Source organism: Mesocricetus auratus, unplaced genomic scaffold (assembly GCF_017639785.1).
Source record: "Mesocricetus auratus isolate SY011 unplaced genomic scaffold, BCM_Maur_2.0 Super-Scaffold_100030, whole genome shotgun sequence".
Taxonomy (NCBI): Eukaryota; Metazoa; Chordata; class Mammalia; order Rodentia; family Cricetidae; genus Mesocricetus; species Mesocricetus auratus.
The window spans coordinates 17,438,369-17,567,131 of record NW_024429211.1 but is presented as its reverse complement, the minus strand read 5'-3'; the positions used below and the strand labels follow the sequence as shown (position 1 = coordinate 17,567,131).

At 49.2% G+C, this 128,763-nt stretch overlaps 3 protein-coding genes and 4 long non-coding RNA genes across 9 annotated transcripts; 2 read left to right on the top strand and 5 right to left on the bottom strand.

Moving 5' to 3' along the window:
• Nucleotides 1-19,524: 19,524 nt before the first annotated feature.
• On the bottom strand, nt 19,525-24,232 carry LOC121134735. Its single transcript, XR_005871926.1, has 4 exons — nt 23,663-24,232; nt 21,260-21,369; nt 20,892-20,971; nt 19,525-20,773 (listed from the first exon to the last, which is right to left on the bottom strand). It is a non-coding gene; the product is annotated as an uncharacterized LOC121134735 (long non-coding RNA).
• Nucleotides 23,657-32,623, top strand: LOC121134737. Of its 2 annotated transcripts, XR_005871929.1 has the most exons (3): nt 23,657-23,792; nt 29,879-30,431; nt 32,332-32,623. It is a non-coding gene; the product is annotated as an uncharacterized LOC121134737 (long non-coding RNA). The 2 variants fall into 2 exon arrangements; XR_005871928.1 differs by lacking the exons at nt 23,657-23,792; nt 29,879-30,431 and adding an exon at nt 31,881-32,184.
• Nucleotides 28,211-37,278, bottom strand: LOC121134736. The gene is made up of 3 exons (XR_005871927.1): nt 33,629-37,278; nt 32,300-32,471; nt 28,211-30,071 (listed from the first exon to the last, which is right to left on the bottom strand). It is a non-coding gene; the product is annotated as an uncharacterized LOC121134736 (long non-coding RNA).
• A 122-nt stretch (nt 37,279-37,400) lies between these two features.
• On the top strand, nt 37,401-41,538 carry Tmem86a (transmembrane protein 86A). The gene is made up of 3 exons (XM_005087722.4): nt 37,401-37,548; nt 39,587-39,851; nt 40,167-41,538. The coding sequence occupies exons 1-3, from the start codon at nt 37,528-37,530 to the stop codon at nt 40,601-40,603; spliced, it is 723 nt and encodes a 240-aa protein (XP_005087779.1). The 5' UTR covers nt 37,401-37,527; the 3' UTR covers nt 40,604-41,538.
• A 1,261-nt stretch (nt 41,539-42,799) lies between these two features.
• Igsf22 (immunoglobulin superfamily member 22) lies at nt 42,800-58,446 on the bottom strand. The gene is given in 26 exon segments (XM_040733364.1): nt 42,800-43,056; nt 44,244-44,411; nt 44,414-44,632; nt 44,820-44,875; nt 45,314-45,493; nt 45,495-45,736; nt 47,967-48,058; nt 48,061-48,081; nt 48,273-48,326; nt 48,329-48,443; nt 48,445-48,449; nt 49,112-49,148; nt 49,150-49,167; nt 50,360-50,517; nt 50,520-50,572; nt 51,035-51,156; nt 51,159-51,251; nt 52,363-52,485; nt 53,645-53,720; nt 53,722-53,751; nt 54,358-54,417; nt 54,419-54,481; nt 54,622-54,665; nt 54,739-54,844; nt 55,936-56,053; nt 58,304-58,446. Coding segments are annotated over 26 exon segments (2,628 nt in total). The 5' UTR covers nt 58,422-58,446.
• A 2,877-nt stretch (nt 58,447-61,323) lies between these two features.
• On the bottom strand, nt 61,324-122,272 carry Ptpn5 (protein tyrosine phosphatase non-receptor type 5). 2 transcript variants are annotated; one of them, XM_013126454.3, is made up of 14 exons: nt 121,606-122,272; nt 97,792-97,868; nt 75,162-75,355; nt 74,507-74,614; nt 74,176-74,259; nt 73,525-73,766; nt 72,291-72,480; nt 69,499-69,583; nt 66,719-66,798; nt 66,396-66,533; nt 65,528-65,638; nt 63,012-63,172; nt 62,780-62,893; nt 61,324-62,446 (listed from the first exon to the last, which is right to left on the bottom strand). In XM_013126454.3, exons 2-14 carry the CDS (start codon nt 97,814-97,816, stop codon nt 62,353-62,355), a joined length of 1,626 nt encoding a protein of 541 aa, XP_012981908.1. In that variant the 5' UTR covers nt 97,817-97,868; nt 121,606-122,272; the 3' UTR covers nt 61,324-62,352. The 2 variants fall into 2 exon arrangements, with proteins under 2 accessions (XP_012981908.1, XP_040589237.1); XM_040733303.1 differs by lacking the exon at nt 121,606-122,272 and adding an exon at nt 120,610-121,068.
• LOC121134733 lies at nt 91,270-91,920 on the bottom strand. Its single transcript, XR_005871924.1, has 2 exons — nt 91,572-91,920; nt 91,270-91,490 (listed from the first exon to the last, which is right to left on the bottom strand). It is a non-coding gene; the product is annotated as an uncharacterized LOC121134733 (long non-coding RNA).
• Nucleotides 122,273-128,763: the final 6,491 nt, after the last annotated feature.

The window sequence follows — 128,763 nt, the reverse complement described above, 5'->3', positions numbered from 1 at the left end:
GCGCCTGCTGCCTTTTGCCCAGGGGAATGAGAAAAGCCTGTAGTCACATGCCGTGCCGGGCTTGACTCTGGCGCCCTGCAGAAGCGTGCGTGCACGCGTTGGGGGCTCTGGCCTGAGTTTCGTTTTAGTTACCGAGCTTGCAGAGTCGTTTTGTCTCAGTAAAGCACACGTGAATAACTAGGTCTGGGGGGTGGGAGTGGGTCACGGACCCCCAAACTGGACTGTATTTGCTAATTATTGCACGCTTGAAAGGGGTGAGTGGACCCAAAGGCCTTATTCTGTGAACTGGTGTTTGACTGCCGGCTCGGAATGGCTCCACGTCTGATTAGGTAAGAGACCAAGATGAAGCCTTCAGCCGGGCGTTGGTGGCACACGCCTTTAATCCCAACACTTGGGAGGCAGAAGCAGGCGGATCTCTGAGTTTGAGGCCAGCCTGGTCTACCAAGCGAGTTCCAGGGCAGGCTCCAAAACAATACAGAGAAACCTTGTCTCGAAAAACCAAAAAAGAAAAAAAAAGATGAAGCCTTCGCCTTATCACAGAACTGAAATTTTTTTTTTTTTTTTTTTTTTTTTTTTTAGTCTTTCGAGACAGGGTTTCTCTGTGGCTTTGGAGCCTGTCCTGGAACTCGCTCTGTAGACCAGGCTGGCCTCGAACTCACAGAGATCCGCCTGCCTCTGCCTCCCGAGTGCTGGGATTAAAGGCGTGCGCCACCACCGCCCGGCTGATTTAATCTTTTTTAAATAAATAAAAAAAAACCGTGTGTGTGACCGTCCGTATGTACATTTGAATATGTGCCACAGCACACATGTAGAGGTCAGAGGACAATTTGTGGGAGTTGATACTTTTCTTCCACCATGTGGATCCTGGAGATTGAACTTAGGCTCTCAGGTTCAGCAAGAGACACCTTTTCCTGCTAAACCTTCTCAGCGGCCCTGGAAGGATTCAGGCTTTATGCAGGCTTGCCCCTACCACCTGGCAGAACGCACTCAGGCAGTACTCTGGTCAGCCCAGGGTTCCATGATTGCATAGTCTGCACGCAGGTGCAAAGGACCCCATTAAAAAAAACAGATCCCTGCCCACTTCCGTTCTCTTTCAGCTCTTTACAGCTCTTCTCTGTCTCTGCTCTCCTCTCTTTCTGCTCCTGTCTCTCTCTTCTTTTCTGTCCTTGTCTCTATGTCTCTTCACCTCTGTTCTCTTTCCGTCCCCTTCCCTCCCCTTTCTAATAAAACTTCTCACTCAAGCTCTGTCTGTGTGGCGTGCTTGTCCCCTGCCTCGGTCACCCTCCCCTGGCCATGGAGTCCGCCGTGGTCCCCCAGGCAGGACCGCCTTCCAGCTTTATCCTCCCATCGAAGCAAAAGAATAACAGGCCCAATCGACTCAACCCTAACTAAAGATAAATAGCTTAGATTCAAAAGAGAAAATAACAGCATTATGTTTATACAATTATTCAGTGAACAGCTCGTAAGAGATCACCAAACTGAAACGCCTCCTACCGTTGTGGGTGGGTATCCACCAGAGAAAGAAATACTCAGACACAAGTTTAAGCCAACTAGCCAGTCCGTGTCCCAGTGTAGTCCCGATCCTTCCTCAGGGTGAGCTTTTAAAGAACAAAGACCATCTCCTGGGGTGACATACTTAAGTTAACAAGAACAGTTAACTAGAAACCAAACAGCAAGGTTAGTACACTTAGAGACTTTCCCAGACTCTGATGGATTAGGTCTTTGTTTTTGATTTGACAGGTAATGCTGTCAGTGTGCTGAGTTTTATAGTCTGAATGGTAGTACTTCCATCTTGGAATCAGTTGTGCGAAGGTCTGGGGCCTGTTGCACTACCAGCCCCACCCCCTTTTGAAAGACAAGGTCTCACTATGTAGTTGGAACTCACTGTGCAGACCAAGGTAGCCTCAAATTTATGGAGATCTGTCTGCCTCTACCTCTTGAGTTCTGGGATCAAAGGTGTACACCACTAAACCCATTTGAACTGCTATAAAAATGTACCCATGAAGTTAAAATAGCTGTCAGTAGCTAATGATATAGTGTGTGTGTGTGTGTGTGTGTGTGTGTGTGTGTGTGTTGTGACACAGAGGGTAATGTTGAATCAGAGCTGCTGATGGTAATTCAGGAGTACAGGAAAGACAGAATCCCCGCCTTTATCAGGGGAAAACAATGAATTCATCAAATAGTTGCAGAGAAAGCACTATGTGCTTATCCTGATGGACAGTACAAAGACCCAGCTTCTGTCCAATCAAGGCTTTAATACACAAGTAACTGCAGTAACACAGAGAGCAGTAACTACTGAGTAAGGAAAGTTCGAAGTGGAGAGTTGTTAAGGTTTGCAAATAAAATGGCAGTGAAAACATTTGTTAGGCGTCTGAAATTTGATTTAATTGGGTCTCATTATACTTCAGTCGGCAAGTTTAGAAGTAATAGAGTTGCAGTTGGAATACAAGCACAGAAAGAGTCAAGAACACATAATAGAAGGTTCTGAGAATTAGCAGGTATATTTAGGGTGGTACGAAACAAGATCAGGAAAGTTACATAGTTTGAGAAGGTATTGAGATCCAGGGTAGGAGGGAAAGAAGAGACACTTAAAACAGACTGTGCATAGTGGCACACGCCTTTAATCCCAGCACCCAGAAGGCAGAGGCAGGTGGTTTTTTGTGAGTTTGAAGCCAGCCTGCCTGGTCTACGTATTGAGTTCCTAAACATCTGGAGCTATGCGGTGAGATTCTGAGCAGGGTGGCAGGAAGAATTTAAAGTCTGAATGACATAGTCTTTATTCCCTTCAGATTGACACAATCCAAAAGCTTTTACAAATAAGTAACACTCGAGCCCGGCGTTGGTGGCGCACGCCTTTAATCCCAGCACTCGGGAGGCAGAGGCAGGCGGATCTCGTGAGTTCGAGGCCAGCCTGGTCTACAGACTGAATCCCAGGACAGCCTCCAAAGCCACAGAGAAACCCTGTCTCGAAAAACCAAAAGAAAAAAAAAAAGTAACACTCATAAGGGTCAGAGAAATACACTGTCATGGAAATATATGAGGTCGGTATGGTCAGGTGTAAAGCCTAATGCTTCAGGTGTGTTTACTGTGAGTCACACTAGTCTAAGTAGCTTTTACATATGAAGCAATTGGATTTTCACAGCAGCTCTACTAAATAGTGGTCAAATGGGTTGTCTAGATTCTCTCTGATGTTGCCTGTGCCAGCACTTGACTTCAGGTTCTGTTGTATATTATTATCATTATTACTGTGTTTTTCTTTTGTTGGTACCCCCGTCCCCCCACACACACGACAGGGTTTCTCTGTAGATTTGGAGACTGTCCTGGAACTCGAGCTGAGCTGTAGACCAGGTGGGCCTAGAGATCTGCCTGCCTCTGGATTAAAGGTGTGTGTCACCAGGTCTGGCCTTGTTATTTTAGTTGTGTGTGTGTGTGAGTGTGTGTGTGTATCGGCACAGGAGGGCATCTGGCCTTTCGGAGGTGGAGTTAAGAGGTACCTGTGAGCTGTCTGGTGTAGGTTCTGGAACAGAATTCTAGTCTTCCAGAAGAGCAGCAAGTGCCGGTAACTGCTTGACTACCTCTCCAGGCCCACTCTCACGACTTTTTATTTAAAATATTAATGTAACTACCTGGATTCTTTTCATAGATGTATGTTCTACCAAAGTATGCACACGTGTATGCAGACTCACTCGAACAGTTATTTACTGCAAAGGACTGGGTCAGTGAGCTGGCTCTTGCCACCAAGTCCAACAACTTGAGTTTGACCCTCAGGACCCACATGGCGAAAGGAAATAACTAACTCCTGCAAGTTGCCCTCTGACCTCCACACATGCCACAGCATGTACACCTAATCTCCCCCCCCCCCTGCTGGGTGGCACCTGGTCTAGCCCCGGAGGAGAGCTAGCACCTAGCCTAATCCATCCTTTGACCTGCCGGATGATACCTTTTGTTCCCCTACGTGTACTTTGTTTGGGACTTTCCCAAGAAGACAAAGGCCTATGCACAACTTGCTTCAGGAGACCCAGAAAACTGTGGTACCTATGAATGGAGACTTTGCACGTGACATTATCTTTTTTGGAAGCCTCATTCAAGTTGTTCTGAGCATTTGGTAATCAACTGGCTAAAGTGTAAACATTGAGAAAAATAAAAAATGCCCTGGGTGTTGGGGAAGTGCTTCAGTTCATGGAGATTGGAGTCACCTGCAGCCAAAAAGGCGAAATTCATTCTTAAAGTGTCTTTGAGTTTTCTTTGACAGACTTGTGTGGGAACCCCCCACACCACACCACACAAAGAAGGAAATGGATGTATATATCTCCCCCTAGGATGTTCTCTTAGATATATTGTTATAGGAAATAAAAAACCATGATGCATTACAATACTTTTTGTTTGTTTGTTTTTGTTTTTCCAGACAGGGTTTCTCTGTATTGTCTTGGAGGCTGCCCTGGAACTCACTTTGTAGACCAGGCTGGCCTCGAACTCACAGAGATCCACCTGCTTCTGCCTCCCGAGTGTTGGGATTAAAGGCGTGCGCCACCAATATATTTTAAAGAAAGTGAATCTAACTTGCTGGCAGTGTAGCTCAGTGGTAGAGCCTGTACCTGACACATGCAGGCCTCTAGACTCCACCAAAAGTTGTGTGGGTCCTTTCTTTTTTTTTCAATCAGGGTTTCTCTGTGACTTTGGATCCTATCCTGGCACTAGCTCTTGTAGACCAGGTTGGTCTTGAACTCTCAGAGATCCATCTGTCTCTGCCTCCTAAATGCTGACAGGCTGAAAATTAAGTGTTCGTTTTTGTTTTTCTTAACGAATTGAAAGTATATTCACACACCACAGGCTTGTCTATCTACATAAGGGTTACAGCAGAAAGAAAAGCTATGGGCCAGAGGGTGATCTAGAAAATGGAGAGAATCAGTCCTAGGCAGGAAGGAAGTGGCTTTCCCACCACATCTCTACTGTTTGAATGTTTTTCCTTGTGTAAATGTTTCCTTTTCTCTTTTTTTTTAGTTTTATCTTTTGCAAGAAAGAATATGATATCCCGCTGTTTTTATAGCGCTCTCCACTTCCTAACAGGTTCTTCTGTGGGTTTCTTCCTCAGGAGTCCTCAAGAATAACACTGAATATTTGCCCCTTTCTGAGAGTCTTTATAGAAAGAGACGTGTCAGCCGGGCGTTGGTGGCGCACGCCTTTAATCCCAGCACTCGGGAGGCAGAAGCAGGCGGATCTCTGTGAGTTCGAGACCAGCCTGGACTACCAAGCGAGTTCCAGGACAGCCTCCAAAGCCACAGAGAAACCCTGTCTCAAAAAACCAAAAAAAAAAAAAAAAAAAAGAAAGAAAGAAAGAGACGTGTCCTCTGGGCCTCAGAGTTGCTGTGGTGGAGGAGCTTCTATTATGGGTTAGTGAGACGGGCTTGGGCAGGGCGTGGCGCGGCTGGGCTGGGAAGGGCTGGTCCCGCGGGCTCAGCTATCTATCTTAGCATTTCTCTGTAGTTGAGTAACCTCATCCTGACACACGACTTTTAAGGAGGTTTTTAGCAAATGGTGAAGAGGAGAGAATTCATGTGAAGTACGAGGAGAAACGTGTGTGTGTGTGTGTGTGTGTGTGTGTGTGTGTGTGTGTGTGTGTGTGTGTGGTGTGTTTTAAGCTATTTGGGGAGGAAGAAAAGAGATTGCGATTAACAAGGGTGACGCGGGGGCTGCTGGGAGAAAAGCAAACAGATCGGGTCAGAGGAACCCCTCCAACCCCGGGTTTCTTTTGAAGGCTGATAGCTGGAAGTCAACAAGGAGAGCGCAGCGAGATCCTGTCTCAAAGTGAACACATTTAATTGGGATGTGACACACACCTTGGTTCCAAGGCTTTGAAGGGGAAACGAGCCAGGAGCTCAAGGTCATCCTCTCCTCAGGCTGATCTGTCCTTGAGTGGAATCCAGAGGCTTCTCCTAAAAGATGATTTACAAAGTCTCTCTCTCTCTCTCTCTCTCTCTCTCTCTCTCTCTCTCTCTCTCTCTCTCTCTCTCTCTCTCTCTCTCTCTCTCTCTCTCTCTCTCTCTCTCTCTCTCTCTCTCTCTCTCTCTCTCTCTCTTTCTCTCTCCAACACAAATGCTTTATTCAATAGTTGCAGGTCATCATGGGTCAAGTGGTGGATATCCAGGACCCAGCAGCAAGGTCAGTGTGATCTCCCAGCCTCTCTTTCTGACTCCAATAGAGTGAGCACATCACCCTCCTCAGCAGGGCCTTTGATGTTTCGAATGATAGAGCGGCTGGTGTCAACCATAAATTCCATGAGCACCTGCAAGCACTGTCCCTGCGAACCGGTCCTGGCCAGCCAGAACTTTGTTCCCCTAGCCAGCTTGATGGACTTGTGTCCATGATGGCCGTGACCTGGCGGAGAGGGGATGAAGTCTCTTGTTTAAGAAACATATGACTGGTTACTTCAGTGTCAATGTGCAAATGTGTTTATTCGAAACGATAATTTTAGCCAGGCGTTGGAGGGCACACACCTTTAATCCCAGCACTCTGGAGGCAGAGCCAGGCAGATCTCTGTGAGTTTGAGGCCAGCCTGGTCTCCAGAATGAGTTCCAGGACAGCCTCCAAAACAATACAGGGAAAAAAAAAAGAAAGAAACTATAATTTTGTGTCATTGGCTTATAGAAATGAGATCCAAAGCCGGGCGTTGGTGGCGCACGCCTTTAATCCCAGCACTCGGGAGGCAGAGGCTGGCGGATCTCTGTGAGTTCGAGACCAGTTTGGACTACCAAACGAGTTCCAGGACAGCCTCCAAAGCCACAGAGAAACCCTGTCTCGAAAAAACCAAAAAAGGAAAAAAAAAACCAAAAAAAGAAAGAAAGAGATGAGATCCATCGCTCCTTGAGATCTATATTTTGTGGAAGGAGTCTATAATCCTAGAATTTTTTGTTGTTGTTGTTGAGACAGGGTCTATGTAGCCTTGGCTGTCTTGTTACTTTCCTATATAGACCAGGCTGGCCTGGATCCACCTATCTCCTCTTCCTGAGTGCTGTGATTCAAGGCATGTCCTACTATGCCTGGCTTACCCTAGCGCTTTTGAGGCTGAGGCAGAAAGTTAAAAAAAAAAAAAAAGATTGATGCCATCCTGGGCTACAGATGAGACTCTGTGTTAAAACAACAACTATACAAGCACACACACACACACACACACACAAGAGAAATGACAGAATACACTGTTTCTACATGTGTCAACATCTGTGTTCTGCCCGTCACCCCATCCAAATCTCCAGCGTGCTTGTGTTTGGAGACAGGTTCTTTAATGATAATAATCGAGGTTAAGTGAAGTCATTGTGGCGCCCTGACCCATATGACTCACCACAGAGGAAGTCGACTAGAAATGTACATGCTCACGAAGAAGGTGAGAGGGAGGTGGATCTCTGTGAGTTTGAAGCCAGCCTGGTCTACAGAGTGAGTGCCAGGACAGCCAGGGCTACAAAATGAGAGTCTATCTCAAAACAAACAAACAAACAAACAAAAAACCAAGGAAGAATGACAGTCAAGGTATGTGAGTTGGACTAAAGGCTATTGACTAAAATAAAGGGCCGGGCAGGTGGTGGTGGTGGTGTCTGTGGACACTTCTTTCACTCTGTGAAGCTGCTCAAGACTTTTGGCCCCTGGGAAGCTGAAGCAGTAACCCCAGTGTAGGAAACCGCACAGACAGAAAAACTACCAACACACAAGGATATGTGTATTTATTTCAGGCTTATGCGTTTTGGCAAAACTCTAGAAATAACCTGGTTACTCTCAGGAAGGGGACAGCAGCACTCACAAGGACTCACTCAACCGGTGGTATTGGAAGTTTATGTGAGAGAATTACGGAGTACCATGGGCTTTGAGTAATGGGCTGGTTAGTAAGAAGTAAAAGAGGATTTCTTAAAATTCACTTTGGTGTGTCTATGGGTGTGGCCTTAGGTGTCATTCCTCAAGCCACCAACTTGGTTTTTGAGGCAGGGTGTCATAGGGACCTGCACTCCCTGGTTAAGGTATTTGGTTAGAGAGCCCGATAGATAATCCTGTCTACTGGCCCAATGCTTGGATTAAAGGCATTCTTCAACATGTCCACACCTTTTTACCTGAGGGCAGGGGCTGGACCCTAGGGAACTTGTTCTGGCATTGCAAGACGGTTAGGGCTGAACTATGGCCTCAGGCGAAGTAAGGAGAGTTCTAAGGACTACAAAAGGCATCTGAGAAAGAATTCCCTGTCTCCAGGGATCTCCCTGAGATCCAGACCTTCTTGGAGGTAATGGACTATCTATGGGTCACTTCTGAGTAACAGAGTAACCAATAGAACTCCTGGAAATCGGCCTGCTAGGGTGCTGGGGTCAGTCTCATTGTGGTCCCTCCTACAGAGCTTCCTGAGGATGCAGGAGCAGGCTGCGGAGGGTGATGCTGGCTCTGCTACTGCCCCACCCTGCAGGAGCCAGGGCCACAGAGGCTATGCCTACAGTGGAGTCTGTTCCGGGCGGGGCCACGCAGGATCTAGGACATAAACTACCGTTGTTTTTTTAAAAGTTTCTCTGGCGCCCTCTAATGACAGAACTTCGTAAAGGAAACATTTAAAGGACCCAGAACGTTTTCCATTGAGCAGTCAATGGAGCTGAGAAAATCGATAACTGAACTGGTAAGGTTCTACTTACAACGAAACATCACAGATTATTTGTAATGCCTAAGAACTAGAAATGACCTGGATGTTTTTAAAAATGATAATGACCGATCAAGACCACGGAGGACTCATTCCATGAGAAGCGGTGGCAGACACTTTAAAATGTATCAGTAAGCAGCACACAACTGTAATCCCTGCACTCCGAGGCAGGGGCATCTCTATGAGTTGAGGTTAGCTTGGTTCAGGACAGCATGGGTTACAATGTGGGACTCTGAAAAAAGAAAACACAACAACACCCCTAACAAAATAGCAGTAACAAAAAATAACATAAAGTGGTTGGTCTATATCCACTATTTGGAGGATAGGGTCTCATATAGACCACTTCAGCCTTTAATTCACTATGTAACAAAGGTTGACTTGAATCTTTTATTTATTTATTTATTTATTGGTTCTTCGAGACAGGATTTCTCTGTGGCTTTGGAGCCTGTCCTGGAATTGGCTCGGTAGACCAGGCTAGTCTCGAACTCACAGTGATCCGCCTGCCTCTGCCTCCCGAGTGCTGGGATTAAAGGCGTGGGCCACCACGCCCTGGCTCCATTTGAATAATCTTTAACTCCGGGCCCTCCAGCCTCCACCTCCCTAGTTCTGACTCACAGGCATGTCCATACACACCTGGTGTCTAAGGGCTTTTTAGAGAAAAGCTCATGATTGTGTTTGTGAAGTGAAAAAGGACAGAAGAAAGTAACAGGTGGGGTTAAAAATATCTCCAAGTGGGGCTGGAGAGATACCTTAGTGATTACTAGCCCTTGCTGCTCTTGTAGAGGACCCAGGTTCAATCCCAAACTCCCACATGGAGTTTGTTTGTTTGTTTGTTTTTCGAGACAGGGTTTCTCTGTGACTTTGGATCCTATCCTGGCACTAGTTCTTGTAGACCAGGGTGGTCTTGAACTCACAGAGATCTGCCTGCCTCTGCCTCCTGAGTGCTGGGAATAAAGACGTGTGCCACCAATGCTGGGCTACACACGGAGGCTTATAACCACCTGCAACTACATTTCCAGGGATCTTTTGCCCTCTTCTGGCCTCTGAAGGCACCAGGCATACACAGTACACTTACATGCAGGCAAAACACTCATACATATAAAATAAAAATAATGTTTAAAAAAAATCTCAGCAGGGTGGTGGTGACATACACCTTTAATCCCAGCACTCTGTGAGTTCAAAACCAGCCTGGTCTACAGAGCAAGTTCCAGGACAGCCTCCAAAACAATACAGAGAAACCCTGTCTCGGAAAAAAAAAAGATTTATTTATTTATTTATTTGTTTATTTATTTATTTATTATGCCTGCAAGCCAGAAGAGAGCACCAGATCTCATTATAGATGGAAGTGAGCCAACAAATGGTTCCTGGGATTTGAACTTACGAACTCTGGACAAGCAGCCAATTCTCTTAACCTCTGAGCCATTCCTCTATCTCAGTGATCACTTTTTTTTTTAAAGGCCATATACTGCAGCCTTCCAACAGCTCTTTCTGGCACCAAGGGTTCCTGCATCCTTCAAGGCTTCAAGGGGATGAAGGAGGGACAGGCACCCAGCCACTTGCAGAAAGGATGGGGTCAGGCAGGTGTGCGCTCTCTCTGATAGAGTGGCATCCACTGCCGTGCCCCAGCATCTCAGCATGTTTCTTTAGGGCACAGTGGGAAGGAGGTTAGCTAGTCTCGGTAGGAGGTGTCTGGAGATGATCAGTCCCACACCACAAACATCAGAGAGGACAAAGCTGCAATCGGTAGTTTTTGTGCACACTGGCCAACCCCTCACACAAGGACCACAGAGGAAGGTTTTGCCATCCTCTTGACTCTTACCTGGGGAAAGCATTGGCACTTCTGTGGGGCTGAGGCATTGGAGTCTGAGGTGCCCATGCCAGCAATACATATACACTCACCCAGGGCTTCCTCTGCTCCCTACAGAGGATTGCGAAGTTATCTGAACTATCGACTAGCAGCTGCAAACCGTGACGTGTGGTTCTAATGAATACCTGCTCTTCCGTGCTCTTGGTCACACATGAAAATCATGTGATATAAAGCTTCTGGGCTGGGAAGGTGGCTCGGAGGTTAAGAGCACTGGCTGCTTTTCCTGAGTTCAATTTCCTAGCAACCACACGGTGGTGGCTTACAACCATCTGCAATGAGATCTGGTGCCCTCTTCTGGTGTACAGGCATACATGCAGGCTGAACACTGTTACATAATAAATAAATCTTTTTTAAAAAGGAAACAAGCAAACAAACAAACTTCTGCCATTCCTAAAAGGTTATGAAAAGTCAGATTCATCCTTTGTTCTGGGATTGGCTTGGAATCTGCTCAGGTGAGTCTTGCTCAGGTATTTGCTTAGAAGAGTGCTCTCTTGGAGAGGCTCCCGTGTCCCACCCCTCTATAGCCCTCTTGGTCTCTGTCTTCTTATGGCTCTCATTCTCATTCTTTTTTCTTTTCAAGACAGGGTTTCTCTGTGTAGCCTTGGATGTCCTGGAGCTCACTCTGTAGACCAGACTGGCCTCAAACTCACAGAGGTCCTCCTGCCTCTGCCTCCCAATTGCTGGGCTTAAAGGTGTGCGCCAGCCAACACCTGGCTCATTCTCATTCTTTTTTTTTTTTTTTTTTTTTTTTTGGTTTTTAAGAGACAGGGTTTCTCTGTATTGTTTTGGAGGCTATCGGTCCAGGCCGGCCTCGAACTCACAGAGATCTGCCTGCCTCTGCCTCCCGAGTGCTGGGATTAAAGGCGTGCGCCACCACCACCCGGCTCACTCATTCTCATTCTTAAATGAAACTCCTCTCCAGGTTTTAAAGTCCTGCCATGTCTTCTCCCTGAAGCCCAATCATGTTTCGATCTCCATATTGTTTCTGTATAATTCTGTCCCTCCCACAGCCATGGTCTGAGGGTCCTTTCTCCTAATAAATGACATTCTTCTGGAGGAAATCACGTGTCATCTTCCTTTCTGGACCAATCGCAGCTGTTCCCCTTTCACTGTATGTATTATATAACAGTTTCTAGTACGGACTCCTTATGAGCTGTGCTGCTATGAATCTTCTAGAAAGAGGTGGTTCTGTGCAGGGAGAGGTCTGATAGCTGGAGCTTGACGCCCAGAACCCGTGTGAAAAGTTGGATGCAATGCATATATCCGTAATCCCAGTGCTATGGCGTGCGGGACGGGAGCCGAGGAAAGGACAGAATGATTGGACAAAAGCTTAAGTGCCAGATGGGCCAGAGAGGCAGCCTAGAGAAGCCCACTCACATCATCACCTGCCCAAACTCCTCCCAGGATGAAGGACTTCTTTCTCTTGCTAGTGATGGAACCCCCAGGCCAGGTGTGTGCACGTGCTCTACAACGAGCTGCTCCCCAGTCCCCCATCTCGTGAAGCTGGGAAGACGGCTCAGTTAGTAAAATGCTTGTTACACATGAGAACCTGAGTCTGAAGCCTAGGACCCACCTAAAGAGTTAGGCACCTGCCGGGGAGGCTAAGGCAGGCAGAAAGAACCCGGGGCTCACTGGTTAGTCTGATCAGTGGTTTCCAGGGTTTCAAAAGACGCTAGGAACAAAGTGTACTTACGAATATCATCAACGACAAAACAACCTGCCGATGCTCTTTTTCTTGCTCCTAGAGCAGTTCTCTGAGCCCCCAGATCTGCTGCCATAATTTACAGACACCTGGCAGTTTCCTGTCTCACAGCTACAGTCCCAGGAGAAACAGTCCTGGTCCACTGACTTCCCCTTCTCCAAGTGCCGAGTCAGGAGAGTTCCCCCTTGAAACAGAGGCCACAAAGGACAGCTGCTACTTTGATCCAGGAGATGTTGGGGGTCCCCTTTTGGGGTTTGGCCTTATTGGTAAAGCAACTTGAGAATGGGACCTGGAGAGATGGTGGCTCAGTGGTTAAGAGCACTGTTGCTCTTCCGGAGGTCTTTGGTTCAATTCCCAGCACCCACATGCTGGCTCACAACCATCTATAACTACAGTTCCAGGGGATATGACACTTTCTTCTGGCATCTTAGGACACCAGGCACACAGCTGGTGCAAGGACATACCTTCAGGCAAAACACCCATTCCAAAAAATAAATATTAAAAAAGAATTTAAGTTGGGCAGTAGTGGCACACTCCTTTTCTTTCCCACCAGCCCCCTCTCCCGCCCCCCACCCAATCCCTACTACCTTCCCCAGGGAGGGTATGGCCCTCCTCCATGGGGGATCTCTAGAATCTGTCATTTCGTTCTGGGGAGGGCCTAGGCCCTCTGCCAGGTGTCCAGATTGAGAAAGCATCCCTCATTGTGGGATGGGTGCCCAAAGACCATTTGTATGCCAGGGATATAGACTGGTCTACTACCCAAAGCCCCATAGGCTGCCTAGGCTTCCTCATTGACACCCACATTCAGGGGGTCTGGATCAGTCCCATGCTGGACTCTCAGCCATCGGTCTGGGGTCCAAGATCTCCCCCTTCTTCAGGTCAGCTGTTTCTCTGGGTTTCACCCAGTCTTTGACTCCTCCCTCTCTGTCACTGGGTTCCAGGAGTTCAGTTCAGTGGTTAGCTGTGGGTGTCTGCCTCTGCTTCTGTCTGTCACTGGATGGAGGTTCTAGGATGGCATACAAGGTAGTCATTAAAATCATTATCAGGGAGGGGCATTTAATGTAGTTTCTCCACTATTGCTTAGTTTGCCAGTTGGTGTCATCCTTGTAGATCTCTGGAAATCCCACCAGGTGGCGCACTCCTTTAATCCCAGCACTCAGGAGGCAGAGGCAGGTGGATTTCTGTGAATGTGAGGCCAGCCTGGTCTACAGAGTTCCAGGACAGCCAAGGCAACACAGAAAAACCCCCTTTTGAAAAAAGCAAAACAAAACAAAATTTAAAAAAGGTTTTAGGAATAGAGTCAAATCAAAACTAGAGGACAATTTTACTAGAGTTTAAAATAACCCCAGGGTAGGCAAGCTGCAAACTTTAGCAGCCATCTGGAGGAGAGGGAGGGAAGGATGGAGACAGCCACGCCATTTAACCTGACTTAGAGGTCCGCCAGACATATCGTAGACTGCAGCCACTGGGCAGGCAGGGAGGCATTGGAGAAAGAGTGGGGGAGCCAAAAATGTTGGAGGGAAATCCCAACGTGTTGAGGAAGGCATGGTTAGGAAATAGAAGAAAGAAAAGGAAAGGTTACACTTCTCCAGGCCGACCCATGCCCCTCACACAGCTGTGGTCCGTGAAGCGCTGCTCTGGGGCGATGGTTTTCAATCTGTGGGTCGGAACAGGATGTCAGATACCCAGCATATCAGATTTACATTATGATTCATAACAGTAGCAACCTTACAGTTACGTAGTAGCAACGAAATGATTTTGTGGTTGGGGGTCACCACAACACCAGCTGTATTGAGGGTCACAGCATTAGGAGGGTTGAGGACCACTCCACTAAAGGATTAATTACCACCTATCTTTGGCATGGTGAAAGGTGAACCCCCTTCCTGGGGTAGTCTAAATTACAGAACTAGCCCTGGTCTATTCTATTCTCTTGACCAGGAGTCTGTTTTATATTTTTTGCCTGGCTGCAATCATTCATTCCTGAGGTGATTTTGAGAGACCGTGGTCCAGCTGCAGCTACTGCTTGCTCCAAATAACACGTCCCATTATGGAAATGGTTTCAAGGAATCTCGGCAGGTGTTGATAAGAAAAATCACAGGCATAGTGGCACTCACCTTTTTTTTTTTTTCAAGACAGGGTTTCTCTGTATTGTTTTGGAGGCTGTCCTGGAACTCGCTCGGTAGACCAGGCTGGCCTTGAACTCACAGAGATCTGCCTGCCTCTGCCTCCCGAGTGCTGGGATTAAAGGCGTGGCACTCACCTTTTATCCCAGCACAGAGGTAAGTGAATTTCTATGAGTCTGAGTCCCATAGGTTTCAGATGCTGTCTTGTGACATTCTTAGCTTTTGGAACAGTGAAATATCATGGTCTGCTAAGTTAATATATGATAAAATTTATCCTATAGTGGAAAAGATGCTTTGCCAGGCACAGAAATAGCTAATAAGTGGCTACTAAGGGGACTAGAGACAGCTCAAGATAATTTTGGCTCTATATTTGCAACATCCAAACTCTCTGTTCAGGATGGTCTAATCTGTCAATCAGCCTCGTAGAATCTTTAACACAGGTGTGGCTGCTTTTCTGGAAACTTCAGTTGTCAAAGTCCTTGAAAAAATAATTCTCAGATAAATTACAGATTACCTAGTTAAATCTGGATTTCAGGTAAGTGAACTCCTTTTTTAAAAGTGTAAGTATAACTCAAGTAAAAAGTTATTTGTTGTTCATCCAAAATGTAAGTTTTTGAGTGTCCTGTATTTGGATTTGCTTGTTTCAGCAACCTGCTTAGAAAGCAAGGACTTGACTCCATCAGGAAACAGAGCCTCAGAGGGCCTGTGGTAACTCCTCTCCATACCACTGGGTGGCGGTAGAGCACTGACCAGCACAGGGGGCTCCTCTACATCCCAGGTAGAATCTCAGATCATCCTGAGCTGTGGGATGGCTCAATGGTAAAGAATACTTGTTGCCAACAGGTGTTGGTGTTGCATATCTTTAATCCTAGCACTTGAGGCAGAGGAGGCAGGGGCAGGGGCAGGGGCAGGGGCAGGGGCAGGGGCAGGGGCAGGAGAGGCAGAGGCCAGCCTGGTCTACAGACCTAGTTTCAGGAAAGCCAGGGCTACTCAAAGGAACCCTGTCTGGAATGACAAAAAAAAAAAAAAAAAAAAAAAAAAAAAAAAGCTTGTTGCCAAGCCTAATAGCCTAAGTTCAATTCCTGGAAGGACAGACTTGTCTCCCACAAGATGTTTTCTAACTTGTTCATGAGTTTGTGAGCACAACACACACACACACACACAGGACACATGCCATAGCCCGAAATACACATAGCATTTAATTATGGAAATTAGTGAAACCCTAAGTTTTACCCAGCATATTTCTTCTTTATACTCAGAGGTATATAGATTGTTATTCATTGTACTTTGTACCAGACACAAACAAAGCACACAGCCTAATCATCCACCCAAGGGCAACTGGTTGAATAAATGATGACGTACTCCACGGTAGAGTTATAATTATAGAACCCTGCAGGGTTCCAAAGAATGATGCAGACTTGGCAAGGAATGCAACAATCAAAATGGGGCCGCTCTGGCTCAGGGCACTTAGCAAAGAGTCAGGAGGTCGCTGTTAATAAGTGCTCAGTCAGACACTTCCATGCTAGACCTGTGAGCTGTGCCCTTTCACCCACATTCAAGCTGACCTGTGGGTTGAGCAAAGCAGCATTTCCCGGAAGCATTCTTGATTCCTAGTTGCTCTTCCCCTTAGCAGACCCCTTCCTTTGAATTACCCAGAAACTGAGACCTGGATTAACCCCTTCTTTACAAGACGCTCTCACTTCCCCAGAACTGGTCTCAGTTCCTTGATGTCCAAAGTGGTAAACACAGCTGCCATTCTGTAAGACCTTGGAGTGAACTTTCAAAGTTGCTTGAATTTGTGATTTCTAGGATTCAAATAGCTCTGAATAAATGCAATTTTCTTGGTTCTTGACTATGTTGGTTTTTGTTCTCAGTTGATAGAGCTATATGTTAATGAGGAAAGAATTCTTTTTTTAAAAATTTTTTAAAGATTTATTTATTTATTACATATACAATGTTCTGCTTATATGCCAGAAGAGGACACAGGATTGAATTGTAGATGGTTGTGAGCCACCATGTGGTTGCTGGGACCCCTGGAAGACCAGTCAGTGCTCTTAACCTCTGAGCTATCTCTCCAGCCCATGAGGAAAGAATTCAAAGATATTTTGGTAGTTGAAAAAGCCAGGTGCAGGCTGTAGACTACTACACATAGTTTTGTGTGTGTATCTCTGTGTGTGTGTGTATGTATGTGTGTGTGTGTGAGAGAGAGAGAAGATAGACAGAGAGAAAGACAGAGAGACATAAAGACAGAGACAGAGAAAGGGAAAGACACATACACACAGATAGATAGAGAGAGAGAGAGAATGGAGACACATACAAATTCATAGAACATTTTCCAAAGGGTGTTTTGTTTTGTTTTGTTTTGGTATTTACGAGACAGGGTTTCTCTGTATTGTTTTGGAGGCTGTCAGTCCAGCCTGGCCTCGAACTCACAGAGATCCGCCTGCCTCTGCCTCCCAAGTGCTGGGATTAAAGGCGTGCGCCACCACCGCCTGGCTCCAAAGGATGTTTAAGGTATCTTTCACTGGTGGAGGGAAGGTCGAGTTTCAGAATAGCTAGGGATACACAGAGAAACCCTGTCATGAAAAGCAAAAAACCACAAACAACCCCTTCAAACCCCAAACAAGCAAAACAAAACAACAAAAAAGATTTATTTGTTTATATATATGGGTATTTCGTCTGCATACCCGAAGAGGCATCAGATTCCATGGGACTGCAGTTTTAGACTATTGTGAGTCCCCCACCATGTGGGTCCTGGGAATCAAGACCTGGGAAAGAATAGCCAGTGCTTTTAATGACTGACCCATCTCTCCATGCAGGAAGAGACTTTAGGACTGCGCCGCTAGCCACGCCCACCATGCCCACTTTGGGCGTGGCTAGAGGTGGTAATAAAAGATCGTGCAGGGGAGACATACGCTCTTTTTTCAGCTTCCGGTTCTGTGGCGGAAAGCTGCTGAGTCACCTTGGTTGCCTGTTTTCTCTTGAAAGTAATTTCTACAATAAACAGTTACCTATGCCCTCAACAAGTGTGCTGTTTATTGTTACATCTCCAGTCCAAACAGAGACTATTTTAAAACAGTTAAGACCATCGGGTATGGTGGTATATGGTGCTCAGGAAGCTGGCCGGTGGGGGGAGGGAGAGGGAGAGGGGGGAGGGGGAGGGGAGAGGGCAGTAGTAGGTCTCTGAGTTTGAGGACAACCTGGTCTACACAGTGAGTTTCAGACTACCCAAGGCTGCATAGTGAGTCCCTATCTCAGAAAGCAGCCAGTCAGTCAGCCAGCTAACCAGCCAACAAAACAAGACCTGTGGGGTTGGGTGGAGCACACCTTCACTGTTAACCATCAGGAAGTAAAGGCAGATGTATCTCTGTGAGATCCAGGTCAGGGCCATATAGTGAGACTCTATCTCAAACAAACAACCCTTACACAAACTCAGACAACGACAACAATGCTTAAGTGTCAAAAACTCCGGAAAATTCGGAGTAATGATTTCAATAGTCACAAAACAAAACAAGCAACAACAACAACAAAAACCCACCAAAACACCAAACCTAAAATATTTTCTTAAGTTTTTTGTTTCCTCGACTTGCTGGCCCACTGAACTCTCCATTTAGTCATCTGTGGGATAATTTACCTGTCTGTTTTGGTAGCTACTGCAGTACTACCAAATGAGAAGCCCTAGGTTTGGGGCCAGAAACCCAAATTCAAAAAAGATTTACAGTAAGCAGTACGTAGTAAATAGCCTCCAAGATGGCCTCCAAATGGTTCCTGGCCTTCAAATGGATCCTGTTTCTGGAGCGGAAGTGCTTGTGTAGCTTTTTACTACCAGAAGCACAGATGACCTGTCACTTCTGAGACAAAGCCATAAGTGACCTTGGCTTTGGTCTTTGAATCTTTGCTCTGGGGAACTTCCTTCACTGAGCTGTGTGGAGACTGTGGGGAAGTTGCCTTGAGGAATAGATGTTTCTGCCCTGTTTGTAGGGAAAAGGGACCAGTCAAAGAAACACACCCTGAGCAGAGCCAAAGAACACACTTTGGCCCTGCAACCAGAACCAAAGAAATGTACCCTGACCCTAAAACCAGTGCCAAAGGAACACACTTTGTCCCTGGAATCAGAGTCAGTGAAAGAAATGTACCCTGGCCCTAAAATTGGAGGCAAAAGGCTAAAAAGGACCAGAGAAAGAAACACACTTTGGCCCTGAAACCAGAGCCAAATCTGACCCTAATCCTGTGTAAAAAAGTAACCAATCCCAGAGCAGAGCTCTAGCCAATCTGAGCTCAGCACTGAAATCGGACCAATCCCTACCCTGGAAAAACTTCCCCAACCCCAGGAACCCCTATATAAACCCTGTGTATGTTCAACTTGGCTGGTCCAGCTGTCTTCCAATAAACACCTTTGGATGAGCTTCGGGTGAAGATCTTCTTTTGCGGCGGCGACAGAGCAAGCAGAGGCGACCCTGGGCAGAGCAGAGCAGAGCAGAGGAGCAGCGCTGTAACACTTGCCCGGGAAACCTTCCTTGGCAGAGCGGAGTTGTTACACTCTGCTCCCGGCTCCCTGCTCTCTGCTCTCTGCTCTCCAGGAGCAGAGCTAAACTGTAACAACTTCGCCCGAGAAACCTCCTGCGGAGCAAAACTACTACACTAGGCGAACATCCCCAGCTGGAAGACCCTGTCCTGCCGGAGCGGAGCTGCCACACCGGAGAAGCCTTTCTCTGAGGCAAGGCTGTAAGCTGCCAAGCTTACTGCAACCTGTGGTGGTCCTTGGCTCCCGAGCTCCAGGATACCTTTCTACCTGAGCTGTGTAACACTCAGTATCCTTGGCTCCCGAGCTCCAGGATACCTTTCCACCTGAGCTGTGTAACACTGGGTATTCTGTGACTCCCGAGTGCCAGAATACCTGACCCACTCCTGTTCCTGTTCCTGTCCTGACCCATCCCGACGAAACGCTTACACTGTTAGTAACTAAGAATTGCCCATCCCCACACGAGTGAGCTGGGGAACCAAGCCTCCACCCAGTTCAGCCCTGGCATGACTGCAGACTCAAGTGCCCAGCTGACTGATTGACTTCAACAACCTCACATGACCCGAGCCAGAACCACCTCTGCCAAAGCTACTTTGGGTTTTGATTGTCAGAAATAAGATGATAAATTTGTATCTTTAAGTTGCTAAATTTAAGAGATAACAAATACAGAGATAATTTAAGAGATAACAAATAAAGCACGGTGTGTTGAAAGCTTTCTAAACAATGGTACTCTTTCAAATGTTTGATATACATTACCCCATGAGAATTTCACAATGTTTTTACATGAATGAAATGAAATAATGCCATTCTACTTATAAAGCATAGAAGAGAATGTCAAAATTGAACACATTACAAACCTTTTCTTTTTTACTGTAACCCAGGCTGATCTCAGATTTGCTAGGCAGTTGTAGACGATCTACCTCCATTTCACAATGCTGGAATTATAGTCATGCTCTACTCGGCAGCAGAAAGATCCATTTTATACCTTTTTTTCTAAAAAAAAAATTCACTCCCAAATGTACTGAGTAATTGGACTACTTGGCCAGTGGCCACAACATTTTCCACTTAAATTTTGGAAACTTCCTGCCAAAAAATGACATTTAAAATTTAGCCACAATTAGGCCCAGGCAGCCTTTCAGACAGTCGGCGCTGTGGCAGCCTTTTTATTTTATTACTATTTTAACATTTTGTTTGCTAGTTTGTGGTGACAAAAATCATGCCTCTGGCACAAACGAGAAAAAAGGAAGAAAGGTTGCGTGAGCTTAAGTGTCCTGAATGCTCCCACAGTGCTTAGTGGACTTGCTGAGCCAGGATCGGGGCCACTGGCTGAGTGTGGACTTAGTTTTCCGGGCCTCTAGACTCCCGGTCTTGCGGATTTCTCGGCTTCTGGGCCTCCAGACTGGCTTCTGGGCGGCTGGAGTTATTCAGGACCTGGGCGGTTGCCGCAGCTTGAGGTTCGTGCGCGGTGGCCGTGCTGGTGTGAGCTGTTCGCTGCTTCTGAAGCTTCCAGATACACAGCAACGTTGGTTTGAACCTCCAGAACACACTGCTGCTCGGCCCGTGCGGGGAGGGGCAGAGGCTGGTGGAACAGAATGCGGGTGCCTTGCTGCTAAAACAAACAGCTGGCGGGTTCCTGGAGAGGAGGCTGAGGCCAGCTACCCTCAGAGGGGAGCTTTGCTGTCAGACGCATCTTCCAGACCGTGGTGTGTGTGCGCTGCATGTTTGGGGGTGGGGTGGGGAGGGAGGACATCAGGAGGGACAGCACATCACATCGGAGGAGGAGGCATGATGGAGACTTACAGGGAGAGAGAGTCTTCCCCTCAGGAATCTGGAGCGGAGCTCTGCAGGAGAGATGGATGCCCTGTACCGCCTGGGCAGGGGTCCTGAAGACTCGAGTCTGCAGATGAAATCCCCCGAGAAAAGGGGGCTTTCATCGTTTTTCAGGGAGTGGTGGGAAATTTCACAGCATGAGATTCAGTCTGGCTCAGCCTGTATGGCCAGGACTATAAACTTACCTTAGAGTTGCTGGCGGCTAGAGGGTTTGCTCACTTTTATAGCAAGGGCCTGTCTGCTACAGACAGGGATGGTCTAGTTTCTGGGAAAGAGAGAAAAGCAGTTAGAGCAATGGTTCTCAACTCCCTTAGTGTGTGTGTGTGTGTGTGTGTGTGTGTGTGTGTGTGTGTGTAATGACTCTTTCACAGGAATTGCATACCAGATATTCACATTATAATTCATAACAGTAGAAAATTTACAGTTACAAAGTAGCACCGAAAATAGTTTTCTGGTTGGGGGTCCCCACAACAAGAGGAACTGTCGAAGCATTAGGAAGGTTGAGAACCACTGAGTCAGAAGGTCCCATCTGAAGCCCACTCTGCCCTGTCACCTGTGCTGCTCTGGGAAGAAGCAGGAGAGAACGTCTGGGTTCTTCGTTCTTCCAGTGGTTTGCTGAACACCTTTGGTCTCGTAACTTTGCCTCTCTGTACTTCAGCTTTTCTGTATCAATTAATTCAATTATGTATGCATTAAAGTATGACGGAGAACTCTCTGGGCACTGGAACACCCCCCCCCCATCCTGAATCACCCCTCCCACAGGTTCTTATCATACCCCACATGTCACTATGCAGTTTTGGCTGGCAGTCCCAGAACTCACGGTGTAGGCCAGGCTGACCTTGAACTGTCTCTCCTCCCATCTCAACCTCAAGTGCTGGGATCATAGGCATGGGCTACCATCTGCTATCCTCACTCATTCACTCATTACGGAGCCTGTAGCTTAATTTGAGAGCATATAGAAAGGAATATAATTGATTTAGCTCCGAATTACTAATTGAGATGACATCTCCAAAAGAGCAAGATGACAAAATTACCCTGATGACATGGAAGGCTGTGGTTATGATGCGGTCCTAAAACTAGTAAGGTGACTTAAGGAAGACGTTGAAAGTCATAGAGACTCGTTATACAGCGGAGGGTGGCCCGAACTTCTTGTTTCTCCGGTCTCCATCTCGTGCCTCTCCGAGTGTGTACCACCATGCCAGGGTTATGTAGTGCTTCAAGTCAAACCCAGGGACGTATGCACGCTGAGTAACTTACCAATTCAGCCGCATCTCTACCCCCGACAAACACAAACATTTTGTGATTATTTTTAATTAATTAATCCTGGGAGACACTGGCTTTCATTTCTCTCCATCTCTGTCTCTCTCCCTCTCTGTATGTGTGTGTGTTCATGTTTTTAAAAATGATTTGTGTAGCTTTGTATACACCGATAAGTGTTTTGCCTGAGTGTGTGGCCGTGACCTGGGTGCACGCCTGTTGCTGGTGGAAGCCTGAAGATGGCTCTGGATCCCCTGGACTGGAGCTACGACTAGCTGTAAGTGCTAGGAACCAAACCATGGTCCTTTGCAAGAGCAGGTGCTCCTAACTGCTGGGCCACCCTCCAAGCCTCTTCATCTTGCTTTTTGAGAGAGAATCTGTCACTGGGCCCCGGAGCACAAAGGCTAGGGTAGGCTGGTTGGTCAGTGAGACCCAGGGATCCACCTGTCTCTGCATGTCCAGTGCTGAGATTGTAAGTGCAAGCTAGCAAGCCTGGCATTTTATGTGGCCTCTGGGATGGCACACGGCTCCTCATACTTATGCAGTAAGTGCTTTACTGATGAGTATTATCAACCCCAGCCCCAAACATTTTAATAAAAGTAATTGCCTCTAAAAATATTTATGAAATCTTGAGTAGAGCTATTTAAGAGGCTTAGGCAGTAGAATCCCAAGTGTGAGGTCTATTTGGGTTAACATGGGGAGTTCAAGGCAACTTGGTGAGATACTGTCTCAAAGCAAAACCAGAAAAGGAGTAGAGATATTGCTGAGTGGTGTGGAACATTTGGACAGCACATACAGGTCCTGAACTCAAACCCCAGTATTACACACACAGAATTATGACCCTGGACATTCAATGACCTTAGAAACGGTTAACGTGAAGTTGAACTATTATAGGGAAGTCCTTTGCCATTCTTCCTGAAAAACCTAGACACTGTCTTAGCTACTGTAACAAAATGTTAGATTGTGTGACTTAGATACTGTTATTTTCTCCCATCTTTGGAGGTTGGAAGCCTAGTTAGCATGGTCAGGTTCTGGTGAGGGCCTCTGTCCTGGCCTTGCATTCTCTTGTGGTGAAGAAAAGAAACTTTGATCTTTTCTCTTAAGGCACTGAACTCATCCTGGGGATCCAATCATCATGACTTGATTTAAACCCAATTATCTCTCAAGAGTACCTTCTCTGAGTACTATCACAATGGGGACTAAAGCTTCCACATGGGAATTTTGGGGAGACATAAATATTCAGTCCATAACAGAAACTCAACATTATGACAGCTTACACAATACATAGACTTAAATTTTTGAAAAAGATTTTAAAAATTTATGTATATATGTAAGTATATGTATATGTATTGTGTGTGTGTGTGTGTGTGTGTGTAAGCTTTTGGGTAGGTGTGTGTAAGTGTAGTACTTGCAGGGGCTGGGAGAAGGTGCCTTGTTCTGTAGTGATATTTTGTTTGTAATCTAACAAATAAAGCTTGCATGAAGATCAGAGTGCAGAGCTTAGTCACACACTTAGTTAAGAACTAAGCCACTAGTTAGCCTCACACCTAAGCCACTAGATAGCCACAGATGACAGGCAGTGGTGGCCACACCTTTAATCTTAACACTTGAGAGACAGAGGCAGATGGATCTCCTGAGTTCAAGGCCACCCTGGGCTACATGAGAGTGAATCTATCTAAAAGAGAAACAGAGCTCATACCTTTGATCCCAGCACTTGGGATGACACACCTTTAATTCCAGCACTACAGAGGAATATAAGGCCGGAGCTCAGTGCAGTCTTGGTGGAGAGCACTGCAGTCTGTTCCTCTTTGGTCTTAGCCTTGGTAGAGGTAAGAACTCTCTAGCGGCTGGCTGCTCTGCGTTTCTGATCTTCAGCTTGAACCCCAATATCTGTCTCTGGGTTTTTATTATTCGTGCTACGTAGTTCCATGCAGTAGAAGTTACAGGTAATGTGAGCTGTCCAATACAGGTGCCGGGAACGACCTTGAGTGCCTGGGAAGGCAGTGTGTGCTCTTAACTGTTGAGCCATTTCCCCAGTTACAACTTAAACATGCTTAGTTGTAACTGACCTGTAAATACTCTCGATTCTTTTCATTACTTGTCCAGGATGCACTGCCAGCTGGCACCTTGACTACTGTTTTCTTTTTCACAGTTCCTCATTAAGTGAGGAACTTTCTGAAAAAGGTCCCTTAAAGAATTATTTGGCATTTCTGACTTTCTGTTTCCTCGTTTGTGACCAAGAGCAAGTCTCTTAGTTGGCTTCTGGAAGGCTTCGGTTCCTCAATTGTAAAATGAAAGTAATAATAGACCCTGTGTCGTAAAAGTATTGTGAAAACTCAAAGGGAAAATGTAAGCGAAGCAAACGGCATGCTGTCTGGCATATAACAAACACTAGGAAGTATTTGCTGTCATTGATGTAGGAAGTAAAACTTGCAGAAACTTAATTGAAAGGGAAATGAGACTTTTAAATGCTTAGAGGGGTTCATTGGCAGTTAAAAACAGGTACTGTGCTTGTACTGGCCCTGAGTTTGGGTCCCAGCACCTAAGCTGCTGAATCACAGAGTTCTGATGCCTTCTTCTGGCCTCCGGTGGCCTCTTCGGGCATATGCATGAAAGTATGTATACTCATACATGTACACATATAAATTTAAAAATATTATGCCTAAGTAAAGCTTTCAGATAGTCATTAATCCAATGAATTAAGGTTCTTCAAAGTTGTTACAAAAGTGTAAACTATTTTTGGAGAGTAATTTGGCAGCTTATCTGGAGAATAATTTCTGATTCACAAATGTAATGAATCCCTATTAGTCTTACTTCCAAAGATCTGTACTAAGAAAACAATTAAAAAAAAACAGGCATAGTGGCACATGCCTGTAATTCCAGCACTGAGGGGAATGAGGCAGGGGGATGTCAAATTTGAGGTCAACCTGGGGGCTTTAAAAAAGGAGGAGAGAAAACAATAAAGACAAGGACTTATGTATTTTGTGTTTATTATTGCTTTTTTGTAATAGGAAACAAATTGAATATCCACAACATGGGTATATTAAATTAACTATCATAAATTTGCATTTTAAAGCACGATTATATGTGTGTAAAACCACTGGAAGAAATATGCTAATATGCTAAATCCTTCCAATGTGATTATCACTGGACTGTGGTGTTAGAGGTGGTCTCTAATATATTATTTGTACTTTTCCCTATTTTCCAAAGCTTTCATGAGAAATGTGTTATATTCATAAGCAGAATTAATAACAACAGAGAGAAAATTGTTTGCAGTAAGCTGTTGAAAAGAGATACCACTAGTATAGTGGAGCAACATCCCTTCTACTCTTCTTAGTTCTTTAAAAATTTTATTAACATGTATTAATTATACAGGATCCTAGATTTCATTATGGTATTTCCATACGTGTCTACAATGTGTTTTCATCATATTTTCCCTGTATAACCCTTTCTTGGCTCCCTTTTCCTCCCACTACTCAGCTAACCCTCCTTCTATTTTCATGCCTTTTATTCTTGTTTGGTGAACCACTGTGTTCAGCAAGGGTATCTTGTGGGATCATGGGCAATTTAGCAGTGGCTACACCACTGAACATGTCTTTCCCTCCTCGATAATCATTTGACCCATAGAGGGGTGAAGGGGTGAGCCTTGTGAGACCCTCTCTGCTCAGTGATGAAATGTTGATGATCCCAGTCTTACACAGGTTATCACAGATGCTTAGGGCACAAAGGCCACAACCCATCCCTGAAAGACAGACAGACAATATTCTGCAACATTCTGCTCCTTCTTCTGGCTCTAGCATCTTTACCCTTTTCCCTCAGTATTTACGAAGCCTTGGAGAGGGTGAAATGGACGTTCTGTTAAAGGATGAGCAACCAGTGTTACTTATTCTCAGCACTTCCTTCGGCCAGTTAGTCACTGCAGTAGCCCTGCTTGCTGCAAAAGCAGCTTCTCTGATTAAAGCTAACAGCAGCACTCATTGTGGGAATAAGCACAGATATTTAGAAGATAGTTTGACACCAATATCATGTCAATTTGGCAAAAAATAGCAATAGCTTCCTCCTATAGCCTGACTCACCAGCCATAGGCTTTCAGCCAGGTAACTAGGTGTGAATGTTCTCCTGTGGATGGGACTTCAAATCCAATAAGAAATCACTTGGTTACCCCAACAACAGTCATGCTACTATTGCACTAGTGGGCTTGTCTCCCCTGACTGTTCTGTATTTTTGCTGATTGACCCACTGGTAAATAACACTGTTGACAATTCTCCCTTAGCAGCCTGCACAATACCTTCCAGCACTATAGAAGTTAGCCATAGGGGAGGAAGCTTCTCCTCCAACCTGATGTCTCTCTGTCCTGTAGTATGGTGACTTCAGGAAAAGGGTCTTACCAGCCAGTTTTGGTGGGCAATCAACAGCAGTGGCAATAGCCTATGTCGTCTGAGGGATTGATCCTCAGAGGCTTCACTGGTCAACAACTTGTAACGAGGTAGCCAGCTTTTGGAACTGGGATTTTCATTTAATAACCTTATGGCTGTTCACTTAATTCAGGATCTTGTTTCTGGAGATGTGTAACTCAGATCTCACTCCCTGCTTGCTGCACTAACTCTTGCTACACTGTTCCTTTTTCAGAAACATAGACGCCAAAAACTTTCTGACTTACTTTTTTGAACTATTGTGCCTTGTTGGATCAAAGCCTTTGAATTTTAAGCAAGTTCAATATAATTTTTAAGAATTAGTTCCTGGCCAGGCGTTGGTGGCACACACCTTTAATCCCAGAACTCGGGAGACAGAGGCAGGTGAATCTCTGTGAGTTCGAGACCAGCCTGGTCTACAGAGAGAGTTCTAGGACAGGATCCAAAACAATACAGAGAAACCCTGTCTCAAAAGAACAAAACAAGACAAGACAAAACAACAACAACAATAGAATTAATTCCTTCGTGAGAGACAGAACAAGCAACACCTGTCCTCATCTGAACTCTGGATGTATTTTTCACCCACAAAGTTTTAGATGTCAATTGAGACAATTCAGACCCATTTTTCTGAATAACTAGCAATGTTGATGGGAAAGTGAGCACGTGCAGAGCTTGACCTGCATCCCTGATCCCTGATCACTTTCTATACTGGAGCACAGACAGTTCACACATACACACACACACACACACACACGGAACAGCCAGTTCCTTTCTGTTTCTCCACCATGTGTCAACTGGGAACCTTGTCTTTTTCCTTCCAGGGAGACTTAGGCTCCATCAATGGTTGGAGGTTCCTCCGAGGCCCTGCATAACTGTGTCCTTTCAGAGTGGTTCTGACATTTTCTGGAAAGTCAACAGCCTGATTGCTCAGAATGGTCTTCATTCCCAAAGTAGATGCAGCAAAGAGCTTTTTTATTGATATTAATTAATTAGTGTGTGTGTGTGTGTGTGTGTGTGTAAGGTTGGGTAGGAGGCTAAAAGAGGGCTTAGGAGTTACAGGTGGTTGTGAGTCACCTGGCTGGGAACTGAACTCAGGTCCTCTGGAAGAGCAGCAAGTACTCTTAAGTGCTCATCTCAACAGCGATTTTTTTAAAAAAAATTATTTTATTTTTCCTAAAGGGTCTTACTATGTAGCTCTGACTGGCCTGAAACTCTCTATGTAGATCAGGTTAGCCTTGAACTCACAGTGAGTGCTGGGATTAAATGTATGCACCCACAAACCTAGAGAGGAAAATGTTATTAAAACTTAATTTTACAAGTATATGGAGATCTTCACCACAGTGAAGCCTGAGGGAATGGTCAAGGATGATGCCCTTTTACCTTTTTATTTTCCTTCCCGAGACAGGGTTTCTCTGTGAATCTTTGGAGTCTATCCTGGCACTCTCTCTGTAGCCAAGGCTGGCCTCAAACTCACAGAGATCCTCCTGCCTCTGCTTCCTGAGTGCTGGGATTAAAGGCGTTGCCACCAATGCCCAATGCCTTTCTACCTTTAAAACGAAGAATTATGCTGGGCAGTGGTGGCGCATGCCTTTAATACCAGCACTTGGGGGGGCAGAGGTAGGCGAGTCTCTGTGAGTTTCAGGTCAAGGCTACACACAGAGAAACACTGTCCTGAAAAACCAAAAAAACTAAAACAAACAAACAGCAAGAAAGGATCATAAATTTGTGAAGAAATGACAGGACAAATGGATATCTGGACTTGGGTAGTAAATTCTGGGGCTGTTTCCAGTAAATATGCAGGATAAGAGTTTGATAAGGCTGGTGGAAAATAAGGGTAATTTCAAAGCAGTGGTTTATTCAGTGTCCCCGAGGCCCCAGTTACCAGACTCTGATGACCGAAGGCATTTTACATCTTGGAAGGACAGGGACTTTCCTCGAAAAAGAATCTTTATGACTTGCTGTATGTAGGAAAGGACAGGGCGAATGGCCCGGTAGCTACCATTTCTAATCGATTTCAGCTGCAGACAATCAAGATACCCACTGAGCATTTTGGGAGATGCTGTGCCTTTAACTCCATGTCCTGGATAGTTTTATATCAATTTGATACAATCTAGAGTCATCTGAAAGGAGGGAGCCTAAATTGAGAAAAAAGCTTCTGTAAGATCTGGCTGTAGGGCATTTTCTTAATTGATGAGAGGGAGCTGATCCCCTTGTGGGTGGGGCCATCCCTGGGCTGGTGGTCCTGGGCTCTATAAGGAAGCAGCTGAGCAAGTCGTGGTTAGCAAGCCAGTAAGCAGCTCCCCTCCATGGCTTCCGCACCAGCTCCTGCCTCCAGGTTCCCACATGGTTGAGTTCCTGTGCTAACTTCCTTTGATGATGAACAGTGCTGTGGAAGTGTAAGCCAAACAAACAAACCCTTTCCTCCCCACGTTACTTTTGGACATGGTGTTTCGCCACAGTAATCACAATCCTAACTCCATCAGGGGAAGGAACTACTTTAAAATCTTTGGAGTTGATCCCTCCACAACCTACTGACATCATTCCAAATGGGTTTTCTCCAGCAACAGTTTCTTTTTCTTCTCTTCCTTTTTATTCCTTTAACTTTATTTTTATTTTTTATTTTTTGAGGACAGGGTTTCTTTGTGTAGTTTTGTAGACCAGGCTGGCCTTGAACTCGCAGAGATCTGCCTCCCTAGTGCTGGGATTAAAGGCGTGCACCACCCACTACCCAGTTTAGTAACAGCTTCTCAGTTGTTCTCTTTGCCTGCTGTTATGGACTGTGCTATCCCACAGACTTCATTCCAACTCTGCGTCTGAGTGGATCTGCTGCGATCTAATCCTCAAACCCACAGACCTCCTCCTGCTGTCCTTCCTACCGCTTCCTGGTACCCTAAGACGCAGATACACCTCATCACTCTGCCACACCTTTAACTGTTACACTTCTACATCTGAGGCTGGTAAGCCTTATCCTTTAAGCTGTCAGAAACATTCTTTCACCTAGGAAACTTTTCCTCATATCGTCCCTTGGCAAGCATCTTGTTTTTAAAAAAGAAAGCTTATTATTTCACTCCTGCTTCTTTCCCTAATTCTTCCCAGATCAATTCCCCACCTCTCTAACTTCTCAAGTTCATTGCCTTTTTTTTTTTTTGGTTTTTATGAGACAGGGTTTCTCTGTATTGTTTGGAGGCTGTCGGTCCAGCCCAGCCTCGAACTCACAGAGATCCGCCTGCCTCTGCCTCCTGAGTGCTGGGATTAAAGGCGTGCGCCACCACCGCCCGGCAATGATACATCTTTTTGAAGGCTTTTTTTGGGGGGTGTGGGTGTTTAACCAGGGCTCACTGTATGACAGGCCCTGTGTGAGGCAAGAGTTTCTTTCCGAGCTCATTGCTTTGGCCTGGTTCTTGGTACGTGCTTGCTGGATGAACAGCTCTGAGTTATCTGCTACAAAGCACCTCAACCTGCATGTGCACATGAATAACTCCAGGGACCTTGTTAAAATGCAGATGCTAGAGCTCCACCCTGAAGCCCTGGAATCAGAAGCCTGTGACGAAAGTGTGGCCATCCATGCGTTTAACAAGCTTCCTGTTGCTTCTGACGTGTCCCAGCTTGTGAATGTTGAGAAGTTCCGCCTACTCTTCAGAAAGCACCATCCTCAATGCATTCCAGGCAGACATTCCCACCTTGAATTTCAGCTCCCTGAAAGGAAGAAAGCACAAATTATAAAACCCTAAGTTCAAGGAATTTCATATTTCAGTGCCTTATGTTCTGCTTTCAGTTGCTTCCTACAAGAACTGTGCAAGGAAACTATTTGCCTCCCCACTTCAAAGGAAACTGAGGTCAGAGTTAGTCACTTGTCCAGGAGGAATGGCTGGTGCTGGAAATCCAACCAGGAGCTTCCGGTCTCTGACGCTGTCCCTTGACACAGAGCTGCCTTCCCACACTGCCATAACTAATGCCTCTCTTATGTGTGTCCGGTTTCCTACTGTCCTCAACTGTCACAGCATGCTGATGCTGGTCTTGGTGGGGTTTCAACAGGCCTAGGGAAAATGGACAAAGGTAAGACAGACACTATTCTTCTCCTCACCGTGCTTCAGAAAACTGAGGATGCCAAGGACTTTCTGCTGATGGTCAGGAAAAAGAGTGTCAAATCAGTTAACACCAAGAACAAGGGTAGGGTGAGGAAATCAGTTAACACCAAGAACAAGGGTAGGGTGAGGTTATGTTCTGGTTACTGCAGACAAGGAGCCAGCCGCAGACACTGTAGCGGTCCCTTTGGCAGTGAAGAAGAAACGAACCAGTTCTCCTTATTTGAAATGTATTAAAAATCCCGAAAATTTGAGTCGGGGGAAGAATAGAGGAGAGCAAGAAAAGAGATACCTTAATAGAGGGAGCCATTATAGGTTTAAAGAGAAATCTGAGCACTAGAGAAATATCCAAAATTTTACAAGGATGACTCCAACTAACAATCTAAGCAATAGTGAAGAGGCCTTCTGCTATAATGAGATTGATGACTACCTTATATGCCATCCTAGAACCTTCATCCAGAAGCTGATGGAAGCAGAAGCAGAGACCCACAGCTAAGCATTGAGCTGAATTTCTAGAATCCAGTTGCAGAGAGGGAGGAGTGATGAGCAAAGGGGTCAAGACCAGGCTGGGGAAACCCACAGAAACAGCTGACCTGAACAAGGGGGAGCTCATGGACCCCAGACTGACAGCTCAGAAAACAGCATAGAATAGAACCAGGCCCCCTGAATGTGGGTTTCAGTTAGGAGCTCTGGGCAGTCTATGAGGCCTCTGGTAGTGGAACAGTATTTATCCGTAGTGTATGAATGGACATTGGGAGCCCATTTCCCATAGAGGGGATACTCTCTCAGCCTAGACACACAAGGGAGGGCCTAGGGCCTGCCCCAAATGATGTGACAGACTTTGAAGATCACCTGTGGAAGGCCTCACTCTTTCTATGGAGCAGAAGAGGGATGGGATGGGGGTCAGTGTGGGGCTTGGGAGGATGGGAGGGAGAGGGAACTGGGATTGATATATAAAATAAGATTGTTTCTAATTTAAATACAAAAAATAAAACATGAAAAAAGATCCCAAAAAAAGTCAAAAGAAAGAAAAGAAGGGGAGGATTAAACAACCTTCTAAAACAAGCTTATAAAAGGAGGGGCGGTTAAAATTTTGGTTCTGGAAGATAGAGGGACAGGGAGACAGGGCTGAAGGCCCCACCTCGTTAACTGCTGCCCTCTTCTTCCCAGTGAGAGCGAAGAGGGGCTTATGGTCAACTCCAGCGCTCCCTCCCTCCGCTGGAGTTTCAGTCCTAATGTAACACGCTTCCAAGGCCTGTACTCCTCCGGATGGGAGACAGGAAGCTGGGCTGGAATAGGAAAGGCTGGGATAGTATAAATAACTCCCCGACCTTTGCACAGCGTTGCTCCACCCCCACCCCCCCACCCCCACGCGCCTCACTGTCCCTGTCCACTTTTCTGGTCAGATCTGAGGAGAGGGAAGTTTGTGTGTCAGCCTCCCCAGCCGGACTGGGGGCTCCCTGACCTGATGACAGGGGAGCTCTGCTGTGCTGAGTCTGCTTTCAGATGCGGCCTGCACTGGTGAAGCGGCCAGTGAGTGCCGTTTGTACGCCTGACTGAAGGAGGACCGGCCACCAGCCACATTGGAATGAAGACAGCTAGGGAAGTGGTTCGTGCAGGGGAGAGTGACTGAGCAGTCTGTTCTTCCCTGTTATATGGAGACCAGCCCTCAGATGCCGACAGTGGGGAGACAATTACTAATTCAGTGTTCAGGAACTTAATGGGTAGGTAGGATCTCGTGTTTCCCCCAAGGGCACCATATACATACATATATATATATATGTATGTATGTATGTATATATTTATTTTAAATAGAAACAAGGCCATCTAATTATTCACCTCTTAAGACACTGCTTTCCTCCTCTTCCTAGCTTTCCAGCACCGGAGAAGGAACAACCCCAAACTGAGCCCCGAACGCTGTAGGATCCAACAGGACTGAGGAGGCCAGGATGACAATAAGACTTGGGGGCTGCTGAGATGGCTCATGGCTTAGAGCTGCTTGCTGCCGAGCCTGAAGACCCGAAGCAAAGAGGAAGGGAGGAAAGAATTTACTTCTAGAACGTGTCCTCTAACCTCTACATGGGTGTTATGACACACACACATACACACACGCATGCACACACACTAAAATAAGTATTAAAGAAAAGATTTTGGAGAACTGGAGTTCTAGAAGTTTAGGTGCTGTGGTCGTCTAATCCGGCATACTCCTCTGGAAGGGAGGGATTCCCTGGGGGAGGGGGGCCCTGGTACTGAACCAAAATTTGTCAACCAGAAGACCCTTTGGTTGACAAATTTTAGTTAGGAAAGTCCACTTGGATTTAAAAAAATTATTTGTTTATATCCAGCATTCTGCCTGCCTTTCTGCCTGGAGGCAGACGAGTACACCAGATCTCATTACAGATGGTTGTGAGCCACCACGTGGGTGCTGGGAATTAACTCAGGACTTCTTGAAGAGCAGCCAGTGCTATTAACCTCTGAGCCACCTCCCAGCCCCATGTCCACTTGGATCTTAAGGTCCAGGGATGCCCTTGTCAATGAACAAGGAGAGCAAGCACGTTCTGGCAGCAGGGCATGGAATATGCATTAACAAACTTCCTTTCAAACCACTCCTGCCAGGTTGGCATTATTTAGAAAAAGAAACAGAGAGAGGTCAAATGATTTGACAAGGGCCCACAGAAAATGGAGAGCCTGGACTTAGGTCACCCCCAAACCCAGAGTCTAATCACAGAGCCCAGAACATCTTTATTAAGACCACCCCTGATCCCACATATTAAACCTAACACAACTGGCTGTGACAAGAAAGTCTAGACTCAGTCTTTACTTCTGGTCTGAGCTCTAGATTGGTATCTAGTACCTTCCGACATACATTCATCTCTCTTAAAACTACTCTCACATACGTTTACCACAGTTTCATGTTGCACCCTGTGACATTTCTAACATTTCCTCTCCAGACAGATCTGTGGGTTAAATGGGAGTGTAATAGGAAGATTCTATTTTTTTGTTTGTTGTTGTTGTTTTTTTTTGAGACAGGATTTCTTTTTGTAGTTTGCCTTGCCTGGGCTGTTCTGAAACTCACTCTGAAGACCTGGCAGGCCCTGAACTCATGGAGATCCACCTGTCTCTACCTCCTGAGTGTTGGGATTAAAGGTGTGCCCCACCAGCACTCACCAGCTGGAGGGAAGATTCTTAAAGCTGATTAGTTAGGTGTGCTTTGGGGGTCTCTGGACCAGACCTAGAGAGATAGAACCAACTAGAGAAGTTAAGAACAGAAGACAACTGGCATCTCCTGGGCCAAGTCCAAACTCCTTAATAGAAGCTTCAGGATCCTTCCTGACTCGGCTCCTCTTATTTCTTCTCCAGTTCTTCAATAGCGACTCTAGATCCTGGCATCAACCTCCCTCTCCCAGCTCCAGTGCTACTCCTTTGTCCTGATTCAGTGTGTCTTTCTGACTCCATCTGACTCCATTCCTAGAGTCATACCCACTGATGTTTGCTCAATGAAGGCTAACCGATTCTTCTAGAGTAAGCCCCGCCTTCCTCTACTGTGACAGGTACAATGAATCACTCTGATGTCTTCTGTATGGCTCTTGTGACACACATTCGTACTTCTTGAGGCTGTGTTGACCATACCGGTCTTGACTTTGTGGGCTCACGGCACTCTTCCACATCAGCCTCCTGAGCATCTGGGACTACAGGTATGGGACGCCACACCCAGCTTCTCACCTCAATTGCTTCAGCTGCTACACCACCTGTTTGTTTACTCACCTGCCGGCAGTCAACTGTGAACTCCATGAGCACAGAGGTTGTTTTTGACCCAATATTTATAACTCTGGCATCTAACATGATAGCTGGCACATATGCAGGTACACTTTATGTATTTGTTGATGGAGTGAATCAGTGAATGGGCTCACCTCCTTACAGACAGGCAAGTACAGAGGAAAAATAGCTCTGTGTGAGAAGAACCAGGTGACAAGTCATTCTGGGTACAGAAGAGGAGCGCCTATTTTCATTAAGTCGTACTCTATTCCTTGCTACCTAGAATATAAACTCAAGAAAGTCTAAATCAACCCTCCCAAACAACCGAAGAGCAAATTTAAAAATCGAATCAAATACATATACATATAAATAAAATTAGGATAAGTTCCTTCTTGAGGGGAAGCAAAATTGTTAGTGTCCGTGTCAGTGAAGGCTCAATATCTAGAGTACTTAACTGAAGAGAATCAATTACAGCCTGTAGAGGCATTGGACAGATTAGCCAAACTGTAGCTAATTCCTGGTTCCCCTTTCCCTCTCGGAGTTATAGAATTCACAATAAAAGTGAGTGTTCACTGAACAGGGAAGGAGGTAATGGAAGATAAATTTGCAAAGTAGCTGCTCCAACGGCTAGGGACAGAGAGTTATAGCCACTGGGTGAAGGAACCATGGGAGGAATGAGCTAAGGAAGGACAGAAAGAGCTCTATCTTCCTGGGAGTGGATAGAGGTTTCCCAGGAACCCAGATGCCCCCTGCTTTTGTTCCTTCTGTGGTTCTTTCTGGTCACCTGTCATGGTGCCGAGAGGTGTCATTTAGCATGCTGCCATAGAGTCTTAAGGAAATTAGAGAAGTCATGGGGCGGTCACTGCAGCACACATCTTAGACCCGATCGGTTTTAGTTAGCCACCTGAAGAGGGACTTCTGGTCATCAGGCGTTCTGTCTTCAAAGATAAGATTGGGGCAGGGCAGAAACTCACTTAGTTCAAGCAGGCAGAGTAAGACGAGGGTTAGGTAACAAAAGCAGTCACTGGTCCAGAGGCACATTGCCAAAAGCCCCGAGGTTTGAGGAAGAGAGACCGAGTTAGCCAGGGAAGAGCACAGCTTCTAGAAATGCCGGATTCTCAGCCTGGTCGAGTGGACCTTGTCCATGTTTTTTTCTCGCTCTCTGAATGGCCTCTGACTCTCAGCTGAACTCAGCTAGAAGTGGTATTCCTGGTGAGCACTGTCTGTTTAGGTATTTGTGTTTGAAGCTTATCAAAATTGGTGAATTAGTAGGGCTAAGGCAGGAAATGATGTTTTAAAAGGACTTCTCAAGCAATTCTGGTTGGTCCCAGTTTTTGAAACCACCAATAAAGTTTACATTCTCAGGGCCTGGAGAGTTGGCTCACTGGGTAAAGGCACACACTGCTCCACCAGGGGACCTGAGTTCTGTTCCCAGCATCCATTTCAGGCAGCTCACAGATGCCTGCAATACCACCTCCAGGGAGTTCCAGCAACTTTGACCTCAATTACACCCCCGTACTCTCCCCCCAATCCTTTTAAAAGTTCACATTTTTAATCTTTATAATTAGAGAAAAGGGTCCAGAGAAACAAAAATGCCCTGGCTTGACTGGTGACTGGAGGGTTTGGTCTAAAACTGGAATGTATGTTGTAATATTATAACTTGTTGATGGGGAACCGAGGCTCCAAAGACAGAGTGGCATATGACCAATTACAACACTCGTGAGTCCCAGGAAACGAGGGATCATGTCCATGTTGCTTTCGGTTCAGTGCTCTCTCCCAGAAATACATTTGGCAGTGGCGTCTATGACAAAGCTTTGGGGACAGCTGTTTACATTTCTCACTGGGATGAAGTAGGTGGTCTTCTCAAAACTCCTGACTGAAAAAACAAAACAAAAACAAAAACAACAGCAACAAAAAAATAACCTGGACCATGAATTTGCCTAGAGAGGAGGCGAGCAGCACCTCTCTCCCAAACCTTGACTTTGGCCCTTACTAGACTCTATTTGGAATTTCAGGTTGTCAATACTGTCACTAGAAGAGGGCTGTTCTTCTCTGAGGGGGTGTCAGGCCAGCAGTTTAGGGCTAGAGGACAGCTGGAGGAAAAAAATGAAGAGGATGACTGTGGGAAGGGCTCACTGGAGAGTTCAGCCTGTGTCTTTTCCAGGCCAGCACGGGGCTGGGGTCCAGCACGGGGCTGGGGTATCCCCATCTCCGGAAGCAGTCAGTGTTCCCCCCCTTCCCAACAGCAGATGCCACAGCCAAAGCTCTGCTTGTATCACAGACCACACACCTATCCAGTGGAATTTGGAAACCTCCATTTCCATGAAGTCTGCTAGGTAGACTTGTATTTCCAGAAACCAGCAACCTTCCCCCTTCCTGATCCTACACAACAGGTCTGGATTGGGCAGAACCTTAGAGGTCACCCATTCATTTTACAGAGGAGGAAATCTAGGCTAGAGAGGGCATGCTCAGCTTTGCCTGCAATGCATTGCTGCTTTGCTCTTGTCTGTCACTGTTGTTCCAGCCGCGAGGGATGTGTGACTAAGGCCCTCTAGCACTGTAATTTGTTCACCTGTTGCCGTAATGGGGTCCACTACAGGTTGCCGCTTGCTTTTATCCCCAGGTTTCGTAGTGCGGTGAAGGATGGTGGTCAACCCGCAGTTCCCGTCCGTAGCTATATTTTTGTTCAGTGTACAAATGTCCACGTGCGCTTAATGTAACTACGATTCTGTATAGTTTAAGTACACTCTGCGCCTGGATACGTATCTCTTCCCATGCTGAAGGCTGTCTGCTGAACCCTGCCGCGTCCACTGTTGAAAACCACGTCTTATTGGAATCGCATCCGCTTAGGCTGCATGCTTAAAAGGCTGAGGAGAATCTCTCTTTGCTTTTTGTCCTGGAGTTAAGAGACGATGCATCTCGCGGTACTCCCGGGGCGGCGACGCGCTCGCCTCCTAGCCGTGGGGGGTCGCGATCACGTTCTGGGATGCCCTGCCACGCCTCCCTACGGGGCGTGGCCTCGAGTCCCCGCCCACGCCCGGGGGTGGGAGGATCTCCTTCTACAGTGCAGAAACAGAGGAAGCCTGGCGGGCGCCGCCCGCCGGACTCCGCCCATCGGAGGCTCCAGCCCGCTCATTGGCTGGGTCTGTGGTGACGTCGTGAGGTTCGCAGTCTGTACTCCCAGCTCCCGGGCGCGCGGGAGGTAGTGCACTTCACCCCGGCTTTGTTTCATCGTCTGCTCACCTGGCCCCCTGGGTGCGTCCTGGCGGTGCAACCCGGAGCGGGTGCCAGCAGCCGCCGCCGCCGCCGCCATGGTGTCCCCGGTCACTGTGGTGAGTGCGCGAGCGCGCGAGCCGCGGCCGGAGCTCCCCGGGCCTGGGGACGAGGCAGCGGCCAGCCGGGCCGCCCGCCCGCCGGGGTGGCCGAGGAAGCTAGTGCCTCCCCCTCCGAGGGGAGCGGCGGCTGTCACGGCCCCTCGCGCCTCACTCAACGCAGCAACCCCCCCTCCTCCGCGCGCGCCCCCCGTCTGCCCGCGGGAGGGAGGAAAACACTGTGCACGTGACTCGGAAGCGTGACTTTGTTGATCCATGTGTGTCTGGAGCCGGTCTGTGGGTCTTGGCCTGGGACCGGACGGACAGCAGCGGGCCTCAGGGTTTTCTGCGTGGTGGGACCTCAGAGGAGCGTTCGAGAGGGTGTGTGTGGGAGGGTCGACCTCTTGGGAATCCTGACCCCAGGTTGGTTTCATCGTCACCTTGTAGGCGCAAAGGGGTGACGCCTCAGCCTAAGCAAAGCTAGGTGGCTGTGGACTGCTCTCAATCGGCCTGACCTCCTTTTCAGACTTTTTTTTTTAATCAACTCCGACCTTTGGCTTGGCTCCCCACTCCTCTGAGGCTGGCTTCTCAGTCGTGATTTCACCACCTAACTGCCAGTTTCTTCTAGAAAATACAGGCTTGGGGAAGGAGGGGAGAGCAAAGTTGACGTTTCTGAGGGCTGACACGTTGAGCTGGGCGTCTTGGGGGGGGTCTCCTCCCTTGACCATGCATGCCCACACCCTGACTATCCCTGATAAGGAAGTTTCCATGGGAAGGGAGTGTCACCTCTGCCCTCATCTCTCACCTCTGACAGAACAAGAGCAGGCTTATTCCCAGGACCCTCTCGCTATATGTCTCCTCTCTACCCCTTCTGCAGTTGCATCAGGTACCTGGTAGCCTGGGAATCTGAGTGTGTCCTCAGGGTCTTGCGGGAACAGCTTCCTCACCCAGCCAGAGAACTTTAGGTGAAGTTTGGGGTCTATTGGGAACCCCAGTCGCTCCAGCTCACCCTCAGAAACCCTGAGCTAACAACCCACGAGAAGGAGCTTCGGGAGACCGTAGAACATCTGCAGACTCTCCTCCCCCAGCTCGGACTGTGCTTTGAGTCAAACCTTTCTTTAGAGCTGCCCTCCCCCTAATCCAGCTGAGACCCAGTCAGCTGTGCCAACTTCCCTCTCTCAGTTCCCCATCTCCTCCCTGCCTGTCTGCTGGCTCCAGATCAGAAGCCGGGACAAGAAGCCCTCCCCACCCCCTTCCTGTCTCTGGTGCCTCAAGTTGCTCTTGTTCTCTGGGAAAAGAAATGGCCAGCACCCCCTAGCCCTGGAAACCTTTTTTGTTTCAGGCAGTCTTTATTGCTCCCAACGCAAATCTTATTTCTCTTCCCAGCATCCCTAGCATCTCTTTGTCCTTGATGCCACCTTTGGTCTAACACAGGTGGAGTGGACGCTGAGGGGGCAGACTTGGGCAGGACAGAAAGCCTGTGGGGTGGAGGTTCTGTCATTTGCCTACATTCCTGGCACTCACCCGGTGTTGCCAGGCCTCTAAGCCGGAGTCCTGGCTCTAAAGCTGGGATCATGAGTTGGTCAGCCATTGCGTTTCTGTGGTTTCCCTCTAATATCACTCGGATTCCTCACAGCTGGGAGCTGATGCTGACTGGAAGCAGGGCCAAGGGACCCTTCTAGGAGGGGAGAGGACGAAACCAGAAGGGAAAGCACTAGGTTGCAGAAGGGAGCATCGTAGCATTCACTGTTGGCCCAGTGAATGACTCTTCTGGGCCAGTCCCAGGGCCGAGAGTGGACGAGAGTGACAGGACAGGAGAGCCCTTGCCTGTCCTGGTAAACTGAACCTTAGGGTGATAATGGTTTCATTCAACCAGACTTCTGCTGGCTGACTAGAGCTGGACAGGCCAGGTTTCTCGAGCAGTCCTCCCTCTTCTGAGTGGTATAGGGCTGGTGTGTGCCCTGTAGCCTTGGGGAAAGGTGCTGCTGGGTTTTACATTCCACCATGGGCTTCTGGGCTCCCCGACCTCTGAGCGTCACCCTCGTCTTGTCTCTTCCAGGTGAAGAGCGAGGGACCCAAACTGGTGCCCTTTTTAAAGGCCACCTGCGTGTATTTTGTGCTCTGGCTGCCCTCATCCAGCCCATCGTGGGTCAGTGCCCTTATCAAGTGCCTGCCCATCTTCTGCCTCTGGCTTTTCCTTCTGGCCCATGGCATCAGGTTCCTGCTGGCCCACCCCAGTGCCTCCCTCATCTTTGTGGGGCTCGTCTTCTCTGCTGTGGGCGATGCCTTCCTCATCTGGCAGGACCACGGCTACTTTGAGTATGGTCAGTAGTTGTAGGAGTTGCCTGGGAGGGTGCCTGGGGCTGGAGGAAAGAGGGTCCTGGGGTTGGGGATTGGGGAAGGCTTTGGAAGAGGGGATAGGGAGTTGGAGGATTTTTGAGGCTGGGGACTTGGGTCTTCTGTTGGAGGAGAACCAGCTCTCTAAGGGAGTATATGAGAAGGGTGAGTTTAAAACTTGCTACCCCTCTTAGTCCCGGAGCAAAGCTGCCGGGTTATCCCTAGTCCCATTCTCTTGCACACAAAGTGCTCATTAGTCACCAAGCCTGCTTTTAGCATTCTGTATCCCCTCTCGCTTGCAGGTCTCCTGATGTTTGCTGTGACACACATACTCTATGCTTCGGCCTTTGGCATGCGGCCACTGGCTCTCCGGACAGGTCTGGTGATTGGAGTGCTATCAGGCCTGTGCTATGCTCTACTCTACCCAGGGCTGTCGGGTGCCTTCACCTACCTGGTAGGGATCTATGTGGCCCTCATCAGCTTCATGGGCTGGAGAGCTATGGCAGGGCTGCGGCTGGTTGGCGCAGCCTGGCGGTGGACGGAGCTGGCGGCTGGCGGTGGTGCACTGCTTTTCATCATCTCAGACCTGACCATCGCTCTCAACAAGTTCTGTTTCCCCGTGCCCTACTCTCGGGCGCTCATCATGTCCACTTACTATGCTGCTCAGATGCTCATTGCCCTGTCGGCTGTCGAGAGCCGGGAGCCCCTGGAAGACTATAGACTGAGCAAGGCCAACTGAAGGGACTGGGGTCTGCTCACCTTTCTCCTGGGACTGGGGCCCCGACTTTGGGAGTGTGCAGGAGCTGGATCAGCAGGCACCTCCTGGGAAAGAGGCAGGCTTGACCGGGTAAGCTGGAGGCACTCCTGGGAAAGCTGGTAGTCCAGGATGATGCTGAGAGCTCAGAGGTGGCCTCGTATCCCTCACCTAAGTCTCAGTAGACCTCTCGCACACCATCAGGACCGTCAAAGCCCTCCCAGAAGGTGATGGCTTGTTAACCTCCCTTTATCTTTTTACTAGGTGGAGGAGTGTGACTATCTCTTACGCCTAGGACTAATGGCCATGCCAGGCTCATTCTTTCCCAGTTTGTGTCTCCCAAGATGACCCAGGACCAGGGCTTGAAGCTCCTTCCCCAGGTTCCCCTTTGGGAAGATTGGTTGAAGGGGGAGTCTTGTTTTCCTTTATCTAGCCTTGTTACTTCAGCATCTCAGTCAAGTGGTGAATGGATGTCTGTCTATGAGAAGTAGTTGAAGGGAACTTCCTTGGTCTGGAAACTTGAGGGTACCAAGGTTTCAGATTGGTCCTGTTTCACGGGTTGTCTCAGAGCTTAGACTTCAACCATCTCCCTCAGACTCTATCCCCAGGGCTAAGGTAAACCATGCCAAAGGAAGGGACTGGTCTCCAGCTATATGTCTTTTCCTGCTGTCTGCAAAAGAATTAGAGGGGTGGGCCTCAGAGAGCTTCTGAGGGGTACTTAACCTAGCTCAGAGCCGGGGTGTCCTACCCTAGCACACCAACAACAGAGCTTTCTTCCTGTCCTGGGAGTGAGTTCTAAAAGACTCTCTGGGGGTCTTAAGACGTAAGGCACAGTCAATGCAAGGGGAGTAAGGATGGGGTAACTCCATCCTCTACTGCCCATGTGAAAAATAAAATAAAATAAAATAAAACCCCAAGGACCACTGACTTTCTGACTTATCTGCCTGTGTGGCACGTGCCTGTCCTGGACAGGGGGTGGAGGCTGGAGGCATGGTGCCAGGAGCCTTGGTTGGCCTCACAGCCTGGGTCACAGTTGACTTGGCTCGGGCATCTTGGCGCCTAGCTGGCTCCCTGGCTATGCTGACACTGTATTTGTTTCAGTGGGTGTCACTTCCCTGGTCGTGTGTGTGTGTGTGTGTGTGTGTGTGTGTGTGTGTGTGTGTGTGTGTGTGTGAGTGGTGTGGTTATATTCAAGAGGGTGGGGCTGGGTAGTGTCTTACCATTGTCTGCATTTGCCCTTGATGTAGTGCTCTGTGTTTAGGTATTTAGCAGTCTTGGTAACCCTTAGCTATGCAGTTGCAGCATAACCCTCTCCCCGTCCCCAGCCCAGACTGGTTGCTTCTCTAAATGGAGCAGACTTCTATACTACTGCCTCTTCCTTGGAATCTGGGTTTAGTTGAGCAGCTGGGAGGGAGGAATGGAATTAGACTAGCTGGTTCTTACTTTAGACCTGAAGCCTCAGTAGAATATTGTTCTGCCTTACTCCGGGGGCATTTGAATTTTAATGGGCAGTGCTTAGTCCTGAAGCAGAAAGGGTCAGTGGTGAATATGCCATTGACATGTTTGGGGGAATATAATACAGGAGGTTCAAATCTCATGGGTGGTAGATGAATGTATGACTTTCCAAACTTTTTTTTTTGGGGGTGCTGGGCATCAAACTGAAGGCGTTTCATGTGCTAAAATTGTGCTCTACTGTTGAGCTATGTATTACTGTGAGCTGTTAAGCTAGACCCAAACTGAAAATTTTACAGATACCTCTCATGGGGACAGAAAGCAAAGAAGTAGGGAGGTGGGGGGAGCAGGGCTCAGGGCTCCGTCATTTCGAGTTTAAAATTCTTCCAGGAAGTATTCTACTGTAAAGCAAGTTTAAAACTGCATGAGCAGCTCCATCCTGCTCTGATGGCAGGAGGCTGGGTACTTAGGGAGCAAGGTCCTGATCCATTCAAACTCTAGGATGCTGAGCCCAGACTTCTGTGATGTGCAGAAATGGGAGGGAGCAGGATGGGGAGGGGGAGGGAGTCAGCAGAATTTGTCCTGTGTGCTGAGGGGAGGGTGAGTGGGTGTGAAGAAGGAAGGGAAGCCCCAAGGTGACTTCGTGTGTGTGTGTGTGTGTGTGTGTGTGTGTGTGTGTGTGTGTGTGTGTGTGTGTGGGCTGGCTGTGTGTGTGGGCTGGCTGTGTGTTCACCCCCAGGGCTCCTGTTGCACTCCTTTCTCAGGAGCAGGAAGGGTGAGCTCAGAGAGTTTCTTGTTCTGTACCTTCACCGAACACTTAAGGTGACACGTCCGTCCGTCCGCCCGTCCATCCGTCCGTCCAGTAAGGTAGACTGGCCCAAAAGCCCCACACCACAGCTGATGCTGCCGCCTCCAGGCCGGAGCTTGCGTGAAGAGCTCCGCCTTCTGAAGATTCTCGGTGATCAATGCTGGGCTTGACTTGCCATCTTTGAAAAAAATGAGAGCTAATATTTATTAGTGCTCGTGAAGATCTGAAGTCGCTGGATTTAGAGTCACTACATAGGAACTGAGGACTGGTCCCTATGTCTTCCGAGCTGGATTAGCTGTATGTGAGTTCAAAGGCTGCCATCTAGTCAGACTTGGTTTCCCCCACCTCCCCCAGGATTTGTGTTAGGTGCTTCCTCATAACCCAGTAGGTGAAGAAACAGAAAGATGGCTAGCCAGTGGTGGCATCGGAGGCCCCAGTCCGTATTCCTAAAACCAGCCAGAGTGACTGCCAGGGATCTCTGGTTGTGGAATGGACGCTGGATCCTCTACCTCCATCCCCCATGCCCTCCTTGCTTAGTTCAGACACAGTTCAGCAGCTGTTCTCGAAGCATTATCTTCTTAGTGCCGGACACCTGGTTGAGCACTTGAGAGACTACCATCTTTGCCCCTAAGGAAAGACATCTCTAACTGACTGAATAAAGATCTGTAGCCATGGAGACCACATCACCATAGAGAATTTGAGGGCGTGATGGAGCACAAAGCCGGAGAGAAGGGAACGGGGTGCCTGGCCTGCTAGAATGTTAACATGAAGACTGGGAGAAGCTGGGAGGAATCTGAACAGCATGGCATGTGAGGTTGGCTTCACATTGGAGGGGTCACACTGCTAGCCATGAAGACAGTAGACTGAATGAGAACGAGTAAACTATCTCCTCAAATGTGTACACCACAAGCAAGAGCAAGGCAGGCATATGTGAGAGGAATCCTCCACTTTATGCTTCCCGTGTTTGAGCCTCTCGTGGGTCCTTACCCTAGACCAGTGATTTTCAACATTGATGCATATCAAAAATCACTTGAGAAAATTTGTAAGTGTACAGATTTCCCCCAGAACCCTGCTGAATAAATTGTGATGGGTCAGTCTTGTTTAAACCTGGTGAGCAGCATCTTTTTGAAAGGTGGGTCTCAGTTCATCAATGCGTGTTGTCATAGTTTAGCAAGGGATCATGAACTCCCCACATTTGCAGGGGCCAGGGACATTATATATGGCATTGATAAGATGGGAGAATATTTGTACCTCTTGATGGCAGATCAAACAGAAAACAGCCCTAGCCAGTTGATGGAATGGGCCCCTGCCCTTGGACAGAATGGATGTGTCCTCCCTCCAGGCCAGACCTGGTGGTGTTCTTACCATAGAGAGTGAGCAAGCAGATGCTATGGTCCTCGCCTAGCTCATGCTTTCCCAGCGTGCAGTATTCACGGCTGTCCTTCAGCGTGCAGGTGGGGACGGCCAGGGTGTACACACTGCGGGTGAAGCTGTAGCAGAACTTAGAGTTGACAGTGATGCTGACATCACCCTGTAGACAGTCACCATGAGCCATGGGTTCCCAAGAAAGGTGCCACTCATGGAGTAGTCCTGGCACAGAGCACAGTGGGCCAGAAAGCAGGTTGCGTGGTGCCAGTCCAGCTGATAGGATTTCAACTTGGGGCTCGGGTCCTCACTGCGTAGGGGGGATGGGCAGCTGTGAGCCACCCTCATCTTAGAGCTCAAAAGATACCCAGGAAGATGTGGGTCATATTCTCAGGTGCTAGCAATTATGGGAGCCTCAACTGTGTACTCTTCTTTGCCTCCGTCCCTCCGTCCCTCCCTCCGTCCCTCCCTTCCTCCCTCCCTCCTTCTCCTCTCCCTTCTTTGAGATGTTCCCATTTTACAGCCTGGCCTGGAGCTTGCTTAGACCAGGCTGGCCTCAAACACATAGAAATCTACCCATGACTGTCTCCCGGGTGCTGGGGCTAAAGGTGTGTGCCACCACCTGCGCAGTTCTTAAGGGTTTTTGTGCACCCACACTGCACTTCTCCGCTTCAGCCTCATAGACTTATGTTTTCCTAGACCGAGGGAATCAAATGCCTTCTCCATACCCGCTTCTTCGATTCTGGTTTTCTCAGCTCCTAACCCCGGCATGGATCTCTTCCCCCAGCATGGCTTCCCCTCTGTCAAGTCAGCTTTCAGGTTCTCCTCTTAGCCCCCTGTAGCCATCTTTTCCCATTTCCCGGTGTTATCTGTATCCCTGCAGACTTCACCACTGTTTTCCAGAGTCCCAGCCAGCACTCACCCATACCTTCCCTCTCTTTATAGCAGTCTTCAGATTGGCTCTGTAATCCTCCTCTCCCTCACTATGATCTGGGCCCCTAAGGGTGCCTCTTCCCCATCAGTCACATCGCTGAAAGCACCCACAGGTACATCTCTGTTGAGTTCCTCACAGGTCTGTAAGTGATGACCCATCTCCATGGATCTCTGATGTTAACTCTTGGGTACTCTTTAGTGACTCCGGTCCTATCTCCACTCTGGTCCTATTGACAAACCACACATCCTTGGAGTGCGGTGGGTCACTGTCACCCATTTCATTTTGAGCCACTAGTCTGAAGTAGCATTTCCTGCCGTGTCACCATGCACTTGTTGCTGAAGACATGCTTAGCTGCAGCGAACCAGACGGGGGCTGTTTTCATCCCTCTTCGGGTGACATAGTGGGCATCACCATCTTCCTGGACATCAGGGTTTTGGTTCCAGGTCAGAGTCACTGTGTTGGGGGCCTTTTCAAACTGCTGCTGGTTTGCAGGAGGTCTGGAGAAATCCGGAAGAATTGGGGTCAGAAGTTGTGCCTTCATACTAGCCTGCATACCCACCTGCCCAGCCCATAGGAAGATGGAACCACACACTTTCCTTCTGTGAGTGGTAGGCAGCAGATGTCCTGGAGTCAGAAAAACCTGTTTGTGAAGCGTCACCTTGCCACCTAATAGCTTGTGACCTTTGGCAATGTACATCTCTTTTATAATACCTATTGCCTCATTTGCAAAAGAAAGACTGACAGAGGCTGCTTATTTTACAGGATTGAGGGACAAGGAGGCCACCATGTAGTTAGTATTCAATAAAGGCCCTTCTTTTTCTGTTCCTGGGGTTGTTAAGACCTTTGTGTAAGGCTTCCAGCCCTCTGTTAAGAGGTCACTCCAGTTTCCAGTCGGCTTCTCGGCACCTCTCTCCCTGTAGAGTGTACTTTGCTTACGCCTGGTATCTCATCAGATATGACCAACCACAGAATCTGAGACAAGGGCTGTGCCGTAGGTCAATGTCTACAGGGCTCCAGGACTCTGAGATAAAAGGGTAAAACAAAACAATACCCCTCCCCCCCAGAAAAAACCCTCTCTATCAGTCAATGCCTTGCTTTGTGGTGTCAAAGTAGGCCCCATTGCCCACTCACCAAAAAGGCTGTGTCTTAGTTTAGCTAAGCAGCAGTGGAGAGCTACATTTTGTGGCATTTGCAAATGGGTGGCAGAATTCGAGACAGTAGTTCTTACAACGCTCAGCCTGTTGCAGGGGGCAGTATGGGGAGCAGAATCTGGGACAACCCAGAGAAGGATGCATGGATGCAGAGGGCTGTCCCAGAACCCACCACTGTCCGGCTCTGGCTAGGTGCTGAGGTCATACTTCATAGCAGCTGAGGTTGAAGACATATGGGTAAGGCATAGATTGCTCTTCAACCTTTGCAACCCCTTTTGTGGCTCTGGTACAGGCCACACAAAGACATCTGGCTGCCCTGAAAACACTGGGAGATACATACTTTTCCATTTGTGTCTCCTAGAAGGTAAGATCTTGGAAGGCAAGCTCTGCACCTTACTTGTTTCTATATTCCTTACACCTCCAATGGCACACAGAGATACTAATCTGGCACAGTGCTTGTTTCGTATTTTTTTCAGGCAAGGGGATCCCAGAGATTACCCTTGACTTTGTCTAGGCATAAGAAGTGTGGATGAGTTTTTCTTAATCAGAACATCACCACATCTTTCTCTATGGGATGAAGCCTCAGGGGAAAGGTTTGGAGCTGGGGTGTTGGCTCTGTGTCCTCACCTGGTGGTTCTGTCTCTTGGTGAAGATCCCTGCTGTGTAGCAGGTGTCTGAGATGGAATCTTCCATGCGCTTCCTCTACTCCTTGATGCCTTCAGCGCTCATCTCAAGGATGTTGCTGGGGGCTGGAGAGATGGCTCAGCGGCTAAGAACAGTGACTGTTCTTCCAGGGGACCCTGGTTCGATTCCCAGCACTCACATGGCAGCTCAGAACTATCTGTAACTCCAGTTCCAGGGAGTCTGACACCCTCACACAGACATACATTCAGGGAAAGCACCAATGAACATAAGTTAAAAAAAGGATGTCCCTTAAACATGCTCACACCAGCCAAGAGAGATGCTTGAGTTAGAAGAATCAGACATGTTTAGGTCCTCTACCAGGCCTGGAGTTTCTAGGGTAACACAGACATTCAGTTGGTCCCCAAATTCATCCATATCAACCCCATGCCTAGTTCCCACATTCCCTACGCCTAAATCCTAATTTTCACTTCTACAGCAGCTCCCACAGTGAGCACCCTTAATATATAAACTTGATTACTCAACGATGTGCCAATTTAATTGTTTTACCAACGCAGTAGTTTCAGCATCCTCAAAACCCAACACACCCTGCACATTCAGCCTTCCTACATCCAACACCCAGATTGAATCTAGCCATTTCTACCACATCTGCTTACAAGCAGTATTCCCACCTCACATCCTCAACTTAGGGCCTCCTAAGCATCCACCCAGCATCCTCACTCAACCCCAACTCACTCACCAAGCAAGAGATAGCAAAGCGTGGTTAAAACAAAACAAAACAAAACAAAAACAAAAAACTCTGCCTACCCTGCTTTCTCACTGGCCCAGATGCTCAGTCTTTGTTGACTTTTTCTTGAGTATGAATCCTGCTCTTCTATGAGGCCGGCATTTGCCAGAGAGTGAGACTGTAGTACTTTGAGTCAGACTTTTCCCAGTGAAGAAACTCTCTCTTAAAGGAACTGGTTCCATTAATGTGTGGGCCTGGCTTCATACTACCAGCTCCTTGGCCACCACTGAACTGGTTGGCATGCTGGCATGTCCTGGGGTGGCCTGATACACAGCTATACCTTGGAATTTACATTGTGTCCTCCATCCATGGTATACTCTGTGCCTGAGGGGGGATGATGAGGGGTCATGAGGCCAGGTGCATCTATGGGATAAGAGACCGAAGAGACCACGGAAGAAGGGATAATGGGATATTGAAACTCCCAAAGAATCTTGAGGAGGGCTATGGCCATGGGCAGCAACACTTTTTTTGTCCCACCCCCTCCTGGCCTAGAACCTTTGTCCCTAGCACTTCACTCTGAATGGGATCCTTGTTGGCCATCATCCACAGATTATTGCCTTCTCTTTCCACTCCACAAAGTAACAAAGCCCTGGACTGCACCATTCTGGGCAGGGACAGTCGATGTCCTGGTTCAACAATTCCCTGGTCACATCAGCCACTTGAGGCTGAGAGGTAAGGCCAGGCAGGGGGTTCTATGGGTAACACAGAGAGGGAAAAAGTAAGGGGGGCATGCAGGTAGTTCTCTAATCCATGTTATTTCTGCCCCTGTTTGAAACACCTTAAAATAATGATTAAACATTAAATGGTTAAACATTAAATGGGAAATGTGTGGAAACCCACCACCAACAATTAGCATCTGGGCCCTAATTCAAGATTTCCTAATCAAATTTTCTTGGGGTGAAGAGCAGGTATGAGCATTTATTAAAGCCGGGTGGTTTTACTGTGTAAGATGTGGGCAGTACAAGTCGTCTGACTCCTGAGACGGGTGCCACAGTTTCCAGTCCTGACACACTGACACCTGGAAATCAGTTGGGAGGGGTACAGCCAGTAACTAATTAAGAATCATAATTTAAATACTGATTACTGCCAAAGGTTTTCTTTGTAAAAACTAAAGTGCTTTCAAGCTTATCCCTAAGTTGGTGTCATACACCCTCAGCTTCCAGAATGATCTCTGGAATGAAGAAAAAAGTGGAGTTGGTTCTTGTAAACATTTGTTCTTCATCTGCAATCAGAATGCCCCACAGAACAGTTAGCGGACGGGCCTGTGGTGTTCCCTGCAGATCAGCATACCTCAGTGGCAAAGCCCCCCATCATAACCCCTAGGTGCACCCCTTAGCACTAGGCAATCTCTCACCTATAGGATTTGCTGCAAAGACTTTCTCAGTCTCAGGTAGTAGGGTCACTTGTACCCTCTGAACAGAATACAAAGCATGGAAGCTTTCCCCTCTTTTTGGTCTGGGTGGTGAAGCTGGCCGCTGTGTCGTCCATCTCTCTCCTCTTAGTCCAATGCTTCTACTGTGAACTTTCTCACAGGTGGGTCTTCCGTTTCCTGTGCTCACAGTTACACAAGAACTCCAGGAGCTGAACTTGGCCGTGGCGAGGCTTTGGACGGTCTAGAGACAGACAGCAGCTTCACAAATGGGGCTTTGGAGCAAAGGGATAGAGGGCTTCTCACTGATCGGGTCTGGCTAGCCTGGGGCATAACTGGGCTCTGAGCTTTCTGGATCCCTCATTTGTCTTGTGCCCAGCACTCCTAAGATGTGCCTAGGAAGTTTGATCCTTGCCTCTCTGAGCCTCCTGCCTACCTAGAAATGGATGCTCTGCAGCCCCTGGCAAGGCCCTGCTTATCTGTCATTCACACCACAACCCTCTCTTTCCCAGACAAGCTCTCCACTTTTCCGAGGTTCCAGAATACTCGTGCTTTCTAGGGTTACTGTCGTTCTTGGATTACAATTACTTATCTGTCTGCTAGCTTTACACATTTGGGGATACTGCATCTGTGAATCCCCAACGTCAAGAATACAGGGGTGGTAAACTGAATGAAAATGCAAACCTTCCCCTGCCCCAGTTTTGTGGCACGATGGCGCGTGCGTGCGTGTGTGTGTGTGTGTGTGTGTGTGTGTGTGTGTGTGTAATGGATGTTGAAGGTCACAAGAGCAGCTTCTCATCATGTTCAAATAAATCTAAAATCCCCTTTCTACCACAGCCCTCTACCCTCCCATCTCATCGTTTTACTTCCCACCTCAGAGCTCTTTGCACCCAACCTAACCTCCATCCCACTCCCACCTCATCTCCTTACCTCCAACTTTGCCATCATTGTAGTCCACAGCAACACTCAAGTGACTACTGGAAGATGTGCTGTGTGCTTGTGCTGTGCATTTGAGAAGCACTAGAAATAGATGCTAGGGTAAGCCCCTACTCCGTTCCTGGTGGGAAACTAAGGCTTAGACGGGTCTACTTGACCTTAAGGCTGCTTAAAAAGTTAGGCAGTTAGCTTCTGGTGACAAAGCCAATATTCCAATCCCATTCCCAGTCAAAACGCAGACTCCAGGGCCTCCTTCCCGGTCACCACTCTGAATCCTGGCTGGTGCTCTCAGACAACCTGATGGCTGTGCACAGCAGCAGCTGCTGTGTGACTATCATGTTTGAGCTTGAGCAGGACCAAGTTGATGTCTTTATGTACACAGCTGGAGATGGTGAGCTGATTCTGGTCTCCTCTGTGTCCCATGGACACAGGCTCCTCCTTGGTCACCTAGAGAACTTCTTGTACCAGGTCGCTTTGGGCAATAGCCTTGCTTGTAAGTCATGCAGCCCACTTTCATGGTAACAGGGCAGCTGGTGTTTCTAGATGAATGAGTCAATGGAAGGAGATCTACAGGGCAGACATCAGGGGGTGGAGGGGAACTGGTGGCCACGGGGTGGGGACTGTGAGTACATGGGTTGGCCCAGTATCTTTGAACCTTTCTGTTTTCAGAGGACCTTCCATGCGGTGGATACTTGAGTTCATCTGGGGGTGAACAGGTGTGGATTCACATCTCACAGAGAATGTCACACAGTTAAAAGCTAGTGATTTTTTTGGTTCATGATTACGCAGCTGATAATATGACTCCAGCGTGTGTTAACTTCATGTTAGTAACTATTATAATTTCATTTTCACATCTGCCTCCCCTACAGAGTCTTGCCAAGAGGAGATGGATGGATGGACGGGTAGATGGATGGACGCATGGGGGTTGCTGTGACATGAATTTCACCCCTCAAGCTCTTATGAACCATTCACAGTTGATAGTGAGATGATCCTCCGTACCAAGTTCCTGCTTCGGCAAAGAACTCGCCACTGTTGCCGAGTCTGGCATCTTTGATCTTAAGTGTGTAGGTCAGACCATTCTCAGATGGCCTGAGGTCTCATACTTGCCACCTGTCTTCAGCTGCTTCCTGCTGGACTTCCACACAAAGTCAGTTTCTTTCTTGGAGAGGTGGATCTCAGACACAGCTTCCTGGCATTCTCACCATCTCTAGTCTCACATCTTCTGTGGACTTCAGTGGCTAATCTGCAGCAGGGAGGTGGACCGTGAGGGAGAACAGAAACCCAGGGGTCATTGACCTCCTGTGGCCCACAGCTGGAGAGGCATCCTTCCGTTCATTTCACCTGCTGACTCCTGTCTGCTCTGGAGTCCCATCTCATGGTATTTGCGTGGTCTCTCCTGCAGTAATATTATCAGCATTAAAAAACAACTTGTATAGCCGGGCGGTGGTGGCGCACGCCTTTAATCCCAGCACTTGGGAGGCAGAGGCAGGTGGATCTCTGTGAGTTCAAGGCAAGGCTGGACCGACAGCCTCCAAAACAATATAGAGAAACCCTGTCTCGTAAAACCAAAAAAAAAAAAACTTGTATAGCATTAGATAGGCACTCTTGTAGCTTATTCCCACGTATTGACTCATCCAATTCTCATCTAGGTAGATTCTACCATGATTCCCCATTTTACAGGCAGAGAACGTAGGGCAAACAAACAAGGCAACTTGCTTCAAGTCACACATCCATAAGTAGCAGCCGCTGGGTATCGGACCCCAGGAGTCTAACTCCAGAGTCTGCCCTCCTAACCACTATGCTACACTGTCCCATAGCACTATTTCATAATCTCTAAGGAATATCTATACCTTATGCCTCGAGTTTTCTTTTCATACTAACTCCCACCCCCATGGAGTCCTCTCTCCAATATGGCGGTTCCTCTCCCTGATAGGCCCTTTTGGGGCCTAGATGCCTACTTCCATATCCAGTACGGGAACTGTGCACCTCTCTTAGTCACTTTTCAACTGTTTAAAAACGAAAGTGCTTATTTGGGGCTTACAGTTTCAGAGAGTTAGCCACCACAGGCACCATGGCAGGGAGCACGGGACTGGAGCCGTGGCTGAGATCGCACATCGCGAGACATAACTACAAGGCAGAGAGAGCTTCCCTGGTTGCCATGGGTTTCCGGAACCTCAGTCTGTCCTCGGCGACACGCCACACCTCCTAATCCTTCCCAAACAGTTCTGCCAACTGGGGGCCATTGGGGGGGGTCATGCTCGTTCTCAGGCTGCCACGACACTCGCCCTATTACCTCCCACAGTCAGGCTGGAGGCACTGGCATTGCTCATGTTTGTGTTGCTAATAACCGGCATGTACCTGGAGCCCACTTGCCTCACCTCCCACTTACCCACGGGATACTGGATCCTGAAAGGCTCAGTGTCCTGCCTCACAGGTGGGGAAGGCGACAAAGGCGCTTAGAAAGAGACCTCTGAGCTCCTCATTCCCCAGAGTCAGCATGACTGACTCTGGAGGTGCGTGTCCCTTTAAACATTCTCAGGCCCCATAAATCTCTATAGCTCCACCATCCAGCTTGGTGGGACACAAAGGCCCTGTCTTCCCATAAGGCCCACATCCTTTTTTATTTTTCAAATAATATGTTTATTTTACATCCTGACGGCAGTTTCCTCTTCCTCCTCTCCTCCCTTCTGTTCCGCCTCCATCCAACCCTCTTCTCTTTCTGTTAGAAATGGGCAGGCCTTCCATGGGTATCAGCAAAGTGTGATGTATCAAGTAGCAGTAAGTCTAAGCACCTCCCCTTGAATTAAGGCTGTGCAAGACAACCCAGTATGAGGAATAGGTTCCCAAGAGCCAAGCAGAGCATTAGGGACAGCCCCTGCTCCCATTGTTAGGAGTCCCACAAATAGACCAAGCTACACAACTGTCACACAGATACATATTCTTAATGTGTATGAACCCTAGGAGCAGAACTTCAGTGACCTTCAGGATTATCTAATTCAGGCTTTCTGTTTGAAGGTGGCTAGACTAAGTCATGGAAAGAGGTAAGTGACTATTTCACATCAAAATGAAAATGGTAGAAATAACTAGAAGATAAGTTTAGGAACCAGTCTCTCTTTTTTTAATAAGTATTTTTTTAAAGATTAGTAAGAATTTTTAAAGATTTCTTTGTATGTCTGCAAGCCAGAAGAGGGCACCAGATCTCATTAGAGATGGCTGTGAGCCACCATGTGGTTGCTGGGAATTGAACTCATGACCTCTGGAAGAGCAGCCAGTGCTCTTAACCTCTGAGCCATCTCTGCAGCCCAAAAGGTTTATTATGTATACAGTGTTCTGCCTGCACATGTCCCTTGCAGGTCAGAAGGGGGCACCAGATCTCATTACAGATGGTTGTGAGCCACCATGTGGTTGCTGGGAATTGAACTCAGGACCACTGGAAGCAGCCTCATTCAATGTTATCAGAAGGTGTCCTCTTGGTTGGCTAGAAGAGAGGACCTGGCTTATAGCTAATGAGAGGGTCCGAGAAGGCAGAAGGTGCAGCAGCCATGGAGGAGCCGGGCTGGTTCCTGGCTAGGTGCTCCCCACCTTGGTCGGTGCCATCTCAGGACTGGGGTCCTTCAGCTCCACGATGTAGTCGAGGACTATAGGAGCGTCAACCTTGATCTTTGTCTTCTAGTGGCTTCAGAATCCTACTGACCTGAGAGAGTTTTTTTCAACAAAATGCAAGGATCAGAGGCATTTGGACTCTGTCTAGGCTGTGCCCATAATCCTGGAAGGGACACTTAAGGGTTTAAGCTCATTACTTAACACCCTGCCTCATTGATCAACTGGAAGACAGAAGAGCAGGATTGCAGGAGATGCGGAAGGAGCCGCCACCATTCATAGAATAGTCATTACGTGCCTGGGTCCAGGGCAGAGACTCTATAATTACATAGTCAGTGCTTAGCAAGAGTTTGTCCAATGAGGCAATGCATGACAACAGAATAAACAAATACAAGGGAGAAGTACAAAGTTTTGCTGTTGTAGAAACTGAAACTCAGAGAGATAAAACTAAGACAGTGGAAGTGGGATTTGAACCGAGGTCTGTCTAAATCCACATGCATGCAACTGGGGAGGCGATATGAGTAGAGGTAGGAGGGTGAGAGTCTCTCTCCCTGCATTTGTGGTAGACAGCCTGCCGTGTGTGTGTGTGTGTGTGTGTGTGCGCGCGCGCAAGCGTGCACTTGTGCTCTCGCTTGCAGGACAGGGGAGAAGCCCAGGCTTTACCCTCAGGCCCCTGCTCCCTGCTGCGCACTGACCTCCCCTCCACTTCCACTTTCCTCTTCATCCCTTTGAGCAGCTCGCCCAGGTCAGGGAAAACATTCCATACAGACCTTTGCAAAGTCCTTCTTGAGTACCTCAGCCCAAAAACCCAGCATCTTTCTTTTCTGTCACTCTCTGATTCATTTTTCGAGTCCGGGAGCCCTAGATTGTTAGAGGGGGATCAAGATTGTGGGTTCTTTGAGAGGGTTCAGTTGGATGGGGGGGAGTCTGCATCCTGGGCAGGGGACCCCTCCACCCACCTCCCATCTTCTTCCACAGCTTCTTGATCGAGTTTTTTGTTGACCTGAGGACAGAGAGAGGGCATAGTCAGAAAGTCAGATGCCTAATTCCTAGGAGAAAAAGCCAGGAGGAGAGACAGGCTCGCCCTCTGTTACCAACCAGGATGGTGTAATGGCATCTGTGTGCTCATTGCTTGCAACACACCTGTTGTCCGAATCATGTGAGGTCAGCTGCTCCAGCTGGCTCAGAGTCAGACCATGGGGGGGGGTGTTCTATGTTCTATGAGATGGGAAAAGAGAGTTTTTAGAGGAGGGGGAAGGGGGCTGAGTGTTGGAGTCATGTGTGAAAAACAGGGCAAGTAGTGTGGGTATGAGCATCTACCGCCCAATCCTACAGCAACAACATTGTCAGCTTCCCCACCAGGCCCTCCCTCAGCTATGAGCTCCTGAAGGGCATGGGCCTCCTGAGCTGGAATTTATATTCCATTTTCCTGCACTGGGAAGTTTAATGCAATTACATTTAATGCAATTTATTTGTTCATCTCAGGCATGAGCCTGGACCCTGGAGGGATCGGGGGTGAATAAAACCTTCCTAGCTCTTGCTTGCATGGTGCTCCCAGTGAGGTGGGCTTTTCAGAGAGCCTGCTGAATGGCTGGCCTTGCGCAAGGGGTGCCCTGTGGGAGACTCCAGGACAGCTTGTGTGTGGGCAGGAAATCCAAAGACCAGGCTTTGGGAAGAGAAACCAACTTCTGTTGGGGGGGGGGCTGAACTTTGCCCTTCGCAGTGGGAAGTGGGGAAGACCTTAGTAATTGTAGGGTCTCGCAGGGACTGCTCTCTGCCTTGCACGAGCCTCCTGACGCCAGACATTGCAGCTGGGCAGCGCTTTTCTGGAAGTGATCCAGAGTGATACCTTAAGGATGATAAGGCTCTTCTGGAGGGCCCAGGACCTCCAGGCCTTACTCCTACTCTGTGTCCCCCCCCGGCACGGTCTCACTCCATCCATTATGGTCTTTCTTTGCTGTCCTCACTCTGTAGCTCTCCACTTCCTGAGTCCTCGGTTTGATCAGCTGATCCTTTGACTTTCATCTGCTGGACTCCATGCTTCCTCCATCTGACTGGATGACTGCCTTCTGGCTTGGCCCGGGTTGTCACTTTCCCCTGCAGCATCTCAGCCCCCAAGGTCTCTCCCATCCCACAGTGTCCCTTCTCCCACCACTATTTTGGGTTACACTGTGACTTCCTGTAGTCGGCCCTGGCAGGGGTTCGGGTGGGGTGAGTGATGGATGGGAGGTGTCTAGGTCTCTACCTCCTTGGTGTCCAACCTCATATTCGGCATGTGTTTCTTGTTGATTTGGTCCTAGAAGATCTTAGCAATTTTCCCCTTCCCCTCGTCCAGGACACAGTGGGGTTTGAGGTTTCCCTGCACCTGGGCTCTGAACACTGCTTTGTTCCCTATGGTGGAAACACGCCATGTTTTACTTCACAGCCTGTAGGCTGGAAGCACTGCCCATTCCTTCCCTCCTCCCGTGTTGCTGGGTCCAGCCTGGAGCAGGCAGGGATACAATACTCAGCTTGTGTATTTGGGGGACACTGGGGAGGGGGCTGGAGAAGAGAGAGGAATAGAGGAGACACAGGGAGAGGCATACCCTCAGGAGAGATGACGGGAGAGGTTTCTCATGAAGTCTGGGACACTTCCCCGGGCAGGGTGCTTGGAACTCCAGGTCCGCAAGGGAAGAATGACACTGTGCTGGACAACTTTCTCGTCACACTTCCTGTGGGCCAAGCGAGACATCTGGAAAGACTCTAGGTGGGATTTCATCGTGGGATTAAAGGATCACATTGCTTGAGTGGGTGGAGCATGGATAGCAAGGGCCAGTGAGGGCCAGAGGGAATAGGAAACCATCTGTGGCCAGAATTGATAGTCATCAAATTCTATCAAATTTCAGGTACCAGGGCCATCTTGACTCTCATACTGATATATAAAATGAGACTTTCCTTTTAGGATGGATATCTATTTATCTATCTATCTGTCTGTCTATCTATCCATCCATCCTTTTATCATCCATCTATCTACTTACCTACCATTCTTTCTCTTGAATTTCTCTCCTGGGAGTTCTGGTCCCCTAGTAAAAGGTACTCGGGCCCGCTTCTCCCTGGGAGGGCTGCAGCTTAGCTGAACTCTGTCCTGGATTTTTCTCAGCCAGTCTGTGAGCTCAGCATTAGTTTCCTTGGAAGCAGTGATTCCTGGGTGAGGACAGGACACATTGACAATCCAGAGGGGCTGTCTATGTATATCTCCTTAACTGACAGAGCGTATGTCACCCCATCCCTGGGAGTGAACTCAGGGCCTCACACGTCCTCGGCCAGTACTCTATGACTGCCCAGATCTTCATGGCCGATGAGTTACCAGTGAATAATAACTGCTCTGTTTCAAAGCCCTTCCCCTGTGCCCTGGGTTGTGTGAGGCACATGTCAGAGGTGATTTTGTTAATCCTCAGGGCAGCCAGGGAAGTAGGTGCTTTTGTTATCTGCACTCAGGCTGAGATGGAAAACATTTTGTTAAGAAGCCCTCGGCTTGATTTTGAATAGCAACTAGAGTTCTGAACAGGCGGCGGCGTGGAGGCCGTACTTTGCCTGCAGATGTCTTGTCTTGGACCTCCACGTTGTGTAAAGGAAGTAGCCAGCCATGAGAAAGGAAAGATGTCACCTGTGATTGCTGGCTAGTGGGAGGGGAGCCATGGCTGTCTCTTTAGAAGGGGGTCCTCTTGAGCGTCCCCCGCTTTCCCTCCCACATTTGTGTTTCCCCATTTCCTGCCTGGACTGCTGCTTAGTCCAGTCAACCCTGGCTCCACACCAGGATCCCCGAGGAGCTTAAAAAACATTCCGGATTTAATGGTCTGGGAGAGACTCAGGCATGGCTAGCTTCTCTAGCCCCACCCCTAGGTTGAGATGGCTCTAATTCACAGCCAGGGCTGAGAATGAGGATTATAAACCATTTTGCGATTTTTGGTCTAGACCATAGATCTTGAGTGCTGGCTGATCTACTTCAAGGCTCTGTCTCACTGGCCAGAGCCGTATGGTGTTTTTTTTTTTTTTTTCTCATGACCTTGTACACAGAGGACTTAGAGAGACTCTGTCCTTCTGGGACCTTGAAGGTAAATGCAATGGCTGTGAGGAAAGATACCTTGGCCTCCAGCCATCTTTTAGCGGCTTCCACCAGAGATGCAGTTGAAACAGTCCGTCCTTCCTGAGACCCCTTTCTCAGCTTGCCATTGGTGACCTCGCCTTCAAGCCTGGCTGCTCAGGGCATTTGCTTGTGTGGTTTGTCTTGCCTCTTCCTGTGGCTAGGTCTCCCATTTCTTAAGCGAACCAGGATTAGCATTGCTCAATGTAGGTAAGGTGTCTACCTTCCTGCAAGCATGACATTCACGTAACCCCTTTGCCCCTGGCTCTGAATGTCTTAAGCAATTCAAGGATTTATCAACGTTTTACACACATCTGTGGGATTTGTGTTTTTCCTAATCTGTTTTTCCTCAGATTTGGCCATCCAGCTCAAGCCTTAGATTAGAAGCACAGGTTGGGAGGAGGTTACTGCAGGTGTTGGGGTCTCCTGAAGGGCCAACTCATGGCAAAGACGGAGGCCACCCATGGATGGGCACAGAAGAAGGAAGACTTTCCTGTCCTTCCTTCATACTCCCTCACCCATTCCACTGCCTCCCATCCTCTCAGTTGTCTGAGAGGTCTACACATGGGGGGTGTAGCTGGAGAACTCCATGGACACATATTCCTGTACCATCTGCTGGAGGTGAGTAGTCGTCATGGTGACAGCAGGCTTGGGCACTCACCCTGTGTGGACTGCAGAGAGGATGAGGTCACTGAAGATGAGGGGGTAGGAGGGGTCTTCAGAGGTGTGTGTGTGTGTGTGTGTGTAGGAGGGGTCTTCAGAGGTATGTGTGTGTGTGCATGCGCTCGCACATGTGCATATGTGATGTGTCTACAGACCCAAGGGTGAAGGGAACCCACGGCAAAAGAAACAGTCAGGCAACCGACCTTTACTCTCTGACTTCTCTTTTCTTCGTTTCCCATTTACTTTTCCCCGACAGGTTACAAGGGCTTGTCCCTTCACCCAGCAACACAAACAGCCCCAGGTTCCTGGAGAGGGAGGAGATGGGGCTTAGACTTACCTGGCGCACCTGTCGAGAGGTGCATGGCAGAGGAAGACAGTGCTGAGCATTTCATGAGGAGGGAATGAGGTCAGGCCAAAGGAGAGATCCCTGACTGTGCTTTCAAGGAAGCTGACCAGCCAATCCTTCTGGGTCCTGGGGGCGCATGGTATTTGGGATGGTGAGACAGGCGACTGTGTTTCCACAGCTCTGTTTTCACTTGTCACAGGACAAAGGCAGAGGCTTAGCTTTCATTTATTATACTTCTTTTGAACCAGTAGTTCAATATATTAAAAACATAAGATGCCATATACGCTTTCTTCCCACCGCTCAGTCCTCCAGATAGAGACCTGCATGCAATCTGGGGTTGTCCCTGGAGCCCTTCCATTCAGACACAGACAGGGGTCTTCCCATTGTACATGCCAGGCGGCCTGTCATACACAGTCCTGCTCTGTGCCTTGGAGATCTCTGTACACCGTTTTACAAGGCCTTTTGTTGTTCCTGATGACAGCACCGGTGTGTCAGCGAACGGATGCACCTGCCTCCTAGTTAACCTTTGTGGTGGTCTTTTTTTTCAAGACAGGGTTTCTCTGTGTAGCTTTGTAGACCAGGCTGGCCCGGAACTCACAGAGATCCATCTGCCTCTGCCTCCCGAGTACTTGGATTAAAGGTGTGCGCCACTACTGCCCAACTATGTGGTGGCTTTTTTTATTTTTTATTTTTTTATTTTTGGTTTTTCGAGACAGGGTTTCTCTGTATTGTTTTGGACCTGTCCTGGAATTCGCTCTGTAGATCAGGCTGGCCTTGAATTCACAGAGATCCGCCTGCCTCTGCCTCCCGAGTGCTGGGATTAAAGGCGTGTGCCACCAACGCCCGGCTATGTGGTGGCTTTTAAGAACCTATTTTGCATATGGGGAAACGTGTCTGATTGAAGTGACCTATCCAAATTGCCACCCAGAACAGAATCTGAGCTTCTTGCCCCTCCAGAGAATCCAAGGCCTTCTTCTGAGTGGGCGGTCTGAGGCTAACTCCCGATTTCTTCACCTGGGTTGTTCTGTCTCTGGGTTCCAAGAGCATGCCGCGTTCTGCCTCACTCCATCTCCCCCTCTGGCACAGAAAGTTCCAGTTTGTGTCTCTTTCCAGAGGGAATGACAGGGGGCCTTACCTTCTTTGCTAACCCGAGTCTTCCAACCCCCGAATGCTGTGCCTGCGGCCTGGAGGCCCAGCCGCTGCCCTGGCTGTAGGATGGACGGCCTCCTTCTTCATTCCAACAGTGGGCACTGATCGTCACCAATCCCTTAGATGCCACACCCTTGGGGAAGGCTTTCTTAGACTTGTCCTTCAGCTTGGTGACACACAGTTGGGGAGTTGGGGGAGGGAAGCAAGTTGGATGCAGGAATGGATTGAATGCTGGGGACCAGGCGGGGGGGAAGCTGAGGTGGCAGGCCAGGAGTCCATTTCCTGTGCCCAATGGTTGAGGCTCTGCTCTGTTTCTCACTGCTGCAGGGTAGGGCTTCTTTGAGCTGAGGGGCCCAGGGTCGCTGTCCCTGCTTGGACACATGAACACGTGCAGGGCGACAGGGTTGGGGGCTAAGCCAAAGGCCTTTGTCTCCCCAGGACTGGGAAGAGGTACACTGGGTGAGTCTTGTGGATGTGACACTTTGCACAAACCCTGGGACCACCATTTGGTCTGCATTGAGTGGCCGTATGGGGTAGGGGGATGGCATTAGCTCTGCTCCTTCCCATTCCTCCCTCCAGTCTCTGAAATCTGGGTAGAGCGACCCATCCTCCGGGAGGGAGATCTCTGTGAGCTGGCAGCCCTGCCTTGGACCTGTTGGACCAGTCCCCTTACCTCTTGTTGGCCCTATGGGGCCCAATAACAGCTGCAGTTTCTAGCAGTTTCCATCGGAAGGCCTGAGCTCAGAGTAGCCCCTCCCAAAGGGCCCCAGGGAACTAGATCCTAAGCCATCTGGGACACTTCTCTGTTCTTCTCCCCTGCCCATGGGGTGAAGCAAAAGTAGCTGTCAGCCACTGATGGTAAATGGAGGTCACCCCGGGGCAGGCTGCTGGCCAGTCAGCAGGGCTTTCAAAGATTCAATCACGGAGAGGACGGCACATACAATAGGAAAAAAAATAAGGGTGTCTGAAGCGCAGATGGGGTCCCAGAGAAAAGGACTTAACTATCCAACCAGAGAGAGGCCTTGGTGTGAATGGGAATGTCCCCTTGTTCCATGCCTGGCCTCCCTGGCTCAGCTCTCTAGCTGGTGGCCTGCTAGCTACTTTGCCTTCCCAGAAGCTTCTCATACCCATCCGTGAGGTTCCTTGTGGTGCAGTGTACTTCTGCGGACTGGGACTGAAGACTGAGTAAGAATCCTGAGGTATTAATAGACCAGGTTTTCAAATCCATCTTCGCCTATATTCCCAATCCCCACAGGGGGGCACCAGCGAGCAAGAGGGCCAACTTTATGTGCATGGGCAGAGAAGGAGAGGCACAAAATCCTGAGGTGCAAGGAGGCTGGGAATAGAGGCAACTGGAAATGACAGATCCAGGAGACTTAGTTATGCTCAAAATGCTCTGTTTATTGCTCTATTCAATGACCGTGAGCGAGTTATAAAAAGACACCAAATGTCTCTGTTTGCCGTGGAATAAATAGTTAAAGTCAGCAATAAAAACACGTGGCTCCAAGATAACACATGTTGCCAAAGAGTCATGCATGCCCTGCTCATGGGCTCTCAACACACACACGGACACAGGGAACACACACAGAGCAACACGCAGCAAGACTTTTGGGCTTTCCCATAGTGACACAGAAAGATGTCTTACAGGTCTGGAGTTGAGTCCCCATCCTACCCTTGAAGGCCCCCCTCAGGGCCCGGCTCTTTGGGGTTCCCCTGCTGCATTTGTCCTCTTCCTCTCCAGTGCCCCACAGGCTGGTCATTGCCTCCTGAGAGTATCGAACGCTCAGAGGCTGTCTGGAGTAATGTCAGCCCTTGCCCAGGAACCTTCCTTAGCCGGGATCTCTCTGTCAACCATCACATGCTCTCCTGCCTGGCCTCTGGATCCTATTCCCGCCATCCACATCCTGGTGGCAAAATGCAGCCTGCCCTTTCAGAGGAACTGGTGGGGCTGGGGGACCGAGGGGCTAGAGCTCAGTTCATTGCTCCTTCCCTGGCTGAGGGACACAGTGTCTGGTACAGATAGCAGAGATGGATGGGCAGACAGAACGCACAGTGATAGGAAGCTTGGGGGTGTGGCGTGGAAACGCTTTGGGCCAGGTAGCAGTGGAACCATGGTTAAAACTGAGGCCCCAGGTCTGTATGGTGTGGGTCAGGCCCAGGGGCCTCAGGCCTGGCCTGGCACATTCTTCCCTTGCCCTCCCCAAGTCTGCAGTATGTACAGTAGAAGAGCTAGGGTGGGGGTAGGGGCCAGGCCAGGGCAAAGAGGGGGAGCAGACTGAGGAGAAGGAAGAGTGTGAGGGGAAGGGACAGGGAGCAGGCCCAGGACCCAAGGCCAGATCTTGGGTGGTTGGGATGAAGGCCCAGGCGCAGGCTGGGCAGTGGGCAGAGGAGCTCAGAGAAAGAGTGTAGTCACTCTGAGGACTGGTGGCACAGCTGCTTCTCATAGAGGCTCATGGCGTGGTGCACAAACTGGTACTGTTCGCACGTCTGGATCATGCCGCCCCTGGCCAGCAGAGAGGCAGCGGGCTGCGGGAGGGGCCCTCAAACACCAGGACCACCAGCTATTCTGTAGCTTAGGGAGACTAACTCTTCCCAGCCGTTGCCCTCTGCCCCCTCATTTCAGGGACACACCCTTGTTTTCAGCCCCACCCCCCTTTCCTTTCTATCTGCCTGTCTTCTCTTCCTCCAGAGAGCTGCCTGGACTCTGCGCTCTCCCGTTTGTTTTTATTTTCTGCTCCCCGTCCGCCTTACAGACTGTGTGTCCGGTTTGTCAGCTGCCCCTGGATTCATGCACACGTCACACTGCCGCCACCTCCCCCCCTGACCAGTGGCTGACCTGTCCTGACGGAGCTGGCACGTGGTCTTCAGGATGTCCACGATGCCCTCACGCCGCAGCTGCTGACAGCAGATGCTGGTGGCGATGAAGCAGCCGGTCCTCCCGATGCCTGCACTGAGGGTTGAGAAGATGAAGCAGCCGGTCCTCCCGATGCCTGCACTGACGGGCTGAGGGGCGCAGTAGCCCAGGCATGGGGGCGGCTCCGCCCCAGTGCGTGGACAGGAAAACCTACCTGCAGTGAACGATGATTGGAGAACAATGGGGTCCCTCTTGCTGGGCTGCCTCCTCCACCTCCCGTACCAGGTGCAGGAGTGGCGGTGCCCGGTCCGGGGTCTTCTGGTCAGGCCAGGATGTGAACCAGTAATGTTTCAAGCCTCGCTCTTCAGTTCCTCTCTGAGAGAGAGAGAGAGAGAGAGAGAGAGAGAGAGAGAGAGAGAGAGAGAGAGAGAGAGAGAGAGAGAGAGAGAGAGTTCTCCCACCCCCCCAGATACATGTATACATGTGAATGTTCCAGGACCTAATTCATGCAAAGATGGAGATGGGAAGGGAGGAAAGGGAGGGCGCAGAGAGTGCAGCCTAGTCCCCTTCTTCCATATTGCCTGATGGCACAAGGCAGATTAGGGTTGTCTTGGTGTGTGTGTGAGAGAGAGACACTGGCCTCTAAACCCTAAAATCATCCAAGAAAGGCAAAGAGCCTTTTCTCCAATTCATTACTGTCTGGAAGATCCTTGTTCTGACAGATGTCCCAGGCACCTCTTCATCACGTGACCTAGAGCACAGGGACTATGCTCTGCCTGCCCATCCTGCTGTCCTCATCACGTGCCGCCAGTCTCCTCCCTGCTCTACCTACCCACTGTGTGGAGATCCCATCCTCCTCCTCCTCCCTGACTATCAAAGACCCATAGCATCAACATGGCTTCTCCCCAGCACAAATCTGGATACAACGCACTGTGTTTAAGACCTTTAGCTGGCTGGGCCTGTAATCCCAGCTCCTCGGAAGACTGAGGCAGGAAGATCAAGCCTGCATTGATCTTCAGAGCAAGTCCCAGGGAAGTCTGGGAAACTTAGTGAGACTGTCTCAAAACAAACCAAACAATACAAAAAGGCTGGGGATGTAGCTCAGGGAGAGAGCTGTGTGCCAGTGTGAGAAGCCGGGTTAAGTCTCCAGTACTGAAAACCTTACTCTACACCAATCCAGCAAACCCTTCACCACGGACTGAATGCTGTGGTTTCCTGTCCTCCACCTTCATAATGTTGAAACCTCCTTTCCAGTGTGTGGGAATCTGAAGGTGGGGCCTGCGGGTCAGGAGTGAACACCTTCAAATGTGAGCCATGCCCTTGGATTAGAGACCCCAGAGAGCTTCCTCACGCCATCATCCTTTCTGTCGTGAGAGGACATAGTATAGGAAGTGGGCACATGTGTGTGCTTGGGCACACCGCTGCCCTTTCCGGCATGCTAGGAAAGCTTCTCCGATTGTTTGTTCCAGGTCACCCCCTACCAATCCTCCAAGACACAGCACTTCGGGGAAGCACCCTCAGAGCATCCCATATGTCAGGGTACCCTTCCGTAGCCTTGTCTATCACTGGTTGGTATTTAGCATCTCATGGGTGCTCCTTGAAAAGAGTCCAGAACGCAGCTCTGTCCCAAGTACCCAAGCCAGAACCACACCCAGAGCGGGTGCTTGTAAACACTCTAGTCCTTCCCTAGCTGGTCCCATAGCACTGAGAAAACTGAGCAGCCCCACATCCCAGCAGCCTGTCTCTACTTGGAAGCTGGTTCCTCATGTCCTTGGGTTACATGGCTGTGACAGTGACCACAGCATCTGCCCCTCACTTCCTGGCCTTCAGTATTCCCAGTGAGCCTTGGTGTTAGACGCTCATGTGGACACTGTCGTCTGGGCGCTCAGACACCTTGGCATCCAATTCTGCATCCAGTGGGGGACAGGGCAGCTCAGAGGGACAGATGCCAGGCCCTGAAACTCCTTTCTGTGGCTGAACCCTGTGGCTGTCAGCATCAGTGACTTTGCTAGGTTGTTTCTGAACAGGAAATCAGCTTCCTGGTGCCCAGCTTAACTCCCCACCCTTCTGGGTGATCACAGGGGACTCTGTCTTCTGCAAACACACATTTCACCACTTCTCCAAACTAGAACCTTCTAATGCCCCAGAGGAGCAGTATCTCCTCTGCTCCTTATCCTGGGAGAAGCACAAGTTTAGGATGGGAGGAGACTTTCCCCCACTCTTCGGGGCTGCTGTGTGTTGCTCCTATTTTGTGTATTTTCCTTTTTCCTGCCATTTCCTGTAAGCCTGATTGTGTGCCCTAAAGCAGCAGGGAGTGCCTGCCCTCTGGCGGTGGACATATTGAGCGCATCAGACCAGAAGCCAGAACCCCAATAGGAGGGACTTTACAGGCACTCAGAATCATAAAGAGCCTTCCGTTATGATAAGGATGATGCTCGAAGCCTCCTCACCAGGACAGTCCTGGCCTTGAGAGGTTGTAGAGATCTAGAACTGTTGTGAGCAGCAGTGCCCAGGAAGAGCTTGACGGTGCATGGAAATAAGGTTTGGAAAACGTAGCCGAGGCTCCGTCTTGACCCTTACGTCCAAGTCTATCCACCTTGCTTACCAGAAAATGCTGGGTGTGGCACAGGCCTGCGCATCATGGATAGTAGGCCTTTGAGTACCCTTTTCCAGTTGGCAGTCCCAGTTAAGCCTTCCAGCTGCCCTGCCCTATCTAGCTCCAGGACTCACCCTGAGGGAGATGAGTCGTAGCCGATAGTCCTCAGTGTGGATGACTTTCTGCACGGTGATCTCCACGCCGTCGTGGACTACCTGCTCCTCTGGCCAATATTCCGTGCACTTCTGCAAGGACCAAGATCAGGCTGTGTTACACGCCTGCTCTCCGTACACATTCCTTCCTGCTCTGCTGAGGCCAGCAGATGGGCACACACAGACAGCAGGCTTTGTTATTAGAGCATTGTGTTGGAATCTTGGCTCCATAACCCCTGACATACTTCTCACTTCTGAGCCTCAGTTTCCCTATTTGAAAAATGAAAATGGTACTCCTTTGAGGACTTTGCGTGTGTATGGAGACCAGAGTTTAACCTCGAGCGTTGCTCTCCTCACGTGAAGTCTGCCTTGGTTTTTCCAGGACAGGATCTCTTGTTGGCCTGGAACCCATCAAGCAATGGGACTGGCTGGCCTGGGAGCCCTAGATCTGCCTGCTATGGCTGCCCTAGCACTGCAGGTACAGATGCACATGCCATGCCTGGATTTATTTACGTAGGTGCTATGGTTAAAACTCAGGTCCTCAACTGAGCTAAGTGCCCAGCCTCCCCCTGAAGGACTTTTTAATGGAGATTCAATTAAACGAGCTGCTCATCACGAGCATCCGCATCGGTGGCGGACGGAGAGGCGGCAAAGTATCAGGGCTGAGAGCTTCAGGCTCGGCTCTGCTCTATGTGGCCCTGAGCGTATACTTTAATTCTCAGCGCCTCCCATTTCCTTATGTTGACAGCTGAGTGCACACCAGGGCCACTCATACAAACTCAGATGCAAATGAGATGCTGCCTGTGGGGCAGAGAGCAGGGAGCACTGGGCAATGGCGCAGGGTCCCTACCTCGTTCATCTCCTCGATGTTGGTGATCATGACAATGATGGGTGTGTGCTCCTGCCACACCATGCGCCAGAAGTCGGCCACAGTGCTGACGATGGGTCCCTGTGTGGCGATGTACACCTTCTCCTTCCCACTGTAGCCCTGCAGCAGCCAGTCAAGGTCAGGATCAGAGGCAGCACTCCCAGGAACCCATCCCGCACTTAGGTTCCCCCTTGGGGGCTTTTGTGAGCCACACTGGCTTGGGGGACAAGTCTGCAGGATACAGACTTATCCCACCAACTCAGGCCTCTTCTTTAGGTGAAGGCTCTTGGGATGGTGCTACGTACCCGGATGTAGTTGGCGTTGATGTAGGAACTCAGAGGATCTTCAGGGTCTGGTGAAGTCAGACACACTCTGCTGTGAGGATCTGGCGTGGGAGACAGGTGAGGCTGTGAGCTCGGACTTCTGGTACAGGGTGAAACAGCATGTGCCCTCACAGACAGTACAGGGATGCCATTAAGAGTCATGACCCGATGACCTCCTTTATCTTGTAAAGACTAAAAGAGTCGACGGTGGCTGCTAAGATGGCTCAGAGGGTAAAGACACTTGCTACCAACTTGAGTTGGGTTCCTGGGACCCATATGCTGGAGGGGAGAACTGAATCTCACACATTGTCCTCAGACCTCCACAGGTGTGCTCCATACACACTTATATGCATGTGCATACAAAATGAATATCATTAAAGAAGAGTTAAGGGGAAGAAGCAGGGCCCCAGGGGAGGGCTACAAAATCTTAAGACAAATGCCACGCCACAGGCACTTGCTGTTATCACGAGTTTGCAGCAGACAATGGGAATGGAGAAGATCTCTCGTCTCCATCCCCCACAAGCCCCCATCTCTGCCTGGGCCATGGCAGGTGATATGGGGGTGGACGGTTCTTGTAGAGAGGGCATAGCGGTGGTGCAGGGCTGGGAGGGATAAGATTAGGTAGGAGGGGGCTTCTGCACAGCCAGCAGAAGAGAGTGCTGAAGCAGGCAGCTCTGCCTGGACCTCTTGCTTTTGACTATCCAGGTTAGGTGCTGCAAGGACAGATGTGGGAGCCGCCCTCTCTGGCCAGACATCAGAGCTTTGTGGTCAGGGAGTCACCGTGGTGATGGCGATGGTTGCATTCTACAGCCCCCAGTTCATGCTGGCTCTGTGCAGTGTTGGGCAGGAGCCTGGTCAGAGAGCTCTGGGGCTGGAGGGAAAGAGGGGTCGGCGATTGGGCTAGGGTGGCTGCTGTGCCTCGCAGGGGATGTGCTACTTTTCAGAAATTGAAGGGCCAGGAGGGAAAACAGGGAACGCTGTCTGACCAGGTACGCAGGCCAAGGCTGAGTGAGATCGGAGAGATGGGAGTTGGAGAGGAGCCAGGTGCCACAGACTCACATACCACGCCTAGAGAAGGTGACAGTGACTGTTCAAGGAGGAAGGTGACATGATTCCATTTCTGTTGTGCCCCATTGTGAGAGAGGGACAGGGTGGGGGGAGGAGAAAAAGTCAGGATACGACTGCCGCAGTTCCGTAAGCAGTGCCAAGGTCACAGGGACGCTTATGCGAGTGCGCCATATGCCAACGGTGCTCATTAGAACCGGACAGCGTGGGAGACCGAACCCCCACAAAGTCATTTGGTAGTAAGGATGGAAGGGAGGGGGCCAGATCTAGAGATTCATCCACTCATTCGTTCAAGAAGGTCCAGGCTGTCTCCCAGCTGCTCGCACTCTTTTGGAGCTTGAGGTGCTGATCGGGACAGTCATTGTGCCCCGCTGGGCCAGTGCTCATCCTGGGACTGTCCACAGAGCTGTTTCTTTTGCTTGACACCAAACTCTGTGCACAGAATCCAGATTTTCAGTCCCCGGGATGGGGCTCAGGAAATGTGTTCAATCAACGACAGAAGAAATCTCAGGGGGTCCCCCCACCCAGTATCCCAGAGGCTGCCTCTGCTGAGCCTTCTATGACCTGTGTCCCCCCTCCCCAGTCTAGTCTTATACACTTCAGGGCCAGCTCTGCCTGGCTGTGCAACATTCTGTGTTGGGCTTGGGGGGCGGTCTGGGGCCTGGAGGTTGAGGGCTTGCTTGGAGGAGCTGGGAGCCTGTCAATGATCCTGCAGGACCACATGGACCCTGGCTGACTCCAGAGGCCATTCTAAGGAGCCAGCATAACCCTAGGTTCTGGGGTACCCGGGCCCCTGCCTGTAGGGAGAACAGGAGCAGGGATGATAAGTTGTAAGAAGAGGTGAGCAGCCCGACTAAGACATCCTGGCCTTAAATGGTGCTTTGTTTAAACATAACTACCTAGAGACTGTGTAACCATAGTAACCACAAGTCGATATTGTAAAAGTTAAAAATAAGTCATGACATCTTACATGCTGTTGGAGACGCTGATGGCAAACTGCTTTTTCAGGGCTCCCTACTCCACAGACCGGTTGGAGTAGGTTTTTGGGGATTCGCTTTCAACAACTCAACCCGCTCCTTCTGAGCTAGCCCCCAGAGGGCCTTGATCAAAATGACCTGACAGGGATACCACGGGATGGAATGGGAACAGTAGGTCACCTGTTCTGACCACGTTCAAAGGAGACAAGACCTGCTTAGGCTTTCCTGTGTAGCCTCACTTGGACAGACCGCTACAGGATGAAGGTACCTTATTCCCTTTGGGAGGTGGCTCTGCTTGCCAGAGGACTGACTGCCAGGTCACAGAGAACACAGGGGTCACAGAAGCCCAGGTTCAGAACAGGTCTTTGTTTACTAAGCTGTATGGCTGTGGATAAGCCACTTACCTTCTCTGAGCCTGCAATGGCTTCCTCTTAAAACGTACCCATTGAGAAGAGAAAGGCCCTGCTAATACTCCAGTCAGTGCTCACTGCCTCAGAGCCACCCTTTCTCTCAGAGCTTCCACAGAGCTCAGAGCCACTAGCCAGGCAGGACAAGGGTCCAGCCAGTCTCCGCTCTCATTCCCTTCTCCTCGGTTGGCCTGGCCTCCCTCCAATCTCCTGGACGACTGTCTGCCATCTCTGGAGGCCTGTCGCTGGACTTGAGGCCTTCCTGGATGACAGGACCCTCTCCCCTCCCTACCCTGGGGCAGCAGGCACTCACTGGGAAGGATGGTTCGGTACCGATTCTTCCGCACCAGCCCTGGGATGTCGTACTCTTTTGGATCCACGAAGTTCATGGGGATTTCCTACATGAGGAAGACATGGGGGCTGTGAGCAGCTTCAGGCTGGTCTTCCCTAGAAGTCCAAATTCAGGGGCTGCTTGCCTCCAACCGCCACTGCAGGGCCTGTCTTGAGTTCATGCATTCATCTGACAATCATTTACTACTGAGTGAATACACACACACACACACACACACACACACACACACACACACACACACACTTAGAATAGTTACTGGCATATGCCAAGTGCATAAAATAAATAACACAGCAATTGTTTGCTGAGGGCCAGCTTGGTTTGAGATAGATGTTCAATAAAAGGCCAAGCGAAAACAAACAAGACCTTGCCAACCACTCTCTCCTTCCCTGCTCTTTGTGCAGCAACCAGCCAGGTAGTTCTGGGGATATGTGTTCCTGCAGTGGTCACCCTCACCTTGGACTTTCATTTGTGATGTTCACTTTTTGGTAATACTTGACCCACCCTCATCTCTTCTGCACATCCTGTTTGTCTGAGGTCACTTCCTCTTAGAACCTTCCCTCATTGCCCAGTAAAAAGGGAACCGGCTTCTTATCCCATAAGGCTGTTTGTCACTTCGAAGCTGCTCCAGGTCTGATGGGCACCCTGGCTTGTGAGGTCTCTTTGGATCCAGCCTCCCTTTATCTGCAGTTGGGTCTGGTCTCTTGTCCCTTTCCACACGCTCCCCTTATACTGGAGGTTGGACCTAGACCCTGTGCACGCTTGCCACGTACCCAACACTGAGTTAAAATCCCAGCTCTCCTCACACACAACTTTTAAAAATCTGAAGCAGCCTCAGTAGGCTGCTCACTAACCCTGAACTCACTGTTGGATTTCTTTCTTTCCTTTTTTTTGGTTTTTCGAGACAGGGTTTCTCTGTATTGTTTTGGAGGCTGTCCTGGAACTCGTTTTGTAGACCAGGCTGGCCTCGAACTCACAGAAATCTGCCTGCCTCTGGCTCACCCCCCCCCCCAGTGCTGGGATTAAAGGTGTGTGCCACCAACGCCCACCCTCACTTGGATTTCTTTGATTTGCTATTCTCAGTCATGCCTTTCTCCTCTGCCCAGGCCCATGGGAGTCTGCGTTCAAGGCGCCATGCTTGCCGAGAGCACTAGTTTCAGCCCTGCACCTCCAAATTGCCTCTAACTCTTAGGTTCACCTCAGCTCTATCCCCTCACCCATGGCCTCTGGGGTACCTCCCCAGGGATGCCTCACTATGCACTCCTGTCTAAAATGTCTGCACACTTTAGCAACCTGGTCATAGGGTTCACTGTTTCTGGATATTCTAGATGGTCTTTGCCCAATGCAGATAGAGATAGCTTCTGGGGCTCTTGTGAGAATGAAAAGAAATGATAATTAAAAAAAAACTTACAATACGCAATTGCAGAACTGCCCATGGAGTGGGTGAGCAGACTGTGTTCCTTCCTCCCTGGCAAAATCTATGCTATCTACTGAGCAGGAAGGGACATGGAGGATGGTTTCCACAGGGAAAGGACAGTGGTGGGAGCTGGGAGCTGGGGCTGGGGTGATGGAGGCAGGCTATCTAGGGACACTGAGGTGGGAATGATGTGAGGAAGGTACCGGTGGGTCACCTGACCTGCTGGTGTGGGGGTGGAGCCCAAGACTGAAGGAGAGAGCTGGTGCCATCACTTTGGGTTTTCTGCAGATGGAGACAAGCTCTGGAGATCTTGGAGCACTGAGCCCAAGCGGCACAGTGGGTTAGCTACCTGACTGGTGAGTTTGATGGGAAAGTGGACTGTTGGGCTTCAGTTCCTCCCTGCCCCCCTTGGGGTTCTTTTATTAACTGTGGGTGCAGGCCTGGCGGTGGTGGAGCACACCTTTAATCTCAGCACTCGGGAGGCAGAGGCAGGCGGATTTCTGTTTGAGGCCAGCCCGGTCTACAGACTGAGTTCCAGGACAGCCAGGACTATATACAGAGAAACCTGTTTTGACCCCTCCCCCCATGGGTGCAGACCCCATGGGCAGTGGAGTTTGCTATTCCTGAGGATCAGTATCAAAAGGCTCACACTGCCGAGTCTCACTTCAGACTTAACTTTCGGTGACAATACAGGCCACACGTTCTCTCTTTTTTTTTTTTCCAGACAGGGTTTCTCTGTATTGTTTTGAAGGCTGTCCTGGAACTAACTCTTGTAGACCAGGCTGGTCTCGAACTCACAGAGATCCACCTGACTATTATTTATTGGGACCTTCTGAATCTAGCACATGTCAGACAGAGGTTGGGAAAGGACTTAGGGCCTGAGCTTGAGACCCAGGATGGAAAAGAGGGGGAAGGAGCACGGGGACAGACATCTTTGATGACATCAGGCAGAGGAGGGCGGGAAGATGGGAGAGGCTTCCTTCTTTCTAGGAGGGTTGGCCAAGCTTTGTGTATGCTGGTAGGCACATGTCCGCCCTATGTCTGAACTGCACCACTAGGAGGAGGTTGCTTTCTGCAGCTCCCAGGGCACAGAAGTACCACTGTCTGCCTGATGTATGGTATCGTCCCCCTTAACCCCTGCAAAGACCCTGCCATTTGTCCGAATTTCCAGGTGAGGACATCAGGCTTCAGAGGGTAAGAGCACTCCCCAGATGCTGGGAGAGATGATAAGGGGATGCTAGTCTATTCCATGAATGGGTTTGTATACTCCGGAGTACTGACTGGCCGGGTGGTGGACCATTACGCATGCGAATGTGGATGGTCACTTCAAGGGACTCACAAAGAATTCTGCCTGCAGCAAGAAGGGGTCCAGGGCCTTTTCGTGCAGCTCCTCTGCTCGGAGGACTCGGGAGGCACTGAGCAGGTACTCGTGGGCTGACTCCTCTCGTGGGGACACCAGGTAGCCGAAACCCTCCTCATTGCAGCCAGGGGTACACATGTCCAGGGTCAAGGAGACATTGGAGCCCCTCCTGCAAGGGTCATGGAAGAAGATATGAGCCTTCGGCATGAAAGGAAGGAAGAAGGTGGTCAGAGGAGACCAGGGTGGGATGTGACAAGAACTTATCCTAAGGAGCGACACGGTTCTGCCTCCACCTCTGTCCACTCCTTCCCACCGTGGGGTGAAAGCCCAAGTTCCAAAAGCTCAACTCCTAAGCAACCCCTAATGGCCCTCCCCTGTGGAAGGAGGCCCACAGGGGAGATACATGCAAAGGTTAGCCTCAAGCCCAAGAGCACAGCTGCAGACCCCAGCATCACCGTTCTAGAATGAGGTTGTCATGGCATTAAGTGCATCTCAGCTGGGAGAGGCCAGGGCCCTCTGCATCTAGGGAAGCAGGGAGCTCAAAGGCAGCCTCTAGCGGCAAGGATATCTAGGCTGGGCCAACTCCGTCATGCTCGGCGCCTCAAACCTTAGAACAGGAGGGATCCTCATTGTGTAGAAAGGGACACTGGGTTTCAGGGGGTCACTAGCATTGTCCAGGTTTTCACTATGATGAAGTGGCAGAGCCAAAAACTATTGTCTAGGTTTTCCGAGTCCTCGTCCAGTATTTTCTGTGACATCCCGTGTGTACTTCAAACCATGTGTAAGCTTGCTTATCCAGCCCTAAACTCAGGGCGTTACTACTTTCCAAAACTTGCTTATGGAATCCTCTGGGGGCACTCCAGGGAAGCAGAGGTTTTGGGAAATGGTACCTACTGTCCCTTTGTCAAGTTACACGGAACACAGTGAAGTTAAAGGCCCCAGCAAGCCCTATATAAGGAAACCAACCCTGACTTCCTCAAGCCAAGGAGAGTATGGGTGTGCACATGTGTGCTCCTGTGTGTGCACGGGAAGGAACTGTACCTTTGGGCATTCAACTTGAAGAACCCAGGTCAATGGGCATTACTGGAAAAGCACACGTGTACACATACTAAGCGACGAGGCTAAGCCTGTGCTTTAGACCGGGAGCTCCCTTCTAATGGGAGCTGAGGATTTGTGACCCCCCCCCCACCCACCCCTCGTCTACCCCTCCCACCTCTCCTGCAGACCCATGGACTTGACAGTCAGTGAGGTGGGATCAGTCTCAGGCTTGATGTCCATCACACAGTCAAACACAGGAGTCTCAGGCACTGCGTCCAGGTCCAGGAAGTCATCCTCTACCCTCTCCTCCATCCACTCCGAGTAGGTGAAGGAGGGCTGGCGGCTCACTGATTGGCGCCTGTCCTCTGGGGGCAGCGGTGCAGGTGGCTCCGGGGGTGCCTTGAGGGCGTGCCACACCTGGTTGGGAGCATACAGCCTGGGATCATGCTTGCTGCCTGCTGGAGGTACCCCGTGGGATGGAGCTGTCTGATGCTGTAAGGTCCACAGCAACCACATTCTCCTGGGTCCTAGATGTCAGGTTCTGCCCCCCCCCACTCTCCCTTTTCTGTCCCCAGTTCCTAGTGGGTTTAATCCCTCTGGGTGGGGACTGGAGGTTCTTTCTGCCTCAGCCCTTTCTCTCAGCCCTGATCACTTCTAGAAAGGAGCCTCTTGCTTTAAGCAGGCATGTTGCCGACGGAGACAAGCCTGTCTTCGCCCTAGTCAGAGCCCAGGTTAGCCGGCCTGGGGATCAGATGGATCTAGTGGGAAGTGGGGATTTCTAGAGAGGGAGGGATTGCCTGCAGCTGAAGACAAAAGGGCACCTTACCAGGGTGGTGATGATGACCAGGCCCACGGTTACAGAGACGAGCAGCAGACTTGGGATTCCCCAGATCCCAGAACCCAGCCAGGCCTGGGGAACGTCAGACAAACTGGTCAGTGTCCTGAGGGGTCGGGGGGAGGACAATGTTCTTATTCAAAAGTAACAAGGAAACCCATCCTGGGTCTGGATGGGATGCACACAGATGACCTTTGGGTTCCTGGAAACATCCCTTGAACTCAGAGATGTCCCAGCCAGGAGTAGTGAGGGAGGGATGGGAAGTCCCAGCTTACCCCGACTCCACCCCACTGTTCTAGGGGGTCCCCCAGAGTTTACTCACCACAGGTTCCAGATGGTTCAACAGTGTGAGCGAGGAGGAGATGAGGTCTGTGGTGTTCTGCAGCCAGGAGTGGCCATGGCCACTGAGCCAGAGCACCCCGCAGGCGAGCTGGGGCAGTCAGGGGAGCAGACTGAGCGTATAGCTGCAGCCCTTTGCCCCTATATTGTCCTGCAAAGCTCACCTTCAGCCCCAACCTGGGCCTCCAGGAAGCTCTTGAGCCTCTCAGACTGGGCAGCCGAGGGAAGGGCTGCCCAGCACTCTTTGGGAGAAAGACTAATCATAGGTGGCCGAGACAGAGCCCTTCCCACAGGAGACCCCACAGGTACATACAGAAGAGAAGTCTCCCAGAAAAGCCTTCTTAGACAGGAAGTCCTCAGAGGGAACTCTGCAGGACCAGGGCTCAGGGACTGGGGAGCCTGTCTTCTTAGTTTAGGGGATAAGGGTTGTCAGGACACGAAGAGCTTCGTTCCTGAGACTGTAGCTGGGAACTCCAGCCTTCCCTTCACTCCAGTCAGAAGACTTGGGGTAACCGAGGGCCCACCAGAAAGGCGCTCGTCCCTCAGCCTCCCCAGGCAGACAACTTGGGAAGAAGTAGAAGGCTGTCCCTCAACCCCACCCTCTCTTCAGGCCCTAGTGAGGCCTGTGACATCCTTACCAGGAACTGAGAGGCAGCGAACAGGCACAGGCTGCTTCTGACAGTGAGGGAGTGGCTCCGGGAGCCTTGAGGTGGTAGCTTCTGAGCTGGCTCAGAGGGCGGTGGGGGCGGTGGGGGTGGTGGCATCTCCCTCTGCTTGCTGGGGAGCCCTTCAGCCTCGTCCAATGCTTCCATCTCTACCGGCTGGGGGAGACCTGCGGAAGACGGGACAGGAGGGGTCGGTGACTCTGGCCTCTGAGCTCTGCCAGCCTGTGGAGGTCTGGCCCCTTTCAGGGTTCCTCTCAATCCTGGCTCAGTCGACGAGGCTCTGCTTCCAGCAGTCACCCTCGATTAGCAAAGCAATATTCACCTACCTTCGTCAGAAAGAGCTACGTGTGGGTGGACAAATTATTTCTCTTTTATTTCTGCAGTAAGGGAGTTAAAATGGCAGGGGGGTTTTCAGAGCTAATACCGTTGTATTTACGCAGCTTCATTCTTTTCCGTTCCTTAAGGAAACAAAAACAACTACCTCAAACTCAATTAAAAAAGCAAGAAAAGAAAAAAAAAAAGAAAGAAAGAACACAGCATAGGCAGGCCGTGACCCTGAACAACCCACCCACGCCTGCTCTCCAGAGTTTTGTCTTTTGTGATACGTTCCCCAGGTGGGGCTGGGAGACTGAAATCCTGGGGTGACTATGGCTGTGCACCTTCCCCACTTTGAGACCCCCACACCAACTAGGAAAGGGAAATCAGGGCAGTACGGAAGAAACTTCTGGTGAGAAGAACAGATGATGGCTATCTGGGGTCTAGTTCTAGTATGACTACAATTGTCATGACTCAGGGCACTTGTTCTTCGAACCTCAGTTTCCCCATCTGAGAAATGGGGGTCGGGGTCACCATCAGTCTTTCCCTTTTAAGAAAATGAGTATCTTTAATTATGCACAGCTGTATATGTCTGGATGTGGGTTTTATGCGCGGGAGTGCAGATGCCCAAGAAACCAGAGGCATTGGATCCCCCTGGAGCTAGCCTGAGTCACAGTCAGTTGTCAGCTGTCTGACATGGGTGCTGGGAACTAACCCTGGGTCCTCTGCAAGAACAGCAAGTGCTCTTAACCACAGAGCTATCGCCCCTCTTCCTGTAAAAGAGACATTATTATTGGGAGCATGCGTGCAGGTGCATCGGTCACAGGCTAACTTTGAGGCACAGCCTCTCTTTCCTCGGTTGCTGTGTTGCAGGTACTTCCAGCTGGCTCTTTTTCCTGCCTCTTTCTCCCTTCTCCCCTTAGAAATGCGGGGATTGCATATGCAAGACACTACATTCAGTTTTTCCTCTGTGAGTTCTGGGATTTGAACTCAGGCTGTCAAGCTTGCACAGTCACCCTCTTGGCTCCATTTTCTTTTTTTTCCTTTTTTTTTTTTTTGAGGCAAGGTGTCATGGAACTCAAACTCACTATGTAGCTGAGGATGACCTTGAACTTGCGATCACTGGAGTGCTGTGATTACACGTGCGCACCACTAAATGTAGTTTATGTGGTGCTTGGGGATCAAGCCCAGTGCCTGGAGCTAGTGAGACAACTGCTTTACCAATTGAGCTACATCTTCAGTCCATCCCTGGTTTTCTAACTGAGCTTTACAGAGCTCCCCCCACCCACCCCGCATCCTGTCAGGTGCAGCGCAGGCTATCACCAAGTGCTCTGTCACCAGAGTGCCTCTGCCTGTGCCTCCATCGAGACTATTCAGAAAGAGTTGCACCTCTAACATGTCGGCTTAGATCTAGAGTCTCTTGATGATGGTGTGGGGGAGCCAGGTGCAGCTCCGTTCCAGACACTGACACTGGAGATCTCCATTCAAACTCAGCTCAGTATGCCATCAATGCAAGAGCCTGGCAAAACGAATGGGTAAGGCTGGACAGGACTGCTGGGAAGGGGCTGCCCATGATCACTATGCATGTGGGACTGAGGGCTTGCTTTCTGGTTGGATGACAACAGAAGCAGGGGAAGCCAACGCAGCTGAACAAGTGTTCGGTCATCCATTCAACATTTACCGAGCCTCTCACCAGACTTAGATGGCGGGGTTATGCAAGAGTCCTGGGTCCTGGGGAAGCCTTGTTAAAATCACAGGCCCCTTGCTGATGACTGTGGACCCCCAGATGGCTCCCTGCTGCTGCTGTGTTCCAGCCACATCCCTGTCCCGTCCCTATTATTCCCTCTATTAGGTTATCTCTCCAACACTGTGCCTCCCCTTGTCTCTGTATATGTCATCAAGGAAACCCTATTCATCTTGTAGCTGTCAACTTAATGTCACCGGAACTAGGTTCTGCCCCGTTACCCATGCCACCCCTTCATACTACCACCCACAGCAAGACACCTTGGCATGGCTCTGTTCTGAAAGATGGCGCACATTAACTCACTTATTATTCACAGTATCCCTAGGAAGTTGGAACTGTCGTCATGCCCCCATTTTACAAAGGGAGGCAGAGTGCTAAGAGGTTGGGTTTCCGCCCCCAACCCCAAGGTGGCCTACTTGGTAGGTGGAAGAGATGGGTTCAGTCTGTGGCAGTCTCATGGGACTCCGCCTGTACTACACTCATTATGGTTTGTAGAATGTCACTGTCTCTAGTCACCTACAAGTCCCTGGAGGCAGAGTGGCATCAGTGTGATTTCTGTGATCGTCTATGGCATGCGGCACATGTCTGTTGACACGAAGGTTTTGATACATATTGACTGGGTGAGTGCCTGGTGGACAAGGGATGTTGTTTTACCCTATCCCTTTTGTTTGTTTGTATGCTTGAGACAAGCGTAACTCTGGCTGACTTCGAACTCAGAGACCAGCCTGTCTCTGCCTCTCAAGTGCTGGGATCAAAGGTGTGCGTCACCTTGCCAGACTCCTCCTCCTGCTTCCCATCTTCTTCTTTTACTCAACAGGCATGGGGTGGGGGTGGATATATGCTTTGCAAAGATGCTATGAAGGCTTTAGATACCAGAGGGAAAAACAATGTATGATTCCTGATACTCTGTAGGTGCCTGATACAGTTCTTGCTTTGGAATGAACGGTTCCTAGTTTCATGGGAAAACCAGAACAATGAATGTGCACCGGTGATGAATTGGGATGCTGGTAGAGTCTAAGAGGGAAGGAGGAGGGCAGGCCACCACGGTGGGCACAGCTGGTGAGCACCAAGTTCAGCGTGACGCTGGGTGCAAGGAGAGAAGGGAAAAGCAGCTGCTTGCAGCTGGACTGTGTGGGAAGCCCGTTTCCACCCTGTAGGGTGGGGTTTCTCAGGGGCCAGGCCCCCATGCACACATTGACAGTGATGTCATGTAGGGATGGGTGGAAGGGTGCAGGCCAGGGCCACTGGCCTCTCTGCCTCAGCTTAAGCTGCAGACCCTGAGCGTTGTCTTCTCTTCCCTGGGCATTTCCTTAAGCATTCGCACAGGGGCTCAGACTGGAATTCTGTTCTTGTCTGTTTCTAACCTCACAGGGTAACAACACTGAACTCACATAGATTGGGACTTTGTTGCTTTTTTATTTTTAAATCACAGGTTTTCTCCAACCTATACTGTGGTTTATCCGTGCTCTTTGATACGGCATTTTTTTTTCTTCCTCCCGAAGTTCTGAATCAAATTTTGCTTCAGGAAGGTGACATTTATCCTGTGGCTTTGCCCTCAGGGTTACATGTACTCTAGTCTGAGAGGCATGAAACTTGCCTGCAATAAAGTATCATGCAACCACTATATTGTGATTCTGTGGATGAGTCTTTAATAACCTGGAAAGAAAGTTTGGAAATCTGGAGTGTGAAAGGCGAGGTTATGACACAGTATGATCTTATTAGCTTTAACATTTAAGAGAAATATCAATGTGCTTAAGCATGGCAAAGATAAAGACAAGTTGGTCCTGCAAGCAAGCTAGCAGTGTGGCGATCTGATATAGAATAGCTGTTTAATACACATGCATGCTAAGTGGAAGGAAAACAAGCCAGGCATTAACAACTTTTATTTATTGAGAGAAGGTATTGCTGTGTAACCCTGTTGGCTTAGAACTCTCTAAGCAGGCTAGGCTGGCCTTGAACTCATAGAGATTCATTTGCCTCTGCCTCCTAAGTGCTTAGATTAAAGCTGTGTGCCAACATGTCATTCATGGGGGGAAGGGATGGTGAGAGGAGAGGTGATTTTGTTTATATATCTTAAATCCCTGAAATATATATTATATACACACACACATATTCGGGGTACATATAGTCTCTCTCTTTTTTCTCTCTCTCTATATTGGTAGCAATAAAAATGTTCCTAAAAGAGATAAAGAGATAAGAGTTCTGCATTCAGGTGTTATGACTCCTAGTTGATACTTTCAAGTTTCAGGCCCTGATTCCACCTGTCACACTTAGAATCATAGGATACAGAGACCGACTGTGCACCTAGCTCTTCTAAAGTGGCCCAGCATAGCAGCCACTCAGAAGGCAAGCCAGCCCCTCTGAGACCCTGTGCTCATTACATTTGCATATAGGAGATGGCAGCCTAACTGCATGGAAACGGTGTGGGTGAGAGGGAAACACAGGCTGAGGGGCCTTGGCTCAAGGTCTCAGAGACAGAGGAGGGTGCTTTGCACACGGTTTTTTCTTCAGACAGGGTCTCATGTGTTGTAGGCCGCCTGCAAACTTACCATGTGGTTGAGGATAAACCTGAACTTCTAATCCTCCTGCTTCTACCTCTCTGGGGTTCTGATGAACCAAATGATAAAATTTACCAGGCACCAGGCAGATGTACATCTTTGGGAGCTGAGTTTATTTAAAATCATTTTCTCGGGCCAGCTAGATGACTCAGTGACTTAGGGTCCTTGCCATACAACCTGGTGACCTGAGTTTGATCCCTGCAACCCACAAAAAGTTGGAAGGAGAGAATCAATTTGACAAAGTTGTCCTCCAATCTCCACATGTGTCATGGCATGTGTGACGTTCCCAATATCACAGACACACACACACACACACACACATACGCGCGCGCGCGCGCACTTGCACCCCCCCCCATAACGATAATATGAAATTTAAAAACTTGGGGACCAGAAAGATGACTCAGTACTAAGAGCACTTGCTCCTCTTTCTGGGTACCAAAGTCCAGTTCCCCTACTTGCATTAGGAGGCTCACAATACCCTGTAATCCTAGCTGCAGGTCATCTGTACCTACTTCTGGCCTCTGCAGGCACCACATGAATGAATGTTACTATATAGACAGACACACACATCCATAAAAGCAAAAACCAAAGTCTTATCCAGACAGTGGTGGCACACGCCTTTAGTCCCAGCACTCAGGAGACAGAAGCAGGTGGATCTCTGTGAGTCTGAGGCCAGCCTGGTGATCTACAAAGCAAATTCCAGGACAATCAGACCTGTTATACAGAGAAACCATGTCTATAAAAACTGAAACCAAAATCAAACCCCAAGCAAAACAAAAAATCCAGAAACTTTTTACAATTAAAAACTTGTTTCCTGGGGTCTGGAGAAATGGCTCAGAGGTTAAGAGCACTGACTTCTCTTCCAGAGGTTCTGAGTTCAATTCCCAGCAACCACATGGTGGCTCACAACCATCTATAGGGAGATCTGGCACCCTCTTCTGGCATGCAAGCATGCAGAATACTGTATACATAATAAATAAATAAATCTTTAAAAAAGAAATATAAAAAAACTTGTTTCCTGGGAGCTGGAGTGATGGCTTAGCAGTTGAGAACTCTGGCTGTTTCTCTGGAGGACCCAGGTTCAATTCCCAGCACCCACATGGCGGCTCACGACGGTCCAGATGGACCCAGTTCCATCGCACCAGGCATATTTGTACAGCAAGCAAAATACCCACACACAAAAAATAAAATAAAAATACAAATCTTAAAAAATTGTTTCCCAGACAGAAATTAGGCACTTTTAACCAGGATAGCTACATTGTCAAACACACACCATATGATGCATATAATCTGGAGGGGGTTCCATGGACCTCAAACTAAGGAGCCCTGACCTCCAGGGGTAGGAGTGGAGGCTCCCCGGTAGGAAGTGGTAGAAACCACAGATGTGGAGAACCGTGTTGGGGTGGCATCGCTGACTTGTGGGTGCACACTCATTTACCACCAAGTACAGGACAAGCACCGGGATCACGAGTATCTGCTTCCCCGCTGTTCAGTAAGGATTGTGTGTGCTGACATTGCCAAGCACTGGGCCAAGCTCTGGAGAGTGAACCAGCGGTCCAGCTCTCCAAGGTGCCAGAGTCCTGGCCCATTAGTCCTCTTGTCTCTTGTCCTTCTTCTAGAAATGATGCCACTTTTCTTTTTTTCCAAGACAGGGTTTCTCTGAGTTCCTGGCTGTCCTGGAACTCTCTCTAGACCAGGCTGGCCTTGCACTCACAGAGATGGGCCTGCCTCTGCCTCCCAAGTGCTGGGATTAAAGCTGTGGGTCGCCACCGCCTGGCTAATGGTTCCACTTCTTATTGTCCTGTCCTGCCTTTCATTCACTCTCATGCTCTGGGAAAGGACATCCTCACTGGGCTGCTGACTGTGCAGTTCCCAAAGCAGTTGCCCTGGCCTCTGTATGGCAGCTGTCATCCTTAGCCCCATGTGTCAGTGAGCGGCAGAGGCTTACACCGAGGGTTAGCTCCTCAGTAGTTCGCAGTAAGGTAGCTGCTTTACCACGCACAAAACCCACACAGAGGCTGCTTGCTTACAAGTGATTTAACAGGAGGCTCCTGATAGACTTGCCTTTTGGGGTGAAAAGGATTTTTCCAGGTGAGGAAATGCAGGCTTCAAGAAGTCAAGCACCTTTCCCATGTAAATGCAGACCTGAGATTTGAACTCTGAACTTGGTTTCTTCTTGCTGTATGACTCCTTAGGAAAGGGTCACTGCAGCACAGGCCGGGAGGATAGTGAGAGCTTGGAGACTGAAGAGGGAGGAAAATATATGTGTGGGAGTCTTGAGCCCTAAACAGCTGTCCGGGGTGTTGGTGGTGCAGCTTTGCACCTGACATCTGGCGGATGGATCCTGCGATGTTAAGTGGTGTTGAGGGAGGGAGGGGGAGTGACTGAGAGGCAGGATCAGTAACCCAGGCCAAAACTTTGGAGATACTGGGTGAAGCGTGGAGGCAAATGGCCTTCAGATGTCACCTGGAGCATGTGAGGACACGCTGATCTGTTTTTTTGTACCCCAGCTCTCAAATCACACCATTCAGCCTTGCAGTTCCTTTGCCCGGGGGCTGGTTGGAGCTCCAGAAACACAGAGTCTCCCTGGTGACTCATCTGCCTGCTCTCAGCGTCAGCCCACCATAACTGGAGCTGAAGCCTGGCTCAGCCTGCTCCTGTTTATGTGAGCATTCAGGTCTGTTATGTGTCCCATTCAGGTCTTCTTTCTCAGAGTGGCCAAGAATGACCTTCCAGCCAAGCCTCCCAGTCACAGGAGACCACGCCTGCCCGAGCATGGCACTTAGTCCTGTTCAGGCTTCCAAAACCATTGACTGCCAGAGCCTGAGAATTTGAGACAGGGATATCAGGCTCAGCCTGATGATTTCTTTGAAAAGACTGAGGACAACTTGGGGACATGACTTGACCAAGGTCAATAGGTGGTCAGTGGCAGAGCATGGGGGCTGACTGTTATCCCAAACATTATAAGCAAACAGATCCCCCTCCCTGCCCCCAAGATAGCACCTCCTGTAGTCCAAGTCAGCTTTGAACTCTTCATGCAGCCAAGGATGATCTGCAACTCCTGACCTTCCCACCTCCATTTCATGAATGGTGGGGTTGCAGGTGGGAGCCATCATGCTGAACTTCTGGAAACAGACTTAACCACACACCGGTGCAGCCTCCAGAGCTTTATAAGTATTGATTTTCAACCCTCCTAACAACCCAGGAAATAGAGGCGGGAGCGTGCGTGCGTGTATGCATGTCTGTGTGTGTCTGTGTGTCTGCACTCGCCTATGCCAGGGCAGGCCAGCAGCGTTCTAGGAGTCATGGTGAAAAAAAGATCCTGACTCCTCTCTGCAAAGGCAATGGGCAGTAGCTTTCTGAGAATGTGTATTGGTTCCCCACAACACCTCTGCCCCCTCAGTCCTGCTAGCCAGTGAACACCGAGACCAAGAGATCCATAGAAGGTGCAGCAGGACAGCAAGAGACAGGGAAGGAACAAATCTACCCTGGACAGTAAGCTGGCTGATGGGGGGACTTACATCGTGTACTTGTGTGTGCATTGTGTGTAGGGACCAGAGGTTGACCTCTGCTGTCCCTCAGGCACTCACTGTCTACTTTATTGATTTATTTTTGAGGCGTGGTCTCACCTGTCAGGCTAGACTGGCTGGCTGGTGAGCTCTGAGAGTCCTCCTGTCTCTGTGTCCCAGGAGGGGGTAGGGGATGGTGGATTTTACAAATGATGCCATACTTTTAAAAATTTGTTTTCGTGGATTCTAGGGATCCTAACTCCGGTCTCTGCACTTGTGTGACAAGCACTTTTCTGAGTAAATCATCTCCTCATCCCCAATACCCACAGCTTATCCGTCTTCCTGTTTCAGCAGGCAGGGTGCAGTAACATAAGACAACTGGTTTGGGCCCCAAGAAGGTTCTGGACTAGGATACAGTTGCTCACTATTCTCAGCCCCAGTGACTCAGGCAAGGTGTGAAACCTCTCTGTGGTTGTTTGAATAAGAGTGAATCCCTCAACAGTCCTTTCATCAATAGTCGCAGTCTATGCCCCCACTCCAGGCAGAAGCGGAAGGGATGTCACACACAGGATTGCCAGGCTGGCGATGGAAAGCCCGCATAATGCTTGCTGACTTCTCGCACAAAACTTGACTGCCTGGTGGAGAGAGACTTCAGTGACCTCTTTACAAGCGCTGACTCAGTCAGTCCTTAAATGACTCCATGACAGAGGGACTTGCCCAAAGCTATCACCATGGGTGGAAGGGTCAGGACACAGCCTCAGGAGGCCTGGTGCCAACATCTGTTGCCTCTCCTCCATGACACAGAGGGTTGGGTGGGGCCAGGCATCTGGAGCTAGCCATAGTCAACAACACTCAGCGGGTGGGCCGTTCTGGTTAGTGATACTCTTAAAGCAGGGCTACCACCAAGGCAGTGGGGAGGGCTTTGGAAGTCAAGGGGGTGTCTACTGCTTAGTCTGCAGTGGGCCTGTGGGCTGAGCACTGCTCATAGACATCAGAGTCTACTCTCTGGAAGGTGGCCTGGTGGGAGACTGCGTGTGGAAACTCAAGGTAGCAGACTTCCAGGGAACTTGAAGTAGAACTAAAGTGCACTAAAGCTGGACCAGCCTGTCTTCTGGGCAGGCAGCTTTGTGTAGCGGCTAGGAGTCCAAAGATTTAGAGACCTACAGATTTGGGTTTGAGGTCCAGCTTTGGCATTTCCTACATGTGACCCTGGATAAGCACTGTGGCTAAGTGACACTCTGAACCTAGTTCTGTACAAAATGGATGTACAAGTACTATCTCATAGCACCTTTCGGACACCATGAACTAAAAACACACAAATGCTTGTCCTGGTGCCTAGGAGATCATGGATAAACGGTAGCCAGAGAGGTAAGAGGTGAGGTGGGGGAGGCAGGCGGTGGTAAGGACCTCCTTTTCATGTGCCAGCTGAGCCTCCAGGAGGACAATGAGCGCCCCACCTGGACGTGGGCTGGGGCTTGGAGACTGCTGGCTGAGTACTGGGGTCATTGGGTAGGTAGAATGGGTACGGACTGGGGGTGAGGAAACATTGACGCTTTGTCTCTGCCGGTTAATTAAATCCAGAATGTGAGCACACCTTCAAAACAAAATGCAGCTCAAGTACCCTTTGGATGGGATACAATGGAGCCGTTCTGTGTGGAACTGCAAACAGCTTTGCAGCTGCCCACAAAGGCTGAGCGCTCCGTGCTTCTCTGGAGTGGAGGCTCCGAAGGATGAGGGGAAAAAGCATCAGTGAGACTCTATGGGTGCGTCCTTTGCCCCAGTCACCACACTGAGAGCCAAAGGGACAGACGTCAGAGACTCTGGGGTGATGGGGTACCGCAAACCCCAGTGCCAGAGATCTCAGCACAAAGACACATGGAAGACGAGTTTCTCATTTCACCTTCTTGTTTCTCTGATGAGGAAACGGAGGTCCAGAGAATAAGAGTCTTTTTGTTTATTTTTGAGACAGGGCCCCCTATAGCCTAAGACTGGCCTTGAAGTCAATACATTTTGAAGATGACCTTGATCTCCTGATCCTCCAGCCTTTATCTCCTGAGCGATGGGGAATTATGGGTGTGCACCACTACACCCTGGTTCAGAGGTCCGTCCCTAAACTCTCTCATTAGCTCTCTCATGAATGAGACAGCAAAGGGGTTTCACACGCGCTGTATGGAGGTATCCCGAAGGACTGGGGCCTAAGCCCAAGGCAGTGGCAGTCCAAGTCCTAGCTCGGAGTTCCTTAGCAGTTTCTGCTAAATGACCTCAGAAGTCGAAGACAGTTCAGATGGCAGGAGGGGAATAAGAGCAATCCGAGGCATACCCCACCCACCCCAGACAGCTGGGTGACAAATCTCCAGGAACTGCCACCATCAGATGGCCGGCTGGTGGCCCAGGAGACTCATTCTCCACGTTCTCCAGGTGGTAGAACCTGAGGGCTCTGTGTCAGGCTTGTGACCCTGGCCATCCCATTGCCTCTCTATGCCTTTCGTGAATTTAAAGAGCAGGTCTTTAAGGGCCTGTCCAGCTTTTAAGACTCTCCTGCTTAAAACGGAATCCCTGAGCCTGCTGCTTAGCTTCATTCAGTGCCTTCTCTTTGAACTCAGGACAAAGAACAAAAGCCCTGGCCACGGCCAATAGGAAAGGACTAACACGCTCTAGCTCCTGTGACTCTCCTCAGGCCCCACCTACAACAACTCTTGTCTCCAGGTTCTCTGCAGGGATCTGGTATGGAACCAGAGGGTGAGCTCCAAGGTGCAAAGCTCAAGGAAAATTTTACATAGTCCCTGCGTGTTCTAGTTTGCTTTCTATTGCTATGATAAACACCATGCCCAAAAGCAACCCGAGGAGGAGATGGTCTGTTTCATCTTATGGTGGGCTGGACCCTCCCCACAATAATCCTCAAGGTGGTACCGCCCACGGTGGGCTGGATCCTCCTACAATAACCATTGGTTAAATCACCCTTCAGACTTGCCTACAAATCTCAACTGAGATTTCCTCTTCCTGGGTGACAAAAAAAAAAAAAAAAAAAAAAGAAAAGAAACTCTATCATGGTGCTATTTTCCTCCTGGAGCTGCACCCCCGTTGTCAGGGGAAGAGAAAGGTTCAGGGATATAAAGAGAGTATTTGCATTCGTTAGGAGCAAAACATCAAGACACACATGGCCCCATGATGTACCTTAGCCTCTCATTTAGAATGCGAGGACCAAATCTGAAATCCAACAAGTGTGAGTGCTTGACTTAAGATGGAGTTACTGCCCAAGAAACACAGCAAGTTGAAAATATCCTGAGTAGACATGCATTTATCCCACCTAACCTACTGAATAGCAGGGTTAGCAAAAGGACAAAAACTCAGTCATTTATTCTGGTGATCTGACTGACTAGACGCCTTGGTTCACTGTGGCTACCCAGCATCCTGTTGGAGCAGTGAACTTTATGTTGTTAGCATGGGAGAAGATCAAAATTTGAAGTTCTGTTTCTACTGCCTCACCTTCACCTTTGAGTCAAAAAAAAAAAAAACAACCCTCTAATTCCAACCATTATAAGTCAAGAACCACCTGTACAATATACACAGTTAACAATATAGAATATTAAATACTGACATTATTCAGCAAGGGCAGAGACAAGAATGAACATTAAACACATGACCTGTGTATAGAGGGGACAGCAGAGAGAAAAGAAAGCAAGTTGAGTAAGCCAAGCCGGGGGCCCGTGTGGACCACTTACGGTGGGCTGATGGCAGATGCTGAGAAACAAGGTTGGCAGTGACTGAACACTCTCAGTTCCCTCTCACCTCTAAGGGAACCAGAAACCAAACCTCTGAACTAGAAATTGGTCCAGTGTCTGAAGAGAAAGATAGAACAGAAGCCTGGGACTCTTTATTCTAGCTCCCAGAGAGATCCTGTTCTGGAAACAACACCTCCCAGCAGGAGAGGCTCATGGCTTCGGTGCCAGCATAGATGACTGTCCAGGAGGCTTTGAATTCCCCTTCACTGAGTGGGTTCACCAATGTGACCTCTGAGTCATTTTGTTGGTTTTCTGCAAGGAAACAGGATTCCATGTTTTGTGGTCATCTCTCCTTACAGAGGTTCCCCCACAGAATTGATTAATCAGCTCCCATTAGGATTTGTGGGTTTGGGTCAGTCCCAGGTTTGGGGTCTACCAAGAGAGCAGGCAGGGGTAGGGGTGTCCTCACCACCTACAACTACTGTTTGATTAGCATTTTGGAATGCTTAATCCTTTTGTGTAAAAATGATTTTGGAAAGTGCAGAGACCACCTTTCCATAAAGGAATAAAGAAAAGCCGAGTCTTTCATAGTCCTATCACGCTGAGAAAGGCCCTGATTTAATTTTCATGTCTTTTTTGGTATTTTTGGTATTTTGTTGTTAGTAGACTACCCCCTACAGTTCATTGGCATATCTTTTTTTTTTTTTTTTGGTTTTACGAGACAGGGTTTCTCTGTATTGTTTTGGAGGCTGTCGGTCCAGCCTGGCCTCGAACTCACAGAGATCCGCCTGCCTCTGCCTCCTGAGTGCTGGGATTAAAGGCATGCGTCACCACCGCCTGGCTTCATTGGCATATTTTAAGACTACATCTCCTTGGATTATGAGGATTTAACTGTTTTAAAAGATGAACATTTTATATTAAAATTTTAAGATCAAGAACACACTAGACCACGTATACAACTCTATAGAACTTCCCTTGCAAGTTGAACATTGAACGATACTAATAAGGAAGCATGCTAAAATAGTCTAGTGTGTTGAAAATGAAGCTGGATGGAGGGTGATAGCTATATTAAGCTTTGTTAAGAGCTTTTCAAATTAATTATTCAACTTTTAAGCATTATGGTAGATATCCCCCAAGGTGGCCATCAATGATCCTGCCCCCTGGTACTCACAACCTCGTTCAGTTTCTCCCACACGGCAACCGTGGTAGGCTCTGTGGCCAAAAGCATATAGTGGAAGTGAAGGCATATGACTTCTAAGATCAGGTTAGCAGAGATTGTGACTTCATCTGAGGTGCTCCTTCCTGCATGGCACACTCTCTGGAGTCACTCACAGTGCGGGAAACAGTTTCCTGACTGGGTAGCTATGGAGAGGCCTGCTTGGAGAGGGACTAAGACCCACAGGCTGCAGGGATATGAGGCATGTTAACAACCTGTGGACCTTAGATAAAGTAGATGTTCAGCCTTGGCTCAGTTTTGAGATTTTTGTACAATGGCCAACATTTTAAGATGCTCTGAGAGGCTGGGCCAGAACCCTAAGCCATTTAAATCATCCCCTGGGTGCCTGAATTAAAAGCACAGTAAGATAACAAACGTTTTAAGCTATAAAGGTTTTGGAAACTTGTCCGACAGAATTTGCCTAACACAAGTAGCCTTATTCATTTCTGAGACAGCAGACTCCCACAACAGGCTGGACTCACACTGTATCACGGTAGGTCTGAGAGGCTGGCATGGTTGTGTGGGCCTTGATGCTGGGTGTGGGCTGCTCATGTTGGCAGAGGGTGGACATAAGAAGTACATACCCAAATGGCCTTGTTTGTGATGGGGACATGGTCTTTTAAAAAATATGTTTTTAATTAATTCCTTGCTTTGAGTGTACGTTTGTCATGGCATGTGTGTTGAAGTCAGAGGACACCACCTTGCAGAGTGGGTTTGTCTTCCTACCATGTACTTCCCAGGGATCGAACTTATGTCGTGAGATTTGCCAGCAGGCGCCTTTATCTGAAAAATCTATCTTGCTGGCCCAGAAATGGTCTGTATTAAGCGTGGTGATAGTCGACTAGAATTTGGCAATCTTTCTTAACAGTCACAGTCAGCTACAGCCTGAGTGGGGCTGACAGACACTTAAGAGTTGTGGAATGATTTGTGCAGGGTTCCAAGCTTTAAAAGGAAGAGCTCAGATTCATATCCAGGCCTGATTCCAACAATTAGAAAGTGAGCAGACAGGCAAATAGACTAGTTTACAAGCTCCGTGCACATACCAGCTCGCTGTGGCCTCACAGCTGATATGCGAAAACTGATTTCCCCATTTCCCAGTGCAGGAGAATGACCCGGGGGGCTGGAATGGTGTGGGGGCTTGTCCTAGCCCAGCAACAAAAGTGATGCCCAACACCAGGGCACACATGGTCAGCCCTGGCATTACACCAGGAAAATGGCTCTTGGTCTGGACTTACATTTCAAGGGCTCATCTCTACTCTTTTTTTTTTTTTTTTTTTTTGGTTTTACGAGACAGGGTTTCTCTGTATTGTCTTGGAGGCTGTCGGTCCAGCCTGGCCTCGAACTCACAGAGATCCGCCTGCCTCTGCCTCCCGAGTGCTGGGATTAAAGGCGTGCGCCACCACCGCCCAGCCCTCATCTCTATTCTTTTACAAGGCATCTTTCTCAGAGGTGAGAAATAGATGGAGCCAAGAAGACATTTCCCCATTCACACACAAATCGAAAGGTTCTCTGTGCATACTGGCCTGAGCCCGCTTGTTCAGCATGGTGTTCTCTTGCTTTCTGACTTGCAACACACTGCTGTGTGCATTTCTAGTTTGAAGAAGTTATGTTTGGGAGACCAGACGTGTGGGCCAGAGTGCCCACGCACATAAGTGCATGTGAGCATCCTTGCGGTGGCTGGAGCCAGCTAGGCTAGTACTGGCTTTCTCTAAACCTTGTATCTTGACGCAGAACACCAAGGAGTCACAATTCTATACTCCTTACAGATGAATACCTGCCCATGTAGAAGGACAGGGCGTATTTCATTTAAAATCCTGTTAGCTTTAATTCCAACATTAAACTGTTTTGATGTAGCACACAGCGGCATTACAAATGTTGGGGGTGAGCCTGCACACAGCCGCGCTCTTTGCAAGTACGGGAGAAGAGCCAAAGACACAAGATTTGCATAGGTGCATAGCTGAAATAAGGAAAGGTTTGGAAAAACAATGGGACATGGAATAGGGAGAAAGGAATAGATATTTAGGAAAGGAGGGAGTGTAAGAAGAACAGAGAAGCTGATAAAGGATATTGTGGCAGATGAGCTGGTGTAGATTCCTAGATGTATTCCTCTGTGGGGACACCAGACCTTGAGCAGAAACCCACTTCCCCTTTGGCCTGGGAGCAGGCATCTATGTAATGTTTACTGAAAACAATTTAGTGCTTTAGGGCTCAGATAAGGGCTTGCTCACTGAAATACCATGCCTTTCACACCTCCTACGGCTAGATGCCTCTTCCTGTTGCCCTGTGGTGTCTCCCCGATTCTGGGGCCGGAGATTAGACCACCAGCCAGGAGGAAAGAATGGTATGTAAATGGATGGCAAAAGTCCTTAAAAAAGGGAAGCTCCTTTTTCTTGAGAGACTTCTCCTGAGACTTCTCCTGAGAGCTCTCCTAAGCGGACTGGGGTCTCCTCCTAAGCTGACTTGGGAAGCATAAAGTTTTCTTAAAGCAACCGACCGGTCTCTGTGTCATCTATCCCGACCACCTCGCTACATTTTTGGATGCAGGCCGCACAGCAGGTGCGACATTCCTCCATTTGAATCTGGGCTGAGACTGTGGCTAGCTTTGATCAATAAATCAAAATAATGCTACCATTTCTTTTCTGAGGCTCAGGAAACCTGAAGCTTCTGTTCCACTCTCTCAGAATGCCATGTGAGAAGTCTGATGGGCTTATGACCGCCGTGCCATGAGGTAGCCCAGGCTGACTAAAGAGAGAGCAAAGCCACATGGTAGAGACTGAGGCACCAGGTGCATGGACATTGTTTCCCAGGCCTTAAGCAGCTGAGCGCAGCATGGTGGGTGATCTCAGCCGACGCGGAACAGAAGTGCTCCCTGCCTGACCCGGTAGCTCGTGGGCAGGTAAGATGTTCCCTGTCTGAAGCTCCTGAGTTTTTGAGACAGCTTATAAGGAAGCAATACAACAGCTAACTAAAACAGACACTTGAGACCCGAGAAGAATAAAATCAGCTGGAGTCAAGGGTGATGTTGAAAGGACACATTTTGAGAAGGTTATAAAGAGTATTTCAAGAGCGAGGGTGGCTTGACACTGGGCAAAGCGAAGGAAAAGGGGAACACCTGCCCCCACATGTCTTGGGCAAGTGATGAGCTCTCGTCTATCCCAGCGGGCTTTGGCATCAAGCTTTGTGGGACGGCGGCTTCAGAGACCCTCTTCTCGGTGTCCTTGCACATCCAGGTGCCTTCCTACAATATCACCGCACGTCCGTCTCAGGGAAGGAAAATGGACAGAGCTTCTCTTCCCATAAGTGCTGGCCCCTTTCCTACCTGATTTTGCAAGCAGACAGCTCCTGTCTGAGGCTGCGTTGGTTCTGTGAGATCTCAGGCCTGGGATGGAGACTCATGGAAGAGCTATAAGCCACACTGCCGAAGGACTGGCCAGAACTTGACACCTGGGCCCTGGAGCAGGCTCATAAAAATGCAAGAATTTTTATGTTCATATTCCATACTATGGAATGACCACCATTGTTATCAGCTACCATTGACTGAGCGCCAAGCAATAAACGCTTTCAATCTATTAACTCATTACCAGGACCTCTGTGAAGATCTTGCATCACCATCTATAGTTTAGAGAATAGAATGTTGGGGCCAGAGCCGATGATTTACCTGAGGCCATAGTACAGTGAGTGGCAGAGCTGAAACACGAACCCAGTTGAATGCCATACATTTAACTCTTAGGGTAGGGAGGACTATCATGACTCTAGTCCGCTGGAAAGGGCTTCTGGAGTACCCTGGTCTCAAGGCATTCCTAGACATGGGACTTGCATTCCCTCTCATTTGGCCACACCATTCTTTGTTTGTTTGTTTGTTTGTTTGTTTGTTTTTGAGACAGGGTTTCCTCTGTGCAGCCCTAGCTGTCCTGGAACTAGCTCTAGTGGACCAGGCTAGCCTTGAACTCACAGAGACTCACCTACCTCTCCCTCCCAAGTGCCGGGATTAAAGGTGTGTGTCACCGAAGCCCAACTTGGTTACACCATCCTTACAGGGCAATGATTCACAAGGCCCAGGAGAGGTGCCCACGCACCTAACTGGTATCCACGCCCTCTTGTCAAGCAGTACTCTAACAATGACAACTTCAGAATTCCCTTTTACCATGACCTGAGGCAGGCAAGGTTTTCCCTTCAGGAGCATCTTTCTGAGGCTATGTACTGATTGGAGTGGACTGTGGACCATGATTGATTACACAGAGTGATGTGCTTACACGCACACGGGCAAGGGTCCTTGCAGTCCAAGACTGAACAGGAGGTGGTATACTGTCAGAGGCCTCACTTGTGACCTGGCCTCAGTTCCTGCAAATCTTGGGAGATGGCCTGCCCATAAATCTTCCCATTGGAGACACTGAAAGCAAGACTTAATGACGTCGCTCTGTTTCACAGCCTGGCTATCGCTGGTCTCAGTCTCCCGTGTACTCTAAGAAAGCTATTGGATTTGAGGGTGGGCTCACACCAGTGCTAGCTGGGGGAAGGAAGGGAGGCCCCAGCATCAGCGGTGGTTGTTGCCTTCATGCAAATGTGAACACCTACACACATACCAAAGAGCTGGGAGTGTGGCTTTGAATGCACCCATGCGTTTGGATGACTGCAAAGTAAGAAAGGCGAGCATGTAAGGGGAGTGGAAGAGAAGAGACCATGGGAAAAGGAACATGCGCACGGGGGTGGGGGGCGGGGGAGAGAAAAGAAGTCCGCATGTGCATGGAGTAGAGAAGGCAGCTAGGTCTACACCAAGTGCCTACCACTGGTTCCGGAAACCAAGAGTGACTAAGCGCCAAGGAAAGGACAGGGAATGTGGGGGGCAGGAATGTGCTTTCTGGTCTTTGTGCACGTGCATGAGATCAGGGCACAGTCCCAGGAGAGACCTCAGGAGAGTAAGAGAGCTAGCGTGCCTTTCAGCTGCCAGGGAGCTTGCGTGGCGGACGGACAAAGGCTGATGGAGCTGCAGAGCCAAGTGAGCTGTGCAGGCAAGAGGAAGAAGGCATGCAGGTGTGTCCTCGGGAGGTGCTCGTCCACCCCCACAGAGCCCTGCCTGCGAGTCTGAGGCAGGCCACGTGCTTGGGTGACTGTGTGGGCACGTGCGTGCGTGTACGCGAGCGTGCGGCTGTGTCAAATGAGAACAAACACAAGTGTGCGCACACGGGGGAGTGCCCTGGAGGGTGTGAGCAGCCTACCTGCTTTGAAGGCAGCTGTGGGCTTCCTGGTTTGCTGGTGATGTCTACAGACATCTTCACTCCAGAAAGCATTATCTAAGGAGGTCTGTCTGACCTGCCTGACGCTGGCTCAGGTCCGGGTGACCGAGGCTCTGAGTGTTGGCCATGTCACTCTACTCTGAAGTTTGTGTGGGAATGAATGAGTCATCCTGGCGTGGCTGGCCCTAGCTCTGCCTGTGACTTGCCCAGCAGGGAAGAGAGTAGGGAGGGAGAGAAACTACTTCTTACTGTGTTCTTATACCATCATTATCATTATGCAATTGCTCACAGCGTCCATGCGCTCTTCTAGAGAGGCCCAGCACCCCAGTGCTCTTGACCTCTGTACATCCATTTGTTTTATGACCAAGTTTCCATTTAGGTCAGCAGATCTGGATGACTGGCCTTTGTGGCAATCTGCTCCACACCGGGCTCAGGTCCACACAGACCATCACAATGTTAAACTACCTTGTAGTCCTTCTCCTCCTCCCTCTGCTTAGCCTTCATCTTTTTCTATAGTCTTTCCCACTGTTTGCCAAGTGACGCCTCCTCCTTGCTTGTGGCCCATCCTCCCTTTGCAGTGAACACTTATGTAGCACTGCGGTGCGGCAAACTCCTCTCTCGGCTCTCTATTAATTCGCTGAGCCATCCAACAGTTCTGTATGGCACTGAAGACTAATCTTGACGCTTTATAGATAGCAGATCCAGGGGGAGGGGGTGATCCAGGGGGAGGGGTGAAATTAGCATCTCACTGATTAGTGACTGAGCCTGGCCTAAGACCTGAGGCCCCACTTTTCTCCCTTTAAATAATGTATTTAATGTGTGTGGGTGTTTGTTTGCAAACATGTCTATGCACTACATGCATGGGGTGATCATGGAGCAAATGGAGCTGCAGACGATTTGTGGGTGCTGAGAATTGAACCAAGACCCTCTGGAAGAACAGCCCATACTCTTACGAGGTGAACCATCTCTCCAGCTTGCAAACCCACTCTTTTTTTCTTTTACTCTTTTCACCTGAAGGTTTTTATTATGAAAGAGGTAAAAATTGAGGCTTTCAATCCTAAGCACAGGGCAGCAACAGACGAAGTGAAAAGATGTTGGGTAAGAACCAAGTTATCTATAGCGTATGTCTTATAGTTTTTTTTGGGGGGGGAGCAAGTTACATTCTTCAGAAAGCCCCATCATCATCATCATCAACAACAACAAAAAGCAATATTAAAGCAAGTACAGATACAAGCTGCCTCTCAGTAGCATGTTCCATAACCTCTAGTATGAGAAATGACCATAACTTTAAGAAGCATCCCTCAAGTAGGGTTTTGGGGATTCCATTAGGAAAGCTTCCATTTGGGGATATCGTTAGTCAGCTGCATCTGAATAATGGTCTTTACTAGACATTTCCCTCACCACATATTTTCCTGATTTCTCTTTATCAAGAACAGAGGTGCTAAGCTGAGTATCACATTCAAAGCCATCTTCACCAGGACATTCCTGAATAAACTACAGCCTGCAATTCAGACCCGGGTGGCAGTTTGTTTGCATAAGCAAGTCTGAGTTGGAATACAGCTGAAGACATGCACTAACATGTGGCCCATGACTACTTTTACACCGTAACAGAGAAAGGCACGAATTTAAAGAGAGAATATATCAACCACAAAACATGTTCTAAGATTTTCATTAAATATAATATGTACAATTGTGAGGTCATAGATGTCCAACCCACTCTTAATACATAAATATAGTCCTGTGTGGTAGGCACTTTCTCAGTTGAGTTTTCTATTGGATCTTCTGAGCCTACTACAGTGTCAGTCACATGCAGATGCTCAGTTAGTGGTGAATGAATGAAAACATGGCTGAATAAATAGTGGGCATGGAAGATGGAGGACACAGAAGTGAGCCAGAGAGGGCTTGCCTTAAAGAGCTCATGGTCACAAAAGATAGACAATGATTCCAATACCATATCTGCCTGGCATCCTGGGTGTCTAGGGGGCATACATCTTCCTGGCCTTTGGCAGATGGGGCTTTCCAGAAGTAGGACACAGAAAGAGACAGTGACCCTGCCTGACTCCCCTGGGGGGGGGGGGGAGACAAACACACCTTCACTCTTTCTCGCTCTACAGACAACATGGACTCTATGGAGACAACAGAGGGAAGAACACAGGGTAGTGGTGAGGACACGGGTTCAGGAATGGCTGGGCTGGGCCTTCCCTTGCCAAACATCATCTAGCTAAGGGAATTTGGGAAGGAAGCCCAACGTCCCTGGGACTTGGTCCTGTCATCTGTAAGATGGGGGCAGTAAATGATACCAACTTCCTGAGCATTGCATAAGGCAGGCAGTGCGCCAGCTTCAATGGAGATGACTAATCTCCTCTTCCATTCGACATTGTTTCTGGCTCTGGGGGAGGAGAGTTAGAATTAAACATATTGTGCTTCCTACTGTAACCTCTCTGCTGTGGCTTTGTCCCATTTTCCAGGATTGGCTCAGTGCAGAACTTGTCTGTGAACCTTCCTTAAGGTAGGGACCATGTCTCATCTACCACTACATCCCCAGTACCCAGTACAGTATCTGAGACATGGTGGGGCCTCAGTAAAAGGACTTGCTGAACAAATGAGTGGCTACATTTATTTACTTCCCCAGGACCTTTGTGAAGATGAATATTCACGTTGATGTTATTTCCACTTTCATATGAAGGACTGGGGGCAGGTTCAGCAAGGTTAAATGACTCGCCCGTAAACATGCAGCCTGGAAATAGCACAGTCAGACTCAAATGCCAAGCCCCATGCTCTATCCTCCATGCCACGATCCTCCTTGGGTTCCTATACGTTATGTCCTACTTTCCGGGGATATTTTCTAGCCAGTGGGGCCATCTCTGATTGTAGAATCATCTCCAAGTTCTGTGACTCATATCTGAATCACAGAAGTATTTAATAGTTGCAAGAGACTTTGATGTCACTGAGACCTCCCACCCACTGTGGAAATTTCCTCTCCATTGCTTATCTCCCAATACTTGAATGCTTCCAGTGATGGAACACTCATTTCCCTTCTCTGGAATCATCAGTTCTATGAGTGGATCACTCTGAGAGTCAGAAAGTAAGTAAGTTTTTCATCCTGTGGGCCCGGATCTTCTTTTATGTCTATGTGTTGGACTTAAGTCATACCCCTAAACTATGCAGGGTAGATGTGCTGTCTCAGGCATACAGTGGCCCTTCATATAGACTCAACTTCCACAACCTTCAGAGAATCCTTCTTTTTCCAGCTAGCTCCTTCTGGTCCTCCAGCATGCCTCCTATGAATTGCATCATTGCTGCACCGGCAGAACCAGGGGATTACGGTGTGCAATGGCGCCCCTACCGTATAAGGGAGATCTGCACTAGGGGCTCAGGCTGCTAGACAAGCCAGGGGAGATGGGGAAGGGTGGGCAGTGGATGCTGTGGTTGCTTATTTTGAAGTCACTGCTTCAGAGTCACGTCTATTTGTTTTCAATGCCAATCTTAAACGCTATATGGAGACGACATTTTGAAGCTTCGTACCTAGCGTGATCCCGAGGTTTCTCAGACACCGCAGGTTTGAGGCCTCAAAGTTAGAATTCAAAAGGCTATTTTTAAAGCCAACATTTGGGTGGAGGATGTGGAAATGCAGGCTGTGCTACAAAGGTATGGCAAAGTTTCAAATGTTCCACTTGCCTTTATTTTGTAATATCACCAGGACGGACACTTGTTATAAGAAAAATAATTGAAACATATACAGAGAAAATAAACCTCTTCCACTGTCTTCTCCACTCTATTTCTTTGAATGCAGTTTATCTTGACCAGGAGTATGGTCTCCAACTGGAGGGCCATGCTGCCACTCTGTGGGCACAGTGCCCTGGCTGTCTCCATGGTGACAGCCACGGCAGGGGTTCAGGCTGGCAGACTCCCACATCTGTGGTCACCTGGACTCCAGCTGCAGGTTCTGACTCTCGGCCAGGCAGCTCTGCCTGCTGCTGGGTCACCCTCCTGGTTTAGATTTCCTCCACTGCTTCTAAAGCCATCACTGGTCTGCTGCTCTCTCTCCAGGATAAGCTCCCTTGTCTACTGTCTCTGTCCCCTCTAACCCTGAACACACCTTCAGATGTCTGCTCTTTCTCCCAGAGGAGACAGAAATGCCCTAAATGGCCCCAGGACACTGAGGATTTGATAAACAAATCCCCAGCTAGACAGAGACCTCAGAACAGCAAGTTCATAGGCAACTGAACTTCTAGTTCTGTGACAGCCGGTACCCTCTTTCTCCACCCTGAGTTTTTGGGTCATAGGAGTGGTGAGGACACTTACCCGACAGCCTCTCACTGCAGCACATGTCCAGGGCCCCTCCCTCGGAGTCATCAGCAGCCGGGTTCTCTCTCTCACTCCTGCAGTGGGAAAGACATGGTCAGGGATGCTGGTGGTTCAGCACCAAGAGTCTTAGCCTCCGGCAAAGATGAAAAGCTGTCTCCCTCAGTACTCCTTTGATTAGCTCCACCTCATCAGGGAACCCAAGGGAAAGAGCAGCTTCTTAGGGCGTCAAGCCACAGAGGAGAGACAGTGTTTGGTAGGTATCTTCCATATATCATCACCACCATCATTACCACCACCACCATCATCCACACCACAAAAGACTGGCTCACCTGCTACAGACTCTGAAATAGAGACCTCACCATGACCCCACGCAGCAGAGCTCATCAAACAAGGCTTAGGAGGTTTTATGTGGCTTGTCCAAGGTCTCATCAGAGTGAGGCTGGATTTGAAGTTACACTGGAGAGCTCCAAGCTAATGCTCTTACTGCAGTGCCATTTACTCTTCTAATTCCTTTGTTAGCGGTGATGATGACGATGGTGATGACGATTATGGTAATGATGCTGTAAATATGTGCATGTTGGTGCATATAGAGAGGAACTGGAGTTACGGGTGATTGTGAGTCACCTTGTGGGTGCTGAGAACTGAAGCCTGGTTTCTGGAAGAATGACAAATGCTTGTGACCAGGAAGCCGTCTATTCAACCCCCAGAAAACCCTCTTTCTAGCTCATCAGGATACCCAATAGACTGCCCTAGGGTCTAGTTTTTTTTTTTTAATTCACATAATGAACTGGAAAAAGCTTGCTGGAAATCAATTTGATTCCAGAAAATGACTCAACAAATCTGCAGGGCAGACACCATGATGCTCAGAGGGTCCTCTGTTCTGGCAATGGCCTGCAATGCAGATGTGTGTCCCAATGGCTCTGGTCCCTTGGCATTTGTGGGCTGGATCAGAACTGTGCCTATCAGAGAATGATCCCTTCACACTTGCTGTGCTTTCTGGAGTCTGGGATCTGCGCTCCTGTGGTTGAACCGTGACTGTGGCCATTCCCTGAGAGAAAGATTTCAGAGGACTGGGGCCCCAGAGTTCCTTCCCTTCTGTGTCAAGTCTCTTGAGGGAGCGCACATCCTTTCTGACTGTGAGGTAGCCACGGTTTTCTTACTAGGTCCCCACATCTTAGTTTAGCCAGTAGAACTGGTAGCTGAACAACCTTTAATGCACAAACTCTAAGAAGTGCAGAAGGTCAGCGGACTCTCTTCCCACCAGTCCTGCAACGTGGTCTCTCATCTTACAGCCTGCTTCAGGACCATTACAGAGTTCAGCAATAAGGCTGACAAGGCCAGGATAAGACTGACTCTCCCCACTCTGGCATTTTCTACTCTCAACTTGCACTGTCTTGTTTTATTTTTTCCCCCCTCAATCTAACTGGCATTCTTTGAGAATCCCAAGTTCTAGAGATTACATGACTCGGAGACAGAGGGATGCTACCTTCAAGGCATCCCTGCCTGTACGTGTGCTCTTTACTTAATGGTCTTGGGCATTCATTCAGGCTGGCCCTCAAAACACTCCCCACCATAGTGCCGAAGTCTATCATTTGCATAGGTTGGGAAGTCTCCAACCTGCACACAGGATGCGGCAGCCTTCAAAATTCAAAATCATCAAATAACATTCCTTGGGAAAAATACCCCCACTGCATCCCATTTCACTAAGAACAAAGACAAACATCCTTTAGTGCAGTTAACTAGATTATTTCTCCTTCAGCATTGCTTCCTGTCCTGCCTGCTCTCTTTGGACAGGCTCCTTCCTTCGTATGTCTCTGCACTCAAATTTCTCTACTTGCCAGGACTTTTTATTCTGCACTCGACACAGTTGGGAAGTCCGTTTTAATTGATGCTGTAGCTGGACTGACACCATCGTCAGTCAATAGAGTATAGGCTGCAAGGCAGCAATGGCCGCTCTTCTACTAATTTTACTTAGCTTGCATCTTCAAAGCCCAGTCCAGTGAGTGCCTGGCTCACAGAAAGAGGTTCAATAGATACAAGATCGTAGAATAAGCGAGTGCTGTTGCAATGTGCTTCAGAAAACATCAGCTACCTAAAGCAGCCACCATCTGAGCCACTTTATGGGTAGCTTTGTTAAGCCACCTGGAACCATCCTCAGCCACAGTCAGGGAACGGTGGATCCTGAAGAGTTTTCATTTCACAGAGGAGGACACTGAAGCAGGGTGAATGCAAAAGTGGGCGCCAAAGGGATTGAGTTTGAGACTAGACTCTCAGTCCTGAATTTGCTTTACTGTAAGAGCCCCCTTGATAGAGGACACCCCAAGACAGTGGCCCATGATGTGGGGCAGAACGGTAACCAAGGAATCTGGAAGGGGACCCACGTATGACTCACATCTGCTTTCACACCCCAGCCACATTCAGAACAGCTCAGCGCTGCACGTGTGCAGTGGACTCTATAAATAAGCTTCCTAGAAAATGACTAATTTCATAATCAGGAGAGAAGAAAGAGTAGCACCCCAGCACTGGGGAGGAAAATGGAGCAAGATGTGATTCTGACCTGTGGTGGACTCCAGCCCCCCGCCTCTTCTCAGAGCTGCATGCCTGGGCTGCGTCAGGAGTTTGACCAGATTTCAAAAAAAAAAAAAAAAGAGACGATGGTCTATTCACACAGCACAGAGAAGCCCTGCCTCTGGGTATTGCCCGTCCCTTTGCCCAGCAGGAGCAGAAATAGCAACTTGGAATGGATTGCTGTGGGCAACCCTCTCCTCCTCCACCTCTATCACCTGGGCAACATTGGCTAAAACTCACTCATGTCAACAGGCAGCAACTCACTCAAAGGCTTCCCACTGCTGCTCTTAGAAGCAGAGAGCCTCAGAGATGATGGGTGTGTTTAGCCTGCATTTGCCAAGCGCCTCCTGTGATTAAGGCTTATGGTAATCCCGGCAATACAATGCTGGGCAAGCCAGTGCCCTTCTCATCCGCCCAAAGAGCTGGAGGTGCTAACACCATTGTGACGTGACATCTCCTTTACCTGCAATCTGTATATGGGGGGGGGGGAGTTCCACTCAAGCCTGGGAGAGCAGGTAGTGCCCTCCAAAGGGAAGGCATGAGCTACTTCTAAAGAGGATGTTTCTAGTAAGATGATGAGTTGCCAGAGTAAGGACTTGGGCAGCACAAGTGCTACTCTTGGGGCACTGACTGGGAGTAGGCGGGTCAGAGGAATGGGAAATCAGGTGAGGTATATGCTTCAGCAGAGGCACTGAAGGAAAACATCTCCCAGAAGTCACCAGCCCTGCCTCTCGGGTGGGGTGGCCTTCTTGTACTTGGCTGCGTGGCTTCCCTGAACTGAGAGGTGTATGAGCCTCCCGGAGCCAGCACGAGCTTGGGAGGTCTGAAGGCAGGAGGGAGGTGGAGGCTAGTAGCACGGGATACTGAATTCAGTGGGTGGTGTCTGGCCCCAAAGCCTACATGGTGCAAAATCTACTGTTTAGTTATTTACTTATTTATTGAGACAGTGTTGTTATGCGGCCCAGGTTGGTTTTGAACTCCTGATCTTCCTACCTCTGCCTCGTTGATGCTGGGACTGCAGTGTGCACCATGCCTGCATGAAACCCATCTCTGTGCACTGAATACACTTACCACATCCAGTACCATCATTATCTAGTCACAACATATTTTTACCTCCCCAAAGAAAACCTCATGTACCTCATACACTCCATCTTCCATCGTCCAAGGCCATGGCAACCTCTGATGTTACTCCTGTTTCTATGACCAATTCTGGATAGTTCATGGAAGTACAATCATGCATGGAGACTTTTATGTCTGATTTCTTTCATTTAGCATCATGTCTTCAGGGTTTATTCAAGCTGGTAGCCATTACCAGCCAGTACTTTCTTATTTTTTTTATGGGTGAGTAATTTCTGTATGGGCAGACTACATCGCATTTGTCCACTCGTCAGCTGGTGGACATGTAGACTGGCTCTGTCTTTTGCTTTTTGTGACTGGTGCTTCTGTGACCCAGTGCTATTATGATTCCCCAAAGCTTATAACTTTGGGTCATCCCTTTCCCTGCCCCAGGCCTGAGTCATTGTCTGTAAATAAAGTAGTCACATCTCAAGCTCCTTGCAGCACGGATATCATTGCCATTACCTTTAACTGTCCCTTTGTGTCTGTGGACGTAAAGTTACCCTATAGCTACAGGCCCAGCCTGGACCACCTTCTTGACTTTGAGGAGCCCATGGCTGGTGGCGCTAACACACATAGCTGCCATGGATTGGAGGAAGTTGCAGTAGGACAATGGGGGAGTGCATTTGCTTAGGAGTAGTAGGTGGTTGGGTGCTATTGGGGGCGTCCTGGAACAGACGCTATAGCGCTTTGTGCGGTGCTTCTGAAGAGAAGAGAAAGGTGATGGGCTGGGTGTGGCAGGAGGACCTTGAGCAGGCACTCATCCTAGGTGGGTTTGGGGGAGACGGGAGGAGGAATCTTAGCTGGGAGGGACTGTGTGAAGCTGGGGCAATCCAGACAGATTTGCCTTCTACCACGGACTTCCTGCCTGCCCTCAGCCCTCCCAGCATGCCGCTCTGTCACCACAAAGCTCTCCTCAAGATCACTTTCTCCTCAAGTCTCCCATCTCTATTTACCAAACGGAACTTCTCTCACCTTCATGCCTTGGTTCTCTCTGCTCCTCAACCTGCAATGCTCTTCCCAACTTCTGCCATATCCTACGCCTCCTCCGTATCTCCTCTCAGCCGTCACCTCTTTCATGGAGTGTTTCCTAACTTCAAGGGAAGAATCAAACCCTTGGGGCTCCCCAACACCTGGCTCACATATCTGGTGTTGCTCACATTGTTCCGATGCTTCTTAGCTGTTAATGCACCTGCCTCCCCCATCCACTTCAGCGATGTGGGAGCATCCCTTTCCCCTCCACCCCCGACGCATCCCAGGCATCCAGGCCAGCTCCTGAGCCTTTGATGGGCACACTGACATTCAAATATGGGGTGGTGTCAGGTTCTTAGGGATGGTGGCTTTGGGGTCTCTGAGAGGACAGTCTGGATCCAGCGGGGAGCTTCTCAACATAGAGAAGACGGCCATGCAGAACCCCTATTCAGGTTTGTTATCAGCAAGTTTAGCATGCAGAGGTATGTGCTGGCTCGATGGAAAAGAAACGATCAGGTTGGTCACATCACGCAAATGAGTCACTAGTCATAGAACATGAGGTGGAAAAGTTCAGTACCCTGCAGGGACCACACACAAGTGCTCACTCACCCCCAAATTAATTCCCAAGGTTATCCAGGTAGGGAAAGGTGCCATCTGGGGCCAGGGCCAGGAATTTTCCTCAGCAAAAATCAGACTGTCTATGTAAAGAGAAAGAGGCCAGCTTGAGAACATCCAGACGGAGAAACTGAGGTACAGAGAAGTCAGGTCGCACAGAGTGTGAACAATTGTTTGCAGGTAGTTCACCAAATCCTGAATTCTTGTTAGGAGATGCCTACCATCTCATCTAGTGCCCTGCCTGCCCCTTGTCACAGGAGGGATCCCTAAAACAGAGCTCAGTGGCCCATCACATCTGTGTCACGTTCTAAGGCTTCTAATGAGTATCTTTGCCACCTGGGTTACTAAGTGTTTCTGTTGTTGCCAGCCAAAGAGCTCAGAATGATGCGAGCAGCAAACTCAGGGAACAGACAGACTCTGCGCCCAGGACTCTCAATGCCTAGTTCACGCTATTTCCATCCCAGCAAGCTGCCTACCCTCCTGGCCCATCTGTCCAGTGTCCAGCCATCTGTGCCCCCGTCTGAGCAGACCACAGACTTGGGAGTTCTCTGGATCACAAAGAAGGGGCCTGAGCATTCTGTCTGGGGTGTACTCATTCCCCACTCTGTGGGTGGCATTATGGGGCATGGAACTGCCTGAGACCCAAAGAAGGGAGGATGGAAGGGGCGGACAGGCCCACCTCAGGGGCTTGGCAACTTGTCTTACTGTCTTTTGGTTGAGTCTAACGCAGGCATAGGCCCATTCATTTCTTCAATGTGTGTTTACTGCAAGCAACTACTGTGTGCAAACCAGACAAGCACAACGGACACACACACACATCTCTTGCAAGACACAGGTAGGAAAGAAGCCGGGTCTGTGTCGACATCTGATAGGATGCGTTCATGGTTTTCTGGGATACCATTGAGGCCCCACACAAGGCAGAGGAATCATAAGATTGATGGAGGAGTGGGAGTGGCATTGGGATGGGCGTGGCATCCAAGCAGAGGATGTCAAATGGGGCTGAGAGCACGCAGGGCATATTCACGGAGGAAAGAACGTCACCCTAAAGAGGCAAGTGTGGAGGGGGGGGGTGGCAGCGTGGGACAGGATGATTTGCTGAGATGTGTACTGATGCTGTTTTTCCTCTTACTCTCTCTTCCCAAGAGGTAAGACAGACACGTCCTAGCTACCTTGAGTCAGGCTTGCCTGTAGATTCTCAAAGTCATGTTCCCGTAGAAGCTGTCCTTTATGGTTCTGTGTCTTGAGGAAGGTGGAGACCCTCAAGATGGACACTTCTGGATGAGGAGGTGGGTGGTGGGGATGTGGAGAGCTGTCTCCGTGGCAAGAAAGGTGACATAACCACCTCAACCCTGTGTGCGCATGTCCTCATGTGCACTGTGGGAGTCAGTTTTCTCCTTCTACCATGTATCAAACTCAGGTAGTCCAGCTTGGTGGCAAGTGCCTTTGTTTGCTGAGCTGTACAGGCCCCTAAGTTCCAACTTACTCTTTAGTTCCCCAAGGGGCTATCATACAATGTGGTAAAATAGCAGATGCTCAGAAACCCTGCAGGTGACCAATAAAGACACGGCAGAGGAGAAAAAATGGTGGCAGTGGTGAAGGCAATTGTGTAGAAATGCTAACTCATGGGAAGGGTCAGAGCATGCTTCTGAATATTGCCTAGCTGCCTGGGGGTATCTTCAAGACAAATGAGAGACACCCAAGGAGTGTGAGTATTGTTAAGCCTGCTGGCGTCTGTGGTTTGGTCGGGTGGCTCAGCCTGAACTTGACCCTCTTGCTCCCTCAGTAATCTGAGGCTCAGGGCTACAGAGAGACACCAAACCCCCTACTGTGTTAGACAGGAATAACAGACACACAGAGGTTCTCGGCCGGCCTTGGCGACCACACAGGGACTGAGAAGCAGGGGCCAACTGTGCAAGCAACACAAAGAGACATCAGAGGCTCGTGTATGTGGCTAAGGCATCTTGTCCTGACTCTGTCTTGAGGGTGAGAGTCTATTAGCCTCACTGTGACCTGGATCAGGCTCTGTGGACACTGCTCATCCCTTCTCTGGAAATCAGGAGGAAGAGGAGTTGCCCACAGAATGGAGGGAAGCAGGCGGAATCAGTCTTGTTTTTCTACTCCCCATGCCTGAAGAGGGAATGGTCAAAGGGGGCGACGACACAGTTCCAGGCCTTTTCCTGTGAGGCATTTGGCCCTCACAACAGCCTAGAAAGAATACACGGTTACTTCACTTTTCTGGAGCAGAAAGCAGAGATTCTGCCAAGTGAAGTGACCTGCCCAAAGCCACACACACAAGTTACAGATCTGACCCCGTTACCCACATTCTGAGCCTTTCTCTTCCATGTTCTAGCCATGGGTATAAACCATATTCAGAGACAGGAAGATAGCACATTCTAGCAGGCGATGGATGCTCTTCAAGAAAGCCCTTCCTGCCAGGCAGTGGAGGTGCATGCCTTTAATCCCAGCACTCCGGAGGCAAAGGCAGGCAGATCTCTGTAAGTTCTAGACCAGCCTTGTCTAGGAAGCTAGTTCTGACACAACTAGAACTATTACACCAAGAAATTCTGTCTTGAAAAGAAAAAAAAGAGAGTGAGGGAGAATAGAGGGAGAGACAACTGTGATTGGTGGGGGAGGGGGAGCATCTCTGGGATGAGCTAGAAACTCGGAGCAATGAAAACTCCCATGAATCTATAAGAGTGGCCCTAGCTATGACTCCTAGCAATAGGGGATACAGAGCCTGTAACCAGACAAGACTTCTGGGGAAGGGACTAGGACACCAACTCAGCCACAAACCCTTCCACCTACAATTTGCCCTGCCTACGAGATGCAGGCTGGGTTAAAGATGGCACAGAAATGATGGGAGTGACCAACTAATGACTGGCAGAGCTGGAGAGGGAGCTCCCATATCTTGAGAGGAAGCTTACCCCTGAGGGCCAGGACCCAGAGGCAGGATACCCCAGAGACCTAGGATAGAACCAAACACAAATGGAAGAAAGAAAAAAAGAAAAAGTCAATGGGATGATTCTTAATGGTATTCTGTCATACTCATAGATTGATGCCTAGCCAAACTGTTATCAGAGAGGCTTCACCCAACAACTGATGAGAGCAAATGCAGAGACCTACAGCCAAAATATTAGATGGAACTTGGGGAATCCTGTTGAAGAGGGGGAGGAAGAATTGTAGGAGCCAGAGGGAACAAAGACACCACAAGAAAACCCATAGAATCAACTAACCTAGGCTCATAGGGGCTCACAGAGACTGAACCAATGATCAGAGAGCCTTCCTGGGACCGACCTGAACCCTCTGCAAAAATGTTACAATTGTGTGACTTGGCCTTCATGTGAGACTCCTAACAGTGAGAGCAGGGGCTGTCTCTGACACTGTTCCCTGCTTTGGGGACACAGTCCTCCTACTAGACTGCTTCATCTAGCCTTAATAGTAGAGAAGGTGCCTAGTCTCACTGCAACTTGATATACCTAGCTAGATGATGTCCATGGGGGGGAGGGGCTGCCTGTATCTAAAGAGAAACAGTGGAGGAGGAGAGGACAGGGTGGGTGGGGGTAGTGGGGAAGAGTGGAGGAACTGGGAAGAGGGGAGGGAGGTGAAACTGTGATTGGGATGTAAAAAAAACTCTTCCCCAAAAGACGAAGAAGGAGGAGGAGGAGGAGGAGAAGGAGGAGGAGGAGGAGAAAGAAGAAGAAGAAGAGGGAGGAGGAGGAGAAGGAGGAGGAGGAGGAGAAAGAAGAAGAAGGAGGAGAAGGAGGAGGAGGAGGAAGAGGAGGAGGAAGAGGAGGAGGAAGAGGAGGAGGAAGAGGAGGAGGAGAAGAAGAAGAAGAAGAAGAAGAAGAAGAAGAAGAAGAAGAAGAAGAAGAAGAAGAAGAAGAAGAAGAAGAAGAAGAAGAAGCCACAGCAGCAGCAGCAGCAGCAGCAGCAAGCCCTTTCACAGATGGGGAAGCATGTGATGATTCCCATTTTACAGAGGAAGATTCTAAGGCTTGGGGTACAGTGGTTTTTCCGGGTTAATAGGTGAGCCTGTGAAGAGGTAAAGACGGCTTCCTGCACCTCGGCCCCAGGGCGGGGGCAGGGTGGGGGGCTCCCTGATGTCCTTTGTGGAAGCAGAAGGGCTGGTGGATGTGACCACTGATTTCCCGGGAAGCATTAGTCTGCCTTGGGAGGCAGCATGAGGAGTGTGTGATGATGGCAGTCATGTTCCATTGGTGCACAGACAGATGTACTCAGAGACCCAGGGACCTACTAATGCTTGGCTACAGGTGTGATATGATCTGAATATTAATAGCCTGTAATGAAAATTATAGGTGTAAAACACCTCCCCCCCCCAAGATGTTTAATGAATGGGCCTGTTCTCCAGGTTTCGATTTTGTGGTTGTCAAGGTTAAGAGAGGCAGCTGCAGAGTGGTAGTGAGCGGCTCAGCGGAGGATAGTCCCAACACCAGGGAAGTCAGGTCATGGGCCAGAGAGGCTGCTGACCAGGTGTGGAGGGTGGACCAAGCTGAGTCAACTGTTGGTGGAATCTTAGTCTAGTTGTGATTTTCGGACAGCGTGATCATCCACATAGCTGGATGGACCTATGTGGTTGTGAACAGTGTGCCAGTCAGGGACTCAAAGGAAACTGAAGGTATCAAGGGTTCAAAGTTCATCTGGTCTACCCCCCCTGTTTTCTAAGGCTCTGAAAACATTCCATTCTGCCCCCTCCCCCACCCAGGTACACAGTTTAATTTGCAAGGAGAAAACAGGCAATCGCAAATGTGAAGGTGTGATCACACCTCCGGTGGGGGTTCTGATGCTTCCTCTACTTAGACTCTCACCCTGTCTCTAATGCCTTGGGAATGCACCTTCCTCTCCTCTGGAAAAGTCCTTTTACCTGTCTGCCTGGGAAACACTAATTTTCTCTTTAAGACTATTTAGAGGGAAGAAGAGGCCAGTAGGATGGAGGGGGGGGGTAGAGGAGAGTAGTGGGGGGGAATAAGTATAACATAAAATTGTGTTTACTTATGAAAATGCCATAATGAAACCCATTATTTTTGCTAATAAAAATTAAAGAGTTATTCAAATGTTGCCTCCTTAAGAATTCCTGCTGACTCCCCCAGGGAGCCTGGTATTCACTTTCCTGTTCTTATGCCTCCGCCCTGTGATCAATGCCCAGGATCCTACCTCACTGTGAAGACTTGCACCCAGGCCTATGGTGTGGTCATCATGGCCTCCCTTTGGCTATTGTGCCTGAATCCCACACCAAGCGCATCACCTCGTTTCTCACTCTAACCCTAGGTAGGAAACAACAATCTCCTTCTACACACATGTGCCTGGGAGGGAGGGGGGGGGAGGGAGGGAGAGACGGGGGATTATTTGTTCAGAGGCACACTTAGCAAACAGCAGAGGCAGGCGTTAAGCTGTTTCAACCCAGACCCAGGTTCTGTTTGAACCACTAGGTTTATAGTCTCAGATATGGGCGTCCCCTTTCTCATAACCTTTATCCAGGCAATAGCCCAAAAATAAGTCAAAGTGGGAGAGAGTTTGACTGTTGACAAGTGGCTTATTAAAATCACTACAGAAGAAGCAAATATGAGCTTCTGATGTCTCTCCTGACTGCCTTGCCTGATTTTGGCCAGGATACCTGACTCCCAGGTCTCCATTCCCTCACCTGGTACACACTTTAGATTTGGAGGTTTGTTATGAAGATTAAGCGAATTTTGGGTCCTGTACAGGGATTTTTATATGAGATGTCCATTAAAATGTTCAGGATGTGATCCCATGAGCTCCTAAAGACTCCAGATGTTGAACAATTTTCAAAGGTACTTGTATAAATGACCAATGAGGAATGAAAAAAATGCCTGCATTCTTAGTAATAGAGAAATGCAAATTATAACTAGAGGTTCCACTTCACTCGAATCAGAATGGCCATCTTCAGAAAACCAAACAGCATACTCCGGAGAGGATGCTGGGAGAAGGAACTCTTCTATACTGCTGTTGGGGATGTAAAGTTAGTGCAGCTGCTAGAGAGATCAGTATGGAGGTTCCTCAAAAAGCTAAAAATAAGCCGAGTGTTGGTGGCACACACCTTTAATCCTAGCACTTGGGAGGCAGAAGCAGGTGGATCTCTGTGAGTTCGAGGCCAGCCTGGTCTACAGCCCCTTTCTTCCCAAACAAGTTCTGTGGAGACTCCAGATGAGTCCTGAATCATGAGCACCAACAGGTTTCAATGACAAACCTCTGCTTTGTGCCGTTTGCCGATTTCCATGGTGTAAATGCTGCTACTGTGCTGTGATGGCTATTCTTGCTTGTCGACTTGGCTGTCTGTAATTAACTACAACCCAGAAACGGAGGGTACACCTGTGAGGGATTTTTCTGCTTGGTTTGAAATGGTGAATCCAGTTCTAGTCTGGACCTTTGAGGTAGGAAGGCACACACTGGTGATCTGGGTCTTGAGGCAAGAAGACATACACTTTTGACCTGGATCTTAAAAGGCCGGAAGACACAGGCCTTTAATTCGGGCCGTATCTTCCGCTGGAAGTCACATACAAAAAGGAAGCTTTTGCTCTTTGCCTGCTTACCCTTGCCTTGCTATCACATTCATTTCTTCACCGGCGTTGGAGTCTGCTTCTTCAGGATTCCAGCATATGCAGAGGACCAGCTGAGACACCCAGCCTTGTGGGACTGAGCAGCTACTAGATCTCAGACTTTCCATTCACAGCTAGCCATTTTTGGATTAGCTGGACTGCAGCTTTTAAGTCATTCCAACAAATCTCTCTGTCTCTGTCTGTCTGTCTGTCTGTCTGTCTGTCTGTCTGTCTGTCTCTCTCTCTCTCTCTCTCTCTCTCTCACACACACACACACACACACACACACACACACACACACAGAAACCATAATGTAACTCTAGAGAATCCTGACGAATACAATGGCTGATTTCAAACCGTGACTATGAGGGGTTTTGCTGTCAGCCTTGGAAGAGATTCAGAGCTTTGTTCAATTTCTCTGTGACTCAGTTTCCTTATCTGGTAAGAACACTGCACCTGGAAAATCAGGTAAACTGGACCAACAAAAATACCTGTGCCAAGTAACCCTAAAAAAAAAGAAAAACCTTTGAAGAACACATAGCATCCAGTGCCACCAGTTCTGTTCAGAGGGAAGCCAGGCTCAGTGTCTGGCTTTAACAGTGGCCCATCCCCACACCTGGCCTTTGTCTTGTGCCCTGGCAGCAGAGTCCCTACCTTCTAGAACTGAGGCCTGGCCTCTTCGGCAGCTCTCTGCTTTTCTCCAGGGTTAGACCTCGCCAGGGCCTGGTGTCACCTTACCACACTCTTCTGTGCTTTGGGTCTCTACTTGCCTCTGACTACACCTGGGCTTTCCTGACACTCCTGCTCACGGTGTGTCAGTGTTGCTGTGACTTCCTATGGATAGGCTCTGATGGCCACGTCTGGGATCTTCTGTGTTCCTTCTCAGGAGGCTTGAATGCACGTATGGAGGCTGAGGGCCCTCCCAAAGTCTGCCTCCACCTGCAGCTAAGAAGTCCTAGCTGCTGTCACATCCACATGGGCTCTAGCTCCTGTTATGGCTCCACCCCAGCCTCTGAGTAGCTCTTCTTAGGTCAGGTTTGGCCCAGGCTTCAGCAGTACATGTGGGGAAGATGGGGGTACTGCAGGGTTTGCTGGGGGAGTCAGACAAAGAGTCAGAGGCAAGGCCTAGGAGAACCCAGGCACAGGCTAGGCTCAGAGCTTCTTACTCAGGCTCTTTTGCAGGGTATAAACCAACCTTCTGGAACAAATTTAACAAAGGCAAGCCAGGTGCTTCTATGTGCCACATGCTTCCCATCCTCTGAGGGGGGGGGTGTCCCAGCTACTGTTGTGTTGCTGTGAAGAGACACAGTATTTAATGGGGTGGCTGGCTTACAGTTTCAGGGGGTGAGTTCATTGTTATGGTGGTAGGGAGCAGACAGGTATGGTGCTGGTGCAGCATCTGAGAGAGAGAGAGAGAGAGAGAGAGAGAGAGAGAGAGAGAGAGAGAGAGAGAGAGAGGGAGGGAGGGAGGGAGGGAGGGAGGGAGAGAGGGAGGGAGGGAGGGAAGGAGGGAGGGAGAGGAGAGGAGACCAGGCCCTGTGCGGGCTTTTGAAACCTCAAAGCCCAACTCCAGCTGCGCACCTTCTAACCCTTCCAAAAAGTTCAGGATCTGGGGGTTGAGCACGAAAGTACATGAGACTATGTGGCAGGGAAGGAGGGGGGGGGGCATTCTCATTCAAATCACCACAGAGGGAGACACCACTATCCACTTGTAGAAGCTAAAAGAAATTTAGGGAGATTTAGGATCTGACATGGTGGTCACCACGGCCAGTGGAGAAGACAGGATGAAGCTTGGTCCTGTGCTCTGGACAGTGGATTCTTTTACTGTTATGCTCTGGAAACAGCTGAATTCCTGGGGCCCTGGGTGGCCTTCAACAGACATGAGCTGACTCTCTCAAAACATGACACTGGCAATCCTGTGGTCACCCACATTAAGTCAACCACAGTTCTTTGGGAAAAGGATGGATTTAGACATTGAAATACTACATCCATCCTACCACAGTCTCCCTCGGAAGACATCCTGGGCTGGTGTCTTAATCTCTGAGAGGCTCAGCAGACGTGATGGGAGCTGCAGGCAAGCCATGTGGACAGAAAATTCCAGACAATCCTGGGCTGGACATCCTTACTGTTGACCCAGCTCAAAGCTTCATCTCCAGTCTCCCTCTTGCTTTTCTCAGTTGTCATCAGCCTCCTGCTGCCTCAGGCTCTGCCAGGTGTCCCTGCAGCTGAAGGTGAGCCGGGGCTCACCAGCCAAACTCCTCCTCTCCCCTCCTGACAGCCCTGGCTGTTTCCAGAACCTCATTCAGACCCAGAGCCCCGGGGAGGAGCAGGCAAAATAATTGGATTCTCCAAGTCCTCTTCCATGGATGAAACAGGTCCCTCCCCCGCCATGTTCTCGCCTGCTTCTGGGCCTCTGTCTCCTAGGATCTCTGTTTGGATAGGCTCACCAAGCTGTGGCCCCTTTCCCTCTCCTCCAAGGCCCACCTCAGTGCGAGCCTCCTCCAGGGAGGCTGCTGCATGCAATCTGAGATCTGACTGAATTCTTTCTCTAGTGCTTTGGTGGTCTGGGGCCTTCCCTGCATACTCAGGTTCAGAAGGAGATGGGAAGGAAAGAAGCGAGAGAAGATGAAGGAAGGAACAAGACGGAGAGGAAGAGGAAGGAAGGATGGCCTTTTGAGACTCAGCGTTCGGCACAGTTGGGTGGGACACGCTTGAGGGCTTTCTGTAGATTATCCTCTGACTATGTAACCCCTGGCTCCACACAGACTCCTTGAAGACCTTTGAAGTCCACCTCCTCCAGGCAACTTTGCCCGACTGGTCTCTGCTCCCCTGTGGCTCCCTGCGCTGCACAGCTTGTCTTTGACCGTAAGGCCGGGGCTATGATTCTCGTCCGTGCTCAGAAACGAGACTTCTTTTCACCACTTTTCTTTACCACCTTCAGAGAACGGCCTGAGCTACACCTGCAGTTACTGCATTTAAAATTTTCTAACACACATTTATTTAGTGTGTGTGTGTGTGTGTGTGTGTGCGTTATTCTCATGACACACATTGATATGGATTACTGATGCCAGATTGCTTTTATGGCCCCCACCAGAGCAGAGTGATTCAAGGGCAAGGTCCTCCAGGTCATTCGGTATGCTCACAGAAGTCAGAGGACAGCTTTCGGAGTCACATGGACTCTAGGTATAGAACTCAGGTCATCAGGCTTGTCTGCAAGCACTTTTACTTACTGAGCCGTCTCACTCCCTCCCTCCCATTGCTATTATTAAATTTGTGTACTTATGTTTATTTATTTTGTGGTCCTGAAGATTGATCCAGGGTGTCTTAGATGCTATTCAAGTACTTACCACTTAGATAAACACACACACACACACACACACACACACACACACACACACACACACGGATATACATAGCACAGCATGCTTATTTTTACTTTATGTGTATGAATGCTTTGCCTGTGTGTATTCATGTGTACTACATGCATATCTAGTGTCCATGGAAGCTAGAAGGTGGTGCTGGACCCCCTGAAGATGTTATAAACTGCCACGTGGGTGCTGGGAATCAAGCCTGGGTCCTCTTCAAGAACAGCCAGTGCTTTCAACCACTGAGCCATCTCTTCAGCGGCTGCATACTTTTTTGTTTGTTTGTTTGTTTGTTTGAGACATGGTTTCTCTGTGTAACAGCTTTGACTGTCCTGGAACCCACTTTGTAGACCAGGCTGACCCTGAACTCACAGAGATCCACCTGCCTCCGAGTGCTGGGATTAAAGGTGTGGGCCTTCAGGCTTGGCTTGCACACTTCTCTCATAGGTTATATCCTGACTGCAGTTTCCCCTCCCTCCACTCTTCCTGTACCCCCACCTCCCATCTCCCCCAGATCCACTCCTCCTCTGTTTCCCTTAAAAAAAAAAAGAGCAGGCTTCCCAGGGATATCAACCAACCATGGCATAACAAGTTGCACTATGACTCGGCACAAACCCTTGGATCAAGGCTGGACGGGGCAACCCAATAGGAGGAAAATGGTCCCAAGAGCCGGCAAAAGACTCGGAGACACCCCCTCCCACTTCCACTGTCCTGAGCCACACAAGATCACCCAGCTACACAACCAGAACATATATGTAGAGGACCTAGCTCAGACCCATACAGAGCCTGTGACTGTCATTGTCTCTAGGATCCCCTATAAGCCCGCTTAGTTGATTCCGTGGGCTGTGTTCCTGTGGTGTCCTTAAGCCCTCTGTGTTCCTGTGGTGTCCTTAGCCCCTCTGGCTCCCGAAGTTCCCTTCCATCTCCCACTTCTGCAGGATTTCCCTGGCTCTACCGGGTGTTTGACTATGGGTCTTTGCATCCGCTCCCATCTTAAACTCTGTTTGTATCTGAACTAACCTTAAGAAAAAACACAGTATTGATAGCATGCCCACATCTACGTAGCTCGTTCTGGAGGTACACAGCTAGTCCCAGCCTCTGCTCTCTACTAGCTTGCGGTCTGGGGAGTGGGGCCAGGTACGTGTGAAAGTGAGGATGCCTTGTGAGGAGTGTGACTGGAGTCTGGGAGGCTGCGCAGATGAGAGCCGGAAGTCAGGGAGTCCCTAGATAGCAGGGGCCATGTTGGGGGTAGGAGGAAGCAGGGCACGAAGGCTTGCAGAGGTAAATGGGCAACGAGGGGCCACAGTGTGGCTGGAGGCTGGGAAGAAGGACAAGACACCCACTTGAACCCAGGGGCCATTTTCCCCCTGGGGGTGTAAGGCAGGTGTTACTATTCTACTTGGCATTTAGAAATCAATACCCCAAATCAACGTCATTGGACCCATTTGTGTAGGTTCAGTTACGTGGATGGACCTCAACAACTACTTTCTAATATAAAATACCACCCACGACATGAGTCTACTTCCATAAAGATCCAGAAAAGAGAAAACTGCACCACAGTGATAGAAATGGGACTAACTATTGCTTTTGAAGGCTGAAGATTAATGAAGCACTTCACATCTATTTTTTTTTTTATTTTTTAGACATGGAAAGAAATTTAGTCTTCTGATGCCATAAAAATGAGAACATAAAAGCAGCTACACACTCTGTATCTAACACATGAATAGCATCCTTAAAGCATACAAGCTCACAGGATTGGGAGGACGCAGTAGACCATTGAGATATACCTTAAGATTATATGTGAGTGCAATCTTTAGTAAAAATAGGGTAAATATAGGGTCTCGTGTAGTTCAGGCTGGCCTTGAACTCACTATGGTGCCAAGGGATGGCTTAGAACTTCAGATCATCCTGCCTCTATTCCCCAAGTGTTAGGATTACTGGCATGCGTTACACACTCAGTTTATGTAGTGCTGAGACCTGAACCCAGGGCTTCATGTATGCCAGACAAGTGCTACACTGACTGGATTGCGTCTCTAGCTCTACCACTCTTTTTTTGTTGTTTAAATTCTGAATAGAGTCTCATTAGGTTACCCAGACTGGCCTTGACCTCACTATCCTCCTGCCTCAGCCTCCTGAGGCTTACATGCTGGTACCAGCAGGTCTATCTGAAAGTCTGTGTGTCTTATTCTCACGACACACATTGATATGGATTACTGATGCCAGATTGCTTTTATGGCCCCCACCAGAGCAGACTGATTCAAGGGCAAGGTCCTCCAGGTCATGCTGATGGCTGAGGCATCCATGTCCACCTTGATGCCCGATGCAGTGAATACCTACATGCTTGAATGAATTCCACCCACTACAATCTCTCTCGAGAGCATTCCTTTTCCACCCACAGTGCCTTTAGAGCACGATAATTCTTCAGAAATGGAGGTTGTACTCATTTGTAATCTGTTCCCCTTTCTTTTACTCTATTACCTCCAAGATCATGCAGAGCTCACACAAAATTTACTTGTTTTAAATTGATGGCTTCTTCCTGCACCTTTCGTTCCTAAGACGTCCATGGGAGGTCTTCTTGCTGGGCAAACACAAATCCTTTTTTTTTTTTTTTAAATAAAAGAACCCCATAGCTTCTCAAAAAGTTAAACATAGAATTACCATATAAGCCAGCAATTTCACCTGTAGGTATACAGCCCAAAGAGCTAACAGGAGTCCTGCTCAAGCACTCCTAGAACTCCTTGATCATGTGCCTCTCTCTCCATATTCTCCAAGATCCACATCTTGTGTCCCATGCTCTCTTCCTGTTCCAGGATATGGAGCCAAAGCATCTGCTAGATTCAGATGGGGTTTGGATCAGGAGGTTCAGATAGTCTAGTATTTGATTCTAAGACCAAGACCACCTGTCATCTTGTTCCCCACAAGGTGCCACCTCTCAGCTGGTCTCCTGTTCCCAGGAACAGCTCCTGCTGGCAGAAGGCCAGCATGTTACCTGTCTGCCTCACAACCACAAATCATCCGAGGGTCCCAGGGAGCCACAGCATCACTGTCAACTGCACAGGCTGGAAGGGCTTAGTCTTGCAGTACCCTGGAAACCTAAACCCTGTGCCACGAGAGATAGAGACACTAGGTTTGGGAGACAGGAAGAACCTTATCTAGGTCACCCAGCCACCAGTAAGGTTAGGGGCAGAACATAGACACATACAGTGGTGCCAGTCCATGAGTGCATGGGTAATTTCTGGTGACCTTTGTTTTTGGCATAGGGTCCCCTATAACTTGAAATATCCATACATGCCTTGCTTAGTTTAATGCGCAAGAGCTTTATATGGCTAGTTACCTTCTAGAGTCTTGCCTTTGACACCTGTAGATTCATTTAAATAACTAATTAGGCACCTAAAGTATTCATACTTCTCTAAATAATTTCTATGTCCTATTGCTCTCTCTGCCTTTCTGGGATCTGCCATTTTAATAGAGACGATACTGCCTTGTCCCACAAATCCGTGCCCTTGTGCAAGAAATTAGTGTCTTCAGAGTGTCTGTTAGAAAAATGGTGGAGAGTGCAGGAGTTAAACAGGAGAAAATGGGAAATGAACAGAAGGACCTTCCTTTGTGTTAGAAGTAAGAACAAAGACCTTAAATGTTTCCATAGTCATTTCAGGTATGCTTTTCTATTTAGTCTCAGTCATCAGCAGTGTTTACAACATCCAGCCGGACTGAACAAGATATGAAGATTTAATTTAAAAGATTCCTATGTTTGTGTGTGGGTGCATGTGTACCATGGTCTGAATATAGAGGTCAGAGGACAACTTTGGGGGGGTCCTCTCTCTCCATCTTTACATGGGTCCCAGGGATCAAACCAAGTAAGTTAGGCTTGCATGGTGAGCTATCTATCTCTTGAGCCCTCTTGTTGCCTAAGTACAGGTATTTGACTCAAGGCATTTGAGTCCCCTAAGTTTTATGAATGTGACCATACTACAAGTACACAACATGTTTATTGATTCATCCAAGTCTAAGATATGAAATTTGGTACATGAATGGCCAGGTCCAAACTATATTTAGTGAGACAGTGTATATAACAGTAGGATTGTTTTGCTGGGCACTAAGAATACACAAATAGGACTCAGGTCCTCTTGGACTCATTAGCACCAATGTGTTATAGGTCTCATTCCTCAGACCTATAAGCAGCCACAGGACGGGCCCACACACTTTTCCTTGCCAGAATTCTCCCTTGCCTATCTCTTATGGCAACATGGAGCTCCTTAGAAATATCCATTTATTCTTATCCCAGGGCTTTTGCACGTGCAACCTCTTCAGAAAGTACTGCTGTCTCAAGTCTCTTCCTCACTGCCTTCAGGGCTTTGTCTGGTTAGCAACTCCCTGAAGGCAGTGTTGTTTGAGGAGCATCCCTTCCTCCGCCCTTACCAACACTTACTCCTCATCCTGCTTTATCCTTCTCCAGAGCACTGCTTGCCCCCTCAAGTAGTTTATCTTTGCTTAGGTTTTATTTTCTGTCTCTCCTTGTAGGGCTGACCATAGGAAGTTTGTCTTTTGCAACAACACATTCATTCCTGGAACCTGCAAAAGCCAGGACACCATGGATGTTTCTGTGCATCAGAGGATGCGTGGATGAGCTAGCTCTTGATTATATCAGGGGTTTGGCAAACCAAAATTTGCATCAGGAGTAATCGAGGCTCCCATCAGTCACTCCTGCCCCTCCCGAGTCTCCTTCCTTCTTCATTCAACCTCAAAGCCTTGCTGTGCCTTGCTCCTTCCCTGAGGCGCCCACATCCGGTCACTTTCAGTTTCTTTGTGACAACGACACCCCTTGCTGATGCCAGATCCTTTGTCTATCCATTCTTGCAACTGCCACCAGTCCAAGTCCTTGTTATCTCTCACCTATGCCACTGTCATCTTTTCACACTTGAGTTTCCTGTCCCCAGGCTGTCCCCATCCAGCCTGTTCTCCATGTAGCATGGTTGATTCTATCTCTACAGTGGACGTCCAGTTCCTTGGCTAGCTGGGCACTCAGGTCACTAGCACCTGCCCCCGCCAAACCTCCCTTCTCACAACTTGGTTTTAACTCTTTGCTTCAGTGGGGGATGGATTGCTTTCCAGTTTCTGCCCTTGTTCTAAGTCCTTGAATCTGTCTGTCCTCCCCTCAGGCTGTTTCCACCTCTTGGAAACACTCCGCTGTCTTCTAATAAGGAAGCCACTCAGACCTAGCTCAAGTGCCACCTAGCTTCAAGAAACCACCTTGATTCTCAAGAAGAAAGAAAGCTGCCTTCTTCCAGACCCTCTTATCGGGCTATTTGTCTTGTTTGTTCCCTCAAGTCCCTTTATCCTCCAGTCTTCACTTCCCCACCTGCTTGATGGAGTTGACGATGCTATTGGCATCACTGTTGCGCTGTGTAGAGTAAAACGCAAGTGACCAGGAGTAAGAAAAGCCTTGACACCATGTAAAGATCGATTGTTAAGTCATTCAAGTTAAATAACCGCAAACTAATTGGTAAGCTAAAGTACTGCTAAGGCTGACGGGTGTTTACAGGGGTGTCTTGCACGGGCTGAGCACTGAATCCAGACGCAGGTCAGCAGGAAGAGGGCTAGCTTTAGGGAGGAGGTGTGTGAAGACCTAAAAATCCCTCATCCTCAAAGGTTCTCAATATGGAAACAGGTGGGGGGGTATCTGCAAAGTCAGAGCGCTAATGTGAGTATCAATCAGTTCCTGAATACTCCCTCTGTCCTGGGAACTCTGCCTAGTAGCCTTATGCATTATCTTTTTAAGTCAGGAAAGATTCTCTAACACAGTAAATGGAGAGAAAACCAGGCCCAGAGTAGTTACATAAATAAGTGTTTTCCCTTCCCCCCACAACTCTTCCCAACAAATAGTTCAGACCTGAAAGCTCTCCTGAACATCGGAGAAAGAGCTTCAGAGCTGCAGAGTTGTGAGGAGCTGGACATGGGACCAAGGTCTCTCATTCAGGGTGGGAACCCAAATCTAAGGCCCACAGTTTTCTATGAAGTTTGTGTAAATGGTGCCTTTTAGGAGGAGGATGCCATCTACATGAACTACAGTGTTAATGGTGGCTCCCGGGAGCTGCCTCATGGCCGCCTTCACCCTGCTCAGTGCTAGCCTGCTTACCTCGCTCAGGGGAGCTCTGTCTTGAAACAGCCTCATGACCGGAGAAACAGAACTTGGTCCTCCCTTCCCATCCGAACTCTCCAAGGTGACCAGCCTCATCATCTTTCCATCCAGTTGTGCTCCTACTTCCTGGGCCCCACCTCTCTGGGCACCCTCTGTCACTAGGAAGCCCACTCTGCACGGGGACACCCAACTGCCCTTGAGGGAGCTCAGTGTAGCGGTAACTCAAGTTTCCCCACACGGTTCCTTACTTCAACAGTAAGATGAAGAAGGAGGCATCGGTAGGGACCTGGAGTCCTCATCCTGGGTTGGGGGGCTAAAGGAGGAGGGCAGAGTGACTAACTGGAAGGGCATGCAGTCACCCCAAAGCTGGGTAAGAAGATGAAGCCTGGTGGTGAATGCCACATCACCTGGTTCAAGTGACTTCTGGAAGGGCTGGGACTAGCACACCCTGGAATCTAATTTCTGCTTCATTCTCCTAAATTACATTCCAAACCACGGAGTGTCTACAAAACCAAGCCCCCTTTAAGATGGAATGAGGTAAATCAAAGCACCCACTCCCAATTTTTTTTTTTTTAAACAGTAAGGATAGCAGGAAATGAATGGAATCTCCAGCTTCAGTTGGGGGAAGGGCCAGCATTGCCAAGATTCACCTGGCATACTCACGTGAGTTTCTGGGCTCTATGGCTTTGTAGGGAGAGGGTCTGATTGCGTAGGAGAGGAAAACGACTATAAAAACCAAGCACCCCAGACTCTGATGCAGTCTTTGCTACTAACTCTCTGGTGACCTTGGCCACGCCACCTCATTGGACCTCAGTTTCCCCGCCTGTAAAATGAAGCTGTTAAATGAGTTCCTCAGGCCCCCACACCCTATGCCTCTCCCTAAATTGATCCTTGATGAGGATCTGACCTGAGCTTTGCAGGAGCCTGGGCCTCCTCCAGGAAGGAAAAAAAAAAAAAAAAAAAAAAAGCAATATGTCGGGGGAGGGGAATGCACCGGGATTCTATTTTGGAAACCCGTGGCGGATGGCTAAAGAGACGGGAAAGGCACAGTTTGGAGATCAGCAGAGTAGCTCCTATCTCCATCACCCCTCTCGGGGGTTCAGATTCTGGAGAGGCGCTACAACCTAGAGCTACACACCAGCTTGGGCCGCAGAGGCTCGGACCTGGACCACTCTCCCGATCCCTCCCTGGAACCACGCAAGAGCGCGGGGAGTGGCGGCCGCTCCCTCCGTGGTCCTCAGCGCCAAGCTCCCTCCCTTGCGTGAGGACCCCACTTTCAGTCTCCTGGGCGCCCCACGGGGGGCGTGGCGGGGGCGGGCGCGGACTCGGGCTCGGGCTCTTGGGTCCCGAGGGTTGGAGGAGGTGTCAGTTTTGCTGCTGCCTCAGAGGGGGACCCGGTACCAGTGCCTCCCGGCTTCTCACACAAAGGCGCCCACCGAGGCGCCCACCGAGGCGCCGCACTTACCGGCCAGAACAGGCTTCAGGCGCCGGCGAGCGGGCAGGCAGGCAGGCTGGCGGGAGGATGCGCGCGCGCGCGCGAGTGTGCGTGTCTGCGTGTGTCCCTGCCTGTGTGTGACAGGGGCCGTGCCGAGCTTGGTGCGTCTGCGTGTGCGGGGGCGTCCGTCTGTCGGTCTGTCCGCGGAGCCCTCAGTCCCACGCTCCTTGCGCGTTCGCTGCCCAATCGCCCTACCGAATGCGCCTGGGCTGCGGAGTCGCGGGCGCAGCTGCCGGGTCTGCTTGGCACCCCCAGCCCCGGCTCCGCCCCGCCCCCGGACGGGCTTGCGCCGTTCCCCGGGAATTGCGCAGGGCTCGCCCGCTTGGCGGGGTGGGGGTGGGGAGCTCCGGCATCGCCTAAGGCTCTAGGGGGGCGCACCACAGACCTTCAACCTCGGATCCCATCTCCTGCTCCCCCTCACTCGCAGCTGCCGTGCGCGGAGTCCCCACAGGCGCCGCCCCCGTGCCAAGGTTGCCTGGACTGAGAGGGCGGGGGAGTGGGAGCGCCGCATCCATTTCATTCATGATTTTCTTTTCCCGGGAGCCCCGGGTCGGGGTTGCGCGACTACGGCAACCGCCAGAGGGACCCCACTAGGGTTGTGCACGTTGAATCTGGAGCGGAATGGACAGACAGATAGTTGAGGGTAGAGGCAAGCTAGACAAAGGGGTCAGAGTTGCGGTGGGGGTGTGTGTGCACAGAGGGGTTGCTGTAGGATATCGGCACTTGCACCCGTGGAGACACCGCATACCCGGGTGCTCAGGTCCCCTGCTCCAGGACTCGGAGGAGGTGCCTGACTTCCCAGTCCTTCCCTTTCTGTCTTTGTAGAGCAAGAGCGGGTGGGCACCTCTTTCTCCACCAGGGTTAGCTCTCCTGACTTATGCAGCAGGGCAGGCACCATCTGCTTTGCTTTCATGTGGGCACCAGGGTTCCAAGGGCTGCCCTGGTGCGGCATATTCCCAGTCTTACCTTCTCCGGGACTGATTCCCGACATCTCACTCCACTGGAGACTCTGTGAGGCAGTGGACTGCACACGCAGCAGTTTTACATGGCGAAAATGAGAAACAGCATGCGGCTACTGAAGAGAATGGTTCCAGCCGCGGTTCTCTGCAGCTTGAATTTCCGCAGTAGCCTCCTTACTAGTCTTCCGTCCTTGGCCGCTTGCAGCTGCTTCTTTATAGAGCAGTCAGAGCGATCCTTGGAAACATTCACCAGGCAGCATCTGCTCTTTGTCGGAACTCCCACAGTGGCTGCCCATTGCATCCACGGGAAAGCTAAAGCGCATACTGTAGCCTGGGTGGGTCTTCATGAGCTGGCGTCCTTTTTGTGGTAACTTCACTTCCTTCACTCCTTCCTCCCAATCCGTGGCCATATGCAAGATGGCAGCCACGCAGGCCCCAGGGCCTTTGAATTGTAAGTTTTTCTCCTCCAGAAAACCACGTGGATTCCTTTCTCCTTTTACCTGTTTAATGTGCTATTTCCATGAGGTCTTTGGTGATTACCCTACTTAGGATTGCTGGCCTACTCCCCATATTTTCCTATAGTAGTTAAAACCTTTATTTTGTGTGCCTGGAGGCACTCCGGTTTCTTATGCCAGCTGCCCCTTTTTACTGATGCCCTGCAGTTTGCCACTGCTACCAAACTGCTGGTTTCCCGTTTCTAGGCCATTGGCCATGCTGGGCTTTAGCCTGGAATGCCTTCCCTGCCAGCCCACTGTTGCGCTAGGCTTTCAACATCACTTTTCACCTCCTCCTTAGAACCTCTCTGGCCACCTTCAGGTCGGTCTCTAGGTGGCAATCTCGGTGACTGTCGCATGGGTCCTTTCTCTGACTGTCTACAGCGGCTCTCCATTTCACCCAAGGGTGTTTCCAGGGACACTCAGGCCCCATTACTTTCTGTCCCGGGTGATGGAGTTTCCTGGTCTTTCCCCCTAGACTTTCAGACAGAGACCTTGCTCTCCCTGATTCACACACAGAAAGGCCCATCAGTCTGTGTCTGAAGGTCAAGGTCAAGAATATTGATCAGGAGGCCATACGATGGGCCTCGATTGATCTTTTTCCTTTTGGCTATGAGGGTCACAGAGACAAGCTAGGCTTCCCGAGTTCTCTCTACGAATTTCCTTTCTAGGGGAGGTGGGAAGGAGTCAGTGTCAGATAATACTCCCAGACTGCCTGGGAGTGTGGGTGGGTGCTTAAGGACACGCTGCCCCTCCCCAAGGGTGTCTGCACCGTGGTGTGCTGTCCTGCTGGGCTTCCCCAAGCATCATTAATGTGACTAGCAGCTGCTGAGAGCCTGCTATGTATGGGGCAGCGCTTTGTCTAGTTCCGGTGTGTTGCTTTGTTTGAGCTTTGCGAGTACTTAAGTGAGTAGTGGACATTTTTGATATGCCAATAATTTGGAGGAACCAGAAAGAATAAGTAACTTAATTAATGCCACTTAAGAGGTGTGGTCTTCCAAAAGAAGCTTGTTCCAAAGTCCAAGCTCACAGAGTAGGCTCTGGGGGCAGCGGGTGACGAGAGTGATGGGGTCAGCCAAGCCCAGATTAGTGTTCTTTCAGCACAGGAATCACAGAGGCAGCACCACGGCTGGACCTGTAGGGTTCCTGTCAGTGCTGCCCGTGGCATGCTGTGATGGCGGTTGGTTCTTATACTTCCTGAGGGCCAGTGTGGGAGGCCAAGGCTGCCTCCTGAACTTCCCTTGCTGTGTGCAGAGCCTATTCCCAGATGCCATTGTGGCTAGTGATACCTATCTCAAAGAAATAAGCAAAGAAGACCTATGAAGACCCTCCTAAAAGTAGTAAGGGTCCAGGGACTAGGGCAATGGCTCAATGGTTAGGATCACACAGTGTTCTTGCAAAGGACCTGAGTTCAGTTCCCAGCACCCATGGGAGAGGTGCTCACAGCCACCTATAACTCCTGTTCCAGGAGTCCCAACACTGTCTTCCGGCTTCCACAGGCATCTGCACTCACATGGCATGCACTCACACAGACATATGCATAATTAAAAATAAAGTAAAAATAAAAAGTAATTGGGGCTAAAATGATCTGTCTTCTTTGTTTCTTGCTTGGGTCTCTAGCAAACAGAGCTATATCTCAACCAGCTTGTCCTCCCTGTGTCTGTCATATCCACCCCTATGAAGACTTTTGGATTTCCATGGCCCTCTAAGGGTTACTTCGGGACAGTCAACATTTCCCGGGAGACTCTGAAAATAATGTGTTGCTGTCCTGAATTCTATACTTTCATTTTCACAAGCACCTTGGGAGATGTTATTGCTGCCAGTCAGGAACTAGAGGTACTGAGGGCTTCAGGGACTTTCATGTCACCACAGAGCTCAGCCACTCATGACAGTTCACAGAGCCATCAAGCATTCCCTCCAGCAACTCCTTCAACAAGGAAAGTGACCTCATCTGTTTCCTCTCTTTTCTGATGGGAGGAAGGGCACGTCCACGAGGCCCATGGCACTGAAGCTGCTAGCTGGAGGATTTAGGGGGCCACTGAGTCATTTTGTGTGACTCATTTACGCTCTCTTGAGGGAGGAAGAAGGGTTTGGGAAGGAGGAAGAGAAGAAAGAGGGGGGAGGGAGGGGCAAAGATAGTTGGAGGAAAACCAGAGGATGCCTTTTAGTGGCTTTTGATGGGCTCTTAGGTGTTGGAATCAATATTTCTTGCTTTTTGGCCTCACTTGCAATTCAGTCTGTTGGTAATGAAATGTTTTGCTTCTTTGTAAATGTTCTCCTGTCCAGATTTTTATTTGTTTATTTACTTATTTATAGCCTACCCCAATCCACAAAGGATCTGAGGTGGCTTACCACAGAAGCAGAAACCATAAACAATGTTAAAATATCAATAAGGGTGAAGAACTAGGACCAAGGAAAATGTAAATAAATGTTGAGGGACCAGAGCGAGGCTCAATAATTACAGCTGATTTTATTGAGTTCTTCCTGTGTGCTAAGGAATTCACCTGTGTTATCTCACTAAATCCTGAAAAGAGCCCCGTGACGTCGGTACTATTTATATCTCCAGTCTGAAGCAGGGAACCGAGGCTCAGAGGAACAGAATGCCACCCACAAGGCCTTGTACCTTGAAGGCGGTAGAGCCAGAGTTTGGTAGGGAGATGCTTGCCCTTGGCCACTGTGCTTTTCCAAGGGACAAAGAACCTTGAGTGCATCCTCAGTGACCTCCAGGGTGCTGTGATGAGGGTCAGATTTGGGTCAGATCGTGTCAGAAGCTAAAAAGAAAAGAGAGCAAGCCACTCTGTAAATACAGTCCATCTCCTTAGAGTTACTGAAGTCTCACTCTCTCAGTGAGGCGACCCTCTGTGACTGCTCTCTCTATTGAGCTCTTCCTGCTCTCTGTAGCTGTTCTGGTCTGCCTTTATTTCTTTCTTTTATGCTGGTTTATCTTACCTTCTAACACACTGTGCCTCTTGTAGCCTGCATTGGCAACCAGGTATATTGGTCTATTTCTTCCCCAAAGCCACTCAAAAAAATTCCTTGAGTTACCTTGTGTATGTCAGGCAGCCAGAAACCTAGATTGTATCAAGGATACAAACAGATAAATATTCCTGTCCATAAGGATCTTACATTCTAGCGAGAAAAGTCAGACATTAAATAGTGACTTTATTGGGGGCTGGAGAGAGAGTTCAATGGTTAAGGGTGTGGGCTGCTCTTACAGAGGACCTGAGTTCAGTTCCAAGTACCCATATCAGCTCACAAGGCAACCCCAGTGGGATCCAACACCTCTGGCTTCTTCAGATACTAGGACACAGGTCTGCACACCCCCCATACACACACAGATACATAATTATAAATAATAAAAATTATAAAATTTAATGCTTACTCTATTAAATAATCTAATTTGTAATTCAAAAGTTTATCCATGGGTTGGAGAGATGGCTTAGAGGTTAAGAGCACTGACTGGACTTCCAGAGGTCCTGAGTTCAAACCCCAGCAACCACATGGTGGCTCACAACCATCTATAGTGAGATCTGGTGCCCTCTTCTGGCCTGCAGGCATGTAGGTAGGCAGAATATTGTACACATAATAAATAAATCTTTTTAAAAAGTTTATTCATATAGAGGCTGGGCAGTGGTGATGCTCGCCTTTAATCCCAGCACTCAGGAGGCAGAGGCAGGCGGATCTCTGTGAGTTCGAGGCCAGCCTGGTCTACAGAACTACACAGGGGAAACCCTGTCTCAAAAAAAAAAGTTATTTTGTAGATCATACTTCCTTCCTGCTCCTAACTTTTATTTACTCACTTTTGCAGAGAATTTGAGGCAGCTTCAGCTCTCAGGCCCCAGGATAGGTCTTCAGGAATTTTCTGAAGACACAATCGTGAAGGTTTGGGTAGCCAGTAACCTTAGCATCATTATCACGTAGGTCACTGTTTAAGGCGCCTACAAAGCAAATGGGTGAATGAAACTCACGAACCTCATTTTGATGGGATCTCTCAACAAAACTTAGGTGTTATCAGGGCATCAAAGCCAGCAAAGGTGATCTTTGAGGAGGCTAAAAATATCCCGAGGATTTGGGGTTAGGCCCGGCGCTGTGAGATTGGAGAATAAAGAGCACAGCTTTTACGTGAACCAATTGGTTTCCAGGGACCGGAGATCACTCCTGGAATTGTATTTCTTGGCTACAAGCCCGAAGGGTGAAGAGATGAGCAAGGTTATTGGTGAGCTTTCTCAGAGGAAAACCTTAGCTGAGGATAAAGTCTTGTGGTGTATATAGTTGTAGTGTGTGTGGTATGATCCCCCTGAGCCTGGTCTCTACAGATTAGGCCAAGCCTTTGGGAATGTCAGGCACCAGCCTGTCAGCTCAAAGGGAAGGCTAAGGTTTCTTGGCTCCCGATCTCAGAATATAATATCAGAAATACTTACTCACAGCCAGGCGTGGTAATCTTAGCATTAAAGGCAGGGCCGTCAGGAATTCAAGGTCAGCCTTGGTTACATAGCGGGCTCTAGGTTAACACGGACTATGTGAGACCCTGTCAAAAAACAAAAAAGTTAAAAAGATAAAATAAAATCTTGCTCAGGTAAGTGAGAATTGAAGCTCTGTTTGTCTTGTGTCTATCGTCTGGGGTTCCTTGCAAACTATAGGAATGACTAGATGCTTTATTGTGGGTCTACTGTGAGTGCCCTGCTGCTCTCAGGCCTGGTATGCGTTAAACAACAGCCTGCTCTCATGCAGCTTACATTCCAGCGGCATGCCCCTGGCAACGAACCAGGTTAAAACAATGACTATGGCCAGTGCAAGGGAGAGAAAGAAAAGAGGTTGGGCATGCAGACGATAGAGACTGAAGGTAGGGAGGCACAGGTTCTCAATGAGGTATCCAGAGAAGGGTCTCGGAGAAGAGTCCATAGAGCTGCAAGAGGATGCGCCATTCAGCGTGCAAGGGGGCAGACCCTTCCCCACTAGGAATAAGAATGAGAGAGGAGGGAGGAGGGGGAATGCAGGAACTAGAATGTGTAGGGATACTGGAAAATATTGGAATTGTACTCGCATGTGTGGAAGCTACTGGAGGGTAGTGCTTTGAATAGAATAATAAAAAGAAGTCCCGCATAGGCTCAGGCGTTTGACTGCTCGGTCCTGGGGCTCAGGCGTTTGAACGCTCGGTCCTGGGGCTCAGGCGTTTGAACGCTCGGTCCTGGGGCTCAGGCGTTTGAACGCTCGGTCCTGGGGCTCAGGCGTTTGAACGCTCGGTCCTGGGGCTCAGGCGTTTGAACGCTCGGTCCTGGGGCTCAGGCGTTTGAACGCTCGGTCCTGGGGCTCAGGCGTTTGAACGCTCGGTCCTGGGGCTCAGGCGTTTGAACGCTCGGTCCTGGGGCTCAGGCGTTTGAACGCTCGGTCCTGGGGCTCAGGCGTTTGAACGCTCGGTCCTGGGGCTCAGGCGTTTGAACGCTCGGTCCTGGGGCTCAGGCGTTTGAATGCTCGGTCCTGGGGCTCAGGCGTTTGAATGCTCGGTCCCCAGTTAGTAGCACTATTTGGGGGAGGCTAAGGGGACACAGCCTTGCCAGAGGAAGCATGTCACTGGGGACAGGCTTGGAGATGTCCAGTTTGCTCTGCTTGGGGCTTGTGGTTGAAATGTGATCTCCTAGCTCCCTCCTTCTGCTGTCATGCCTTCCCACCACGACGGTCTCTTATCCCTCTGGAACCGTAAGCCAGAATAGCTCTTGTCTATAAGTTACCTTGGCCATTGTGTTCTCTCGCAACAACAGAAAAATAATTAACATGGAGCTTTCCCCTAGATATGGAGGATATTGGGATGTGAACCCAAACTGTGGGTTTCTACAGGGCAGCAGCATCGCAGAAGCACTGGATCCCAGGCTTCCCCGATTTGAAAGGATGCTCGTAGGCCATCCAGGCCAGAGCTCCCCAAATGGCTGTGTCTCTAAGCCTTTTGGGGCAACTGTGAAACATATAGCTATTCTGAGCGTCCTCTACCCCCAACAGCTTGAGACTGAGGTGATGCTTGATTTATAAAGAAGGCTTCTAGAGGCTCTGCTGATTATCCAGGGTTGGGGACAAACACCCTACTCAGGGTCCTCCGCTTTGAAGGGGGAGACTGAGTGTAGAAAAGAGAAATACTTTGTGTGACATCTCACAGTGATTATGGTTTGACTGGCTTTGGGGTCTGAAAAAGTGCAGAGTCCCTGGCAGTGGGCCAAAGAGATGGCCAGCGCCCAGGAAGGCTGTGAGAAGTTTATAGATGGAGGGAGGCTGAGGAGCCTAGCTTGGGAAGGTAGAAGCTGGGCAGCTCCAGAGGTTTGGAGGGTTAATAAAATCCTCTAGGATGCATGAACCCCTGACAATTTACCCTTCTTTCTGCTTCTCAGGACTCAAAGTTCCAGGAGAATAAGTGCCTAGTTGACTGAACTCTGGTTGTAGGCTTCCACCGGCTAGGGAAGGGCCCACCCCCAATTGACAATCCCATCAGAACTACACGCAAGACCTCACCCAAAGTGAGCAGACATTCACCACACCCCGCATCCCAGAGGGCTGTAAAGCTCAGTCATCGTTGTTACTCTACACTCATCTGATAATACTTGCAGTGTGTGAAGTACCATTTAAAGCACATTGCATATGCTAACTCACTTAACTCATACTTTCAGTCTACGGAGTAGGAGCCA

Excerpts from the sequence above, each read along its gene's own strand:
- Tmem86a (XM_005087722.4), top strand. The coding sequence starts at position 37,528 with ATGGTGTCCCCGGTCACTGTG. Across the intron at positions 37,549-39,586 it reads TGGTGTCCCCGGTCACTGTG|GTGAAGAGCGAGGGACCCAA; the intron begins GTGAGTGCGCGA and ends TGTCTCTTCCAG. Across the intron at positions 39,852-40,166 it reads CCACGGCTACTTTGAGTATG|GTCTCCTGATGTTTGCTGTG; the intron begins GTCAGTAGTTGT and ends TCTCGCTTGCAG.
- Ptpn5 (XM_013126454.3), bottom strand. The coding sequence starts at position 97,816 with ATGTGCTGCAGTGAGAGGCTGTCGG. Across the intron at positions 74,260-74,506 it reads TGAACCATCTGGAACCTGTG|GCCTGGCTGGGTTCTGGGAT; the intron begins GTGAGTAAACTC and ends GACGTTCCCCAG. Across the intron at positions 62,894-63,011 it reads CCAATCATCGTTCACTGCAG|TGCAGGCATCGGGAGGACCG; the intron begins GTAGGTTTTCCT and ends CTCAACCCTCAG.